Raw genomic sequence first — 144179 nt, forward strand, 5'->3', positions numbered from 1 at the left:
AACTCTGATAGAGAGGTTTAGAACAAAAATCCTGACAGACCCTTAACTACAGCAATGCTAGCAGGAATCAGTATAATATCATCTGCTGCTGAATACTACTCGTATGTGAACACTGTTCTACAAAAGGTTAATATGCTTATTTTATTTCCTTCTCTCTACAGCTATAATTTAAACAAGTTGCACACATAAGTGATGTTATATGCATAGGATTTTGCAGTAAGTTTGCAATGTCAGATTTGTTTATCAAAATCATATTTTAACTACTTGCCCAGGGGCTCTGTTCTAGGGAGCTACAAGCTGCAAGCTGAGTTTTAAAGAGGTAGTTTTCATTTTCTGTGAACTTTCAATAGCAATTTCAGGTTTCCGAGCAGCATGCTTAGTTTAAACTTCACACTATGCCACAAATTTACAATTAGGTATAATTACTTAGCAACAGAGAGTTTACTCTTGTTTTACATGATTGGCACGTGACCTTTTCAGATCTTATAGGGGTTGGCAAAGTCCCCCTGGCCTCTCATGGGGAATATTTCTAACTAATGTTTTGGAGGCTTTTTACAATGTTATTGTTCCTATTCTGCAATGTTAACATCGCCCATAAACCTAATAGTCACATAGCAGTTAATAAGAGGCAGAAAGTTTTATCGTCTTTCCCACAGTTGTTAAAATACTGCTACTGTAATTCACTCCTAGCCACAGAAAGCCTATAGGTAATTGTGGAAAATAAAATGCCATGTATTTGTGTATACTTGTACTCCAAGGGGAGCATTAATCTGAATATAATGGATTTAGAAATTACTTATACTGCTTGACAGGTAATGTGTCTACTTGGAGACAATCCTTGCCAGGATATACCTTCAGTATTGCAGGATTTTCGAATCCTTTGGGCGAAGCCCTGGCCCCATTGAAGTCAATAGCAAAATTCCCATTGACTTCAATGGGGCCAGGATTTCACCCTTTGCCTTTTAATGGCAAGAAACAACAATGTTGCAAGTATACTCTGTAGTCAGCCACAAGGAGAGGTCATTTTCCAGCTGCCTCTCTGTTATATTCAAAATATGTGCATTTCTAGGGGCCTGACTGTGCCAACCTCTGGTTCTGCCACCTTAGACCCTCTGAGGGTCTTTACTCCACATGTAGTCACACTGATGTCAATGGGATCTGTCCGGGTGTGAGAAATTTTGCAACGTCACTAAGGGTGGCAGAATTAGGCAGAATCATAATGAGCTAGATTGTGTTTCCTCCAGGTTGGAATGGGGAAATGAGGGGTGGGAAATTGGCAGGGCTGAGGTGGTGCAAGGAATGTTTTACTACCCCCCTCTGGACTAAGGAGGAAGAGAGGGTGCTTCAGAGAAGTTATTAAATCAATGGGATTATTCATGTGTTTGCAGGCTTGCTATGCCCAGTAAGTGCAGTTGTTTACAATAACCATGACACTTGTACTAACTTGGATCTCTATTACTAAGCAAGTGCTGCTCTCTGTTCCATAGTTAGGACTAAGTTCAATTTTGCACACAATGCAGGGATTCTGCCACTTTATATATGAAAAATAACTACCTTAATTCTCAAAAAGAAAAGGAGTACTAGTGGCACCTTAGAGACTAACCAATTTATTTGAGCATAAGCTTTTGTGAGCTACAGCTCACTTCATCGGATTCTGAGTTTCTTAGGTTTTTAGTACTTGGTTTTGGAATAATTGCAACATCTCTGTAATGTATTTTACCTTAATTACTGATATGTATTCTCAGTTATATCTCCATTTTAGCATCATGTTTGAGAAATTATCAAAGAAATTGCGTAGTCAAAAATGCATGAGTTGTTGACTTGGTGACTTATTTGACTTCTGTTTCACCTGAAAATTGAGTGCAGGTGAAAATTATGTATTAGTTACAGGATGATAGTAGCAATCTGTAGGCTTGATCCTGAATTTAGTGGGAGTTTTGAGAGCATGAAGAATGCAGGCTGAATCCTATACCTATTAAGAGGTACCTTGTGAGGGCAGTGTATGGGGACTTAACCATGGAATTTCCATGAACAATGGCAAGAGTTTCACAATTAATTAATCCCTTTGCACTGTACTGAAATGTTATCTATATATAGCACAATTACAGTGTCATCATGCTACAATAAATTTCTAAAAAAGAAATGGTATTTTTACACAATAATTTCTGCCTTTTACATGACCGCATTATTTGCTGTATTCTGGACCACATATATAGGTATACACAATTATCCATCTAAAAATAAAAACGGCCATTTCTGTATATGGTGATGAAGAATGGTTACATCATAATTAAAATATTTAATATGAGAAACACTGTACAATGGTTACAGTGGGCTAGATTGTAACTTGGACTACAGAGGGGTAAGAACCAACCCTACATGAGGTGCCCTGGCTCGCTCTGTCCTAAGTTCTGAGTAAATGGGTTCACTTTGGGGTACCTGTATACACCTTCTTGGAGCAGGTGGGCAGGAAGTTGCGGAGTTGGGAGAGGGACAGTGAAGTAAAATAGAAAAGGAGGACTTGTGGCACCTTAAGAGACTAACCAATTTATGAAAGCATAAGCTTTCATGAGCTACCGCTCACTTCAACCTGAAGTAAAATAGTAATTGAGAGGCTAACTGGGTTACTTAGAGTATTATGGGTTGGAGTCATGCTCCGTCCCTCCCTTATTTCTGTTTAGTTACTGGGTGCCCCCCCCCCCCATCCTGTTTGTTATGTAGTTGAATAAAGCAGTATGTTCACAGCCTGAAGTACAGTAAGTAGAGTGTGTTTCTTGGGCACTGAGCTCTCCTTTTACAAAAAAGTAGGGAATGCCTAGCTCCGCATAACACTCCCCTTTCTGGCCTGCAGAAGTTAGTGGGTCTAGTGAAGACCCACTAAATTGATGGCAGAGCACTCTCTGGTCGACCCTGGTATTCCACTAGGAATGAGAGGAGTAAGATAAGTCGACAGGAGAGTGTTTCCCTTTGACCCAGCACGGTGTAGACACCACAGTTAGTGCAGACTGATTAGTAACTAGTTGGCGGTATAGGCCAGCAGCAAATTACTATCCCTTGGAGCAATCTGGGAAAGACAGCTACAGTTCCTTGCCTGAGATGCCCTGGGGCAGAGCTGCTCTATGCCACCCTGAATAATATGCTGTACCCTAGTGACGCAATAATCTAACCCAGTACTAATACCCCTGCTGGGACGTGAAAGCCAAGCATGGTACTGGAAAAATAAACTTGTCTTCATGTATACTGGTGTAATAATAATCAACAACACTTTATGGTTCTAAGGCTTCATCCAAAACTCATTGACGTCATGGGAAGTTTTCCCCGTGACTTCTGTGGGCACCCTTTGCTAGAGGGGCCTTTGAACTTAACTGGGAGTGTGTTAGTTGGGAAGACCCTGAATGCTGCAATCCAGCCTTGGAGACTACAAATTCCGTGATGCCTTGGGGAAGAGAGAGAGACTTCTTCTCCCAGGGAGAGCACCAGTGAGCTCCATTTTGGAGAGGAGTTGAGATGGCTTTTGTGGAGCTCTGTCCAAACCAGGAGTTGCTACTAGGAAGCCCAAAGCTGCTGCTGAGAGCAAGGGAAGAAGGACAACAAAGAGATTCTAAGAGTTGTCTGAGCCTGAGAAGAGGTGGAGTAGTCTTCTCATCAAACCAGAACCTGGGGTTGTGGACATTCGGTTAAAACAACTCCAGTCTTCAGAGGGGGTGTGCAGCTTGTTGCCTTGGCTGGACTGATTCACTGGACCAACAAAGTGCTGTCTCTCCAGTGACAAGATCTTTAAGCGCACCCACGCAAGCAAGCGTATAGAATTCTGAAATCCCAAGGAGGGTATACTCCGGGGTGGGGTAATTGGTGTCAGTGTAAATGCAAGTGAGATAAGTTTCATTTACTACTGTAAACTGTATTTGTTAATTGATTTATTGAACTGCCCCCTGCTGATTTAAATGAGTGGTGACATTTAATCTCAGTCTGTTATATCATGTTTTCTTAAGTTGTTAAGTAAAGGTGTGTTAATGCCAATCTAAATGTATATTGGGAGTATGTTGTTTATAATTGGTATTTTGAGTTAAACCCATTGCACAGATTAGCTCAGGTTTATTCCTGGAGGCTCCCAAGGCTCACCATTGAGTGTGTACAGGGCCCAGCCAGGTGAAGGCACCACCAATTGTAATTTCCTTTACAAGTAAAAGGACTGCAGCAGAGGGGTGGATAGAGGATTCGCACCTATTCAACATCGCCACTGTAATACACAGGATACCCTTTGCTGTCAACAACATCAGGCATCTGGGCACACAGGTGATTGTTGCCTGCTCCTGAGTAACCCAGGGAGGAAAAGGGGGTTACACTTTAATGGGCTGGGCATCAAACTCTACTGACTCTTTCATCACAGAATCTCAAAATGCTTTACAAACATTAAGGGCCTGAATCTGCCTCCTTACTCTCGTATTCCTGGAGTAAGATGGTATTTAACATGACTAAGGGTGACAGAATGGGGTTCTAAATAACTTGGAATCATCCACGTATAGTATGCCACATATAGTATGTAACTCTTATTAACCCCATTTAACAGATAAGGAAACTGCACCAGTGCCCAAGATCACACAGCAATTCTGTGGCAAACTCAGGAATAGAACCCAAGACTCCAGTTCAGTTCTCTAAGAATCTTCGGTATGCAGCCTTCCATGCTTTGAACATGGATATTACACTATGAGGAAAGAGTTCAGAACCATTTGCAGTTGTCATATTCTTTCCAAATATCTTGTTTCACCTGGAACTTCATGCTAACATAATAGTAAAATGAGAAGTGTTTCCTGTTTGATTTCCAGTTGTATTACTTTTCTACTTTTTATTAATTTTTATTTGTGTTTACCTCACTTGAAAAATGAATCATTATAGAAGTACTGCAATAGCTAAATGACCTTTTTTTTAAACCCATGTTCCATTAAGGAAGATATTATTCTTAAAATTCAATACACTGAAAGTTTAAAAATGAAACGGAGCAAATTTTTAACAAGCACCTACATGACTTAGGAGCCTAATTCCCATTAACTTTCAATGAAGCTGAGGCTTCTAAGTTGAAAATTTTATCCAGGATTGTAAAAATCTCTCTCAGTAAAAGGGAATAGTGAAACTGTTCTTCAGGAGAGATCATGGGTGCCATATTCTTTGGAGTCCTGGTACTCATATGTTTGTCCGCACTCAAAGATATCATCAAGGTGGTTTTCTTGTTTGTTTCATGCAGTAATTTAGAAAAAGTTCATGTACAGTTAGAGGTGTTCCCATTTGAGGCTAAGGCACTTAGAGGCAGGATTTTCCAACTATCACAGCGAGCTAGTTCAGCAGCCCAGTGCCTCTGCACTAGCAGGTGTCAGGAAGACTGAGTGACAATTCTAATTACCAATGTCTATATGTTTCCCATAGGAGGAGACAAGCTGTCACAAATCCTTGCTAGTCACATGACAGAAAACCAGAAGAAACACCAATTGAAGGTGAGTAGACATGTACAATAAATTCAGCCCCCGTTGCATTAGCTTATTTTTAGGATTGTCCTGAGAAAAGACTCTCTACACATATCATAAATCCTTCAACCTAGTGGAGTATATACAGAATTGTGATGACTTTAAATTTGGATTGATGTCCCCAGGACGTGAATTCATAATACTTTAAATATGACTTTGTAGTGTACTCTTAAGAGTTGAGGGAACCTAGAATTCCTTATTGTGTTCACAAAGATAGACAAGGTGGTGAGGTAATAATATCTTTTATTGGACCAACTGCTGTTGGTGAAAGAGACAAGCTTTCAAGCTCCATGGGGCTCTTCTTCAGGTCTGGGAAAAGTAATCAGAGTGTAACAGCTAAATATGAAGTGGAACTGATTGTTAAGCATCAGGAGTTAACACAAGTTGCAAGACACTATTCAAAATTAAGTGGGCAATTAACATCTTTGCAGTCATGGGACAAAAGAGAGTTAATGAGTTACAGATTGTTGTAATGAGACATAAGATCAGTGTTTCTGTTGTGCCCATGATTTTTGGTTCTAGCAGAGTTATGAATTTAAGTTCCCCGGTACATCTTTTGAAGGTGCTGTGCAGGTTTCCTTTGAGGACGTTTTGTCAAAAGTGTTTGCCCACATGTAACAGGATATTTTTGTCTTTTATCATTTTTCTGTGCTAGTTTATTATGGAGCGTAGTGATTGTCTAGTTTCACCCACATAGTGTTGTAGGGGTATTTGATGCACTGGATGAGTACACCACATGTTGTTATATGCATGTGTAGGAACCATGGATCTTGAAAGGTGTGTTGTGCAGGGTTTTGATCATGTAGCAGGGGAGATCTGACTGCAGGTTTTGCACCTATTGTTCTGGCTGGGTCTGTTGCTGCTTTGTGTTGGTATGGCCTGCTCTATAGCGAGCTAGCTTCTGATGATGAACATGGTGAAGTTGAGGCTTGTTTGAAGACCAGAAGAGGAAGTTTGGGAAAGATTTCTTTCAGGATGTGGTACTGTTAAGTATGGATTATAATTCTTAGGACGATACCCTGTATGGGTTTGTCAAGGTTCCTTCCCCACTCTGAAATCTAGGGTACAGATGTGGGGACCTGCATGAAAACTCCCTAAGTTTATTTTTACCAGCTTAGGTTAAAACTTCCCCAAGGTACAAACTATTTTACCTTTTGCCCTTGGAGTTTATTGCTGCCACCACCAAGCGTCTAACAAATATAACAGGGAAAGAACCCACTTGGAAACGTCTTTCCCCCAAAAATCCTCCCAAACCCTACACCCCCGTTCCTGGGGAAGGCTTGATAAAAATCCTCACCAATTTGCATAGGTGAACACAGACCCAAACACTTGGATCTTAAGAACAATGAAAAAACAATCAGGTTCTTAAAAGAAGAATTTTAACTGAAGAAAAAAAGTAAAAGAATCACCTCTGTAAAATCAGAATGGTAAATACCTTACAGAGTAATCAGATTCAAAACATAGAGAATCCCTCTAGGCAAAACTGTAAGTTACAAAAAGACACAAAAACAGGAATATACATTGCATTCAGCACAGCTGATTTTATCAGCCATTTAAACAAAACAGAATCTAACACATATCTAGCTAGATTACTTACTAATTTCTAAGACTCCATTCCTTTTCTGTTCCCGGCAAAAAGCATCACACAGACAGAGAGAACATTTGTTTCTCCCCCCGCCCCCGCCTCCAATTTTGAAAGTATCTTGTCTCCTCATTGGTCATTTTGGTCAGGTGCCAGCGAGGTTATCCAGCTTCTTAACACTTTAGAGGTGAAAGGGTTTTTCCTCTGGCCAGGAGGGATTTTAAAGGTGTTTACCCTTCCTTTTATATTTATGACAGGGTTCCAATGTGGGTTGTAGGTGACAACTAGGGGTATGTAGTGAGTGCAGATATTTTTTTCTGTATTGAAACAGGCTCCTTCAGGGGAATTAGCTTGGCCCATTCCATGATGCAATCCACTTCTCTGTTGGAGTGTCCCTGTCTGGTGAAGGCAGTTTTAAGCAGGTTAAGGTGTGCATCTCAGACTTTCTTCTCAGAGCATATTCTGTGATATTTGAGTGCCTGGTTGTTGATAACAGATATCTTGGTGTGTCTGGGGTGGGTGCTGGATCTATGGAGCTAAGTGTGGTGACCTATGGGTTTCTTGTATATAGTTATCTGTATGGTTCCATTGTTGAAACCAATAGTGGTGTCCAGGAATTTGATGCTGGTGTGGGAGTATTTTATAGAAAATTTGACAGATGGGTGGTGGTTGTTTAAGTTGGGATTGAAATCTGTGAGGGAGTTTAGGTTGTCTGTACAGAGGATGAAAATATCATTGATGTATCTCAGGTATATCACTGGTTTCATGTTGCATTTTTCCAGAAATTCTTCCTCAAGGTGATCGTGAAGAACATGTGTAGAGAAGGACTACTAGGATGATCTGAGGACTGGAGAACCTAGAAATGGATGGGTTTGGTAATGTGTTTGGGGTGGATAGTTGAGTGTTGTCCATTGTCTTGTAGATATTTGAGGCAAGCAGCAATGCTGTCATGGTGGGGGATGTTGGTGTATAAGGAAGTGACATCTACGGTGGCAAGTATGGTGTTCTGAGGTGGGTTGTTGATGTTGTGGAGTTTCTGGAGGAAGTCGGTTGTCTCCTGGAAGAAACTTGCTCTTTGTGTGGTGAGTGCTGTGGTTAAATATGATGGGTCTGCGTGCGATCCTTTGATTTTGTATGTTGGGAAACATGTAGGAGGTCCCTGGTGTGGGTTCATGGGGGATGAGGTTGTAGAGTTTTTCCTGGAGTTATTTGGAGAAGGATTTGATGATATCCTAAAATTCCTGTGTGAATTGTGGTATGGGGTCTTCTTTGAGTTCTTTATAGGAGGTAGTGTTGGAGAGTTGTCAGGTGGCTTCATTAACATCGTCATCACGGTTGAGGACTATGATGGCACCCTCTTTGTCTGCTGTTTTGAACTTTGTTTCACAAAGACAGGGATTTATGCAATATAGGTGTTTTTTGACAAAGAAATGTAGAAGAAATATAAACTTTATCCTCAATTTACAATGAATGCATGATTTGTATATAAGATGTTTCCCAAGCATGGTTAAGACCACTGAATAGATATATGCATACAACTGATATGCCATTTCCCTATTTTTACCTTTGTACATTGAATATATTAAGAACTTCTTCTTGAACATAGTTTAGACAATACATATGTCACAAGCAATGATGAGTGAAAGAAAGAAAGAAAGAAAGAAAGAAAGAAAGAAAGAAAGAAAGAAAGAAAGAATGCACCAGAAGGCAAACTAACTAGACAGGTAGATCCTCATCAGCATCACATTCTGTTCCATAGCTGCAATAACAATAATTGAGCCAGACACATGGATTTTAAGTGCCTCCTAAGGAGGGAAGTTAGGGAGAGACAATGCTGAAAGAAAATTACATACTGAAACTTGGTGTCTCAGTTTTGCAGCTGCCAGCCTTGTTCTTCCAATAGCCTCAGCTGTTGTCTTTTCTTCTAGAGTTAGAAGGGTATGGGGGAAAATAAAGAGAAGCCAATATGCATTTCTATGTACAAGGAGATGCTGGTCCAAATTCTTAATTCATCTGTATACTTTTAAAGAAACCTTTAATTAGTTTTAGGTCCAAGTAGATAAAAGTTTTATTGTGTGGAATGAAGTTTACATTGGGGATATATGCATGTCCTAGCTGGGTGACTGAATACTGATTGAGCTCCTCAACAGCCATTACTGTGTTGTTTTTCATTTCTGTTTTAACCATTTTGCCTCTTGGCTTATCTAATTCTTCGTTAGTCATCTAATTGCTCAGAGAAAATCTTTCATTCAAAGAGAGGGGAAATCAACAGCTTCTGGTTCTGCTGCTGACTGAATATCCTTCATTGGTACATCTACCTCAACCTAGAAAACAGACCTTGTGGATTTCAAGTTTGTAGTGATGAGAAATCTAGTACTCAATGTTGACAACTTTTATCATGAGTCTTGCAATATTTGGTGTTTTTCTCAAAGCCCCAACACTTAGACACTTGTGATTCAGTGAGAATCTTGGCTCTCATTTTAAAAAGCTAGTTTCTAGAATTCCTGTTGCAGAGAAAATTTTGAAAACATGACCCAAGTGGACCTTAAAGACTCAAAATCCAGAAGCCAAATAAAAAAATACCCCACATTTATTGGGTTTTTATATAATGTCAATCTTTTTAAGACAATTTCATGATTTTTGAGGCCCTGACTCATGATTTTTGAACGCTTAGGCCAGGGGTGGCCAACCTGTGGCTCCAGAGCCACGTGGGCTCTTCAGAAGTTAATATGCGGCTCCTTGTATAGGCACCAACTCCAGGGCTGGAGCTATAGGCACCAACTTTCCAATGTGCCGGGGGGTGCTCACTGCTCAACACCTGGCTCTGCCACAGGCCCTGCCCCCACTCCACCCCTTCCCACCCCTTCCCCTGAGCCTGCCATGCCCTCGCTCCTCCCCCACAGAGCCTCCTGCATGCCAAAAAACAGCTGATTGGGAGGTGTGGGCAGGGACGGGGAGGTGCTGATTGGTGGGGGCTGCCAGTGGGGGAGGCACTGGGGGAAGGGAGCTGATGCAGGACTGCTGACGTATTACTGTGGCTCTTTGGCAGCGTACATTGGTAAATCCTGGCTCCTTCTCAGGCTCAGGTTGGCCACCCCTGGCTTAGGCTTAGCAATGCTGTGATCCGGTTAGGTGGTGAACACCTATGACTGTTTTTAGCTTCAAGAAGGTGCTCAGCACTTTAAAAGGATAGTCCGAATGATGGTGCACTGTCCCTGGTATCCTTTGTCAACTACTGATTGCAACGTAGAGAAAATCCTGGGAAGAGTACAAAGTTAGGAGGTTTCTATGATGAATTTAGAAAATTCAGCATGGCCTGGATGCAACATAATAGAAATCCGACTAGTAAAATTGATGATGTTGAGAAAAAGGATAGAAATAGAAAGGAACCTTAGACTCGTTGGAGCTATGGAGAAAATGTAGTCAGATAAAACAGAACATTTATTGAAAAAATGATTGATAAATCTTATAGCCCCTAACTTCTTGGGCAGTTTTTTAACTTGGTCTTCAGCCTGGAGATTGCAGCCAACCCGCATTCATCTGAATCATTCTGACAGAATACAGAACCTCAAAATGAGAAAAAGACTGGCAAGAGCACTGGAATTTCAAGGGGGAAATATTAGGGGATATACTGATTTTTAAGATTAAAAGTTACTATTTATTTTGCAATATAAATACACTGGATTTTGTGGTCCCTCTGTTTAAGAAAAGGCAAGGCTATACAATGGTTTAAAGCAGGGGTGGGCAAACATTTTGGGCCGAGGGCCACACCTGGGTGAGGAAATTGTATGCAGGGCCAGGGCAGGGGGTTGGGGTGGGGGAGGGAGTGTGGGGGGTGTGGTGGGGTGTGGTGTGCAGGAATGGGCTCAGGGCAAGGGATTGGGGCAGAGGTGGTATGAGGGGGCTCAGGGAAGGGGTTTGGGGTGCAGGAGGGGTGCAGAGTGCCCGAGGGGGCTCAGGACAGGGGTGCAGGAGGGGTGCGGACTGCAGGAAGGAGCTCAGGGCAGGGAGTTGGGGTGCAGGAAGGGTGTGGGGTGCAGCAGGGGGCTCAGGGGAGGGAGTTGGGGTGCAGGAGGGGTGCGAGGTGCAGGCAGGGGGCTTAGGGCAGGGAGTTGGGGGGCGGTGTGCAGGAGGGGTTTGGGCTTCGGGGTGGAGGTGCACACCCGGGCCAGGCCAGGCTCCCTGCATGCCTGCCTTGGCCCCACGCGGCGCCGCTCCGGGAAACGGATGGCACCATATCCCTGCGCGGCCCCTGGGGGAGGCACAGGGCCCCGCGCTCTGCCCTTGCCACACCTCCAGGTACCTCCCCTGAAGCTCCCAGTGGCCGCGATTCCCCATTCCTGGCCAATGGGAGCTGCGGGGGGCGGTGCCTGGAGGCAAGGGCAATGCACAGAGCCCTCTGCCACCCCCCCTCCACTACCTAAGAGAAATATATTTCAATGTGCCTTGAAGATATTGTGTTCCTAATGCAAGAAGAGTCAGTAAACGTCTCAACACAGATGGAATGCAACTTTGGAGGAAACAGAAATAAACTGATTCTTAAATTTCAGAACCTTTTGGATTCCATTTGGTTGGTGTAAGAAACTCACCTAGTACAGTACTTTACCTCTATTTTATTATAGATAGATCTAGTAGAACTGCATATTGTTAAGGTTGCCTGACACTTTCCATTTTAAGACTTCATTTTCACTTGCTTTTATAGCTTTGCCAAACTTTAACTGTTCAAGCTGAAAATTGTATATATATATATATGAAAATAATTGACCTGAGACTCTTTGGACAAAGTAATAGAGGCTTAGAGCACATGCCTTATATATGTGTCTTTATTATTTTCTTCTTCAGGTATCAGGCCATTATGAAACAAGGCTTTTAATTTTCTAAGGCCTGTTTTAAAGGCGAAAGAGAGACAAAGAAAGAATATGGGTTTGTGTATTACCACCATTAATAGTATTATACTATAATGTTTACAAGGCATTTTTATGTTAAGAAAGATGTTAAATAAAGATAAATAAATGAACACTTTTTTAGTTAGGAATTGCAGACAATTTGAACTCATAGAACATAAAGTCACTTTTAAGAAAATGCACCACTATCTGTATGAAAATGTTAGGTATATTGTAAAGACACCATTATTTTAACAGCCTAGGGTGACCAGATGTCCCTATATTACTGTGTCCATCGTGATATTAGGGGCATTGTCTTATACAGGTAACTATAACACACACACACCCCAAAAAAGTATCCTGATTTTTCAGGCTTGCTATCAGGTCACCTAACCTGCCTCAGTAAGATCTGGAGGAAGAAATCTGCTCATATTCCTTGAGACAGAAGATAGTCTTTTGAATTGCTAATGTTATGTCTATACTTAATAGTTGTCATATTTGTGAAGTTCCATATCCAATTGTCATTCAATTCGTTCTATTGAGAATACAATTTCCATGCTGATACAGAGAGATACTGTATAAAAAGCAATAGTTAAGACAATATTGACAATGTTTTTAGTATTAATTTTCATACCTTCTTGCCACTTTTGAAAATTTCTCTGAATTCTTGCTATGCATATGGATGAAGCATTCCAAAGAACTGAGAATAACAGCTCTTTTTATTTGTTTTAAGGGATGATAGCAGTTACTTATTCCACTTCTGGAGCAGGATGTATTCAGATTAGGTGGATGATCTGAGGAATGGAAAACCTGTCTTATGAAAGGAGACTCAGGGAGCTTGGCTTGTTTAGCCTAAACAAAAGAAGGTTGAGGGGAGATATGATTGCTCTCTATAAATATATAAAAGGGATAAATACCGGAGAGGGAGAGGAATTATTTAAGCTCCATACCAACGTGGACACAAGAACAAATGGATATTAACTGGCCATCGGGAAGTTTAGACTTGAAATTAGACAAAGGTTTCTAACCATCAGAGGAGTGAAATTCTGGAATAGTCTTCCAAGGGAAGCAGTGGGGGCAAAAGACCTATCTGGCTTCAAGATTAAATTCGATAAGTTTATGGAGGAGATAGTATGATGGGATAACATGGTTTTGGCAATTAATTGATCTTTATATATTCATGGTAAATAGGCCCAATGGCCTGTGATGGGATGTTAGATGGGGTGGGATCTGAGTTACTACAGAGAATTCTTTCCTGGGTATCTGGCTGGTGAATCTTGCCCATATGCTCAGGGTTCAGCTGATCGCCATTTTTGGGGTTGGGAAGGAATTTTCCTCCAGGGCAGATTGGAAGAGGCCCTGGGGTTTTTTTGCCTTCCTCTGTAGCATGGGTCACGGGTCACTTGCTAGAGGATTCTCTGCACCTTGAAGTCTTTAAACCATAATTTGAGGACTTCAATAGCTCAGACATAGGTGAGAGGTTTATCGCAGGAGTGGGTGGGTGAGGTTATGTGGCCTGCGTTGTGCAGGAGGTCAGACTAAATGATCATAATGGTCCCTTCTGACCTTGATATCTATGAATCTATGAAAATGTATGCCTATTAGGTTTGCAAACTTCAGCATAGCACAATGCCTGAAATTATTCAAAGGCTTTGCTTTAGTTTCACATGTTAATACCATGTAAAAAGTTTGTTCACTAGATAATAATGCAAAATATAGTGTTTCTGTTACAAATAGCTCTTACATAAATCCCTGGTCACTGTAACCCTGTAATTCAAAGTAAGTTTGTTTCGTCTCTGAAATTTGTGATTGTGAACTTCTGAAGGTTGGCAGTAACATATACTGATGCTGCCAGGAAAAATGTAGGTCCAGTACAGTCATGCTTAGAGCTTCCTTCACTGAGGTCTTGCAATAACCTTGCCTTGTATGGCATCAAGACAATTGAATTCTCCTTCGTATTATACACTCATATAATCTCATTACTGTCTCAAGCCTTTTTTCCCATAAATGATTAAAACTGTTGGTATGCAAATTTGGACTTGGGAGGCATATCTAAGCCATCCATACATATGAACTTCACTTATAAAATGGCTTGATGGCTGAAAGAGGGTGTGGCAGTTGTTTCATGATTTTTCTGATGGGTTGTCATGTTTTAAAGAGCAGTCCGTATTCTACAAATAACGCAGCTCACATCTTCTCTTATTTGTGTAATGTAGAAAATTACCAATGTAATGAAAATAGCTCCGTCTAAGTATCTCCTCTAGCCACACTTAATAAAACAATAAGAGACCTGGAATTTCTCTGTAAATGCTTTTAGTTAAACAAGGCATTTTGTGTACCTACAGTAAGTGTGATATTTACTTTTCATTATTCATGAGACAACTTTAATATGCCTAGTGCTTCTTCCGATCCAATGTTCAGTTCCAACATACTGGGGCTCATGCTGAGTTGTAGCTGAAGATGTCATCCGCAATAAACATGAGCTGCTGTGACAATAGGATGGCAGAAGGTGAAGAATTGCTTTTCTTGTGCAAGGGTGCATGTGTGTGTGAGAGAGAGAGAGATTTTGATTGTGTTTACAAGATTCATTCACAGCACAGCAGGCAGAATTCACACTGTAATATTCACCCTAACACAGATAATTTGATTTTCAACCTGGTTAGCATGCATTCAGACATAGCGATACATGAAAATATATGCTTTAACAGTGCATTTTAAACAAGGTTGCACACTTTAAGTCAGAATATATTAGAGGTGAGTATTGATGGTAGCAATTGTAGGAATCTTGGAAAGCCCCATTCAGCATACGGCATGTGTTACAAAATTACTAAAAGAAAAACAAATTCTCATTTGTAAGTCTCAGAGACTGCCAACATCTCTAGTATGAACTGAAAAGGATGGACTTCACTGAATTTGAACTCCTCAAGGGTTTGTAAATAGATGGCATCTTAGGGCTTGTCTTCCCTACAGGGAAATTGACGCTGCTGCAATCGATGCAGCAGGGGTCGATTTAGCGGGTCTAGTGAAGACCCGCTAAATCGACAGCAGAGCACACTCCGGTCTACCCCGGTACTCCACCTCTCCGAGAAGAGTAAGAGAAGTTGACCAGAGAGCGTCTCCCATCAACACAGTGCAGTGAAGACACCGGGATAAGTCGACCTAAGCTACACTGACTCCAGCTACATTATTCATGTAGCCAGAGTAGCGTAACTTAGGTCCGATTTACCCTGGTAGTGAAGACAAGCCCTCAGTCTCAACTACTAGTGAAAATCTATTTATGGAGCCTGATTTTGTGCTTACTTACACTGGGCAATATTACAACTTGCCCTTGCGTGCCTGCTCAAGAAAGTGAAGGGGCTTATGGCTCAACCTACATTGCTACTCTTCGTACTGGAAGGAAAGCTGTCTTCCTCCCCTATGCGGCTGGGCAGAAAATAGCATGGAGTGGGTGAAGCCTGGGTGTTGGCCCACACAGCTGAGCTGGCACAGGTGGAGAAGTAAGCTAGTGCTGGTCCAGAGCCAGTAAGGCATTTTTGCCCTTTGGAGCAAGGGAGGAGCCAGTAGAACCATTGGTGACACTATTGTATTAATAATAAAATATACACCTCTACCCCGATATAATGCGACCCGCTATAACACAAATTCAGATATAACACGGTAAAGCAGTGCTCAGGGGTGGGGGGGGCTGTACGCTGAGGTGGATCAAAGCAAGTTTGCTATAACACGGTTTCACCTACAACGCGGTAAGATTTTTTGGCTCCTGAGGACAGCGTTATATCAGGGTAGAGGTGTACTTTGCTCAAACAACTTGTTGTGATTTCAAGACAGAACATTATATGCAAGAAGCATGGGTACATTTGTGTGAGCTTTTGCTAAATGTCCAGGGGGCACATTTGCAGCTTGCATAGGAAGGCAGAGTTCTGTCTGCTTACCCCAGTGGTGTATTTGGCTGTAAACCACTTCAGTGTCACACTTCTGGCTCCTCTGATGTTTTCTTAAGTATCATTAGTACTGAGACTGTCTGGTCCCCCAAGTAATTATCCTTACTGCTTGGGTTTGGACCAGGAATTGTCTCTGCAGTGTGCTGCCTCATTAATACAATGTAAAGAAAAAAACCCAAAATAGTAACTGGGAAAAAATGGAAGTGAAAGGAGAAGAGTGAGAATAAAAATCATACTGGGGCAGGATCCTCACCTCGAGTAATTCAGGGTAGCATCACTGACTTCAGGGATGTTATGTCAATTTACACCATCTGAGGATCTGGCCTTTCTTATTATTAAAACATGTTGAGGATTCCCCTACTACCCCATGCTAAGAAAAGCAGCTGGTGAAAGTTATGTTTATGCACTACAGATGGATCAGCAATGGCAGTCATATAGCTCTATGTATCTGGTAAACAGGTGTTTGATTTTGTATTTGCCAACTAGCTAGCAGAAGCAAATTATTTTTGTAGAATATAGGAGACGGATGTCACTGAAGTTTTTGAAAAAAAAGAGACAATTATTATTGGCTCCATTTTTTTTTTTGAGAGAGAGAGAGAGAAGTATCTTGCACCAATCCTCCTTTATAACAGATCAGGGCATTGCAAAAGTATGCAGAGGGGAAAAGCAGAATAAAATTTTCTCAAAAAAGGATTATATTCAAATTAAATATTTGGATGTTTTTAGTGGAAGCAGCAAGCAGTGGATGTGTTTTCAGAGCAAGTGTGTGTTCCATATAAGAAAGAGGAAATTGCCTAAATTCTGGAGAAGCACCTTTCTAAGGACTTTTGGAGAGTCACCACAGAGCAGGATTGCTTGAAACCACAGCATCCCTCTCAGGTGTGAGAGCTGAAGCCAATCTATTCCTTAGGAGTAGTATTAGTGATTAATATAGTCCTCTTTCTGATTAACAAATATCTGCACACCAATCATGTTAACTGTGAATCTATTCATTATTTTTAGCTATCCAATGAATAGTTAGGACAAATTAATTTACAACCTATTTTTAAACTGTTCACGTTGACAGTACAGGTTTTATTTATGTTGTGTTATTGCTCAAATAAGGGACATGGTATTTTTTTCTGCTCTCTGATTCAATGACAAACAACTTTAAACAGGAGAATGATGAGTTATGAACTTTTGGATGAGTAATTTTATTCATACTAACATTCATTAAACTCTCAGGATTTATGAACATTTTCACAAATACCCATCAGTGGTCTAAATATTCGCTAATAACTAATATTAGGACCCTGTGAATCATGTTGATCCAAAATCAGCACTTTTATTTGCAAACTGGGTTATTATTTTAGTCTTTGACCAGCTCTAGGGAGAGCTCTTTATTATAGAATGCAAAGAGGTAGCAAAAGGCAATGTAACAGGCTGTCAGTGTTTGCCTGAAAGACTCCACCCTGTTACCAGCTATTGATTCTGTTGGGAAAAGTTTAAGTGGAATCTGCTGACGTCTTGAGACAGATTAATACAAGACATAAGGGAGGTGGGAGTGGCTCTCTAGAGAGAGTTGATCTAGCATGTGCTAGGAGCAGTCTAGAATGAGGAAACGAACCTTTGTTGTTGTTAATTTTTTTTTGAATGACACCAAGCCTCTGGAAGGGGTGAGTTTGGAATCTACATACTGTGTTGGAAAAGGCTCCTGTTCATGGGTGCTGTTCGCAAAGGATTTTTTTAACTTTCTGTTGCAGTTGAGATAAATGATGGAAGAGCAATAGTAGCAACAACCGCAGGTTTTATTGGAATTTGTGGGGACCAGCAAGCCCAGGCTGTAGCCCCACAGAAGGAGCATGGACAGTCCCAGGAGCAGATGTGTTAACTCATGGACACAGCCCAAGATGGGACCAGAAGATGACTCCAAGGGCCCCCGGTCAACTTTGATCAGGTAGTTGCTGCTGCTCAGAAGGAAGTGCGGATGCCTTTTTTAACACGAGGTCCAAGCTGCATGTTGGTCCATGAGCAAGGATGCTGTTGCTGACTATGAGGCTGTCAAAGCTGCCATCCTGGACTGGTTGGAAATCCCAGAAGAGAACTACTGCAAAAAACTCATGGAGAAATTTAACTATCCAGACATCTGTGGGGTAACAAATACTGCTGCACATGCATTATCACATAGATTCCTAAATTACATAGAAGAAAACATTATTATTCAGAAAGTAGAGACTCCTCAGAAGAAGCCATCCTAGATCTACATGAGCATGTTAATGAAATTGGCAGGTGCCATGAAAAGGTTCACAAGGGCTGTACCACAGTATTGACATTGAATGTACTGTATATCCCAGCAAAATATTTGTTTTTACTTCATCACGGTAAATGATATTCAGATGGGCCTCTCATCCCTAGGCCTGTTTGCACCCTGTTACCAGCTATTGATTCTGTTGGGAAAAGTTTAAGTGGACTCTGCTGACGTCTTGAGACCGTCTTGGGCACCATCCACAAATGCCAAACTCCTGAGTTTCTGCAGTCATCAAAATGATACATGCAAATATCACTGAGGACAGAGTTATATTAAAAGGGTCATGAAGAGATTAGAAAAATGGGCAGAAAACTACAAAATGAGAATTGGGTTGAAAAAATGCAAACAAATACCTTTGGGGGAAAAATCATTTGAAACAGATATTGAATAGGAAGGAGAGTCCTGGAAAGCAGAAATGTTGAAAAGATAACAATGATCAGCAAATTAGGCATGAGTTTGCAATGAGACATAGCAAAAAAGGGGGCCTATACAATTGTGGATTGCAAACAAAGAAATGTCACATCATGAAGTAAGGTGGTAACTGTCCCTTCTGCTGGAAATTGGCAATGGAAACATTTACCTGAATATCAGGAGACTCTTCTGGTGGTGAGACCTACTAGTTTGTGGAGAAAATCCCCCAAAGAAAATGGTGGAAGCCCAGTTTGTCAGCAAAACTCAAAATTTTTTACCAAAGAGAAAATGTTTCAATTTCAGATTTTTGTTGTAAAAACAAAAAATATCACGTACAATTTTGAAAAAAAAACTCAATCTTTTTCAAATTTTCTACTTAAAAATTACTGGCATTTTTTGACCTGAGTGATTGCTCTGCTGAATCCTTGATATTCCCCAAGAAATGTACACCAAAGTCTCATTGTTAGCACTTTCTGAACCCTGGCTTCATCTTTCAGTCCTAACAGAGGGAAAATGCCAGGTCACTCTTGTCACAGTTTACTTCTTTATATGTGGTGAACGTATCTTCTCTGAAAATTCAATAAAAGAAAACAAAGGGTTTTTTTCTCCCTTGTTGAGTTTTAATTTGATGCATTCATTTCTCCATTACCATTATGTTCTAACACTTATTGTCCCAAATACTAACCTTTAACTAGAGCAGCGTAGAAGACAGACATTCCATTTTATGAAGGATTTAGAGATTTCAAAATCTGGCTTTGTTCTAAAGAGGAGTAAAACCTGAAAATTTCTAAATTCTCTGTGAAGGAAAATTCTGGAAAAAAAATCACTTCAGGTTAATCAAAACAATTTATTTCAACAAAATTTTATTTCAATTTTGACTTTTTAATTTTGTGTTATTATAATAATGTAGAACATAATGCAAAATTTAAAAATTGGAAACTGAAAAGTCATTTGAAAATGAAAAATCAAAATGTTTTATTAGAACATTTTTTCTGTGTTTTTTCCTAAGTGAAAGTCTAGTGAAATTTACCTGATTTTGTGAAGGCTTTTGATTTAGATAAAACTGTATAGTCCAATAGAATATGGTTCTGTTAAAGTTTCTCTGACCAGCTCTACCTTTCACATCTTTTCCTTATCTTGTCACACAGATAACATGTTCATTTACTCCCTCATTATATGGCTCTACAATGAAAAGGAATATTTTCTATTAATTATTTTCATTAATTTTATGAAAAATATGACATCTAAATTGTAAATATTGACAGAATAGAACAAAACTCCTGCTTTGTAAGCACATCTGTCATCATCATCATGTTCCCATTAAGCCTCTGGCGTTTAGGGCAGCGACGAAGCTCTTCCACTCCTATCTGTTTCTGACAAGTGTTTCTATGGTTCCCCAGCTGTGCCACAGGTTTTTCAGCTCGGCTTCCACGGCTCTTCACCATGTTGTTTTCGGGCGGCCTCGTTTTCACTTTCCTTCAGGTGTCCATCTTATTGCTACTCTGGTGATGGAATCAATTTCCATCCAAAGCACAATGCCAATCCATCTCTAGTGCCTCCTGGTATTGACCGTGCTCATATCCTCTTGGCTGAACTGTGTCAATAGATCTTGGTTTGAGATTGTTCTGGGCCAGAAGATATGGAGGATTTTTCTGAGGCAGGTTCTGTGGAATGAAGACAGTTTGGAGATGTCATACGTTCTCATTCCGCAGCATTCTACACTATAAAGTCATGTAGTAGGTTGTGAATATCATGCAGCCATCTACGAAAGCTCTGTTCAGTTCAATATTGTTCCAAGACTACCATCAAATAAAGCCACCCAACTGCTCAAAGTCTTTCTCAGCATTTAATGTTAATAATGTACATGGTTTCATATTTCCCTGTTTCTAAGATTTGGGCCCTCTGCGGCACCTATAGACCCGCTTGAGGTCCCTGCCCCACTGAGTGAGCTCCAACCAGAGATACCTGAGGGGCCAAAGAACGTTTAGTTCTTCAATAAGCAAGAAGAAAGAGCTCCCCTTAACATCTGAGTTCACAACATGGATACAAAAATAGTTCGCCCTGGGAAGAATACCATTTCAGATCAGGAATGGACAATGAATATAGTGTGAACAAAGGGCACCTTCCCTTATGAGCAAAGAATCTGAGAGGGGGAGGAGGATTAATCTGACTCCTACATGAAGGCATTTTCAGAGAAGCAGAGAGGTAGGAAGTTTATCTTTCTCTAAAGAGACCATCCCTGCAATATTCTCGTATTTGGAGAGTCTGTATCGGGCAGGATATCCCAATGGTAAATATATAATAACTGCATACAGCTCATTTGTTCTTCTTTGAGTGCTGGTCCCTATGGTTATTTAGTATGGATGCATTCCATGTGCCCAAGACAGGAAACTATTCAGTAGCAGTAGAGAAGCGCAGTAAGGAAAGTAACTGAAATACTTCCCTGATAGATTGTATTTTCTAAATGGATAACTTACCCTAATTCTTGATTACTGAGGGACAATCTTCACTCATTGATGTATTTTCCTTTTCACAAGCAAATCTCTATACAATTTTTCATGAGTGATGCACCCAAATACTTGGATACTCATATCTAAACTGTATTCTTAAATTTATTCACCTAAATTTGGGTTATTGCTGATTATGTACTATATGTATCATATGACTTTTAAAAACAATCTTTGTATTTGTGGATAATCTAGCACTATACCCAGATGTACAGACACTCTTTTCTCAACCTGTGTATTATATAATTTTAACATTCTTTGAAGTGTGATGTCTGCCACACCTTCCCCCCTCGTACTAGGCAATCTCAGGACGTCAGACTTCGCAGGCATCTAATGGAGCTGTCCATGAGGACCCTTTCCGATCTGGGACTCTCCCATTCTCTGTCTCATTGAGCTGAGCTTCCGGGTAGTGCCCCGGCAGCACCAACACTTTTCAACACCTCCAGTAAACACAAGGACTCCTTTAAATTCCTTTTACGAGAAGGGAAAGGAAAAACACCCTTGTAAAAAGAGAGACAAATTGCCACACAAGTCCTCTAAGAAGAGGACTGCCACTTCTCTCCTCTCCACACCAAGTGAGGCTCTTCAACCTCTAACAAGTGCATCTGGAGCCCACAGGGCCAGCACTGACAGCACCAGGAGCACTACAGCACTCACAAACCATCCACAAAGGAGGTGGGATTGACCCCTGCATCGCAAAAGGATCGGAGGGAGCATGCACCCTCTACACAAGTGGTACCATACTGCACCAGGCCCACTGTGCTGAAGCCTGCACTGATAGACCAGCCTATACCAAGGACTCCAGCCAGCATTCCTCCCACTAGGTCTCGTTACACTCTTCTTGAGGACCTGGCAATGTACACCGATCCTGAGTTGCCAGTTCTCTCTGAACCAGTTCTATCTAGAGACATCATTGCAGCATCAGAATGCCATTCATTAGTCCCAGGTACTAGCTGCAACACGGATGTTCCAACATCGCTGAGATGCTATTCACTGGTGTATGCCAGCAGCCATGCTGCTACAAGACAGAGAGCACCATTGGCTCCTACTCCTTGGACAAACAGGAGGTAGTATCTGTGGTTTCCCCAGCAGCCCAAACATGAGATATCAGCCTAAATAGGGCTTCCAGAGCCTCCTCGAGGCCTCTAAATCCCTGTGACTTGTACTATGGAGCAAGGGACCAATGGTATCCCCCATTGGGACTGGCTCCATGCCCTTCTGAACCTATCCACTGGCCATACTGGGGTCCATGGGATCCATACTTTCAGGTCCCAGGTTACAAGGACTATGGTCACTACTTTCCAAAGAGATTGCCTCCAAGAGAGGAGCCTCAGCCCTCTCGGAGAACATTGCTGAGCAGGAACAGATGTACTGCTGGATCTGCCAGCAGTGTCGTCTTCATCTCCAGAGGAGGTGGTAGCATCAGCTTCTCTCTCTCCACTGGATGACTACAGACAACACCAGGACCACCTGAGCAGGATAACATACACCCTCCAGATGCCACTGGAAGAGATTCAGGAACCAACCTTAAACTTCTGGGCATTCTCCATTTTACACCTACTTCCAAGGTGACACTCCCCTATCAGTGAAGCCATGTTGGAGCTATTTGGCACACAGCAGCCACCTGTGCTCCAATTCTGACTTTGTGCCCTCCAAAGCAGAAGAATACTTGTTCTCCCACCCTAACGTAAACTCTTTTGTAATCCAGGCAGTCACAGAGCAAAACATGCTACCCCAGCCCAGGTCTGTTCCCTTTTACAAGAATGCCAAAACATTAGATATCTTCAGCAGAAAGAACGTCTCATCAGCCATCCTTCTATTCTTACTATGACCTACCAGACACGCATGTCAAAATATGACTTTATTCATTACAACAAGCTTTTGGAGTTTGCCAATAAACTACCACAGTAACACAGACACCAACCTGGATGAAGGTAAACTTCTTGCCAAATTGTTCCTCCAGGCATCACTTGATACTGCTGACAAGTCTTCCAGCTCCATGTCTAACTTGGTGGTCATGAGGTGGGCCTCTTGACTGTAGGCACTGGGATTCCCCAAGGAGATCCAGGTGACAGATGAATATCTCCCTTTCAAGGGTAACAATCTGTTTAGTGAAAAGACTGATGAGTTGCTTCATTCCTTCAAGAACTCTCATGTTGTCCTCTGCTCCTTGGGAATATGGACCCCAGCACCTTGTGGGAAATTTTCTAAACCACCATCTCATAGGTACCAGCCAACCCCTCAGCCATTCTGTCTTCAGAGGACCTATGAGCCTCTGAAGAAATGCCAAAGGTATAGGATGCCATACATACTGCACCATCACCATCCCATTTTGAGACCCAGCTGCCTACCAAGAAGGCATTTTGATGGGATGCTCAAGAGCTGGCAATTAGGCCATGTACAACCAGTCTCCCCACACTCCCTTAGGGGCCACTTGGCCTGTTTTCTTCCAAAAACATATAACTTTGGACAAAGGGGTTTACATTTCAATTGGCTACAGGATTATATTCCTGTCTATCCCTTCTCCAACCTCCACCTCCCCATCCTTCTTCAGGGACCCCACTAGTTACAGGATTTTCAAGCCAGAGGCAGACTCCTTATTCCAGTTAGAGGCAATAGAGCCCATACCTCCTAAACACAGTGGGAAGGGCATTTACTCCAAATACTTTCAAATCCCCAGAAAGAAGGGGTGCTGGAGACCCATCCTGGACCTAAAAGAGCTGAATGTCTTCATCTGCTATTCAAGATTCAGGATGACTTCCACCTTCCTTGAATGAATGGTTTGATATGATTTGAAGGATGCCTGTTTCCAGGCAGATATTCACCTAGTGCACAGGAGATTCCAGCACTTTATGATGGGCCAAGAGCACTTCCAATAGAGAGTCTTCAGCCTATTGAATGCCCCAACTGTCTCTACAAAGGTTTTGGCTGTGCTAGCAGCACACTTATGCCAAGGCAACCCAGTATTTCTGTACCTAGATGACTGGCTGCTCACAGGATGGCTCATATGAGGAGATAAAAGCAACAGTCACCTCCTTACTCAACATGTTTCATTCCTTGGAACCTCAGGTAAATCCAGGAAGTTCCTTGGAACTTCAAGTAAATTCAAGACACACTGGGGCATGACTCCAGAAGGGATGCCTTCCTAGTACAGTGGTCAGACCATTAAGGTGTGTCTTCCCCCCATCCCCCTGCTACCTCGCATCCTTCAGAAGATCAAGCAGGACAAGGCAGCAATAATCCTGATAGCACAATGATGGCCAACGCAGTTCTAGTTCAATACAATCCTGCAGACAGCCTCTCACCCATCCATACACCTACAGTTGTTTCAGGGCCTACTGTCACAGAATGGAGGCAGGACTAACCATCCCATCCTGGCATTCTTCCATCTGGTGGCCTGAGTTTTGCCTGTGCAGTGGACTTAGAGAAGTCTTGCTCAGAGAAGGTTCAATCCATCTTTATCAATAGCAGGAAACAGTACATGGAAGTGCTGTACCACCAAGTGGAAGAGGTTCTCCCTGTGGTGTCAGCAGCATCCGTGACCTCTTGAAAAGTCCAAGATCTCTCTTATCCTGGAACATCTTCTCTCTTTGAAGTCATCAGGCCTATCCATCCATTCACTGTGGATACATTTAACATCTATTAATGCCTTTCATCCTCCAGTGGAGAACTGCTTGGTTTTCAGCCATCTCACAACAGTAAAGTTCCTAAAAGGCATTGTCAGCACACTGCCACCTGTATTAAAACCTGCAGCTGCCTGGGACCTGAACTTCATGCTATCAGCACTGGTAAACCCGCCATTTGAGCCCTTGACCTCTTGCTCCCTATAGGTATTGTGACAAAGTTCCTCCTCTGCCTTGGTTGGTCTTGCGATATTTGAGGATTTGCTCGCCTTGGAGCTTCACGGCAGCCCTCAGTTTGGCTGTTTTCGTGAACCCACAGTCCAGGTCAACTCCTTCTGTGTCTGACCAGGAATTGGGAGGTTTGGGGGGAACCCAGGCCCACCCTCTACTCCAGGTTCCAGCCCAGGGCGCTGTGGATTGCAGCTGTCTAGAGTGCCTCCTGGAACAGATGTGCGACTGCTATAACTCCCTGGGCTACTTCCCCATGGCCTCCTCCCAACACCTTCTTTATCCTCACCACAGGATCTTCCTCCTGGAGTCTGATAATGCGTGTACTCCTCAGTCCTCCAACAGTATGCATTCTCACTCTCAGCTCCTAGTGCCTCTTCCTCCCAGCTCCTCACACACTCACCACAAACTGAAGTGAGCTCCTTTTTAAACCCAGGTGCCCTGATTAGCCTGACTTAATTGATTCTAGCAGCTTCTTGATTGGCTGCAGGTGTTCTAATCAGTCTGTCTGTCTTAATTGTCTCCAGAAGGTTCCTGATTGTTCTGGAACCTTCCCTGTTACCTTACCCAGGCAAAAGGGACCTACATAACCTGGGGCTAATATATCTGCCTTCTATTACTCTCCTGTAGCCATCTGGCCCGACAGTATTCACAAACGCTCTCTCCTCCGCCTCTGCTTTGGATCCTTATACTAGGGCTATTTGTGGTAGAGTAGGCACTGGAGAGGTGGTTGGTCTGTGCCCCCTGTTAAACCCAGTGGTTGGATGCACAAGGAGGAAAAGGACACAGGCACAGCCCAATGGACACTGCTATTGAGGAGTTTCTGGTCCTGGGTGGATGGAGCACATCCACTCCCAATGAATACCCACAGGGACCGCACAACACGAAGAACTCTAGTTATTATAAGGTACATAACCTTCCTTTATCTTTAATTTTAAAAGAGAAAGAGAAGAGAAACCTTCAGAATGCACCAGGGCAAGGTACACCACAGCCTCTCAGATGTGACCCAAAACCAAACTGTTTCAACAATGACCAACTGAATAGGCTGCATACCAAAGAAAGAGAACCTCCAGTGGGAAGGAGAATCTGCATTCCGTCTCGAGTGCATTCCTCTGACATGAAAGCCAAACACGGTAAGGATCACACTCCAGCTGAAGTGCATAGTGCATACAGAGTACAAACCGTGTAGCCACTATGGTTACAGCCTTGAGGCAAATTGTTTGGCTGCTGTGCCTGAAACTAAATGAGTCCTGACATTGATCTCTTGCTCTGTACTGTGGAGGGTAAAATGTAATCAGACAGCCCTGGCCTAATAACATCAACATATTTAAAACATGAGTGTCAATAGGAGCCAAAGCATCATTGTTCACCACATGTGGTATTTCCAGATACCTGCTCACATAGAACAAAGTAAGGAAATCCCCATGTGAATGAGCATATGGACACAGGAGGAAAACTGTTTTGTTGATATGCTCCCAAACACCACTTATGACCTTTGGAAGTGATCTTAGAAAATTCCTTCTATCATCTTATGCCAACAGTACAGGGTTAAGGTGAAATAAGAAACCAGCCCTAAAATAGAACCATCTAATAAGGTGAATATTCTGCTAACAAAGAAATGGGCCTCTGAAAGAAATGGCTGGACTGGCAGTGCAGAGTTGTTAGGAAAGGTTTTTCATTCAAAACTCCACAGAGACGCCAAGATACCATGGGCTCTCATGGAGGACTTTAAACAACATCACAGCCAGAAATGAACAACAAAGGGTCTGCAGGGACACTGACCTGCCTTTGGTCGTTGAGAGGCCAAAAAAGTTGGAGATATCCCTGTCCTATTCTGGGGGGTGGGAGGAGTTTGCAGAGCCTGGGGAAAAAGCTGGGGGTCTGACCCGGCCTTGGATGCCATGCAGGGGAAGAGGAAGTCCCGTCCTCCGCAGCCCAGCCGGGACTAGCAGCTTAGCCCGACGCAGGGTAGGAGCCACCAGACGGGTCTTCCCCAATCCCGCCCCCTACCCCACAGTGATTTACCTCTCTGTTGGCTCCCCTGGCCACCCAAAACATACTGCTGGGGAGGGTCGCATGACTGTTCTTGTGGCTTCCCTGGGCTTCCCCATCAGAAAGTCATTTTTCTGCAGGGAAGGAAAGAAATCTGTGGGGGACATGAATTTTGTGCATGTGCAGTGATGCAGAATTCCCCCAGCAGTAACCTGCTTGGAGGCTATGCTCCCAGAGTTAGATCTAGCCTGGATATACTCTTTGCTGTTTCAGCTGTAAATAAGCTCCTTGTAATCTACCATGCCAAAACTCCAAACAAGGAAAAGCAGGACCAGAAATAAAAAAACAGTGAAGGAACGTGCCTCAGCCTCAATCAGCATCCTTGGTAGTAAACTCCCTTTGTTACACTCATGCAACCACGCTGAAATTCCTCATGGCAGACTTGGGCCTCAAGTGTTCAAGCTTCACAGTGAGTATAAAGGACAGAAGGAGCTTTATCTCATGGCTCCCACTCTGGCTGAAGGACCCAAAACTCCCTGGATTGGGCCATTCAGCAAGACTACTGACTACCTCAAAGTATGCTGAGATAAAAAATGTTCCTGTTGCATAGCCCCTATATCACCAAAGACTGATTACAGTGAGTCACCAATGATTTTACTGCCACAAAATGCAGAAAGCCATTTTAATAACATGTACCCCTGTGATCAGCTTGACAGTCTTATTTGGCTGGTGAATTTTTAATTCACTAGTTTGTAATAATAACAAAGATCGTTAAGTCATTCCCCTCCACATCACCTAGCACAAGATGTTCAGATGGAAACAGAATTTGAAGGGTTTTTTTCAATGGAAAGTAAAAACTACAAATGGACAATACTGAAAGGTCATAGATTTAGCTTGGATATAATCTCCCAATCTTTGCACAATTTACTGTGTGCAATATTTTATGAGCTCTGTAAAAAAATGAAAAATAGGTCATATCCTCAGCTAGTGGAAATTGGCATCGCTCCATTGATTTCACTGATTTACACCAGCTGCGGATCTGGCTCACAATGCTTGAAAATAGCCAAATTAAATTACCTATGAAACAGCTGTTTACTAATCAGTTGGGTCCGGATTCTGTTTCCTTCACTCACATTGAAATAGCATCTCACTCTGCGAGTAGCCTCATTGACTTCAATCGGACTGCTTGTGGAGCAAGGTGCTGCTCATTGTGGTTAGAAGGACTTGAATCTGACTCCTAGCATTCACCAAAGTCAGAAAAGAAAATATACATATTGGAGTGATGGAAATTCACTTGAACAATTTGTGGGGGAAGGGAGGGCTTTGATTTTGTTTTTGTGGGAGGTGGCGAAGTTTGGTTGGTTGGAAGTCCTTTGGTTAGATTGGATCTAGCTTCTCTCTTGTTAATCCACCACAGGCTCCTGGCTGTTTGACCCAAACAATCATAAAGCAGACAGCACGAGAAGGGGGTGTTTGTAAATAACTCTGGAATCTGGGATCTGCTCTCTGTGTGGTTATGGTTTTGTGCAAACACAATTACAGCATAAAACGAAAGCAGACTGCACAATGAAAACAAGAAGAATGCCATCACCCAGGTTGGCTTGTACTGCAAACCTCCCTGGTCAATAATCTGAGATGAATGGAGGTATCCGCTGAATAACCTCACTTTGCAACTTTTATGTGAAGGCTTGATAAATGAAGTCAGGGAGAGGTACAAGAAAGTGATTAAAACCAGCCTGCACAAAAGGGAGTGATAACCTCCCTGAGCTTGAAACTTTTTCCTCTGCTTGAGTTTGTTGAATAATTAACCCTTTCGACCATCAGCCTCTGTGTATGTGCACATTAGCAAAAAAAAAAAAATAGCCCCTTATAAACACTTCGGTTACAAATTCAGTCTTTGGATACAATACATATAGGGCAATTTTTTCAAACTTGAAAATTAGGCGCTGTGACAAAGTTCCTCCTCTGCCTTGGTGGGTCCTGCGCTTATTGGCGGATTTGCTCCACTCAGAGGTTCACGGCAGCCCTCAGTTTGGCCACTTTCATGGCTCAAATCTGCCATTCACTCAGTTAGCCTCATCACTGGCCAGCATGGGGAAAAGGAAGAAGAACAATCCTCGCAGTCTCTGCTGATCCACCTAGTGGATCGGGGAACAGGCCACAGACCTTCCCCACAGTCCAGGTCAACTCCTCCAGTATCAAGTAGGGAGTTGGGAGAATGGAGGGATGGGGGGAACATGAGCCCACCCTCTACTCCGGGTTCCAGCCCAGGGCCCTGTGGATTGCAGCTCTCTACAGTGGCTCCTGTAACAGCTGCGTGACAGCTACAACTCCCTGGGCTACTTCCCCATGGCCTCCTCCCAACACCTTCTTTATTCTCACCACAGGACCTTCCTCCTGATGTCTGATAATGCTTGTACTTCTCAGTCTTCCAGTAGTATACCTTCTCACTCTCAGCTTCTTGCACTTCTTGCTCCCAGCTCCTCGCATGCACACCACAAACTGAAGTGAGCTCCTTTTTAAACCCAGGTGCCCTGATTAGCCTGACTTAATTGATTCTAGCAGCTTCTTGATTGGCTGCAGGTGTTCTAATCAGCCTTTCTTAATTGTTTCCAGAAAGTTCCTGATTGTTCTGGAACCTTCCCTGTTACCTTACCCAGGGAAAAGGGACTTACTTAACCTGGGGCTAATATATCTGCCTTCAATCACTCTCTTGTCACCATCTGGCCTGACCCTGTCACAGCACTTAAGTTCCTAATCAAGCATCTAAAATAAGGTTTCAGAGTAACAGCCATGTTAGTCTGTATTCGCAAAAAGAAAAGGATTACTTGTGGCACCTTAGAGACTAACCAATTTATTTGAGCATGAGCTTTCGTGAGATGCATCCGATGAAGTGAGCTGTAGCTCACGAAAGCTTATGCTCAAATAAATTGGTTAGTCTCTAAGATGCCACAAGTACTCCTTTTCTTTCATCTAAAATAAGTGACCTGAATTTCAGAAGTTCCCAATACCATAGTTTCCATTAACATCAGTGGGCTCAGCTCAACTGAACATGATACTATGTATTAGGTGCCCAACTTTAGGCACCCAAGTTTGAAAATACTCCCCATACTATACTGCATGTATGTTCAAAATTCTAACTAGGTGCCAATTTGCCGTAACTATAGGGCCTGAGTTTGAAAATTTCAAGTGTAATCTTGGCCCCACTGAAATTCCCACTGGAATTTGCACCCATAAATATTTGTGGTACAATTACTGGCAGGCTCAAATGAAGACTTGAATATACCTAACAGATTGCACCAGTATATTAGGCAGTTAGATGTCAACATATCCTTATTTTCACTTGCAGATAATTGTGCTTGCAATTATTTTCTGGGGCTAAAAGAGACCCTTTAAAAATCAGGCCCACAATCTTTTAGGCTAGTGTTTCAATAGTGGTCACAGATTTTGGATCACTCCATTTCTGGGTGCCAAACTTTAAGGTATCTACAGTTGTGAGACCATATCTGTCACTTTTGAAAATTTGGCTGCATGAAACTAGAACTGACGTGTAAAACATAAGGTTGCTGGAGCCTATTTAAATGGAAGATTGGATAAAGGAATAGAACTGTTATATAAGACTGAACTCCCACTGCATCAGAGAGGAAAATACAATAGAAACTGCATTGTGTTGTCTTCGCTTTCTCAGTCAAAGAGATGCAGCAGCACCACCGTATGTTATTGAACAAAGCTGGTTAAAGGCTTGCAGAGGCTCAAAATCCATGCTAAGAAATGTCATGGCAGCCTGAAAATTAATTATCCTCAGAAATGGCAATCCTCAATTTAGGCTTAATCTCTCTTGCATTACCCAGGTAGCTCTTGTGAAGTATCACTGTGCTTGCTGATATAGATGACGGTTTCTATATCCCTTTACCACACCCACTGGATGGAAAATAATCACATAAATCCCCGTTTCAAGGCATGCCCGAACTAGTCTCTTATTGAGGGGCAAATTTATGGTAGTATTTAGTATGTAATCTTGAAAGGGAACTGCTGGGTGGTTGAAGGTCTAAAATTACAGATGACCTGGGTGTAAGAAAAAGTGGGTTTCTTAAAAATCTATGTTTAGAAGAAAAAGAGCTTGATGTTCCTTGTGTAGTTTATGACCTTTTCTAAAAAACAAATGCCCTTCAAAAAAGGTTGAAAAGCAATTTTCATTCTACAGCTCTAAATATCTGTTTATCCCACTGCCATGATTCTGAGCATGCCCAGTCGGAATGATTTAACACTCTATTGATGACTACCAACAGAAGGACTTCATGTGAAAAGGTAGTCTGCCACAGCTAATGGGCTCTTGTTTCAAAGGGATGCTGTGTGTACATTACTAGTGTATGGAGAAGGTGAAGAAAGGCCTCAGCAGACATTAGGAATGGAGTGTTGTTGATGATGAAAAGGCACTTTGCTGTTGAGGGAATGGTGGGAGAGAAAAGGCTTATCTGTCTTTTTGATTAGAAATGCATGCTTCCTTTCATCATCTGAACTGAAAAATTGGCTTCTGCTCTTGGTTTATGAAACCATTTTTCTTTTCCCTTTCTTCCCAGGTTTGCAAACTCTTTAATAAATTAGTTACTCTGAGGTGTATGGGTGCCACAATAACCTTAGAGGCTTTTCCCAAATGCATATTTAATATTTTATAAGTATTTAAATAGATTTATTCAATTTGAGCAGCCTGATTTATGAACGCTGGCACTTTGGCATGGAAGAGGGGTTCAATACAAATTACATTGTGTCAGACGTTTTTAACAACTAGATCTCAATTTACCAGTGGTTTCTCGGAAGTCAGGAAATAACAGGCCCGCCCTGTGTTAATATTTAATCAGGCATTGGTGCCAGATAGGAAAGCTGCTGACAGGACCAGACACTAGAACTGGGGGAATCCTATATTAAATTAAAACATGCATCATTATGTGTTCAGTTGTTATGGTAAATTGGATTCAGTTGCTATGTCAGGTAATGGGTTCAAGTCCGACATAGAATAAAGACGCTTTGTCAGCCTCTCAAGGCTGTCCAGATGGAAGTTAAAGGTCTCATAGTATTGTTTGAAAGGCGTTGGGGATGGTTTAGTACTCAGGTCAAGCTTTCATCCCTCTTGATGTAAGAGGTTCTAATGTCAAACGCTGACTACGAAGTACTCTTTTGTTGAACATATAATGACTATGCCATATGACTACACAGGCACTGAACTATAGCACTCTGAAATGTTATAGATACAAAGGCCACTATAGAACATTAAATTATATTGAGTAACTTAAAAAAATTGGTTTTAATATCCCTCTACAGCTGTCACTTTTCTGTGTTAGTCAAAAGTCATTTGTGCATTGAAATGCCAGACAGGATTATTTTCATTTAACCAGGGAAGATGGACTCATAATCTCAAACCATTTTTATTAGTATATGAAATCCAAAAAACCTTTTCTCGTTGCAAATGTTTGGTTATAAATTTAAATGCACAAAAGCTGGGGAATGAAATGGTTAATATTTTCACCAGAATATAATTCACCCGTATTGTACCGGTAAAATATTTTTTGATTACTGGACTGTAAAGGGCAAGATTGTAACTAGCTCTGCACATCCACATGGGCTGCCTGTATCACCAAACTGTGTGCAGGGCTGTACAGATGGGCTGGGAATGAGAGAGGCTGATCCTTGATTCCACCACTCCACCCCCAACAAATTAGCCAGTTTAGCTGAATCAGAGCAGAGGGGAAAGTTAGTATAGGCCAACAACAATGATATACTTTTAGAGGAAGGGAATGACTTGTGAATCTCCAAGTCACATTGTTTTCCCTGGACAATTCCTGAAATGACACACCTTTATCTTCATGCCACCCCTTACTATAGGCCAAGAGCCGTGTCACAATCTAGCCATATTATTATTCTTTTATTTCTTATTTGGATTGCGGTAGCCAGCTAGGAGACCTAGTCATGGGCTGGGATACCATCATGTTAGGTGCTGTACAAACACACAACGCAAATTTATACCTATGTATACAGGGTCAAAGCCTCAAAAGGTTCAAACTGGTGTATGTTGTATGAAAGTCAGAGGAGTTAACTGACTTATACCAGCTGAGGATCTGGCCCACAGTGCTTACTATGTCAGTGAGTTTTTCTTCTGATGAGAACATTACTGTTTTCATTTACTGGCTTGCAAGTGTTTCCATTCAGAATCTTAGTGTTGTAGTTTGTTGCATTCAGTTCCTTGTGTGTGTTTGTTTTTTAAAGAAAGAAAAAAACAAGAGAAGAAAGGAACTACCAGCGCTTAATAATGTTAGTATTTAAATGGTCTGTGTTGGCTTTGAAGTTCACACATCAGTGAGGAGAATGGGCTGTTGAAGGCAAGGGGTGGTGTCAACCATTTGCTGCTACCAGATTTGACTGGCGACAGTGGGCTGTAAGGCTGGATTAATAGCACAGAATATCCGTTTGGTTGTATTGCAATAGCTGTGTGCTCCAGCTGGTACACGGATTTCATTGTTAAATTCAGTATTTGCAGAAATTCAGAAATGCAGAATGAATTGCAAACTCAGGCTTTTGATACTATCTCGCATGACCTTCTCATAAACAAACCAGGGAAATACAACCTAGATGGAGCTACTATAAGGTGGGTGCATAACTACTGTCTGGGAATGGTTTTCTAACCAGTTATCAGTGGTTCACAGTTTAGTTGGGAGGGTATATCGAGTGGGGTCCCACAGGGATCAAGTTCTGGGTATGGTTCTGTTCAGTATCTTCATCAACTATTTAAATAATGACATAGAGAGTACACTTATAAAGTTTGCAGACGATACAAAGCTGGGACAGGTTGAATGTGCTTTGGAGGATAGGATCAAAATTCAAAATGATCTGGATAAACTGAAGAAATAGGCTGAAGGAAACGGGATGAAATTCGATAAGGACAAATACAAAGTACTCCACTTAGAAAGGAACCATCAGTTGCACGCATACAAAATGGGAAATGACTAGCTAGGAAGGAGTACTGCAGAAAGGATCTGGGGGTCAGACGCTAAATATGAGTCAACAGTGTAACACTGTTGCAAAAAAAGAAAACACCATTCTCAGATGTATTAGCAGAAGTGTTGTAAGCAAGACACGAGAAGTAATTCTTCGGCTCTACTCTGCGCTGATTAGGCCTCAACTGGAGTATTGTGTCCTGTTCTGGGCACCACATTTTGGGAAAGATGTGGACAAATTGGAGAGAGTCCAGAGAAGAACAACAAAAATGATTAAAGGTCTAGAAAACATGATCTATGAGGGAAGATTGAAAAAGTTGGGTTTGTTTAGTCTGGAGAAGAGAAGACAGAGAGGCGACATGATAACAGTTTTCAAGTGCATAAAAGGTTGTTACAAGGAGGAGGGAGAAAAATTGTGCTCCTTATCCTCTGAGTGTAGGACAAGAAGCAATAGGCTTAAATTGCAGCAAGGGCTGTTTAGGTCGGACATTAGGAAAAACTTCCTAACTGTCGGGGTGGTTAAGCACTGGAATACATTGCCCAGGGAGGTTGTGGAATCTCCATCATTGGAGATTTTTAAAGCAGGTTAGACAAACCCCTGTTGGGGTGGTCTAGATCAATGGTGCCCAGACTTTTTACCTTGCGCTCCCCTTACCCTTGTCCATGCCCCCCCTTGCCCTCCGGAGCCAGGCCAGGAGCGAGGTCACGGCTCTGCGAGGGGGGAACATGGACAGGGGTAAGGGTGCCAAAGCCAGCAGCTGGGCCCCGGGGTGCAGGGTCAGTAGCTGGGGCCAGGGCCAGGAGTGGAGCTGGGTGGCACTCCCTCCCCGCCCCCACCCCCATGGGGGCTGGCCCAGGCCCCAGCCACACCCCTCCGCTGAACAGTCCTCCTTGCCCTCCTAGGGGGGCACTCCACAGTTTGGGGACCTCTGTTCTAGACAATACCTCTGGTCTAGATAATACTGAGCCCTATGAGTCTATGATTCTATGATTATTTTCATCTGCCCCAGAGAGTAAGGCACATTTCTTGGGAGAATATTGCTGAGTGTGTTTCAATGATACACGGGTAAATACAGATTGTTTTAGCACACCCAGAAAGCAGTAGCGCAATGGCCTGTCAGTGTGAGACTCTAGTTCTCCCTTTCCCCTGCTGATGGCATTAAATATTATTAATATTATAGATTCACTTACTTATCTAGATCGTAACATTTTGATCTGGCCCATAATAAGAAGCAGTGTATAGTGCTGCCCTTGGAACAGTCTGGGAGGGAGATCGTGACTTGGGGAATCATAATCTCCATACCATTCCAGGAAGGGGGTTTGTATGCTGTCTGACACACTGGCATAGCTATGCTGTTCGGTGCATTCAGAGGTGGCAGAGTCCAGGGTCCTCTCCCTCCGGGGCCTCTGTCATAGTTTCCTGCCCACCTTTATGAGGGGCATATACAGCAGCTCCACAAAGCCCGCAACCCTCATCCTGTGTGTGTAGGGAGCAAGAGGGTTCTTTTGCCCCTTTCCTCCCTTGAACTGGTGCGCTGGCTGAACCAAGAGCTGGTCTTATATAGCACCAGAAAGGTGCGTGACAGTTTACAAAGCCCACTGAGTCTGCTCAGAAATATTTTTTTAATTCACTGTCAATTTTTAATTCTTACCCCCTCCCACCCGTAGCACATTATCCACATGCCAGGTGATTTCTTTGCTAGACATTTTTTACTTTGCAGTGAGCAAAGAAGTTATAATTATTTTTCAATGGATTTTCCCCCCATTTATCCTAAACTCAAATACAGATTAATGGATTTTCCTTTAAATTAGAGCTGGGCAAAAAAAAGGAGGTGTGTGGCGGGAGGGGAGGGGATTTAATGTATTTTTTTACAAAATTTCCCTTTTTTTTTTCAAAATTAAAAAAAGGAGGAAACATTTAGATGTCATCATTATTTTTCCTGCTCTGTTTTTCATTTCAAATGCCAAAATTGCATCAAAATTTTGAATTAAAAAAATTCTACCAGCTGTACTAAAGATATTCACCTCTGGGAAGAGACCAAGCGTGAACAGTTTCAGCCCTAAAAAGAGGGAGTTATGAACATAAGAAAACAAAGGGCCAGATTCTGCCGACCTTACAGTGAGGAGTACCTTACTTGCATGAGTCACTTGCTGAAGCCAGTGGGCCCGCTTGCACAGTCAAGTACTACTCAGTATGAGAGTGGCAGAGTGTGGCTCCAAAGTGATTATAATGGAAGTCTGGATATGATCTTACCTATAGTTTTCATTACTGGGAAAAGTTGCAACCAATTATAATAGTCAATTAAATATCAAGCTTATAATAGTCAATTAAATATCAGGCTTTCTTGACAGAGGTTGTTTTATAACAAAAACTATTTGTTAAGCTTGATCGCACGCGTTATAATAAATGAACTTTGCTAAACTGAAGATTAACATGAGATAAAGATTAAATTTAGCTGTATGGTTTATAGTAATACCACCTGGCAGAGGGGGTATCTTGAACCTGTTTTAGTTGGAAATAGAAAACGTGGAGCGTTGTTAGACTATCTATTTGAGAGCATAAAAAATTTTTGGTGACTTGTACTGGTAGAGAGACCCACTTCTGCTAAAGCTGAAGTAACTGAATGGTTTTGTGAAGGTTTGAATTGTCAAAGCATCTCACAATGGTTTTAAATAAAGCAGAAGACTACTGAGCGGCTCTTTGGTGTACCAGTTTGATAATCAGGTCCAATGCTACTGCCACTGAAGTCAGTGGAGAAACTACTGTTAACATCAGTGGTTCATGATCAGGCACTCACAAGGAAACTGCAAGTAACCCCAGAACACAGTGGAAACATTGTCCTAATTCTCTGTTGCGCTGCACCTTGTTCAGTAAATTACACCAATGGAAAGCAGTATTGCCAATCCCAAGTGTTCAAACATCATGAGCTTGGCTTAAAAGGGTTGTTTGAAGGGTTGTTTATTTTTAATTTGTTGTCTGGTTGTTGTGTGTTTAGGAGGCACTAGGGTCACGTTTTCAAGCTTTTCTCTGAAATAATAAGACCTTGAAATAAGAGCATTCAAACGCCCACACTGGATCAGGCCAATGGTCCATCTAGTCCAGTACTCTGTCTCCGACAGTGGCTTCAGGGGGAGTGGCTATCACAGCTTCAGGGAGAGTATATAGAACAGGAAAGTTGGAGTAATCCACCCTTGTCTTCTAGAGAGACCAGGTGGGTGAGGTAATATTTTTTATTGGACCAACTTCTGTTGGTGAGAGAGACAAGCTTCTGGCAGTCAGAGGTTAAGGGTCACCCCAAGCATGGGACTGCATCTCTGACCACCTTGGCTAATAGCTATTGTTGGACCTATCCTCAAAGAACTTACCTAGTTCCATTTTGAACCCAGTTATACTTTTGCCCGCCACAACATCATATGGCAATGAGTTCCACAGGTGTGGAAAAAGTACTTCCTCTTTTCTGTATTAAACCTGCTGCCTATTAATTTCATCAGGTTTCCCCTGGTTTTTGTATTGTGAAAAAAAGTAAATAACATGTCTCTATTTACTCTTCTACACTATTCATGATTTTATAGACCTCTATTATTTCTCCCTTTAGTCATCTCTTTTCTAAGCTGAACACCTCTTATCTTTTTAGACTCTCCTCATATGGAATGTTTCTCAGTTCCACTATATCTTTTTTGAAATGGCTACCAGAACTGGACTCAATATTCAAGGTGTGGGCACACCATGGATTTATATAGTGACATTATGATATTTTCTTGTTTTCCTAGTAGTTCCTTAGATTCTGTTAGCCTTTTTGACCACTCCTGTGCATTGAGCTGAAATTTTCAGAGAGCTATCCACAGTGACTCCAAGGTATCTTTCTTGAGTGGTAACAGCTAATTTAGAACCCATCATCATATATGTGTAGTTGGGATTATTTTTTCCAACATGCATTATTTTGTACTTATCAGTGTTGAGTTTCATCTCCAATTTTGTTACCCAGTCACCGGGTTTTCTGATATCCCCCATAACTCTTCACAGTCAACTTTGGACTTAACTGTCTTGAATAATTTTGTATCATCTGAAGACTTTGCCACTTCACCGTTCACTCTTTTTCAGATAATTAGTGAATATGTTGAACAGCACAGGTCCCAGTACAGATTCTTCATGGATCCTGCTGTTTATCTCTCTCCAGTGTGAAAACTGACTATTGATTCCTATCCTTTGCTTCGTATCTTTTAGCCAGGTACTGATCCATGAGAGGACCTTCCCGCTTATTCCATGACTACTTAGTTTCCTTAAGAGCCTTCTGAAAATCCAGGTACGCTGTATCAACTGGATCACCCTTATCCACATACTGATTGACACCCTCAAAGAATTCTAATAGCTTGATGAGGCATGATTTCCCTTTACAAAAGCTGTGTTGACTCTTACCCAAAAAAACATGTTTTTCTATGTGTCTGATCATTTTGTTCTTTGCTATAGTTTCTACCAATTTGCCTAGTACTGAAGTCAGGCTTACTGGCCAGTAATGGCCAAGATCGCCTCTGGAGCCCTTTTTAAAAATTGGCATTACATTAGCTACCTTCTAGCATCTGTTGGAGAGACTTGTTTCAGCAATAGATTACATACCACAGTTAGTAGCTCTGCAATTTCATATTTGAGTTCCTTCAGTATTCTTGGGTAAATACCATCTGGCCCTGCCAATTCACTATTGCTTATCAATTTGTTCTAAAACCTCTTATATTGACACATCAGTGTAGGACACTGCTTCAGATTTGTTTCCCAGAAAGGATAGCTCTGATGTGAGTATCTCCCTTACATCCTCTGCAGTGAAGACCGATGCAAAGAATTAATTTAGCTTCTCTGAAATGGCCTTGTCTTCCTTGAGTTCTCCAATAACACCTTGGTTGGTTAGTGGCCCTACTGCCTATATTTCAGGCTTCCTCTAAATGTACTTTAAAAACATTAAAGCTGAAGTTCTCCCATATTTTCATGAATCTGGAGCTGGTGCTTTAAGAGAAATACCAAATATTATGAGACTCACCGTAAAATTGTGACATATCAGCACTGGCAGAGTGAGTGCAAAATGGGTCTAGAATGCCACCATTCTGATTCAGCAGCATTTTTACATTCACTTTGCATGTATAAATGGCAAAAGAGGGTGATTGGCACAAAGAATGAGGCACTGCATATCTAACATGCTGTGAAGGCAAGTGGTGCAGATATGATGTTGGGATCCTAGGCAATGAAAGGGGAGTGGGCATGTTGCTGTTGATATGGCAAAGGCCTGGTCAGTAGATCTTTACAAGTTGCAGACCGATAAGGCCAAAGCTTCATGGAGGAGAAAACAATAAGCCGCATCTGCTGATCCGTACCATATCCCAGCAATAGAGCCCATGGACATCAGCTAATGAATGCTGGGACTGAAGATTCTGTATCCTAGTCCCTTCCCTACCGTGCAAGTGTTCATGAATGCACAGTCCATTTACTTTCACACTTCTTGGATCTTGCGTCTCGAAATTTCCAAAGTCTAAACTGTGCCAGATCTTAAGTAATGTAAATCAACGTAGCTCCATCTAAGGTTTAAAGCAGCTGGGGATCTGGCACATGATATAATATTGCATTGTTTTCAGTGACAAAATAACTTGATTGATTCAAAAGTCCTGTAGCACGTTACAATAAACTAACAGTGTACCTAAGCTATCGATAGGCCCAACTAAGAACTCCAGATTCAAACACCTCTGAATTTTTCAGGAGATGTTTGAAATGTGAACACCCTTATGAACCTGAGTTTTACAAATGAACCTTGTCTTCAGAGCAGACTGAAGCAAAATACCCCAAAGTGAACACTCAAACTTTTTGTTGTTTGAAATCCAGATCCAGATCATAATTCTGAGGCTTGAACACATCTCTAATCTAGACATTTGCATGTATACACACAGTGGATGTACAAAAGCTGTTAATGCCTTGCATTTTTGTATCATACAGCAAACATGTTCAACTGAAAACAAAAATATCATGAAATTAAGATGTGAACTGGGGAAATACAACAGGAACTTTTAGACAAAATGTAATTATGTACGTTAGATAAAAATCCATCTCATAACAGGAACACTTCAACCAGAAGACAGCTATATCTAGAATAAACGTAGATGTATTTTCCTTTTGGAATTTTGTGTCATATGGTAGTATAAATGCCCTTCTAACTAATTTCTAGAGTATCCAGTAATGGATTCTGAATGTTGAAAAAATGTGCTTGTGAATACATTTTCCATCTATTACTAGATTTTTGTATATCTTCTACGATCAGATTGCTAGCTGCAAAAAGCAAAATCCATATCTAGTGAAAATGAAAGAACAATTTAATATGGTACAAAAAAATAGGATAGAAGTTTAAAAACAAAACCAGAAATGCAATTCCTAAGTGAGCATAACTCGCCTTTGAAGTTAATGGGAGTTTGATCCATATCAGGACAGAGGATAAGACCCTACAGAGGAAAGCAAATCTGTCAAAACTAAATGTGTCGTTTATGGTATGCTTTTTGTTTAAAATAACACTTTACCTTCTCTTTATAGTAAAGCAGACTAAATATTTCTGTACATCTGTATTTAAAATTTTCAGACAGAGAGTAAGGAATACATTTTACCTGGAAATACTAGAGCCTGAGCTCCGAATTGTTAACAATGATGTAAACTAATACAATGGCATAACATGCATTAATAACCTGCACTTTTACTGGCATATAAATCTAAGGCTTCTGCTTACATAGCCCAGTTCTGTGTGAAGTATTGGCTAGTCCTGAAAATCATTGTTGGAAGACTGCTAGGAAACAAATGAACTTGCAATGCATAGTATCTTAAAGGAAACTATAAATGGGATAGGTCAAGGACTAGGCATGTAAGTGACAGGAAAAATCTTCCTTTTAGTTTATACAACTTCAGCTTCCATGTCTGTGCAGATTCCAAATAAGGAATAGTAACTTTTCAAGGCACTAGGTCTGTACATATTTCCTGACCTTATAATTCTCACAGTTCTAGACATTCCAAGGTAGCGGGTCATTCAGACAGAGTTGTAATTTCGTGTACATATTTATTTCCAAAGTATCTTTTGCATAGTTTCCCAGTGAAATCATGTGCTGAAGCTGGGGAATGCTAAATAGGTTATTTTTCAAGCTTGCATATAAAGGGGCTGTCAAACTGGACTGTTTGGGGCTTATCAAGTAAAAGTACCAGAGTCACACTGGAATGGTTGTAACTAATCTTTCCCAATGCTGCTATTAGCTGAACTTGCAACATTCAAACTGGGATGATGTAAGAAGTTTAAAGAGCTCACTCTTTACATGTTTTATTATTTGTGATGATTTCAATGATATTAAAAGTAGTGGAGGGGTAAATAGGTTTGGATAACAGTGACCTGAACTTTCACCCAAAATTCAAATCAAATGCAAATTTTTTGGGGGGAAGGAGGGTGATTGGAAACCATTTGTTAACACTTTTTAACAAATGGTTTCCAGCCACCAAAAAACCACCTGTGTTTTTCTCCTTTTATCTTTACCTTCCACAAATACTGTAGTGAGCTGCTGGCAAAGATGTTTGCTGAAACAGGACCTTTCTGTGAAAAGCCTCAACCGTTTGTGAAAGCAGATCTAGAATTCACTATCATGATTCTCCAGAATAAATATGTAATTTTAACAGTTACATTTATTCAATCAAGAAACAAATGACACTAAGGGACCACTCAGGCCATCTTGCATTTCAAACTGCAAATACTGAATGCTCAAAGCATATCACACAGCAAGAAGCTGGTAAGCCACCCATAGGCTGAAATCCTCGTTAGGTAAATCATTTGTCCAACTATTTTGAAAAATGAACAAATTGCTAAAAATCATGATCTGTTTGCAGATAATCCACAACCAAAAAAAGGACTAAAATTGAGAACATTGTTCACTGTTAATAGTTTGCCAAGCTCAAAGCAACAGTAAAGAAGGATGCTGGCTTCTATCCAGAGAGCACCATATATAAATCCAAATGTACTGTACTTTGACTATGGTCGCTAAAAATATGCCTTTTGTAAATTCCATTCTATGACACAGATTTAGAATGTCTCCATGGAGTTTTGGATGTTTTCTGAAGATTTTAAGCTTTCATTAAAAAGTAAATTTAACCCTGCTGCTTGCAAAGATTACCTTTAAAATCTAAATTGATATTCCAAAAATTTTCATAGAATAAAAGGGAAAATTCTATCGCATTTCAAAATATTTCTACAAATTTCTAGTGGCACTTTATAAAACACTGGTCAGACTGCATTTGGAATACAGGGCCAATTTCTGGCCTCAGGAACATGTACATTTCCCCTTGCCCTCATGATGAACGTCAGGAAAGAATTTGGCTCCTAGTGTCCTGTTCTGGTTGACCTATTGGAAGAAGTTTAAGACAGCTAAGCTAATAGATGGAATCGTAAGCAGGAGGAGAGAGCAATGAAATTTGGATTATTTAGTCTCTCATGTGAAAAGGTAATTAAGAGGTTATATGAATGAAAGTCAGTGATTGCCCTGAGAAATTTTCCTTTTGCTTTTTTAGATCATCAGTTAAAGTGTTAGGGGTATGAATAGATATTCTTTATTCTTAGAAAGGGGAGTACTGCTGGTACAGTATAAGTACCTTGCCTTATGGAAAACCTTAAGAAAATTTCCATTACCTAAGGGATATCATTCAGACTAGTTTGATGATCTGCTTGTGATCATTCCACCAGCCAGAACTAGAGGATGTAAATTAAAGATTAAATAAACTAGAGGATGTATAAATAGAATTTAAGGAGATATTGTTGGACAGAAGTTGGTGAACAGGTGCAACAGGATTCCAGCTGAGGTGATAAAGTCAAATGGTACTTATATATTTAGACAGTAATTGGATGAATTTGTGGGATTTAAAAATATAGAGAAGAGGCAGGATGGATTTTTCCCTTGGAGGCTAAAGGTGGTAATGAGATTGGGGGCTATGTGTGTGAAATTGTTTGTTTACATGGAATTGTTTTGCCTTCTTCTGCCACCTAAAAGCGTTAAAGTTTTCAAACTGTAAAAAAATATTCTTTTAAATATTGTAAAGTAATGTAAGGTAGAGACAAGAGTTATCAACAAACCATTCCAGATATGAAAGTCTGATTGCCTGCATCTGCTCCTATGCTACTGTGTAACAACAGCATTGTACAGCAATCCACTGAGTTGTTGTAATCTCATTGTCTTAAATTAGACTCATTTTGATTGTCTATGGTATTGCAGTTTTCTTCTACTCTTCTTAAAAGTGTAAACTCTACAATTATTTCATAATATTACAATTTATCTTGTCAATCTAATATTCTTCCCTTATGCATCTTAATACCGCTATTAACTGTTATGGGTCATTTGTTATCTGTATACCAGAAAACTGCTTTCAGTGTTATTACTTATTGGTCATAATCAATTAGAGAAGTTTTTAGACTATGGCAGTCTTATATAAATACACTGGCAAAGTTCACCTCCTATGATTTCTGACAATTAAATTGTTCTGTCACTTTGGGACTCTCATTAATCTCAACTTGTCATCCTTGTTTATGCAGGTTGTAATGGGCTATGTGTGTAAGTGAAATGAGATGCTAAAAGCCCTTGGCTGTTTAACTCTTTGATGAAAGTAAAATTGAAATACTTTTTTTGAAGCGGTCAGTTGGATTTTTATGCATAAAGAAATAGCACTTTGGAAATTATCACACCCTCTAAAGACCAGCTATTAAAGAGTACAAAGAGAAGTTTTACAAATGGATAAAGAAAATAGGGAGAGTGGAATTTAATATTACCGCAAAATTTTGTGTGAATGCAGCTGAAAAGAAGAATGTAGCAACTTTCTCCTCTTCCCCTTCAAGGAAGAGAAGTGGTAGGAAGACATCGCATTCCAACAAACTTGGGAATATAATATACACAGATTTTAGCTAATGTTAAGAAATTAGTGTAACTCTGGGGAACAATTTGATACAATGCCTTACAAAACCGTACATGAAAAATGTATTTAAACTTCCTTGGACTTGGGTCCTCATCCATGGGCTGAGCGCAGTCCTTAGGATCCTAAACAAAGGCAGTGACTAGAGGTATGTGTGTTCAGAGTTCAGTTCCTCCGGACTTTATAAACTGAACCCTTCAAGGTGGCTCCTGGGGGCTAGCAGTGAACCCACCCTTAGGGGTCCTCTTGGAGGTTTGAATGATAAATTAAACCTCCCAGGGGACTATATATACTATTTTCTTTCTGCCCAAGTGTCTCCCAGCCCTCCAGGGTCTCCTCTGCTTACCTCTTATGTCTTTAATTGCATCTGGTGGTTTGCCCTCTTCTCACCCTGTTCTGGGGCTGAGTAGCCCTATTGCCAATCTTTAGGAGGTGCCACATGGCGACTCCACCACCATCACCATTTGAAGCCATTTGCTGCAAGCCACTGCCTCTCCATCCCTGGGTGCTCTCTCATGTGGGAGCTCTCTCGGGTTCCAGCCTGCAACCTCTACAGTTCAGTACATATGGACAGCTACTGGAGGAGATTGTGAAACAAAATAGGCTACTGTATCAGTAATGCATATATAATAGTCAGCTCAGCAGAATCCTTTCTTTGAGCATGGATGCTGCGGTCTCTGTTTTTGCTGTGCCTGAAGCTGGTGGGAACATGAGTAACAGTGAATCACTGGAGCTTAACTCAGTGGAAGTAGAAGTTGTACTGGTTGGGCAAGGGAGCCAACAGGAAGATTAGGTGGCACATGGGCAGCTATAACGCAGATAGGACTCAAAATTAGCACTCCTCAGGTTACGTTCCAGGGTTCCTGGCGAAGTCCATTCCCTGTCTGTCACCACTTACTTTGGGCACTGTTCTAGCTTGCCGCTGGCTCTTTGTACAATGGGGGTTGTGACATTTCTCTGCAGGTAGGACTTTCTGCTGTGACCCAAGAATGTCTTGATGCCAACAGGCAGATGGCATAGGTGTAGATAGGGGTATAGGGATCCCCTGCATTCACCCCAAAGGGGTATGTAAGGTCTCTTGTGTCACACTGATCATCATAATCATTGTGAGATGTATGTATGGAAAACATGTGAAGGGTTTATGTATATATACTAAAAATTAAGTTCTCTGGGTCTGTGAGTTAAGACTGGTCACCAGAAGGTGGTACACATACTTGTGTGAGGCAGGGAAGAAGAGACGCTTAGCTCACTCTGGCTAGTCATGTATAGATTGAGTATTATGTGGTTCACAGTGAATGCCTATTTACAGTTTGAGGAAATTTCTATGCAATAGATTGTGGGGGCTGCAGGAAAAAACAAATAACAGCAGGGATTATCCTGTTTAGGAGTAAGAGAATGTACTTCTGAAACTATATCTGGGGTGCAGATGAACCTCCCAGATATTCCCATCTGTGAGGACAACCTGCCAACAGCCTTGGTCTGATGAGAATGGATCTCAGCCAAACTGATCGAAAACACTGGGAAAAGGACTTGGAATAAGCTGTCTTGTAGGAGATAGGGGAATGCCTTGTTAGTTGAATTTAGATTCTAGAAAACATGTTATGATTTTGTTTTATGTGTAGCCATTTGTTTCCAATCGTCTTACTTTCTATCACTCGAATCTCTGTTCTTTGATAATAAATTTATTCTTTTTCCCCACTATATATCTATAGCTATATCTAGCTAGCTACCTATACATCTATCTAAGTTTTGTGTGTTAAGTAGAGTAGTGATCCTGAGTTGAACCTTGCAAGCTGGAGTGTACGATTGCTTTGGGAGTAGCAATTTGAGAGTTTTGTGAGTGTTCAGTGGAACAGGGGCTGAGTACTCCAGAGAGATGCTTGGAGGACCCTTGGGTTGGTGTGTGCCTACCGCTACTTGTACAGAGAGAGCAAAGCCTACGGAGGCCTGGAAGATAGCGCTTTTGTTGTCAGAGGCTGATGGAATCAGGTTGCTAATCCACAGCCGGTGCAGACAAGACCTTCTCACACTAAGGGCAGCAAGGTGCCTCACAACTCTGGGTGCCCCTGGCAGCATCACAAGGACCCTGAACTGTAAGCTGGCATTTTCTAAGACATGTCTGGTCCATGATCCACAGATGAAATACTCAGCAACCGTGCTAATGAGCACAGTGTAGATCGATAAATATAGAGATATTCTATCCAGGCATTGCCTCTCCTTTCTATTAGGTTCAGCGGCTCGGAAGTGTATTTTTTCATCTGCAATTGGATATGACGTAATAGCCTTTCCTCTTGCATCTGAATCTTGCCTGCAGAATCCATGCAAATGCTTTTCTGGGCTGGATTACATCAATATGATACCCTGGAAGGGTATTTGAATGTATTAGAGAGTGTAGAAGGCAGCTGGTCACTGCCTGAGTGAGTTTTCTGCTGTGAGCCCTAACCCCAGTGTTCCTTGTTTGGCCTTTTCACTTCTGGATGCAAATCCAGGTGTTGGGTGCAAATTATCTTTATTTTTTTCCTAGGTGTTTTAGTGCCTATGAACTGCCCAGAAGCCACAGCAATGGATACCCGTGTAAAAATTATTTAATTGATAAATTATTTAATCTCCTAATCCATATCTCAGCCTCTATCATCCTTAATTTCATGTTTACACACCTCTGTTAACAATAATCCATTTCTGGTGTGCTCATGTTGGCCTAAACTATAGGGAGCTACATTCTCTGCCAGTTTGGAGCCTGTACATTGTCTTCCCACTCAGCTTCAGATAGGAGAATCACAGTAATCCTGCCTGTAGGTGACAAATGCATAGGTCACTGTGGATAGGTCCTTGTCTAGGAGAAAGAGATGAAGTTACCTAGCAATCTGGAGGAAACTGTGATTGCTCATTTACAGAGGTGCAGCTTCTCCAGCGAAGTCACTTCTCATGCTCAGCAGCATGAGAACAGAATCAGACCCTTTGTGTGTACCGAGTAGTCACTGTCTCACATCCTAACAAACTGCACCACACAATTGGTGCATTTTTCTCCCTGCCTACCTATCCACCCTAATATGGCCCCCTTGCTGTAGCATCTGAGTGCCTGATTATTGAACCAGAGGATATATAAAATCACCTTTATGGATTCAGCCTTCCTCTGCTTCACAATCCTAACACCCTATAGGCTTCAAGTCACAGGGTGAATTTATAAAAGCAGCAAAGAGTCCTGTGGCACCTTAGAGACTAACAGACGTATTGGAGCATAAGCTTTCGTGGGTGAATACCCACTTCGTCGGATGCATGTAGTGGAAATTCCCAGAGGCAGGTATAAATATGCAAGCAAGAATCAGGCTAGGGATAATGAGGTTAGTTCAATCAGGGAGGATGAGGCCCTCTTCTAGCAGTTGAGGTGTGAACACCAAGGGAGGAGAAACTGCTTTTGTAGTTGGCTAGCCAGTCACAGTCTTTGTTTAATCCTGAGCTGATGGTGTCAGATCTAGTACTTCTCTGTTGAGTTGCATTGAGAGCCTACATTAAGGGCCAGCATCATTTACTTCTCCCCAAAACTGAAATAGACGAAACTAGGAAAAGCTCACTGAGTTAACAGGAAAGCTAAAAGAGCTAGAGGAACACCACCTTTATTTGAGGGATCCAAGTCCAACTGTGCTGCCAATATGAAATTAAGGAAATCCATAAAGCTAAATACATTGCATCAAGACTATTTGGAGCAAATGGTGTATCACTTATAAAGATACACTACAATATTTTGTAGTAATACATCAAAGTAACATTATTAGAGCTGATTGAAATTTGTCAACAGAATTTTTTTCTGTGAAAAATGGAGTTTTGTTGAAAATTAATTTTTGACAGAAAAATGTCATTTTTTCATCCATTTTTGAATGGGAAATTCTGAAACGAAAAATTCCTTTCAAACTGATATTTTTCATTTTGGTTTGCAAAAACTGAAAAAAATGAAATTTTGACATTTTGAAATTTCAGATATTTTCCCCGATTTTTCTATGTTTGTTTGTTTTTTGTTTGTTTTGTTTTAATCACTGAGGGCAATGTAATGAATTGGGTTATGGTGGGAATGTATTTTTATTTATTTTTTCTTCTTTCCACTCCAACTTTTCAAAACTTTTCCAATTTTAGAAAAGTTACAGAGCAGCAAAAAGAAAACGAAATTTTGGAATGTTGCAACAAGCTGAAACCATTCTACTACGTTGTTGTAATTGGAAGAACAATTAATTCAAAATACCTTTTTAAAAACTATATAAGGAACAGTCTTTGGAGGGAAAAATGCCAGTAATATTAGAAGCATTGTAACCACAACACTATTTTATTGCAAAATGATGGATCTAAGTCATTCTGTTCAAACATATGTTCTGATTGCAACCACCCTGAGGATAGGCAATATACAGATGTCTTTGACTCCATGGAGCCATTGCAGATAAAACTATATAAAGGAAGGAGAAAATAATAATTAGAATAAACTTACTTATATAGCTCTTTTTAGCTAGAGCTCTGAAAGCACTAAAGGTTTGTCTATACTGCAATTAGACACCGCGGTTGGCCCTTGCCAGCTGACTTGGGCTCATGGGCTCAGGCTTAGGAACTGTTTAACTGTAACCCCAAAACTTGACCAAACTAAACCACAGCCATTTTGGGTGTGTTTAGCTACCATTAATTAAAAGCAGAACATCACATAGCTAGGAATAATTATTAGGGCTTTTTATAGGCAAGGCCAAATTGCTGTAGCTTGCAGTTTTTGCTAATTACAATAAAGAAACCATAAAAAGGTAAATAAATAGCAACCTTGGTTTTAAATGCCCCAACATATAAGTTTTATTGTTGTTATAACTAAAAATACTAACAATGCTTTGCTAATAAAAAATAATAAGCAATTTATTAAAGAAAAAAAATTAGATGTTCCCATTGATTAAGTCCTAATACCGCCTAAAAAAACAAATAGTTAAGTTACCACTGCTTTGTGTTCCAAAATCCCTGAGTAATATATCTGGTGAGCCAGTAGCGAGGAGTGGTGGAGAGGAGGGGACGATTGGTACAAACAGTTTGCTGTGCAATAGTGGGGAGACGGCGGAACAGTGTTACAACCTGTACATTTCCATGTTATAGTCCGCGAGTTGATTTATGGCTACATAAATGGACACTCCGGGGTCAGGCTGATAGCCTGGTCAAGTGAGAAGATATGTCAGAAGGAAAGAAAATATCTGAAAAGATAAAAATGGTTTTGGGTAACAGCTTGGGAGATTTTGTAGAGGAATATTGTAATGGGCCCTGGAAGCGTGGAGCTTTACCGGCCTTAGGGCATTCCTGCAGTTCTCTAAGCAGAGGGTAGTAATGGTAGTAAGTAGAGATAGATCGGTTAAAGGCAAGAGAGAAGAACTTAGAGAAGGCTAGGGTCAAAAAAGAAAAGGAAATAGCCTTAAAGCAGAATCAGGCACCCTTTGGGCCACCACCCTTATTCAGGCAGCACAAAGTGTGGCACTGTAGAAACAAGTGTGTGATTTATTCCTGACACTGCCTAAAAATACCCAATTAAATTACCACCACTTTAAATTGAAAAAACCCTAAATAACAATGTAGATTCTCCAGTTTGTGCTGGAACCCGAGCTCTAGGACTCTCCCACCTCTCAAAAGTCTACATCACAATCAAACAGCCCCTTGAGTCTACATCAGCCAACACTGACCAGCTGTGCGTTTCAGTGTAGCCATTTCAGTGTAGTCAATTTCAGTGTAGCCATATCCCAAGTATCATTATCCTCATTTCACAGATCGGGGAATTGCAGTACAGATAGATGAAGTGGGGTGCCCAAGGTCACAGCAGGTCACTGGCAGAGCCGTGAATAGCCTGCAGGTCTCCTGAATCCCAGCCCAGTACCTTTCCCACTAGACCACTCTGCCTTACAATTAAAGGGAATCCAATCTGTGAAAAATAGTAAGAGCCCTAAATAGTTATCTGTCTCAGTATTAAAAATAATGTGAAAAGATACTGTTATCTGTCCCTGGAGGAACACATGAGCATGTAGAATGACATCCTACTGGTGAGTTTAAGAACAGCACTAATTATCATAATTTTTAAACCAGGAAGGGATCTAGAACACTGCACTAATTATCACCGATATCTTTAATAAAGGCGGACTGTAAGTTACTTGCAAAGGTGCTGGCTAAAAGTTTGGAACATATATTCCCAGACCTAATTCATTTCACTTGGGTTGGGATTAATTAAAAATTAGACTGTCATGCAATAGTGTGAACCAACTATTAAATATGATAAACCTGTATCGAAGTGGAGGAGAACCCATGACAGTCAATCACTAGATGCTGTAAATGGTTTAGACCATGTAGACAAGAAATGTCTGTTTTTCACTTTCCAGAAATGTGGGCTGTGAGCTACATTCTGCAGATGGATTGAACCTTCTTTACGGTAAGGAAGAGGCTTGTATATAAGAACATAAGAATGGCCGTACTGGGTCAGACCAAAGGTCCACCTAGCCCAGTATTCTGGCTTCCAACAGTGGCCAGTGCCAAGTGCTTCAGAGGGAATGAACAGAACAGGTAAACATCAAGTAATCCATCCGCTGCCACCCATTCCAAGCTTCTGGCAAAAGAACTAATGTTCAAATGGATTAATTTCCAGGTTTTCTAAATTAGAAAAGAGATAATCCTAGAGATACCTCTCCTCCTTGAGCCAACTATCAACGAACAACTGCTGCAATTAGTTACAATCCACAATTTTTTAGAGATGAATAAGTAGAAAGGAATTCCAAGAACATTTTTACACAGATTAAAGTGTAATGAGTAATTTGTATGGTGATGGGATAGTCAAGTCATTTACACTTCTCTGTTGGGTAGCTCTCAATGCCTGAAGTACATCCGGCTGAGCCACATAATACACCAAAACCACAATGAAAGGTGAATGATATTCTGGACGAGCTACCACCGCTAAACCATATGAAACAAAGAGGTTGGCACTATGCACAGCTGCATTTAGTTCCCTGAGCAACACAAAGGGGCTGGAATCTGGCCACAGCTTCCAATCTGAGAATTGCCTGTCGAGTGGTAGTCTCCAATAGCACAGACTTGGCAAACCCAGCTCCTACGTCATCAGCCCACGCCTCTACTCCAGCTTCGGATGTGTGTTGGAGGCAGGAGGGGACATACTGGAAAGGATGGGTGAGGCACAGCTTTGCTCCACCAATTCAATTCACAAATGGAGTTTGGTCCCTTGGTCAGTAGCTAGATCTGCCCCATGGCTATTCTAACTTACATCAGGGCTAAGGCCAGGGCTAGGATAGCTTGATAATCAGAGAGCCCTCCCCACCCCACGTACACCGGGTGGAACTCTGAAACTGACTTATGGATGGAGAATCAAAGAACAGCATGCGGTAGGGAGATGAGAATATTGTAGGTTCTGATGCTGAAATGTGAGACCTATCACTGCTGGCATAGATGGAATTCCACCCTAGAATTTGAAGTTAAAAACTATTTGAAGAAAAAATGCTTTTCTAGATATACTAGCCCCCAGTGAGAGGTGAAAAGGAAGTTCAAATATCAGTGCTTGCTGCTGGAAATGTTGGGATGGCAAATGGTTCATTACTACTCAGATATTCAGGAATGGACACTCAGATACTTTGGGGATGAGGTAATAGGCTCAGCATAGCTTCTGAAATACACTTAAAAAAAAAACCCACCACACACACAGACCCCTAGATTTTATTCCAGATCTTGGTGTCAGCCAATTCACATGAAAAAATAAATATAAAACAAGCAAACAAAAACCCTTTGCTCCAGATAATGTTAGTTGTAAAGTAAGTGAGTCAGCGTACATAAGCTTTTCCAACTGAACATAACACACTGGTGAAGCAACCTTCTTGAACTAACTACCTTTGAAAGGAAATTACTGTAAATAAATTATAAAGCAAGTCTCTTTATATCATCTTTCTTAGGGGTTCTGCTTATCTTTATATCATTTGTGTTTCCCAAACTATCATCCATGAACAGGCAATTTATTTAGACTGTAACTTCTTTGGGGCAGGGTCTGTTTTTTAATATATGTTTGTACATTGCCCAGGACGCAGGATCATGATCTGCATGCCAATGTAATATAAATAATAAAAGTTTGCTGAATGCTTTTATGTGATCTGCTGGATTTTACCCAAAAGTGGACTGACAACCAGTGTAGAACGCAGAACACATGTATAATATGTTCCATCCAGTCTTCCCCATCTTGAACGCAAGCAGCCACCTTCTGTACTAGCTGAAATTAGTGTCAGATACAGTATATTGCAGTAGAATAGTCTAGTGGCAAAGGTGTGGAAGAGCCTGGTGAAGACCAAATCCATGAGGAAAGGGTGTAATCTTGAGGCTGGCCACAGATGGGGAAAAAGTGTTTCTGACCACTATTCTAATTTAGGAATCTAGATGCAGTGATCAAGGCCTAGAAAGATCCAGAGATCATGAACCACTTTGACAATAAGAAGCCAAAGACCCTTGCTTAAAAGAGCAGTTCTAGGCTATTCCAGACCCTCAGAAAGCCTTCCCCTGTCAATCTGCATTAGTTTTGTCTTCTCAGGGCTTATTTTACACCAGATGGTTTTAATCCAGATCTCAATCTCTTCCAGGTTTTGGGAGAGCATAGAGCTGCTATGCCTGGGTCAGAAGAAAGGGAGAGACAGCTGAAAACCATCAACATATTTATGACAATATAATCCATATTGCCTCAAAATGTCTCTCACATGACTGAGTCCTGTAGGATTTTCCATGTGAGGAGAAGGACAATACCCAGCACCAATCTCTGGGAATGAGTGGAACCATGTACAATGATTGTCTCCACCCCGCCACAGTTGTGTCAACAGCACCTCAAGTTCATATGTTTCAAAAACAACTGAAAGAACAATTAGTATCAGCAAGGATTACAGCGTCTCTGCTCATAGGCCCGAGAACAGCAGTCTTTGTGACAAAACACCCATTCCTGTCCCATGCCTGGGTCTGAAGCATGACTGATGGAGAACCCAGAAATCTGAGGATTTCAGATGCTGCTAGAGGTGACCTCTACCATCTTCCCAGACAGTATACACTTTTCAAGGAAGGAGGAGGTTAGGGGCTGTGGATTGGTGGAAATATAGCTGGTTGGGAAATGAGTTGTCTTTCCAAAAAAAATTGATAAAATGGAAATTATTTATTTTTGGTCAAAACTTTTGTTCCTTGTGGGGGAGGGAAGGGTCGATGAAAAAAAATATTTTCAGTATCTGAAAATCTTTAGGGTTTGGAGATGGCTTTTTCAAATGAAAACTCAAAAAAAAAATCAATGAAAAGAAACATTTTCCATGAAAACTTTCATTTTGGCCACAAAAAATGTTTTTTTTTTCATTGAAAAAGAGGTTTTGAAAATAAACTTTCAAAGAGCTTTGACAGTTTGTCCTCCTTTAGGGGACCTTATGTCCTACTGATCTGGGTTTATACAAAAATTTTCTACCACAATAAAAATGTCAAAGCTCAGAAGCCTGCAAATGATTTATTTCTTTACTGCAAATATCTGTCTGAGGGCCAGCTCCTCAGCTGATGCAAGTGAAATCAATGGAGCACTGCTGATTTACACCAACTGAAGATCTGACCCTAAAATCTCTTAATATGCCCTATGTGAAATGGGATGTTTAACATTTTTAATTAATCCCTTGTTAAAACTGATCTATACATAAACTTTTGTATTGATAGTGCATCCCATTAAAACAAAAAAGGCATATTTAGGGTGTTCTACAACAGATTATACACACAGATGAAAGTACTAGCTGACTACCTTTCTAGTCAAATAAGACTCATAAATTGACACCTTTTGGTTAATCTGTATGTTGAGCATGTTACATATCACTGTTATAATGCAGACATCTTAACTTCAAATGAGACGAAAATAAACATAAAATTAGCACTGTAGGGAACCCCCTGCCACTCAATTTGTGTTGGGTTTAACACCTTATTTTATGTATCCTTCTACATAAACAGTTTTATATTAGTCCTTGATATGGATATGGCTTTCAAAGAATTAAATATTGAGCTGTTTAAAAGCACTAATTAGCAGCTTTAATGCTGAGGGGAACACATTTATTAGTAAAATCTTGTAAATCTAGAATACCCCTTGAGCTAGTCGTTTGCACGTGAAATAACTTAATACAAATATTATATTTTTAATCACAAAACCTTCCAGAAAAATAATCAATCTAGGAAGAACTATAAACTGTACTTTTCTGAACAAAGGAAGAAAAGTGACTAACTGTCCATATGAAAGCAAAGCTATAAAATTTCCAAGATGTGTAACTTCATTTATAAAACAAAGCACATATCATAGTAAGGGGTTTAGAAATCTACAACTTTCTACACATACAACAGTAAACATATGTTAATTGCGTTTAGTTTAAACACAGCCAACAACAGATTTATTAAATTAACACTTAACTCTTTTCAATCGTGTATAACAATGTCTAGGCTTTAAAAAAGTATCTTCATTGGAGGTATATACATAACATTCATATCTATACACTTTGTTATGTTTTATGTTACAAATGCATTTTAATTCACAAAGCGTAGAAGGGTATGTATAATACACACTGAGATATTTTCCACCTAAAATATTTTAGGGGGAGGAGATCATTTACATCTAGCTTGATCAAACTAATTGTGTTGTCGACAGTTGTAACTGCTATGTTTTTTCAGTGTGTTACATATGTTTTATGTTACAAATTTCTGGGGCATGTGAATACTTTTATTCTTGAGTGTTTAAAAATTACACTAATTCAAAAAAACTTACACTAATTCCTACATTATTAAGGAGGCAAAATATTTCTAATGTGTTCAGTGCATTATAAGTGGGAGACGACAGACTAGCTGAAATATGTAGCAGCATGGAGAAAATCTTGGTTCCTACAAAGTAATATTTAAACATAAAACGCTAAGCATCTCAGGATTTACAGATAATTAAAAGCAAATAGGACAACACTATCATATTCTGTTTCGATTCTGGCACTCTAGACCCTTCCATGTGATATTGTAGTCCCAGAACCACACAACACTTCCCTGTTTAAAACCTTTCTCAGTATATTTCAAGGAAAGATGGTTTGAACAATGCTTTGTACTATAAATTCCAGGGAAAAGGTTTCTGGAAGTATGTTTACATTGCCATATTTAAATGAAATGCAGTAGCTTTTATTTATTTATTTATTTAATTTATTTATTTTACTCGGAAGGAATTTTTCATGCCCTGCTTTCGAGCAGTTATTTTTTCCAACATCCTAATTTTCCTAATCTTTCCTAGAAGAAAAAAAAGAAAAGTATGGTGACAAGCCATACATATTTTAGCTAATGTCATGATAATAATCATATTTTGCTATTACTCATGGTAATTTATAAAATTGTCTTCAGATATGGAAGATTGTTGTTATTTTCTATTGGCTTTGTTTGTTTCAGGGTTTTGTTTGTTTGTTTGTTTCTTTTCTTTGGTATTTAAGTAGAAATTACTACACAAAAAGCTATTTCAATTCCTTCCAGCTTTAAGACGCTATTAGAAACAGATTTATTCAAAGCCCTCCTATATTTGCTGTGAATCTATTTTTTAAGTATTTCTCTAACATAAAAAAGCTGGCCAGAGCTTAGACTTTTTTTTTTTTAATGTCAAGCCTTTGCTTTTTACAGTGTTTTATGATACAATCTAATTAGTATCTTACAGTGCCCTTGCATGTAGTTAGAGTGTAGAGTTTCATTAAATACACTGAACATTTTACTTTTGGGGACCTCTGTGACACACTCTATGCCGTTTTAAGCAGGCAAAAAATGTGTTTTCAGTCAATCAAGCCTCTCAAAGATAGGTTATCCACCTCTGGCTAATGCAGGGCTATAAAACCTCCACTATTTCTGACTACACGATATACTCTGTTATTATACCCATAACTGCCCACAGCTATAGAATTCAGAAAAAAGACAGGTTTCAGAGTAACAGCCGTGTTAGTCTGTATTCGCAAAAAGAAAAGGAGTACTTGTGGCACCTTAGAGACTAACCAATTTATTTGAGCATAAGTAAAAGTAAAACTATTTCCCCATGTTTATTCCCTCCCCCCACCCCCCCACTGTTCCTCAGATATTCTTGTCAACTGCTGGAAATGGCCCACCTTGATTATCACTACAAAAGGTTCCCCCCTCCCCCGCTCTCCTGCTGGTAATAGCTCACCTTAAGTGATCACTCTGGTTACAATGTGTATGGTAACACCCATTGCTTCATGTTCTCTATGTATATAAATCTCCCCACTGTATTTTCCACTGAATGCATCCGATGAAGTGAGCTGTAGCTCACGAAAGCTTATGTTCAAATAAATTGGTTAGTCTCTAAAAGGTGCCACAAGTCCTCCTTTTCTTTTTGAGAAAAAAGACAATTATTTCTGGTACTTCATAAAGCCTACTATAACAAATTATTTGAAGATTAACTAATAGCAGTTGCAGCATTGGATGGTTAGCCAAATTAAGCTTGACTGATTAGGCTGATGCTTCCTCTACTGTACTTTTTACCCTGTCTTCTTGAAGCAGTTCCTGGCCAGCAGAGGATACAACAGAATTAGTAACCAGGCCTAGCTTTCAATCTGCACCAGGGCAAGACAGAAGTGAAAAAGGTCAGTGATGTCTCAAGCTTGTCTAACAACTGCTTCATAAATCCCATAAAACCTCTAGTGCCTAAAATTCTATTGCACAAATCCATATTTCCCAGGACCCAGTATGCTGTATAATCCCAGCATAGCCCACAAATTAAATCTCATATACATAATTGTGGGACCAATGATAATCTTGATCCAAAATGTCATGATGGATTAGAAAGAATGCATTGTGCTTGCTGCTTTTACTTAGGGGAGACAATCCATCAATCTAAACAGAGAAGTCCTGTCAGCGCATGCTGCACAGTGATCTGCGATATCCTGTTGATTTTGTTTTTGTCCTGTGGAGGGCACCAGTATTCAGTGCCATGTCACTGAAGGGGGCATTTGGTTGAAACTTGGGAAGAAAAGGGGTTTGTTTTTTTGTTCGTATTTAAGAAAGGAGTTGTCATTTACCTTTGTCCTCAGGTCCTGTCTGCAAAGTTATTACATTTTCTTTCACCTTTGGAGACTTGGGAGAAGACGTGACTGGACGCTTTGAAAAGTCTAAGGGTGCTCTAGTCCTCAACAAAATGCAAGATAAATTTTCATATGTTAGACATCTCAAGACACAAACAGGCCAAGCTTTCTCTAGTACCATCAGAAAAGCCATTGATGTGAGTGAGGTCTTTCATGGGCTAAGAAGGCTTCACTTCTGGTTGCAGTGGAAGAAAACTCAGGAAAAATCTAGGCTTAAATAGAGTTTATATTTAGCCATAAGATGATCATCCTGAATTCTCTACAAAGACCTTTCATTTCCATCTGGAATGGGTATACGATAACCTAGGCAGGCCAGCCTCTCAGTCACCAATCAAAACACTGACTCTTGACATTTGCCTAATTATCTTTTCTCATCATCAGTCATCTCTTGAAGTCTTTGCTTCATTCAGATGCCAGGTATTTCCTAAATTAATCATGTCATTGAAAGCGGCATCTTTTCATGTAAATGGACTTTATTATGTGGATCGAAAAGCCCCTCTTTTGAGCTGCAAAAGCCCATTTGTAGAGAAAGTGTCTGAAATCTGACATGCTGCCTTCTCAAGAAAGATTCTTAGTGGTGACCTCCCAGCAAGAGCTAAGCATCCGTCACTAGGAGTGCGTGTGTGTGCTGCTTACACCCTTGGGCTGGATGCATGCTAATTTGCCCCATTGTTTCAGGGTGAGTGGCTTTCCAGTACTTACGAACAAAGCCTTTTTGCATAAGCTTCTGTGTACAATTATTTTATGTTCACATCATGCTATCATCCAATCTTTATTCCTGATATAGCAGGGGATGGAGGACCCCTTTGTTTTCTTGTTATACTGGGGATTACAGGCAGGATTTAACGTGTTAGCAAGGACACTCCTCTTTCATTAAATCTCACTTGACAAATGTTCAGGATCATAGGATTGATCAGTGCATTGCATTGTTCAACTTACCTCTAAGTTACAAAGAGGCACTATCTTCAGACTATGTTGATCCAACAAAAAAACAATTTGCAGTACTTGATTGTGTGTGGTCAGTGTTATATGGATAAATAAGGAATTAAAAATGAGAGTATCATCCTCCAGAATGTTGTCTGAAATTTTAGCACTATTAGAAGAATGTTCTAATTTTGCTCATACAGTTAGTTCTAATGTGTTATATAACTAGCAGAATGGTGTGTCTGAGGATTTATCAGCTCCAATAATACCATCTTGTACTTGGGTAGTTCACATTAGTGTGTCTGGTAACACATTTACAAAGTTCTTACAACGTCTCAAACTCATTTTCTATTCTTTGGAGCTTTAAAAACCCCATGCTAATGAGTGGCTTCGTTTCCTTTGGTGGCATTATGGGAGAACAATATTAATTGCATGCAGAAATCTATCCTTAAATTCATAATAAAAGTTGTGGTATTAACTGACCAAAGGCACAGAAATGAAACTTAATGTTAACATTCCATTATTGCTTTAGAATAATTGTACATAGTAGGATCATTCTTTTCAGTCCAAAAACTGTATGACCGAGTTGATCAAGAAGGAAGCAAAAAAAAAAAAAAAAATTTACAGCTGTCCTGTGCATTTGTATCATACAAAAATCATACTTTCACGGATGCCAGATTTAGCTAGTGAAGAAGATATATCTGTCTTTATCAATAGCACTAATACTGTGTGAATATGTGTGTGTGTCTCTTTGAATGGGGAAGAGAGGGTACTTAGTGTTGGTAGTCTTAACTTTTCATTTCCTCACTTTCTAGTCTTTTTGTTACAAATAATGGTGATACAGCATCCTTAACTGATGCACCCTGCAGTTTGCAGTATTGCTGTAGCTGTTTTGGTCCCAGGTTATTAGAGAGACAAGGCGGGTGAGGTGGTACCTTTTACTGGGCCAACTTCTGTTGGTGAGAGACACAAACTTTTGAGCTTACACCCCAGTCTTCTTCAGGTCTTTCTCACCAACAGAAGTTGATCCAATAAACAATAATACCTCACCCACCTTGTCTCTCTAATGCACTGCCGTGTATTTATTATTGGTTTTATTTATTTATTCTTTATATAGCAGGATCACTGAAGAGCCACAGTCATGGATCAGGGCCCAATTGTGCTTGGGGCCAAACAGGCACAGAACAAAGAGACAGTCCCTGACCCAAAGAGCTTTTGTGTATGAATTCAGGAAGGGGGAAAAAACAACCCTCACCAGTATGGATCATAAAAAATCAGCAGTGCAAGGTATTTCTGGGTCCATCTTAAGAATGGCCTTTTATAGCCAAAGATGCTGACAATGATGAGATGCTGCCTAACAAAAAATAATTAAATATTCACTATGAATATATTTGAATTGCATTTTGTGTATCATGCACTGATATTTTTGTATTTTTTTCAAAGTTATTCAGTAGCTCTGGGAAACCTCTTTTCTCAGGAGCATCTAATTATTATCATTAGCAATGTAATTGGTATGTATTTCTTTGCTGGGGCAAAAGCATTAGGGCTTTCCATATCAGTGAGGTGCTGTGTGTTACACTTCCGGGTAGAGTTGGTTGATATTAAAAAAAAAATTCAAATAGGTTAGTTGTTTCCATTTCACAAGGTTCATGATGGATCGGTTTTAATTTTTTTGAAATTCTTTGCAGAACATTATTTTTTTTTAACATTTTTGAGGTTTTGACATTTTATATATTCAAAAACTTAAAATGTTTCCCCCCGTTCTTTCCCCCCCACACCTCTGTTTTTGAACTGACTGCAATAAAATGAACGATGTCATAAGATTTTGTAAGGGTTTTTTTTTTTCATTTTGATAATCTGATAACTGTTCAAAACCAACTTTTGTAAAGTTACCAAATAGCAGAGTTATGGAATTTCATGTATTTCTTTTTCCATACTGTAACTTTTTCAAAGAGGAGGATTTGGAAGAGTTAGAAAGAAAGAAAGAAAGAAAGAAAGAAAGAAAGAAAGAAAGAAAGAAAGAAAGAAAGAAAAAGAATTCTAGACATCATTCATTAAGTTGCGTTCAGTGGCAAAAAGGAGAAAGTGAGAAAAATGATCATTCAGAATTTCAAAAGTTTCAGTTTTGACTAAAATCTAGAAAAATTAAAAAAAAAAAAACCAAAAGCTTTTTACAAAAGTTTTCAGTTTGGGGGAAAATAGTCATTTGTTGGCTGAAATAGGTTTTGAATGAAAATTTTTATGTGATTCCAGCTATGCCCCGGTCCTCCCTCTGTTAGTAGAGCAAACAAAGGGTTAAAGGTCCAGGAAGGGAGCTCTGAAAGAAAAATCCCTCTGTTAATTGATCTGCCTGTCTGGTGAGGAGGGCCAGCTGAAGCTTGTCAGAAAGGGCATGAGCTGAATCAAGCTTGGGGCCCTAAGTAAAGTACAGACACCTGGAGAGGGGAAGGGCTTGGTCCCTATATATGCAGCTATTCAGCTGCTCTTTTAAAGTGGGTAGACAAGGGAGATGTTTAAATGGTGCTGAGACCAGGTTTAAGGGATAATATGATTGTTTCCATTGAAAAGCAGTAAGGTTAAAGCCTATAAACAGCGTGTAATGCTATTATTTTGCTAGCCAGTATGTATTTGTGGATCATGCTGGCATGTTTTGGAGGTACATTTCTGCTGATTCAGAAGACAGGGTCATTGGGGATCCTATCCGCAGGCATCTCACTTCACAAGAAGAAACAGCATTCTTATCAAAGCTTGTAGCAGCCCAGTCTGACTTCAGATGAAACTGCTCTAGGCAAAGTCTTCCAATGATATCAGCCTGTGCCTTTTATTCTAATTATGAAATGATAGAAGAGATTTCAAAGTCACCAACCATTTCCCCTTTTCCTTCCTGCCCTTGTCTTGCTGCTGCCCCCACACCTACCCGCGCAGGCAATCTGGCTATGATTCTGCATGCCACTTTGTGTGACCCTGAGTTTACAGCATTAGCTTATGTGTGTACTTTTGAACCTTTCTAAGAATGAATAATATCCATGCAATAAAATGAATTCCATTGTTTTTAGCAGAAAACCCTGTGATTTCTAACTGCAGGGCATAACACAAATTGGTGGTTTGCAGGATGAATGACTGGAACTATGTGAGTAGATGACAGCCCAAAGTAAATAAAAAAAAATGGGGACCTACAGCTTCACTCGCTCAGTTGCCATTTGTACTTTTGGAAAGTGGGTGTCAACTGACAACCTGCACTCACTTTGATCAGGGGTAAATGGCTACGCAATGCACAAGGCAGCAGAGAGTCAGGTATTTAGACTTTAGAGTAAGTGGAGGAGGGAATAGTAGAGTATTCAAAGGCTCTAAACCTGTCTATGTTCTAGAGCAGTGGTTCTCAAAGCCAGTCCGCCACTTGTTCAGGGAAAGCCCCTGGCGGGCTGGACCCGTTTGTTACCTGCCATGTCCTCAGATTCAGCCAATCGTGGCTCCCACTGGCCGCGGTTCACCGCTCCAGGCCAATGGGGGCTGCGGAAAGGGCGGCTAGTATGCCCCTTGGCTCACGCCGCTTCCCGCAGCCCCCATTGGCCTGGAGTGGTGAACCGCGGCCACTGGGAGCCACAATCGGCCGAACATGGGGACGCGGCGGGTAACAAACCGGTCCAGCCCGCCAGGGGCTTTCCCTGCACAAGCAGCGGACCGGCTTTGAGAACCACTGTTCTAGAGTATTTTCCTTAGTGACGGCTGGGTTAAATTTTATACAGGTTTTGGTTTTTCACCCCCAAACTACATTTTAATTAAAGATGGGCCTAAGCCTGACATTTGCATCCAGGTTCAAACTTCCTCCAAGTCTGAGAGGGTCAAAGCTTGAGCTTTGGTTTGCGGTTTTCCTCTCTTTTAAAATGCGCTGTATACAGCGTCTTGCACACTAGGGTCCCAGGCCTGAGGCTCCTTGGCACTAACACAATACAAATTAATAATAATATAGGCGCAGAAGGTCTGGATCCTCAAATTGAAATGGATAGGAGTTAGGTACTTAAATACTTTTCTGGATGTAGGCCACAAGAGTTTATGTAGCTTTCAGTACTCAGTCTAGAATTCACATATGCCATCAAGGGGAGTGACAAGCTCGCCTGTTCAATGCCAAGGTGTCTGAACACATCAGTACAAAGATCAGAACATTTATGATTGTACACTCCATTCATTTGCAAGCTATTCAAAGCTGCTTCTTTGAATTGTGCTTTAGATAGCTGGACAAATACCAGCAATTATGAAAAACTGAACTAGACCCCAATCAGCAACCGTTACGAATGTGCTTAACTTCAATGAGAGTTAAGTACATGCTTAAAGTGAAGCAGGTGCTTAAGTGTTTTGCTGAATCTGCACCAGAGTTTACTGAAAAATAACTGAAAATTAAAGTTTCCGTTTATGACAGATTTTATGGCCAGCTGCCAACCGGATGCCAACTCTACTCCTTTTCCAGCCTGGCTTGAGACTGGCTACAGCACAATCCTGACAACTGTGTAAGAGTCCACCAGATCAAAAGTGAAGGAAAAAGACAGAGAGGCCAACCCAAGAAGTAGTAGTGGGATGTCATAAAGACAAAGATGGTGATATATGGTGTGACAGAATATGGCATTGAACAGAACACTTTTGGAGGAGAGGAGTTGTAGCGTGGATCCCATTTGATGGGATTAACACAAAGAAGAATTGAAAAATAACCCTCAAATGTTAGTTCTTTATTTATGATATGTTATTTGTTAGGCAGCAGCCAGTTAGAGTTACAGAACAGTATGTTATGTGTGCTAAATGTGCTAATGCTGAAGCCTACGTAATTCTACACATATTAAATTGAAAATCACAGGTACAAATAAATCCATGGGCGAGAGGCACAGACAATTTGATTCACCACCATCATAGTAGCAAACACTAAGGTTTCACTTTTAAAAATAAAGCAAAACTACCCTGAAGCCATTGTTCAGCTTCATTTAAAAAAAAAAAAGCACTGAAAAAATTATTTCAGTTATTTTGAAATTTCATATTTTCTCCTTTCTGGTGGACACTGTACTTGGAAAGTGTTCTTGAAAAGGTCAAATAGTACATTTAGCGATGAGGGCGCCATGGAATGCAGTTTTACAGCTTTTCGCTTTCCATTGTGCCTCCCAGACAAAGTGTTTAAGTATCGGTAGGCTTGATTCATTTAGCAGAGAGCCTTTGGTAACCAAAAGTTAGCCACAGGGGGAAATTGCAGGAGTGCCTGCATCTCCATTCCAGTGTAGCAATGCTGGCTAGGCAAGGGTGTGGCCAGGTCATTGAGGGATGTACTGATTCAACATGCTGCACCAATGTACTGGCCACATTTTAAAGCTATCCTGCCCTGATGCAACACTTTGGTAAAGGTACAAGCACCACCTGTCCTCTGGGGGCAAATGCACACACTGGTTCAGGCACAGGCCTATGCCAACTGCAATGTCCTGCCTAGCTGGGGTGAATCAAGTGGATCGTCTCCATTTTACAAATAGGGAAACTGAGGCGGAGAAATGAAGTATCTTGCCCAGGGTGCCACAGTCAGGTCAGTGACACAAGCAGGAGTCATTTCATTTGAACCGTTTGGGATGAGAAAGTGAGGAAAAAATTGTGAAGGACAGCAAAAGAGATTGCTTGAGCAGAATATTTTAGCTTAATAAAAAACTCTAAATCTACAGTCTCCTGTTCTAGGGAGATGAAATTTATAAGAGAAGGAGAGACATAACGGAAGAAGTTGTTTATTTGTTTGTTTGCCTTTATAAAGCCCATTTGGGAGGAACATCAGTATATATACCATGCATCAGTTATCTGGCTTATCCCAGTTACTTCGAAGCTGTGGACGTCCTTTGTTAGAAATGAATGTGTGTAATAAAGTTTTACATTTTTCATATATTTTGAAGTATGCAGGCTATAATTCTTTTGACTGCATAATTACTTTTTGTGCACAAGAAAAATGAGGTGCTTATTCCTAAGTAAATAACCACAAAGCAAACCAAGAATAACAGTTGCATCCTTTTTATCTTCTGGGTCTTACACAATAAATATGCTTTTAGAAACTAAAAAAAAAAAAAAAAGTTATATATCCTCAATATATTTTGGCTTAAAAAAACCCAACCCCCTCTAGGATCGTATTGAGAGAGATGCTGAAGTGAGGTAGACATACATTAGGCATTCTGTTTATTATATTTTGATAACTTTGATAGAGAGATGCAAAAAAGAGTGGCCAAAGGGTTTTTACCTGCGTAATCATTTTGGAGGGGTTTTCCCTTCTGGACCATTTTGCTCATCAAAAAGATCTGAAAACTCATCTCTACAGTACAGTCAAGATAATTTAGCAATCATGTTTTTTCCATCCCAGCACTCTTTAAATGAGCACCAAAGCCATGATGGAGGAGAACATTACTGGCGTAGGGCTTATCTACACGAGAAAGTTGCACCAGTTTAACTAAAGAGGTGGTTTTAAACTGATTTAGTTAAACCAGTGCAAAAGGCCGCTGGGAAGCTCTTATTGCACTTTAAACCATGTTTATTTTGATTTCAGTACTGCCTACTTCAAGCATTCAAAAATCGTGAGGCAGGTGCCAAAAATCATGAGATTTTTTTTAAATAATACATTTGAGTTCTTTTTTATTTGTCTTAATTTTCTGAGCCTCCAGGGTGCACTCACTTCTAGTTTTCAAGTTTTTCTCTACACCTATGAGAGTTAAAAACGTACTTTTTAAACAAATGACTGTGGACTGTGCTGAGATTGACACATAGCCTCTTGATTCCAGCAGCTGGGGCTTTAAGAAAAGTACCAAATATTACCATGAGTGTTGGTAATATTGTGGTTTAGCTTAAGATGATTAGAAACCGCAAGTAAGACACCCTCAGACCAAAATAAGGATATCCACACAGGGGGTCACAATGGTTTAACTAAATCTGTTTAAAGATCGATTTAAATGAATACAAAGCAACTTTCTCATGTTGATAAGGCCTTAGGCCCTGATTCTTCAAAGGGTCGTGCATGTGCTTAATTTTACACACCATGAGTAAAGGAATGCCAGGGAGGCCACGTAAAGTTAAGCACACGTGTAAGTCTTGGTAGGAATGTGGCCTTAAATGCAAAGCCCTAACCCTGCAATATATGCCATGCAGGCAGATCCCTCACTGACATCTTCTTATGTTCCAGATTGTGATCTCTCGCTTTTCGAATGAAATATGCCTCTTGTCTTTGTGAAGAGCCATGTGACTGCTAAAGAACTAGGCCATTTAAAAAAAAAATATGTAAATAAAATTTACCTCTCCAGCTGACCCCTCGAAGGGGCATTTTTGGCCTGCAGCAAATATTTATGTCCAAGATGTAAACCTCTGAAACTGAGGGGTTATAGTGGAAATGCTGACAGAGTATTAAGAGACCCTTAACCCTTGGTTTAGCTGGCCCTGCTATAATTACGGGTCTGTCTGTTATTTTCAATAGCACTCATCATGACCTTGACTCTATTTTTTAAATTATAGTAGAACTTGTGAAGGGAATTATTACTAAGATGGGGGTTCTCTCTCTCTCTCTCTCTAAATTCAATTTTTATTAAACATACAAACTGCTGAAGAGGCAGGATTGGTCTAATAGCTTTGCCTTCTGTCCCCCGCCCCACCCTCAGCTTTGTGGACTGCAGTTCAAGTTCTACCTAAAGCCCTAAGTAAAATGAATACGGTGATTTGATTCTGCCACGTCCCCAGTGAGCAGTGAAATTGACTGTACAATAAGCATCAAAGGTTAATGAACAAGGAAAAATTTGACATTTTATTTGGTCAGGCTTCTGGTGGTTCAAATACAAATTTAAAAGATTGGTTCCAAAAGGAGATTTTTTTTGTTTTCCTTTTTAAAATACCCCTGTAAAATGACATGGATGGTTAATTGGACCCAAGAAATGTATGTTTAAAATATTTATCACAAACAATTGTGCAAGCATACACAGCTTACAGGTTGAATATAGTGACTGTACATTCTGAGGCCACTCAGTTATTCCTCGCTCAGGCTTTTGTGAATGCTCACCTACTTTGGGAAGGAAGCTAGCTAGCTCACTTGTGCAATGACACTGGGCCCTGTCCAAGAAATAATGAGCTTCTTCAGCTGCTGATCCATGGAAGCCTGCAAGCTGCCTGTGTTCTGTAAAGTGAAAATGCCTCATCCTTATTGGCCATAAAATGCCTCATTGGGCTTTCCCAGCTGCCCCCTGCAGAGACTGCTTCTGCCCCAATTGCCCTGGCTTAATGACACTGAAGTCACCCACTGAGCATATTGTACACAAGGAATTCCCCAGACATTGGGTTCTTTTACAGCTTAGTGTATACATCTTAAAGGGGCAATGCTCTGATGTACTCTTCCCTGGCTGACAAGCCTCTTTCTGCAGCCAGCCAGTGACAGCTGTGTTTGCCCCTACCTCTCCTAGTATTGATGGAGGGGAGACCAGTGGATGTCACAAATATTTCAATAGGTCTCCCAGCCTGACCTCCTGAATGGACTTGTCAACCAGGGTTAGAGCACTGAAGTGAGCCATGCATGCCTGAAGATTTTCAGACTGGCAATCTTGAAGAAGGAAACCCTCTCCCATGCTATATTTTGCAGCTAAGGGTTGTCGGGACTCTCCCAGACCCAGCAGTCCATGTTAATGTATTTGTTCTATAAAATAAATTAAAACTAGATTCTACAGGGACAGGCCACCAATCCCACCAGTCCGCCAACTCCTGCTGGGGCCATCCAGAAAATCTAATCCAGCATAGAATCCTCGCTTTGCAGCTTTGATTGGGGACTTTGAAGAAAATAGGTCAGGAAAGAAGGAATGTATCTGGGGTGAAATTTGCCCCTGTGCTGCACAAGTCCTCTGCACCACTTAAATCCTACTTAAGTCCTCAAAATAGCGTGTAAGTGCTGCCTAGACCTTTTGCTGGCTCTCTGCACTGGGATGCATTGGAAATCTCAGCTTTGCTGATCCTCACCCTTGCCCTATCCGATCCACAAACTGCAGCCTTGGAGCCGAGTCCTGATCCATGTTTTTTTTCAGTGGGAGTGACAGACTGGGCTTTAGTGGCTGAATGACCTTTCTGCTCTATAGTCTAGAGCTTGGGCAGCATGTCTGGACCAGGCCCTTAGGAAATACTTTCATTTAATGCACTTTATATACATACAGAGGGCTCATGAAACACTGTTTTAGCAGATATAGTAGATGCTATTCATTTTGATATTTACCTTGAGTGAATGCAAACAACATGGCCATGAGGCGCAGCACAGAGTTTTAAATTATGGCTTGTCAGTATTGTTTATAGATGGGTAATTAGAGTTACTGCACTGAAGCTGTGGGATGGGAACTCACTGGCCTGATATTTATTTACACGACTCAGTGAACGAAACTGTGTTTGAAGCATAACTTATAAGTGTTTTTAGAAAATACAATTTCAAAGTATCTGCAGCTCCTCTACATTGTATCAGACTGTTTATCCTGAATACCAGCTTCATTTATTAAGATGTAAGGAAAAGATATTGGCACAGGCCCAAGGTATGTAATTAATATGGTGTGGGCGAAGGAGGGAGAGGACTTTTAAATGACTTGCCTTTTCATTTACAAATCTCTTCTACAATGCTCATCCCTTGCAGTTATGACCAAGGGCACTTCATTTCACCTTAATGTACCGTCTCATACCCCCTGATGAACTTTTCCCATTCTATGGCAACTTCGCGGTAGATTTTTACCTGCTTAAATATCTGTAGAGCTAACCTAGAACTCTTAACAGAGATTTTTTAAAAATGAATGTGCTGATAGAATATTAGTAATGGAACCGGTTGACATTTTTCAAAGGGAAAGGTTTCTTGTCAAAAATGGAATTCTTTGGCAAAAAATTTTTTCAACATTGTCAACAATGTAAAAATTATCAGAAATATTATTGAAAGCATTGTCCATTTTTTTTCATTTACTAAAAAGTGGGGTGTTGGCATAAAAAACTTTCAATAACATTTTCAATAATGAGTCTCCTTAAAAAAGGAGAAGGAAGGTCCCCTTTGAACACTTCACATGAAAATAATGTCTATGTTCCTAATTTTTTTTATGAAAATAGGTTTTCATTTTTCAACCAGTGCCAATTAATAACAATAATTAGCACTTCTATGATAACTTTCGTTCATAGAACTCCAAGCACTTTAGAATAGGGCAGGTTTATCATTAGCCTCACTTTATGGAAGGGAAAAGTGCAGTGCAGAAAAGTTAAGTCACTGGTCCAAGGTCAGACAGCAAGACCAAGACAGGTCTTCTGATTCCTTACCCTGTGGCAGAAGCCAATAATAATCTTACAAACAGAATGCAAGATGACAATCCCCAGTGTAATAATATAGGATGCTCTATGGCACCATTTTTAGATTTCATTATGAATTATACATGAGGATGTTTCTTTCCACAAAAAAAGATACAGGTGAGATAAAGGAGATGTGTGTGTAATGTCTGGGACATTGCAGATTCCCTAATTCCAATACTTGGTCTCTGTCTTTTAAGGATGGGAATTTCAAAGAAGCCTAATAGTTTGGTAGCTAACTCTCTTAGGCTCCTTGAAAATCCTAGCATACATCTTGTGACTGTCCCACTTTGTTGAATATCTACGACCTAAAATGACTAGCCTGAGTCTAAGCATCATTTATTTATTTTAGTTTGCATTATAATACATTAATATAGCATAATTAAGAACGGTATTATTAATTCATTAATGAATTGAAATACTATTCTTGCATGGGTGCCAGGCTTCATATACATACCGTAAACATGTGGGCATATTAGATCCTATGAGTTAATTCACAACTATTGTTAGTCTATTTTTAGCTTTATTCTATTGTTTTCTAGTATTGTTGTTAATATATTTGAAAAACGTATCACATAAAAAATAAGTACAGGGATTTTGTTATTGTATGTTGTATATATGATACTTAGAGAAAATATTGTCAACCTATTTCTTTTGCATATACACTTGTATATATGCAATAAAAAATTGTACACTGCAGACAACATACTGCCTTTATCTTAAATTGCCACACAAAGCAGAAGAGCAGAGTAGTGAACAATAGCATGGTATGAGCCAGCTGGTAGAGGGTGATCAACATTCACCCTATCCAGCCATCTTGAGGTGGAGGAACACTGGCAGGCAAGATATCTAGTTCATTTTCTTGTAGTAAAAAATCCTGCCCTGATATTTTTTTTCTCTAGAAACTCTTCCTCCCTCCCCTCCCCTTCTCCCGTAGTGCACCAATATGGAAGAAGGCAGGATAGTGACTTGACTAATGGATATTTGTACACAAGAATTTCTCCATGCCATGACACCAGTTTTACATTGGTGCAAATTCATTGAATTTGGAAATGAAATAAATGGCGCTGGTGTAAAGGACTACAAAATTAGACCTTTTACATTTTTATTTTCCTTTTTAAATTGTTATTTATAAAGAAAATTAAAATGTTTTTAAAGGGTTCTTTAATAAAACACTCAAATGGAGATATTTCAATTCTGGAGGATATTCCCTGCTCCATTATAAAAATTTTAATGCAGATCTATGTTCCCTAAATGCCAGTTATGGATTCTTCATGTCGGCTCTGGGTAGAATAGGTATGACAGCAGGACACACTGGTGGTGGGCTAAGAATAAGGCAGGAAAGGGACAACTAGCTTCATGCTTACATGACCTGGAATCTCTGCATTCTGACCCCAGTCCAGTGAAGCACTTAAAGGCATGTTTTTAAAGCACAGGGGTAGTCGCATCAAAACCAGTTGACATACTCACATGTTTAAATATTTTGCTGGACTGGCATTAGCATGCACAGTATAATAGTAGCCTCTACTCCAGCCCTGAGACTGAAGTACCAGCCATTCACTTTATGCCTGCTTAGTTCTTGCCACAAAACCTAAGAGTCAATGGGACCTAAATCACTTAGGTGCTTTTGAACTCCCCCCACGCAGCCACCAAGTGCCAAAATAAATGAACAAATAACGTTTTTAACGTTTGCTCATTTTGTTTGATAATTTGCCATGCTGAGGAATTCCAGTGGGTCTCCCACTCATTCGGGCAAAAGAGCAAGTTTCCACTGTATTTCTAATATAAATAAAACGCTGATTGATAAAGGATTAGGAGACATTTTTAGGTTTGAATTTTATCATTATTTAAGCCTAGAGTTTTGAACCTTCAAAAGAAAATAGTCATTTCATGGCAAATTATGAAACATGAATTATTTATTTCTCCAGTAAATCTGTAATTAGACATATTTTGAAAATCTGTAATTAATCCCTTACCCTCTAAGCCCATAAGAAATGCTAATATGCCTCTGAGGTAAGACAGGTTTTTATAAAGGGCATTATGTAAGCTGTTCTGATCTGTTGTGTAATTTTGTTTGCTGTTGGTACTGAGGAAAAGAAATTCATGTGAGAATTAGTGGGGGAAAAACAACACACTTTGCTACTCCTCAGCAGAAGGTGATTATTAAATGCAATATCTAGATCTTTTTAACTTGTTTTTGTGGGCTTCAAAAGGCTCTCGTGCATGCAGCAAGCAAGAGAATCAAAGCTGATTTTTGAGTTTGCCTGGATGAAGTAGAGGATAAACCAGTCTCAATCATTTGGAGCCTGATCCTAAAGCCCACTAAAGTCAGTGGAAAGCCTGCCAATGGGCTTTGTTCCAGGCTCTTGGAGGAAGAAGCCCTCATTTTGGAATAACTTCTAGTCAGCTTTGAAAGCGTCTCATTTCTGTGGCGAAGGATTTTGAAATATATCACAGTGAGAGGTATGAACAATCTCCTCATTCAAATGATCACAGCTTGACAGCCCTGGAATGTATTTGGATAAAATGGGTGGAATTCAACTTTCTTTGACATCCTGAGCCCAAAAATGCATGAGTAATTGGTCTTTCTGCAGGGAGTGTGTGGGAAGACATTTACCCCACAATTTGTGGGCGGGCCACAACAGTGACTGCTGGAATTACCATGGAATGAAGGTGTTTGACACTTTACACTCTATGCTGCACAGAGTAGATCTACCTAATTACCTATCTAGTAGCCCTGCCTTGATACCTTTATAATTGACTACCTATTCCAGCCTGGCATGGAAACACCCAGTTGTGGCCTCTTGGGCACCACCATCCCTCCAGGAATGCCCCATTGGATATCTCCCAAAAAACGTGAAATAAATCTTTGTACAAGATTTGAACCAAGCCATGCACTTTGAACTGCTTGAAGTTTATTCTTGCACACTGCTGCCTGCTGAAATACTACAAGTAATGCTGACCTGAGTGAAACTGCATCACACAAGAGAGCTGGTTCCCATGAGATTCACAGCCTGGTTTCTAGTGCAGAGTGACCAACTGATAACAAATAATTTATCAACGGAATTTGCAGAAAGCCCCAGAGCAGAATGCTAGTTTCCAAAAGTATTTGGTGTTCAAAATGATTAGATGTATTTTAAATGCATTTCACTAGCAGCCTGCTGCTCCAGCTGTCTTACTTAGCTGTGACATAGGCTACCTGTCTTCATTTAACTTTCCTGATGGGCCAAACACACCTTATAAGTAGAGCTGGTAAAAAAAATTGAAGGAAAATTCAAATGATGTTGAGGGGGTTTATGACTGTAATTTCAAATGTGGGCATTTCGGAACTGGGCGCAAAGGCCCTTTCCCACTGATCTTTTTCCTCTGTGAGAAACAGAGAAGAGACCTGCTGTGGGAGGGCCTCAGTCACCAGCAATGGTTGATAAGGCAATATTGAGTTTTGTCATGGAGAAGCCATCCTTAGACCATTACTTCTCCTTTTCCCCACAGGTGGACTGTACATTCCATTTCACAGCTGCGGTTCCCTGCTTCACCAGCATGGGCTGGCTTTCACTTGTCCCTGGGGAAGAAGCCCTGGCTGACCCACTCTTGGACTGAGCTAAGGTGTTTAGTGGGGGATTTTCCGTTCGTCACAAAATTGGCAGGAGAAACAAGTGTTCCCTTTAGGCTTCTCCTCTGCTTGTTTGCCCACCAAACTCATCCAGGGCATGTGCTCATACAGCACCTCAGGGAGAAAAGGAAGGCAAGAATCAAGTAGTTCAGTCCCAAAAGTTAGTTTCAGGAAGTGGACACCAATCAGGTCAATTTATAGCCTATTTAACCCTGAAATGTAACTTTTAGATTTTGTTTCAGTTTGGAAAACTGTTTGATCCAAAGATCCTAAAGCCCTGCGGCAAGGTGAAACTGCCTGTAGAACGAGAAGCATAACAAACCCAGACTGTTCAGCAGAAGGAGCATGTACCCGAGACCATGAGTTCTGAGTTCTAACCCCAAAGCTGTAAGCAGGCAGAAGTCCCATTGTAGGCAATGTGGTCCTTGTTACGCTGACTGATTATAAGACTTTCTAAAACTTACAGCATTATCAACTCTCATGATTTTACTGTGAGTCTTCAGATATTTGGTGTTTTTCTTGTAGACCCATTCCTGGAGTCATGTGATTAGGTGAGACACTCAGCTTTCATTTAAAACAAAACAACAAAGGAAGAAGTTGTTCCTAGTTACAGAGAAAAGAAAACATGAACAGTAAAGACACACACAAAAACAAAGCAAAAAAATACTCCTCACCTTTATCATCTTTTAAAACTCACGATTTTTAAACCCAACTCATGGTTTTGGGGATGTTGACTCATGAATATTGGACACTTGACAATGATGAAACTAGTTTGTTTTTTTAAAACTACACATATCTCAAAAATAATTAAATGTACATTTTGAAATGAAGTAAAAAGGGAAAATGAAAAATCCTTCCCAGAGTGAGACTTTAGATGAGGTCACATTTTGGTTTGGAGTTAATTTTTAAAAGTGAATTTGCAATAGAAACTAAAAACTAAAAACAGTAGTGGGAAATATGCTGTTTTAATCCAAAACTATTTGAAGTGATAAGTGATGGAGAAGCAAACTGGTTAATTCAATGAATTTTCAGTGCAGAGAAGTGTTTTCCATCAGCACAATGTTGGAGAAAGGGGAGTTCTGATGCATGGAACAACGGGAATGATGTCTCTTATTAGCTGTCTTTGTTCTCCTGGTACCTTGCTGTTAATGCAGGGGAAAAGCTAACAATAATGCTAGTGAGTTATCATTGAATTCATTGTAAGGCTGGACAAACTTGCTTGGGGAAAATAAGAATGAATAATCTCAAAGCTTAATCCATGTTCTCATATGTGCAATCAACCTGAAATGTAGCATAGATTGTTTTCGAAAAATTAAATTGATCAAATTTCCGCACTAAATTATCCCAGAATAACTCCATCCCACATTTACAGTGATGAGCTGAGAGCAGAATTTGGCCCAATATGTTTTTAAAGCTCCAGTACGTTTGCTGATAAAGCTGCAGGATACAACAACTAAAGAGAACTATCTGTTGGGTCACAGATGCCCTGGAAAGCTAAGGGGGTGTTTCATTCAACATGTTTGGGTAGATCAGTGAGCAGAAGGTTGCTGACAGGCTGTCAGAGGCATCATAGGAAGGAAGGAGAATGAAATACTAGGCTTGGAAATAAGACTCAGTGGTGGACAGGAGGTTGGTCAGGTATGTCAGAGATGGAGGAGGAAGAGAAGTCTAAAGATTGGTTTCAGATAAAGATGACAGGCCTCTAAAGTGAGCCAAACTTCCATGCTTGCTTGCACATGACTACTTACCGAGGATGAACATGTGATCTGTCCACATGCAGTGGGCTATCAAGGTTGTTTCCCAATAACCCTATTTGTATGTGATGTATCTAACAAATATGCTTCTGCTTGGCCCTGTCCCAGAGGTTGGTGTACGGGTGGCATTATCATGGTCTTCTGAACTGCAGTTAGAACCATCCACTGTTTTCTGTAAAAGTCTAAAACCTAACAAATAACACACACACACACCATCCAAACTTGTAAATTGCATTTGCAATTGCATTCTCTGTTTAAAAAATAAATAAACTGAAGAATCACACTGTGAGTCCCAACATTTCTGTTGGGGTTTTTAATGGATACAGGTAGCCTGAATTTGATTAGTGTAGTCTACATGGTTCAGAAGTAGTTAACAAGCTGGAATAATATGGAAATGTGGTATAAGAACATACCACTGAACAATGGCTGAGAATGGATGAATGGTTACTCTCCCCACAAGCCCTATCACACTAAACTGGCCTTTAGGGAGTTATTGCGAGTGATGCAATGCATCCACACTTTCTCTCCTCCTCCAGGCTAAGAGTGTCACAGTAACAAACCTTCCCCAAGGCTGAGTCTCACCTCCAGAATCCTTCCAGCGCCTGTCAGCCCAATATGTGTGAGGTTGATACCAGCCTGGAAACTAGATCTGGCATATTTACTTGCTGTTGTACCAGTAGGCTGATGAGCAAATGTTTTGTGAGCATTACCTTGGTGAAAAACTCACCTTTAGCGCACCACTTCAGTCTCATGGAACTAGATATATCTCTGCCTTACATGTTACCTAAAGGTCATGGCAAATCAGTTACTGAATCTTAGCTTTTTCTGCTTCAAATATATGGAATTGTGTTATCAGCTGATATTACACAGCTTGTATCATTGCCAATTACTGGATTCAGAGTAGCAGCCGTGTTAGTCTGTATTCGCAAAAAGAAAAGGAGGACTTGTGGCACCTTAGAGACTCCGATGAAGTGAGCTGTAGCTCACGAAAGCTTATGCTCAAATAAATTTGTTAGTCTCTAAGGTGCCACAAGTCCTCCTTTTCTTTTTGTGAATTACTGGATTATTGCTCTAGTGTTATCTTGCTTTAAAATATTGCTGGATGCAAAATCTTGCTTTGTCAACAGATTTTTTTTAAATTGTTGTTCAGTACACTATTTGTAATATTGTGACTAATATACCCGGGTGAAGGCAGGGTGGGATTATTTTGTCCCAGTTAGTACGGTTGCTATACACTGTAGATACTGATTAACATAGATCAATACAGAATAACCCTATAAATGTTTAACCCTACCAATCAGTCCCCCTTAGGTGGTTTAAGCTAAAAACCAGTCAACAAATAAGAGTACAAATTTCACACCAAGTGTAGTTCTCTGTAGTTGCTTTATTATCCTTTCCCTGAGTCTGTACTGATTCTTGTGCATTTGATATAATTACTACGTTACATTTTTGTTATGTTTGTTTTCATATTTGCATTGCCCATTTCTTACATTTCTCCTTCACCGTATAGTACCCCAGCAGCATCCACATTTAAAATTACAGAAGATAAAGTTATATTATTCCTGAGGCAAAACTGTGCATTTTAACAACTGTGCTAATGTGGAAAACAACTTGTGCAGAATAAATATGCCCTACAATTAGTGGTATGCCGACATTTTTCATGGTTACCTTACATATAAATAAACTCAAGCCACTGACATTTTTCCTCAGGGCTTTTATCTCTGTAGCCCAAAATCTGCAGACAGATTTGTTGTAAGTAACACTATCATCATAAGAAGTTTGAAAACCCATTATTTGTTAAATTCATCTGCTTTTGCATCTGTATAGCTCCAGGCTGGGCCTATGGTTCTGATATTGTCTGTATGATTAACAATTGCCAAGTCACTGCTATGGCTCCCAAAAGCCTATCATTTGACTGAGGCTAACAGGAGGTGACTGGGCAAACAGTTTCACCTGAGGGTGGCCTGGGTCAAAGGTCACTTGTAATAGCTTCTACATGCATCTCCAGACCTGTAAATGAGACCAGAGCCTGATTCACTCCACTACACTTTCTTTGTCTTAGACGGATGCTCTAATCAAACAAATTACCTAGCCCGTGATCACAGTCACTGATCCAGAGATGTTTTTGCAGACGCTTGTCTGGAATGTTCCAAGCCTTCTCAACCATACAATGTTTTTAAAAGAAAGAGCTAATGTGTTCAACCAAAGGTAATAAAAGATGTGCGTTTACTTGGTTAAACCAGCCTCAAAGAAATCTCTTGGGACAGTGCATGACACATTTGACACTCACAGTACAGCTTGTTTAACTGAAGGGCATGTATATAAAATAACTGAGGAATGCTGTCTTATGGTAAGGGTGCATGTACACATGGATTACAACTCTGCTAGAGTTAAAGGGAAACTACAAAACTCAATACCCCAAATATTGTCTTCGCGAGAGAGTGGCTGCATCTTGAATGAAGTACTTTAACTAGTGTTAAATGCTAGCTGGATTTTTAAAAAACACACTGGAAAAATGAGATGGGGAGGGGTGAGGGAAGGTGAGTCCTACCATAAACAAACTGCTTTGCAGAAGCACATGCAGGTGTGGTTATTTTATTTGTAAAATTCACCCTTAAACTGAGGAATTAAAAGTGTTCAGCCTGCTAGAAACATATTACACTAGTTTGGTATTTATTTATTGCACAGTTCTTTAGTCTTATTTATTGACTGTCTTTCTGTATTGCCCTGCAGGCTGTGTTATCATTGTACTTCCATAAAACTTGCACAATAAATTTTTAACCATCACAAAAAATCCACCCATGGGATTATTTTCTTCATATTTTTCCCCTTAATTTTCCTACGTTTGGCTTTCCTAGACGTGATGTTGGTTGTTTACTTGTTTCTAATTTATGACTATAAACTAAATCCTAGATACTTTCCAGTTTCAGATGCTTCTGGCAACCGTAAAACCAAATAAAAAAAAACAGTTATGAGTTAGAAAATGAGCTAATTTAACCAATATGTTGCTAATATGGTCTAATTGCTAGTGGTATTTTGGGAAAACAATTACATTGGAAGTTGAAGTTTTTTGGATGTTTGTTTATTGTCTCAACTTTCACATAGTTCTCTGACAGCTTCTTGCAAACTGATATTATTTTAAAAATGCAGCCCAAAAGTGAAAAGAAGTGCAAATAATACCCCAGTGTAAATATACTACATTTAATGACTGTTCTAAGACCTTTGCAATACTTAGGCTATGCCTACACTAGTACTTCTGTTGGTAAAACTTTTGTCAGTCAGGGGTGTGAAAAAACCATACCCCTGACCGACATAAGTTTCACTGACAAAAGCGCCGGTGTGGACACTTCTGTGTCAGTGGGAGATGCTCTCCCGCCAACATAACTACTGCTGCTCATTGCGGGTGGTTTAATTAGGTCTATGGGAGAGCTCTCTGCACTTGGCATAGAGCGGCTACACAGGCGACCTTACAGCAGTGCAGCTGCAGTGGTTCTGCTGTGCCACCGTGAAGTCTGTAGTGTAGACAGAGCCAAAGGCAAGGTGTGGCAGAGCGGAAGGAATAAAATATTCATTACAGCTGGGCAAAATTTTTCCACCAAAACATTTTTTTCACTGAAAATTTTGGATTTGGTGACACTGAAACATTTAACCAATTTGAGTCAATTTCGCCAAATGGTTTCAGCATTTTAAAAATGAAACACTATTATTTCAAATAATGTTTTGTTTTGACATTTCCTTTAATTTTATTTTTAAAAAAGTTAAAAAGCACTCAAAAATCGAAATGAAATGTTTTGTTTCACATCAAACACTAAGTTTTGTTTGACCTGAAACATTTTTCCCCACCTTTCAATTCACTGAAAGTGTTGAAAACTTTTGTTTCAATTTTATTTATTTATTTGTTTGTCTGTTTTGTTTTTAATGGTCAACGAACCAGAAAATCTGTAATTTTCTCAGATCTACTACTCACACACATTGCTGGGTTCTAAACTAAGTATAACCACTATAGGAAAAGGCCTGGGGTGAAATTCTGGTCCCAATGAAATTGATGGCAAAACTCTTATTGACGTCACTGGGTCCAGGATTGTGGATAGCTCAGTGGAGATCTTTGTTTGATGTGCAGCAATAGTCAAAAAAAAGCAAAGATGATTGTGAAATTGCACCCCATAATGCTTTACAGAAATATGCTTATGAATGTAAATATGACATAACTGGAATATGTTTTATGCTACATATGCCATGTAATATATCTTTGCACAGGTTATGTTCTACTGAATGTATTCATCCTATTCATATACATGTATCATTTTTATGTCTGAAGTTAAGAACATTGGCTCTATGCTTGTATTTAAAGTGTTTGCTGCAGAAAGCACCTAAGGCAGATTTGGTGAACATAGGGTTATTCAAGTAATTGGGAGTACATGGCCAACAATGGACCGTGATAGACCCCAGTCCACATCTGAGCTTTCCTGGGAATGTTCGGGCTGACATGGCGTCGGCCTGTAAAGAACTGAGTCATGCATGGACAGGTGACTTGCTCATGTGACTCCAAAACTCCATCTTGTAGCTGTACACTGGAGAAGAGAGGGGTTTCCAACCATGAAAGAGGCTATATAAGCCCCTGGGAAACCCCTCCATTTTGTCTTCAGCTGACTCTCCACCCCAAAGGATGCCTGAAAGAAACTGGAACAAAGGACAGTAACTACAGGGGTGTGAGTGATTGATGGACCCAGACTAAAATGAGGCTAGTCTATCAAAGAAGCTTATTGGAACATCTCTGAGGGTGAGATTTATCTGCATTTAGTTTCCTACTGTATTAGGCTTAGACTTGTGGGGTTTATTTTATTTTGTTTGGTAATTTACTTTGTTCTGTCTGTTATTACTTGGAACCACTTAAATCCTACTTTTTATATTTAATAAAATCACTTTTTACTTACTAATTAACCCAGAGTAAATATTAATACCGGGGGGAGGATGGGGGGCAAACAGCTATGCATATCTCTCTATCAGTGTTATAGAGGGTGAACAATTTATGAGTTTACCCTGTATAAGCTTTATACAGGGTAAAATGGATTTTTTGGGTGTTTGGACCCCATTGGGAGCTGGGCATCTGAGTGCTGGAGACAGAAGCACTTCTGAAGCTGTTTTCAGTTAAGCCTGCAGCTTGTGGGGGACGTGGTTCAGACTTGGATCTGTGTTTGCAGCAGGCAAGCGTGTCTGGCTCAAACAAGGCAAGGTACTGAAGTCCCAAGCTGGCAGGGAAAACAGGCTCAGAGGTAGTCTAGGCACATCAGGTGGCAGTCCTAAAGGGGTTTCTGTGATCCAACCCATCACAACGATATATGAAGGATGGGATAAAAATACTAAAATATTGTAATGCAGTTATATAAGTCAATGGTACATCCTTACCAGGAATACTTTGTTCAGATCTAATCACTCTGTTGCACAAAAGGTATACCATAAATAGAAATAGGTGAGGAAAATTATCCTGGACCTTTGTAGATGCATATACCTCCTGCTAGCCCTTCAGTCTTTACAAAGCTATGGGAGAGTGAGCTGGATTCTATTCCTTCTTGTACCTCATCTCATCAACAAAACAGTATGAGGAATGATTAAAAAGACTGAGGGCTGGTCTCCACTACTGGGGAGATCGACGCTGCTGCAATCAATGCAGCAGGGATTGGTTTAGCAGGTCTAGTGAACAGCCGCTAAATTGATGGCAGAGCGCTCCACAGTCAATCCCGGTACTCCAGCTCTCCAAGAAGAGTAAGGGAAGTTGACTGGAGAGCAACTCCCGTCAACACAGCACAGTGAAGTTGACCGGAGAGCATCTCCTGTCAATACAGCATAGTGAAAACACATGTACATGTGTCTCCTATGTGAGCCAGCTTTACTGGCTGGTGGGAAGGGCTGGATGTGGCCAGGATCTCACTTACCACACTTCACCGCTTTGTCACAGGCCTGCACCAGTTCTAGCCTTAAGCTATCCTTACACTTAGTTAGTGCGAGAACTATGGCTGCAACTGAGCCCTGCATGCTGATACTAGTAGCAGTAGTGCCATAATAAAAAATCATGAGTTTGGCTTAAAAATGATAAGACCTTTAGCAATAATAAATGTTGTGTGTTTTGTATTTGCCTTCTGGTGTTTGAGCCTTCAGGGGTCACACTTTCAAACTTTTCTCTGCAACCAGGAGGGCTAGAAACATATTTTTATTACTAAATGAAAGCTGAGATTCTCACATAATCACAGGACTGCCAAGAGTGGGGACTTCACAAAAGACACAAAATATCAGACTAATGATAAAATCATGAGAACTGAAACACCGAGAATGCTCCTTGAACCCTCTCTCCTCCTTTGCAAACCTATGCAGGGCTGTTCACATCAAGCTCTTAAAACCATTTTGTAAAAGCTCTTTGCATGTGGTTAGAAGGTATATCTATGTCTTTTGGAACTGAGCTGCTATTGAACACTGGATATCAGGTTTTATAATGAAAATGCCAAGTCAGCCTTCACTGCTCTGCTGTAATTCTACCAGGACCACTATAATGCACACACATAATATATGATGTATATTTATTATGGCACTGTGCATATTATTTATTATATATGCTACATATTATGGAGATGAAAAATGATACCTTATCTAAGATGAACAAACCTGGGAAAAATATGGTATAAAAAGCATGTGATTCATATTTGACACCTGCTCTCTAAAGACTGGTACAGAATGTAAATTTTCAAACTAAGTTTGAAACACTTTTCTATTTGTTGCAGAGGTTTCTGCCCTAAGCATTGTAGTGCCACCTTTCTTTCTGGCAGATTCATCGCTCTTCACTATTTCCATAATTCCGTGGGCGCACAGGGAAATCATGACTGCACAGTCTGAAAATATTTCAAGAAGTTTGAAAAACCACTGACATTTCTCAGCTTCCAGAAAGAAGACAGGAAACACTTTTCGATCCAAATGTTAATGAAGACCAGCCCATCTGTACCCCTGGGGTTTTAGTGGATTCATATTTTTTATTTTATTTTTTATACAATTTGCTTGGAAAAAAATTAATTCATCCCACTTCAGTTCTGATTTCATCCTTCTGTTTATATCCATTTTGCATTTGGATGTTGTTGTGGAATGATCACAGCAGCCTCTCCCTCTCCAACAATTATATTGAAGTACAGGTCCACTTTGAAAAGTGACTATACAAAAATGGCACATTTTATTCAACAGATTGGCTCTCTGTTTATAATCAAAGCAATATCTGCTCACGATAGTAATAAAAATCATGTTTGTTGTTTTTCACTCCTGCTAGCTCTGCAGAGTTTACAAAGCTATGGGAGAGTGAGCTGGATTCTATTCCTTTTCTACATTGTCTCACCAATACAATTATTTTACAAGTTCCAGTCAATTCACAGCCATTTAAGACAATGCGGTGGTATCAGTGTCACTGGGGGCCTAATCTGAAGATGTGGGGCACGGGTCACTTGCTGGAGGATTCTCTGCACCTTGAAGTCTTTAAACCATGATTTGAGGACTTCAATAGCTCAGACATAGGTTAGGGGTTTATTACAGGAGTGGATGGGTGAGATTCTGTGGCCTGTGTTGTGCAGGAGGTCAGTCTATACAATCACAATGGTCCCTTCTGACCTTAAAGTGTATGAATCTATGTGCAGTTGCACAGGTGTAACCAAAGGTGTAAATTAGGAGAGGCCTAATCTGGCCTGGAGAATTTGTGATGATGTGTGAGAAAGAAAGCTTCATTTGACTCCTGGAGCTGAGGTGGAGTTTTGCAGGGCTGGCTCTTAGGAAAAGAAATCAACCTTTCTTTACTTGAAGCAGAGCACAGTTGACATGGACTCATTGATACACTGTTAATATGGCTCCTCACAATGCCATTTGCACAGAGTAATGGCATTCAGAGCAGAATCACTCTTCAAGTTGTGCTGTTCATCTAGGTTTCTTACCCCGCGGACACCCAACCAAAACTTGCCTAGCCTAAAGTCAAGATTTTCAAAAGAAGGACTGTGCTGTCTTGCATAAGCTCAATGTAGCTGAGCTGTTATACACCAGCTGAGGATCTGGTCCTATATAGCTGTATGTTTTCTTTTAACAGCAATCAACCTCTGTGCTTCTGTATAAGTTCTGAGTGCAATTTATTGGATCACTATTGAATGCCTTCTCAGTTGAACATTCACACTACTCAAAAGGGAGCAATATTGGAAAGGAAGACCAGGATTCACTTTCCAGATGGCTGGAACTGGTTAGACCCACAGAATCATAGAAATGTAAAGCTGGAAGGGACCTTGAGAAGTCATCAAATCCAGCCTTCTGTGCTGAGGCACGACCAGATAAACTTAGACCATCCCTGACAACTATTTGTCTAATCCAGTGGTGGCAACCTGCGGCCCGCAGGCCACATGCAGCCCATCGGAGTAATCTGATTGCAGACCGCGAGATATTTTGCTGACGTTGACAGTCCGCAGGCATGGCCCCCCCCAGCTCGCAGTGGCTGCGGTTCACCGTTCCCAGCCAATGGGAGTTGCGGGAAGTGGTGGCCAGCACGTGCCTGGGCCAGGCCAGGCTGTGCCATTGGCTGGGAACGGCGAACTGCGGCCAGGGGGAGCTGCAGGGGGCTGTGCCTGCAGACAGTCAACGTCAGCAAAATGTCTCGCGGCCCGCAATCATATTACCCTGATGGGTCACATGCAGCCCTCAGGCTGCAGTTGCCCACCACTGGTTTGAACTGTTCCTAAAAAACCTCCAATAATGGGGATTCCACAGCCTCCCTTAGAAGCTTAGTCCAAACCGTAACTACCCTTAGAGTTAGAAATTTTTTACTAAAATCCTAACTAAATCTCCTTTCCTGTAGATTAAGCACATTACTACTTATCCTACCTTCAGTGAACATGGAGAACAATTGATCACAGTCCTCTTTATAACAGCCCTAAACACATTGAAGACTGTTATCATGTACCCCTCAGTCTTCTTTTCTCAAAACTAAACATGCAACGTTTTTATAACCTTTCTTTCTAGGTCAGGTTTTCTAAACCTTTTATCATTCTTGTTGTTCTCCTCTGGATTCTCTCCAATTTGTCCACATCCTTCTTAAAATGTGACATTATCCATGTCACTAATGAACATATTGAATAGCACCAGACTCAGGACAGAACCTGTGAGGCTCATATTGGATACGTCCTCCCAGTTTGACAGTTATTTACTGATAACCACTCTTTGACTATGGGCTTTCAACCTGTTGTGCACCCTCCTCTTAGTCATTTAACCTAAACCACATTTATATCCCTGGATCGTCTGAAACCACTGGGAAGCTCTGATGTTTTTCTACGTACCTTAAATAAAAATTAAAACATTAAACAGGGATAAAAGTATTCAAATCAGTTTGATTGGATTGGATTTTTGGCTTTGTGATCGTGCTCTGCACTGGCTTGTTGAACATCTAAATTTGGTTCTGAGACTGCTCGTCTATTCTTGTCAAATGTAGCAGCAACTTGGACAACTACAGACACAAAATACTTAGCCCCTAAAGAAAGTGGGGGCGGGGTGACCTCCTTGCTATGCAGAAACTCTTTGTCCAATTAAGGAACAGAACCTACAGACTCGAAAAGGAATCTCAAGCTACTTTAGCAAGTAGGATACTGGCCCTGAGAATATATGTGAAGAGGGAGTGAGGGGGAATATGGAGTAAAATAAGGACTAATGGGAAGTTATCAGTGTAAATAACAAAACTAAAGTGTCAACATATTCCTATAACTGCCTAAATCAGGTTATCAGCACTATCCAGAGATCAAACCACAACTTCATTTGTGTTGCTTTTACTTTGGGAATACAGCCAAGTTTGTCTTTGTATCTGAGTGCATCTTTTTTTGTCAGTGTATCTGAGGACCGATAAGATCCTGTTTATAGACCATTGAAGCCCATTCAAAAGCAATATTTGAAGAGAACGGAGACTTACCCAGCTTGATATGCAAAAGACAATAAATTCTATGTTCATATGGATCTAGTCCTGCTTCCACCAAAGTCAATTGAAAAACTCCAAAAGACTTTGGAGAGAGCTAAATTGGGTCCATGGTTTAATAGAAAATGACTCACCTTTTCCCACTTTGGAAAGCTGCTCTTAAATATAAAGAAATGTCATTTGACAGTAAATATTAGAAAGGATTATAGTCTTTCTTTACAACATAAACTGTTGCAAATCTGGGTTCTTTCTTACACGACATTGATAGCACTTGCATGCCCTTAATTTGATCATGAGAACGATTATTTGTATTGATAATACTTCTGCGGGAAACATTTGTAGAGCCCTCCATGTGGCAAAGACCCTCCCGCCTTTAATTTAACTTGTATTGAGCTACAAAAAGAGCTCTCAAGCTTTGAGTGGAGCCACCAGAACCCAAAAAGAACTTTACACATCAAAGCTCCTCGGTGAGGGATTGAGTGACAAGACACATGACCAGTGACCACATGATAAATCGATTACATCATCAGAACAAGTAGCCATTGGCTGATTAGAAAATAAGAGCTAACTAATGAGCTGGCCTCAGCCTGGTCTCTAAAATTCTGCCCACACATTTTGAATGGTAGATTTGCCAAAAATTGGTCAGATTTCTCCTCCCCATTCCCCCCCCCCCCCCACAAAACACTGAAAACTGAAATATGCAAAATGGCACCACACTGCTTTACAAAAGTGGTAGTTAGATTGTCTCATGCCCCCATTCTCCTCTTTGAGCCCACTCTCTGGCTAGACTACATCTCTCATGATGCATTACTCACTTGATGAGGGGAGGAGGTTTGTCATAGGAGTCTATAGTCATGGTGCATCATGCACCCACGGGGAGTGGCAGGCTGGTAAGCCCTTTTGTAAATGTGGCCACTTCATTTAGGTGCCAAAACTGTGCCTCAATATGCTGTCTGCAAAGCGGGTCGTCAGGAAATACCTAACTACTCAATTTGCACACACAAAACTGTCAAGTACAATGTTAGAGGTTAGTTTGGAGAAGAAATTAATTTGTACCAAACAGTGCTCCAGAGATTCTGGGGAAATAGTTTTGTTTACTGAGAAACACTTTTCAATGCTTCTTTTGGGATCAAGTATGAAAACTCATACTACACTTATTAGTATTCTTTAAGTATTTCAGAGATTCTATATACGGTAGTCAACTTGATGCAGGGACTGTTATGACAAGTCCTGCTTTCCAATGAATAATAAAACATGTTTTAGAGTCAAGCAAAACAACCCCAACCAAACTCCATCCCTTAAATCTGCCTCATCTAGCACCCTCCTTTTGGAAAGAGATGCAGATTTGTAACCTTGAATAGGCATTATGTGCCCTTCCAGCGGCCTCTGCACCTTCTGTGGTTTATGTTCCTTTCACCCCAGGAGTGCTGTGTGAGGAGTTAGTTTACACACAGGTGAAGAGTGCTTTATTGAAGAGCAAAAGAAAAACAGACTTGTGAGTAATGTCTGTAAGAAAACCCACATAAATGGAGTGTCGAATTTTAATGAATGCAGCTCATAACATTTAAAGGTGAGAATGTTTTTATTTATACTTGTTCGGGAATGAGTAAGTTAGTTGCTCACAACTACTGCCTGTGAGTTGTTGCAGCACTTCCTGCTGTATCTCATGGGACCTAATGAATCCCTTACATTAAACCATCATTTCATTACTTTCTCCTCCGAGTAACCCTGCAGAAGAGGTTCATATATATATTGTATGTTACGGTATATTTATACACATATTTATTGTAAGTAGGTACAGATAAGTCCTTTAGTAAAAGAAATATGAAAATTACATATGGTTGTATATATGTGTGTGTGTACATATATACACATGTACATGTGTGTATAAAGCTATAGATAGACTGAGGTGACTTTTGAGGTAAACAATATAGTACAATTCTCAGAAAAAAATCAGCATTTTCAATAAGGATGTTCATATGGAGCTAAATTTTCAAAAGTCCCTAAGTCCCTTAGGCGCTTAAGTCCCATTGCAAGTCAATGGGACTTGGGCTCCTAAATCAATTAGGAGATTTTGAACACGGAACATTTCATTGAAAACTAATAGGACCTGGGATCCAAAATGCCTAAATCAGTTATGAAAATGGGACTAAAATGGGCTTATGAAAATTTGAAAGAGAACCATTTTATAGTTCTGTCTACTAAACAATTCTAATATGCTATGTAAGCACTTTCTACCAATATTAGGAAACATCAGTTCCCTCACAAAAGAATCTAACCTCCATTCCCCTTTCTCACTGAAGCTGCCTCCCAGGCTTAATAAGCCTTGGTGACTGTCTTCCAGGTAGAGGGGAACCCTGTGTAAAAAGGAGGACATTTTATCATTCTGTGAAGGTGGCTAGATCCAAACTTGTCTTCATTTCTGATGGCAACTAACTGCACTGCTGAGTGCAGTCTAGTTAGAATGTCTCTGGCTCCTTGCTCCTCTGAGTGTCATTCAAGGGGAAAAAAATAAAATAAAAAAAAATACTACAGTGTAAAAAACAATGCTCCTGAAGACTGAATGGGCACATCTACTTGTGTCTGTTTCATTTACTGTTTCATGCAGCACCATTCATTGCAGTCAGGGACTGATTGTCTTTTCAGGAGCTCTTCACAAAGGTGATCCCAAAACACCAAGCAAACTTGACCTGTGAATCCTGAAAATATGCCCAGCAGTTAAGGTCCAGGAAAGCAATCAGGTTTGCATAATTCTTTCAGGGCCTGATCCTGTAAGATGCGGGATATCCTCAATGCCCAGTCTCATAGGGTCAGACCCAGTAAGGCTGAAAATTACATAGATGTTGAAGAGGTGATTGGGGTTTGGGCGTGAGCCAGTTGGTTTTGCCAGGACCATAAATTATCTGTTGTTATTATCTATTATTTCTCCAATACCCAAAAGTGTGCTGGACGACTCACAGAACAAACAGAAAGACATAGTCCTTTCCCTGAAGAGCATACAATCTGAACTGTGCCCAGGACACCCACATAATCTATAGGCCAGATTCTCAGATATGCAAAGCAAACAAATCTCTTCATCTAATAATTGCCCCAGCCCAGGGGAGCTCTCAATGGTGCAGAATTGGTGTGTTTGTCCCCTGAGCCATTCTCCCCTCTCAAGCCAAGTATAGGGAAGGGAACATGGTTGGAATGTGTCCTAAACTAATTGACACCAAGGCCTAGTGCAGAATAGATCTACAACCAGCTCCCTGCTGGTACCCCCTCTCTTGGGCAAAGCTGCTAGAGCACTGTGCTACGAAGGCAAAAAATTAAATTAAAAATTGTGTTCTCATATAGGGTAAGAATTCTAGCCGTTGATACGACTGCTGTCACCTTCTCCTACCCACTCCTCCCACAAGCCCTCATGTACTACCATGTAACTGCTCTGTTTGCCAAACCCACATTTTGAAAAAAAAACAAAAACAAATGCATTCCCACAAAAGTGATATCATATGCAAATTACTCTGTTGGGGAGCACAGTACTTGGGATATTTATTCATGTTTTTCAGATGTTATTACTGGATGAAAGAGAAAAGCACTTGTCATAAATACCAAATATTAAAAAAAATAAAAACATCTGCAGCTGACTTAATTATACAAATAAATTATAGGTTCCTTCAACACTCCCAGCTCAAATAATTAAATGGAGCACTTTAGTTCTAGGACTTAGTTGGCAAAAAGCAAAATGTATATTTTTGGACTGAACTGTGTGTTTATAATTTTTTTCTTTGTGATTACAAATTCATTAATGAGCATGCAACCAAAATCGAGAAGCAGAGCATCAACAGTGGACACTGTTTTCATATCAGTCTGCGTTTTTAGCCACAAATGCAATTCACGTGTGTGAGAATATGTTTCGTTTTTGTTTATGGACATGCCTCGGCAGTATTAAGTAAGTAAAATGTAACTCTATGTGCCACAAAATATTATAAGAGAACCCTGAGGTTCTTTTATTAAATGGGAAATCTGGGATGGTAAATATGGAGTGGGTGGGCTACATCTTCCCCTTTGTGCTGCTCCCATAGTGCAGAAGAGCCTTACAGCTACCTCAAACAGGCAAGTTAAAGATCCCAGCATGGAAGAATCCTTAACAGGCACAAAAGGTGGTATTGTTAGGGAGCGTGTCAAGAATGAAGCATGCCAGGGGCAGAAGGAGGTGGAAATGAGTGCATAGCTCCCTGTGAAATCATTCAAGATATTTTGGCCCCCCAGTGACCACCTTCCTTATCCCACCATGCCTTTCCTCAGCAGAGAGAAGAAGAAGCTCAGCACAAATGAAGACCTAACCCAATAACTTCAACAGATATTAGCAAGATTAATATAGATAAATATTATTGTTGAGAGCAAATGATTCCTGTTTGCAAATTGACATGACTATTGTAACTAATCTGCAGCCATGTTGGACTTTACAGTTATTATTATCCTGTGTGCCATGACTATTTGATCTGCTACAATGATGGAGTGGATGAGACTCATATTTCCTCAAATCCTTCAAAAGCACAGACCTCTACCTCTCCAGCTGCCAGAGAAGTTCAGTAAGCCTTTAGCAATATAGGTCTTATGACACACACCTGAGTGGTTCTGATTCCATCTGGCAGTGGGCAATGGTGCATTTACATACTTGCCAGGCCAATACAGTATTAAATACCTATGTTAATATTTCAACTACACTTTTCCCAGATTTTAAGATATTGAAAGAAGGGGGAAAGGCCATGCCAACATATTTAAAGAGAAATCCTGTTAAATAATTGTTTTTCTTAAATTATGAAACTTCTCTGTACAGTAGCAACATGTGTCGTGGGCAAACAGTGACTTTCATACTAACTGATGTACAGTATCAGAAATTTCATTCATTCAAAGGCAGAATATGGAGCTGATCCATTAGTCCAATAACTCTTGTATACTGCGGACCTTCCAAGTCTACTTTTCCCCTCTAGATGACAGGGAAAATCCAAGAAAGCCGCTGCATTTTTGTATGCTGAACTCAGTGTAAGTAGATTGAAGACAAAATCAGAGTTATTTGTGTGTTAAGACATTAACTGCATTAACATGTTTCAAACTCATCTTCCATTTCCCAGACTTAGCTTAGAATTTAGATGCTCTACATCCAGAGACCCACTGACTCTCTTCAAAGACAGAGTTCTAAACAAATATTTTTCTCCCTCTCTTTCCTTTTTAACTCAGTTTCCTCTTCAAGTCTGAAATTTGCTCTGACAATTTCTTGGGATTACCTGCGAATATTTCAGGTTTTCTTTTCAGATCAGGGATTGATTACTTTTGCAAGGAATAAAAAAAGCACTCAAGGGACTCTGGGTAAAATTTTCAAAAATGGCTACATGCTTTACGCACATAAATTCTCTTGAAAGTCAATGGGCCTTAGATTGCTACATCACTTATGCACGTTTGAAAATGTTGCCCTCTGTTTTTTGCCTTCCTGCCTTTCCAATGTATAACTGCTAGGGTTCTTGTTACTATTCCATCTATGAGCGTCAGTACAGAAATGTTTTAAATGGCTTGACTTTCTGCATTTCCCTCGGAAATGTCGGGGGTTAATTAAGTGGTAACGTAGGTTTGGGTAGTTCTAACAGGCACATCTCCCCCTTCTCCCCCCACACATACCTCCATCTTCTTTTGACTTGTCTGTGTGGAAAGAGAGAAGGAACAATTCTGGAAATATGGAATGGATTTTTTGTAATGTTCTTAATTTACTTATTGCTATAGTACATAGCAGCTATCAAACAGTGTAAATCCCCATAATGCGGTGTATTACAGTATAACATTAGAATGAAAAGTCACATGCTTCTGATGGGTTGTGCTGAAATTTATGCAAATATATGACAATTTATGCAAATCTGCAGCTTACTTTTTTTTGGTCATAGGATGTTGGCAGATATTCCCGTAGCCTATTGTGAGTGTATATTGAACCATTCGCAGCCAGTTGGATCTCTTCCACGAGATGGTACTCAGCCCAGTTGCTTGCAATCAGAGTGTAATTGAAACAAGACATGGATACTCCTGGGGAATGGGACACATAGCCAAAAAACAGGCCATGGTAGTCAAAGATGTTTAATATACCAATAGGAAGTTGTTTCATTAATATCTTATAAAATCTGTAATTTAATTCACAATATTTTAGCAGATTAAGTAAATGCAAATAGCAGATGCATTCTGTAGCTCGACACAAATGTTCAGTAAAATTGAAGTTATTCATGTGCAGCCACACAGGGAATATTTGCAGGATATTTTACTAATTGCTCCAAAATCTGACTTGTAGCAAATAAACAAACAGGGAGAAAAAATAAACCAGCAAAAATTTAGCCCCAGGCCTCGCTGGCTCTCTTTTAAGTTCCCAATGTCTTTCTTCAACCACTCAACTTTTTTCTCTAGAAACCTGATGTTATTTCCCAGTCTCCCAATCACTCTTCTCAGGCCCATTATCCTTCTGCAGACACTCACAGTTTTCCCCTGGTAACCAGCTTTCTTCCAAAAGCACTTGATTTTCTTCCTTCCTCCGAGTCCAAATGCCCTCCCTTAGACTTCAAATCTGTCTGCTTCAGTTTCCTAACTAAAGGCATTTATTGATAGGATGCATTTGTCCTACCTGAGAACAGCTTAAATATGTCAAATTTCCTTAAGCATTTTGGAAAATCCTTTGCTGTTTTAGCTAACTCAGAGATTGCTCCAGATAGGATTAACAACATGAAAAACCAAAAGCAAAAGGTTTTTGCCTATTCTGTGGACAGAAATTCAGATATGAGTTCCTTTAACTTTCTCTTAAGAGTTTAAAGTTACAGCAGCTAAAAGCAAGTTGTAGTTGCTGAGTGTGATGATGTTATTTTTTATCATCTCTATTTATTTGCCTTTTTATAGGAGAAAATGTATTTCAAGATATCAAAATATGTTGTTTACCTTCTTACAAAAGAATGTAAACATATATTGTTGGGTATGTAAAATACTGCTTGTTTATATCAGTTTTTGCATGTAATCTATGTATATGTATTTGTAAACATTATATAGAGGAAAAACTTCAAAGAACATTGACATTGAAAGTCAAGAACTCAAAAGTCAGAAAATGCCAGAATTAAGGTTACTAGTGCTTACATATTTATCATAGTTTTGCCCAACATCAGAACAAATCCAGCTTTCCTGTACCCCCATCCAGCGCCTTAAACAAAGAGAACATCCTATTTCTTCTTACAACCCTTGGCCTCATTTGCTGTTAATCATGTGCCCTGGATAAATCAGAGATCCTGTAGAACAAATAGTATATGACCATATAATTAAAGACTGTGTATCACCATGCATATGCACAACAGAACAAATTAATGTTGCCCATGCAACCTTAATACTGAATATTACTAGATGTTCAGTGCTTGACTTCGTAATCTCAACATTCTCAAACATAGCTTTTTGGATTTAATTCCCTCGGGTTGTTTTTTTTTAAAACAAACTGAAAAAGTAAAAATTCCAACCTTTGGAACCATACTGACCCCCCTTTCTGGATCACAAGCAGTGATGGGGTCACAGTACGGACCTCTACCACTTGAACTAAAGGAGTAACTGGTAGCAGTAGAAGGCTGCCATCCTCTGTACACCAGCCATTAGAGGCAGATATGACACACACTCTGCAGGGGGCTTACCCAACTGATTGGAAATTTTTAAAATCAATGGGGTTTGTGCTCCTGAAATTGCTTAGGTGCTTTTGCAAGTCTCTCTTGGATTTGATGGACAGCAGAGGAATGCTGGGAACCAAATCCTGGGTTATTTTCCTGGCTTTTGAGCAGTGGGTGTTCTAGTTATTACAAACAGCATATCTAAACACATAGATCTGACACATTTGTTCTGAGAGGCCATGTGGCTAAATGGCTGAGATGAGTCTATCAAATTAGGGACCTGAGTTCTAGTCCCAGTTCTGCCAAAAATAATCTTGTGCAACTTCTCAGATATCTTATTTGTAAAGCAGAGAGAATAATTGTGACTACGTCCTAACGGTGGGATATAAAACCTTACTCAGTAATAAGGGCTGCGATTTGTGCAGGATTTTTGAAACGAGTCAGTGAAAGAGCTGAAACTCGAATGTATGGCTATCATCCCAACGCACATTCCCCCAAACAAAAATGGGATGGAGTAGCTGTTGCTCCATCCCCCTCCCCTCTGGAGTTCTGGCTCGGTGCCCGCTATGCAGGACAGTCAGTCAGGGCTAGACGCATGTTCAGTGCAGCTGGCATGCAGAGAGTTCTATGCGGCCGGAGCATGAGTTGTGCAGATGAAAAGTTCATTGATTTTAGCAGTTAGCCTTTAACAACATCTGCTGAGCTTGTGCAAAAGACGGTTTTCAGGGGCTTATAATATGGTCAAATTTGGTTTGATTTTCCTGGGAACAGCAATAGGCACCTCTCCGACCCCAGTACTATGCCCCTGCCATATTTCTACTTCTTGCTCCAAACACCGGAGAAGCTAGAGCTTCTCAAAGAAACAATTGACATGACATTGGCATGACTACCAGTTTTTCCCTAACGTCATTGTTGGAAATGGCTAAATCGCTTTTACGAAAACTTTCCCAAAAATTCAGCATGAAGCACAAGTCAAGCATGTCAAATTTCACTCCAAACAATCAATTTTGCAAAGTTATAGACAACTGAAGATACTTTCTTACAATGGAAAATGTCAGTCAACCTGAACTGTCAGAGAAGTAGGAATTTGAAAAGCAACTAGCAAAAAAATATTTTTAAGTACATCAGAAGCAGGAAGCCTGCCAAACAATCAGTGAGTTATGAATAATAACCCCTGAATAATGAAGGTGCTAAATGAGCACTCAAAGAAGACAAAACCATTGTGGAGAAGCTAAATGAATTCTTTACATTGGTCTTCACTGCAGAGGATGTGAGGGTGATGCCCACACCTGAGCCATTCTTTTTAGTTGACAAATCTGAGGAAGTGTCCCAGATTGAGGTGTCAATAGAGGAGGTTTTGAAACAAATTGATAAATTAAACAGTAATAAGTCACCAAGACAATATTACTCAGACAAGAGTTCTGAAGGAACTCAGATATGAAACTGCAGAACTATTAACTGTGGTATGTAACCTATCATTTAAATCAGTCTCTGTACCAGATGATTGGATGATAACTGAAGTGATACCAATTTTTAAAGGAGCAATCCTGGCAATTACGGGCTGGTAAACCTAACTTCAGTACCAGGCAAATTGGTTGACACTATAGTAAAGAACACAATTATCAGACACAAAGATGAACACAATTTGTTGGGGAAGAGTCAACATGGCTATTGTAAAGGGAAATCATACCTCACAAATCTATTTGAATTCTTTGAGGGGGGGGTCAACAAACAGAAAGCCTTTGACAAGGTCCCTCACCAAAAGCCCTTAAGCAAAGTAAACAGTCATGGGATCAGAGGAAAGGTCCTCTCCTGGATCAATGATTGGTTAAAAGACAGGAAACAAAGAGTAGGAATAAATGGTCAGTTTTTAGAAGAGAGAGAGGCAAATAGAGGTATCCCCCATGGCTTTGTATTGGGCACAGTACAGTACAACATATTCATAAATGATCTGGGAAAAGGGTTAAACTGTTTGGTGGCAAAGTTTGCACATGATACAAAATAACTCAAGATTGTTAAGTCCAAAGCAGACTGCAAAGAGATACAAAGGGATCTCACAAAACTGGGTGACTGGGCAACAAAATGACAGTTGAAATTCAATGTTGATAAATGCAAAGTAATGCATATTGGAAAACAATCCCAACTTTACATACAAAATGACAGTGTCTAAATTAGCTGTTCCCCCTCAAGAAAGAGATCTAGGAGTCATTGTGGGTGGTTCTCTGGAAAAATCCGCTCAATGTGCAGCAACAGTCAAAAAAGCGAACAGAATGTTAGGCACCATTAGGAAAGGGATAGAAAATAAAACAGAAAATATAATAATGCCACTTTATAAATCCATGGTATGCCCAAACCTTGAATACTGTATGCAGTTCTAGTCACCCCGTCTCAAAAAAGATATATTAGAATTGGAAAAAGTACAGAGAAGGGCAACAAAAATTATTAAAGGTATGGAACAGCTTCTATATGAGGAGAGATTAAAAGGATTGGGACTCTTCAGTCTGGATAAACAATGACTAAGGGAGGTTATGATAGAGGTCTTGAAAATCATGAATGGTGTGGAGAAAGTGAATAAGGAAGTGTTATTTACACCTTCACATAACACAAAAATCAGGGGCCACCTAATGAAATGAATAGGCAACAGATTTAAAAAAACATAAGGAAGCACTTCTTCACATGACATACAGTCAACCTGTGGAACTCATTGCCAGAGGATGTTGTGAAGACCAAAAACATAATTGGGTTAAAAAAATAATTAGATAACTTCATGGAGGATAGGTCCATTGATGGCTATTAGCCAAGATGGTCAGGGATTGAACCCCATGCTCTGGGTGTCCCTAAACCTCTGACTATCAGATGCTGGGACTGGATGACAGCAAATGAGTCACAGGATGATTACTCTGTTCTGTGCATTCCCGTTGGAGCATCTGACATTGGTCACTGTCAGATGACAGGATACTGGGCTAGATGGGCCATTGGTCTGATCCAATATGGCCATTCTTATGTACTTACATAGGAGAACTGTGAGTGGACAGAGTCACAAGAGAAAAGGGAAAATAACATTTCCAGGAATGTGGAATCACATTTCAAAAGCAGCATAGTGGGAAAGGAGGAAGAGGATGGAGTGCAGGGCCTGCACAGCTCATTAGAAACCTTGAGGAGAACATCTTTGTTGGACTGGAAAGGGCAGGAACCAGACTGCAGGATCAAGGTTGGAGTTGGAGGAGAGGGAATGGAGACAATGGTTGTAAGTAGCATTTTCCATGAGTTTTGAGGTAAAAGGGAGCTGCAAAGGTGTAGCTGGAGTTGTGGGTGGATTTTTTTATTTTTATTTTTAGGATGAGGGAAGACTAGGGCATGCTTTCCATTTTGAGGGGAATAGACCAGAAGTGAGTGAAAGGTTAGATAAGGAGACAGAGGGAAAGAAGTGGTAACGGGAGCATGTGAGGCCAGTAGCTAGGACAGGGTGGGGCTAGAGGCACAGAGCAGATAAGGAACTGTGGCATTGGTGATGGGGGAGAAGGAGGAGGGAGCGTTACAAGGAGTGAAAGAAAAATAGGAGGAAGAGGGGCAAAGATCATGGTGGATATTGAAAGTTTTTTCTTTGGAAAAAGGTAGGTGATTCCTATGCACCTGCGTGGGGCCTGGCCTTTGGCTCATTGCCCATGAGTTCTCCCAGTGCTGCTCTTGTAGCTGGCTACTCATTTGTCACTTGGTCAGAATTCTCCTCTTCTTGGAAGTATGTGAAGGGGGAGTGTCTTTGACCAATGATACAGACAGAAGTTAAGGGCTCCATGAAGTACAGGGCCTGGGCAGCCACCCATTCAGCATGCCTGAGTTCCTCTGATTACAGATGGCAATATTTCTCTAGTGACAATTCTCTTCTGGCCCAGTGTTTTGGTTTTTGCTCTCAAGTACATCTACACTGCAATAAATGACTTGAGACAGCTTGCCCTGGTCAGCTGACTCAGGCTTGCGGGACTGAGACTATGGGGCTAAAAATTGCAGTGTAGACATTCGGGCTTGGACTAGAGCCCAGTTGAGGGTTTCAGACCCAAAATGTGTGTTGTAGAAATTATAGGAATGTTGTTGATGTTTATCATGAACAAATAGTTTATTTCTAGGCTCAGAAACATTCCAGTATAAATACTCAACTGGCAGCTAGCTGGATGTTTGCCACTTCAAATTAAAAGGCCCAGGACCAGTGGTGTCAGATTAACATTTTGAAGTTGGATAACGTACAAATGGTGTTCTTGGAATGGAATTGAAATAGATGAAAGTGATCTACTGCAGTGCAAACAGCACATTGGCATCCAGCAGGCCATTGCAAACAGAACACTGCTATGGGAATATGCTTTCTGCAGAAAGACTTTATCTCGGAGATAAGGATTAACAATAGGAAGATGAGGCTTGTTTAACAAGAAACATATGGTGTCATCCTGCTCTTATTGTCTTTAGTGTGAGCAGGATTGGGTCTACAGTTATTAAATCTTGGAAACACATGGTAATTATTTGAGGCTGAAAAGCTACTGGCTATGTTAGATTTGTCTCTAGTACATTAACTTCTTTATAATGGCTGGTGTAAATAAGGTATTTTTGGTGAACATGGAGAGGTTTATTTCTGAGAATGGTGACAGAAAGAAAGCTGAATTAAATGTACCTGTTGGGAAACTCATCCTTCAAAAAAAAACAAAACCAGGCAGCAGAGAGAATCATGCGAAATTAAGTTATCAAACTGTATGAGATCAATGAAGCAACATTTGCAAGCTCATTAGTGTTGAAATAGTGAGTTCAGTTCACAAAAAGGGTTTGTGTGTTTGTGGGGAGTAAACAATAGAATGAGAATAGAGTTTGCCACCAGACTGAGATTGCAGAGTGAATAGGCAACTGAAAATGTCATGGATAACGGACATGTGCTAACTTACATCAACTCAGTGAAGTAAGATGGAATGTCACATCATGGTTTAATAATGCTAGCAACACTGAACATTTATTTAAAAAAAAAAGCAGAAGAATTTTCAGCCTGAGTGGAAAATCCTGTTTTGGTAATTTTTCAAGAATGCAAAACATTTTGAATGTTTGTCTCAAATACTTTGCTTTTGGGGGGTAGGAAGGAAAAAAGGGCAGAGAATTTAGAGTGAAAACTGCTTTCTTGCCAAAGTTGGAATGTCACAGTAGAAATTACACCATTTTGTTACAAAACTATTGAAATTTTTGGTTGGTTAGAACTTGTGTTGGATTTTTTTAAGGTGGCCATTATTTTTCCCAGAGAAATCTGGCAAAATGGCCACATTTTGCCCTTCTCTAAATCCAAAAATTGCCTAGAAAATCAGGTTATGCACATGAAAAAATATGCCAATGGATACCTTGCCTCGGCTCGCTTTTTTAGTTATTAGCATTGAAAGTTTAATTTTCCTTGAATATATGCACACAATTCCCAGACATTTCAATGGGAGTTGCACATGTGTATCTGAAGGCACAGTTTGGCCCTAGATAAGGCAAAATAGACATGGACATTTAATAAATTGGACATTACATAGTCATCTTATTTATCTTATTTGCTAATGGAGCTGCTTTTGCTCCCAAAAGTTCTTCTCCCTCCGTTAGCCTTAAAATATAACAAATATTAGAATCAGAAAACAATAAATAATCTGAAAACCACATTGAAACTTGAGTTCAAATGCTTATTCAAACAGCTTTTTGAGTCATTCTGCTTTTATTTACTTTTTAATTCTTCCTTATCATGATTTGCACATCCATTTTTCTTGATGAGTTTAGAGTCATGTTTTTAATGACACGTACTGCACCAGGTCCCGGCCCCAGCTGCAGCCCTTTTGCACCAATCTAACAGCACAAAACAATTGCAGAACTAGCTTACCTGACCACTTGATTTCCCTAGCATCAAGGAATGGAGGGAATCCTGAGTGGCTTAGGGCTAGTGTAGAGGATTCTCTGAGACCTGCGTGCCCTGGCATGGAGGGTGTGGCCATGGAAAAGTGGCTGCATATGGGGAGCTGTTACTTTCAGCATTATCCCTAACAATTTTCCTGTAAAACAGGGCTCCTTTTAAGAAGGATCAAAGTTGAGGACGCTTCCCTGCATGTCCTGGTCTCTGGAAAGGTGCTGCTAACAGGTTGTGTGACAGACTAGAAATATTTGTGAAATATGGCCCTGACGGAAAGCCCATTTGAAGTCAATGGAAGTTTGTCTTAGTGACTTCAGTAGACTTTGGATCAGGCCCTATGTATGGAAATTTCAATATTCTCTCTCATCAATATGACTGCCAAACTTTATGGCCCCAGTCATGCCTCTACTGATATGAATGGCAATTCTCCCTTTGATTTTAATGGGAGCAGAATTGCACCCTACATGTGCGCAAATCAGATTTACCATCGTGATCTGTAATGGAACACACTCCCTAACCACTGACACCATGGACTTCCCACCACCCGTCTCCTACACACACTCAGGGGAATAACTTTCCTCTTAACAGAGAAATATGGATTTTGAAGAATGCTGTTGTATTTTTATTGTTGTTGTCATGGCCATTGTTATATGGCCATGCATATAACAATAGCAAGTTGCTGTTGTTCTCTGTATGGCCATATGTGTGCTGTCCAGTAGATATGTGCTTTCTTACCGCTAGCAGCTGCATAGCGAGAGGTCTGGAATGTTGATGGCCCATATAGAAAGGAAACACTTATGTCTCAAAGCCCTTGCAAATGGTGTGTCTGCTTTAAATACCACTGTTGCTAAAACAACTACTGTACATCATTTGCCAAAAGCATAGACATGCCCTTAGTCACTCCAAAAGTTTACAAGGTGATTTAATTGTTAACAATTATAATGCAGAGGCTTAAAAATGAGCTAAACAAAAGATTAAAGGGGCTGGACAAAAATATGTCTTCTGGTTAGTACTTTCTTTATCTCAAAAACTCGCCCACTTGCACATACATTACCTCACATAATAAAAACTTTGACTTTAGCACTAATCCATATTTATTCTATCCTGTTGTACTAGGTTGAAAGCCATGCAATTTACTAATAGCTTGTTACATTTTAGCTGCTTGTCCCCCAGGCCTCATACCATTCTGCTCAGACAGGGTGGTACCTACTCTGAATGATGTGGAGTCAGACCAAACATGATGGCTAGAATGCCTTGCGCATGTCTGTTTCTATGACATTCTTTCAGAAGCTTCCTTGCTCAATGCCATATTTACAAAGCAACCTAATCAAAAGTGAACCATCCATCCATGCTTCCTCCTTTTAATTTGTATGTGTGAGAGAGAGACTATAAAACTTAAGAATACTAGCCAATATTTCTTCAGATTTGGACAACTACAGTTAGGCAACTACATATACGGGGGGAGGGATAGCTCAATGGTTTGAGCATTGGCCTGCTAAACCCAAGATTGTGAGCTCAATCCTTGAGGGGGCCATTTAGGGATCTGGAGCAAAAATTGGGGATTGGTCCTGCTTTGAGCAGGGGGTTGGACCAGATGACTTCCTGAGATCCCTTCCAACCCTGATATTCTAGGATATTTGTTTAGGCACCTAAATAAGTTAACTGATATTTTTTTTTAAAAAAAGGAGTCCTTGTGTCACCTTAGAGACTAACAAGTCCTCCTTTTCTTTTTGCAGATACAGAGTAACACAGCTGCTACTCTGAAACCTGATCTTTTTTCAGTGGTGCTGGGTACCCACAATTCCCACTGAAATCAATAGGAGCAGTGATTACTTAATGCTTCTGAAAGTCCCTAATTATGAGTTTTGGCCTTATTTTAGAGCTTGAAAATTTTGGTCATTGTTTCTACCTCATGGCAACAATTTCTTGTATTATTTTCCTTTTTCCCATGCACACGAAACTATTCTCTGCACAGAAATAACGTATATAATGTGACATGATTTTGGTGCAATAAAAGGCAATAGGGAAAACATACAAAGCACTGTGAAGAACTGCAAGAGTTTTCACATAAACTGTCGTGAGATCAGACTTTGCTGAGGACCACAGTCATTGTGGCCAGCAAATTAAACCATAAGCATTTGAACACTCCGATGTCCCAAAGAAAAGTAAAATCTTTTTAGCATTAGTCACATACTTTTTAATAACAGGTAGAGTTACAGAAAAATGATTAAACAACATGATTTATTTTCACTCCAACTTCAGCAGCATGTTGTTTCCAATTAGTAAAACCAACATGGCCATATTAATTTGACTTTTAATAACAAAGGTCCAAATTTTACCCTTGGATGCATGGATATGGCTCCCATTTGCTTAATGGGAGTTGTGGCCAAACTTCAAAGTTGGGTTGCCCAAAGGTGAGTGCCTAAATCCAAATGTAAGCACCTAAATAAGTGTCCTGATTTTCAGAGGTCCTGAGCATCCATAATTCTCGCTGGCTTCTAGTCATGTGTAGTTAGAAGTTTTGCCAGTTTCTCAAATGGGGTTTTTTTTCAGAACTTCTGGTGTTTCAATATGAATCAGCATTCTGTGTAGCCCAAATCGTCTTGTATGTCCTCCTCAGCTCATGGCAGCCAGACATTCAAGCTCAAACTCTTGTTCCTAGTCATGGAAAATGATGCCCTGGGCAAATTTGTATTTTGGCTATCCTGCCCCTCCCCCCCGGTGTCTCCCTGGGCTCCCCACCCATTTCCCCATCGCCCTGGCCCTGCTGCCTCCACAGGCTTCCCTTCCCCCCATTGCCCCTAGCCCCTGCTGCCTCCCCATCCATCTCCCCATCCCCCTGGCTCCCCCTGCCCTCCACCTCCCCATTACTCCTGGGCTCTGCTGCCTGCCTCCCCCAATTGCCCCAAGTTTCCTTCCATGACCTTGTACCCCAGGCCCACCCAGCTCCTTGCCTCTTGACCACATTGCCAACACCTCCCGCCACAGCACCCTGGGCGGTTGCCCATGTCACTCACCCATAGGCCCAGCCCTGCTCCCAGTAGCCTGCAGTTTCACTCCTCCACCACACACAGTAGACTCCTCCTCTGTCCCCTTACGCCTGAACATACACAATCCCATTTGGTCCTACCTTGCAGTGATTGCCTCTCTCTAGCATCACCTTTGGGGGAAACAGAAAGTGCACCTCCCCCAATCCAGGAGCCACTGCCATTTCTCACCCACTCTTTATGGACAGATTAAGCTGCTGTGAGCAAGGCAAGGGGGGAGGTCTTTTGCAGATATGCATAATCATGAAGAAGGGTGCTCCAAGTAGGACTCATGGCAAACACGCAACCTGCCATCAGTGGCACAGGGAGGTGAAATGTGCCTGTCATTGCACCAAAGGGCTGATTCGATCTTGGTATCTTCCCATTAAACTGCCTCTTGTTCAGATGACACACGTGGACATTTTTCCACTGATCCCTACGTTTACCTAATCTCTGCTCCTGCCATACTTGGAAGGGAAGAATGAAATATTTTTGAGTTAGGAGGGACGTCTTCTTTTAAATGGCATCTCTATGAAAACTACTCACAGGTTGTGAATGTTAGAATTAGCCATGGTGGAAATGGATTAGTAGGCAGAGGGAATCAAAGCTACAAAATAAATGAAGGTTATTCTATGGCTCCAGTGATTGCAGCACTAAAGAAATTTATGCCCTGGCTATCAAAATCTGATAGTTGATGCATAAAACATGTGATAGAATATATTGGTATATATATAAAAATACAATGTGTACGAGATAAGTATGTGAAAATACAATGTGTGTGATATATGTATGTGTATGTATAGATAGATATATTCCAAAGTAAACACAAAAATAAACATTTTTCCCCTTTTTCCTTTTTGATAGTATTGGTAGGTTTATTTGGCATCCGTTTTCTTTCACTTTGTCACATCAATAGCTAGAGTGCTTGTAAGGAAACATATCTTCCCTGAACATAAAGCTGAAGTAGAAGTATAATTTTTAAGATACGTGTATTCAAAGGCTTTATCGGAGATGGATTTCCTTTTCATTACACTGCATCGACAGCCAATTCTGCACTGGCCTTTTTAGTTCATGCTTTTGTTTGTTTTTTTCAAAAAGCATCAATTTTATTTTCATTGTTAACAGAAAAGCCACCTTAACACAAAGTCAATAACAAAAGCAGTCGACAATAGTTGGCTAATATTCTCTGAGGTTTCTGTAAAGGCACCTTGGATTCCTATTTCATTTCATTATCATTTTGCACCATAGCATAGGATCCTAAAGGCAAGGTCACACAGAGCTTAAAGAACATAATAGTCAATTCCATGTTTATTTTATCACAGTTATTTTTAAATTCATTAAAGTATATTCTCCATACATCAGAGTGGGGAAGAACAATTGGAGGAAGGTGGGAAGCTAAGATCCAGGCTCTCTTCCATTCTGTCTGATTTTCCATGGGAGATGAGGGAACCCACACCTATGATTCGACAGTCTTCTGAATGCTTTTTCTCTTGACTGGAAACCTCATTCACAGGAAGAATCACAACCCACCACAGCTAGACTATAGCGTTCCTTTTCTCTGCTCTCTCCTTCCTTACAGCATCAGCTACAATTGTATGCTTTCCTTCAGGACAGGCAGCAACTCTTGTACCTCTCACAGTAAGGGGGAGAGACACGCATTTCAGTCACTCACTTAGTCACTACAACTAGACTGGAGTCATAGGTCAGTGGAGAACACTTACATTTCTGATGTGCAATTTCTTCTTCTTCTCTCAAAGGGGCAGAGTGCCCTTTTTCATCTAGCTAGTATGTAAGTTCTCACTCCCTTCAGGTATTCTTTTTCCCCTTGGGAAGCAAGGCAGCCACTTCATTTTTGTGCAGTTTTATTCAACAAAGAAATAAAAAAATAGCATCAAAAGAAAAGTATTGTTATTTTTTATGGGTCATCTCTGACTAGTGAGTCAATAAAATGACCTTCTTACCAGCACATTTTGAGACTTAGCATGTATCATAAAAATCAAGTTATGTTATACTTAGCTGCCCTGTACCAGCAGGTGTTATCCCATAAACAGCTCTGCACTGGTCTTATAACCACACCACAATGAATGATTAGGTGGGATCCTCCACTGGTATAAATTAGCACAGCTCTGTTCACCTCAATAGAATGATGTTGATTTACACCAGCTGAAGAGCTGGCCTATTGACTCGGGGCAACATTTACCATGCTGATGGTGCTGATGAAAAAAATCACCAAAAAAGAGGGGTACAGGGGTGCAAGTAAGGCACTTATCATATTCTATGGGTAAAGAATGAATGTGTAAATTAGAGCCCTGGCCTATGAAAATAAGCCATTTCTCCATCTTTAAATCATATGCTATTTTGTGTTTGCTTAAATATTTTACAGTCACTACTGTATGTCACCAGCACCCAGGTAACTCATTCCTTCTACTTTTGAAACAATCCATAAAAAAGCCCACTAAAAAAAAAAATTATAGGCAGATTTTGTTGAAGAAAGTGCTGAGCTCTCATCTTCTATGTGTGTGAGAAAAGCCACCTCTGAAATTCAGGCCTTTTAAAAGTGTCTCAGGTTGAGCACTCAAAAACTGAAGCAACTAAAATCACAGGTTGCTTTAAAAAATTGTAGGTCCTCTTTCACATGCTCTCTTTTGTGCAGGTGTACATATATGTGCTCTCATGTAGACAGAGGCAAGAATAACTTCTGATCAGAGGGGACTCTTCGAAGAGAAATAAATTATATACATAGAAAAAAATCACACTCTATCTTCAGATGCAGAAAATGTGTTTGTAAAATAAACAGCGGGGAAATGTGCGCCAGTCGAACCCATCCAGTTGCTGTGCAATATTAACAAAACCTACTGTCTGCACGTACTTTAGGTGCTGTGACAACATGTGAGAAAATATATATGGGAACTCTACAATACAAAAACTATTGAATATTTGTTGGTGTCATTGTAGGTGATCTCAATTAACTTGTCATTATGAATAACTGGGATTATTTTGCTGAACTGAGCCACAAAATAAAATGAATAAGTGCATACCTAATACAAAATATAGGGCCCCGACTCAGCAGACTTAAGCACATGCTTAACTTTATGCTCTGTGAGTAGTCTCAGTGATTTCAAGGGATTATTCAAAGTGCATAAAGTTAAGCATGCATGTAACTTTGCAGGACCATGGCCTAGCTTTGTAGTTTTATGGTTTCCATTTCTTCCCAGCATTTCTTATTAATGAGGTGACATGAATAGCCTAATTTAAACGCTAAATTCTAAACATTAAACGGAACAGAGTAAAGCCACCACATGCCTCTGCCTTGCAGGTGAAATTCATCCCTGTGCAGAAGGCTAAAACAAGGCCTGTGCAAACAGAATTCTCACTTAGGCCCTATTTTAAAGGCTTGAATGCAACTTGCACAGAAAATTTGAAACTAAAGGGACAGAAATCCACCTGTGGCAAATCAGTTTATACCCACTGATGGCAATGGACCTATGCTGATTTATACCAGCTGACAATCTGAGCCAAAGAGAATAATTTTGAATTGGGTCATGAAGTGAATGGGAAGCCAGTGGAGTTGTTTGGAAAAAGGAGGCAATGTTGTGTTGCATTACACCCGTGAGAAAAGTTGCAGTGGTATTTTGTACATGCTAGAGTCCAGAGCTGGAATTAGGAGAGTGAATAGAAAAATGAAATGCAATAGTCAACATGAGAGGTCGGGAACACATAGATGCAGATTTGAGCAGAGCTGGAGTTGAAGCAGTGACACACATTGCTAGTATCATAATGGTAGTGAGGTGGATTTGCAGTCATAAGAAACATAAGACGAGAAGGAAAATTCAAGATAAACAATGATGCCGGAGTTGTGCATAGTGGAAAGGTAAAGATTGAGTCAAAGCATGGAAAAGTAAAACTATGGCAGCCAAAAGAAGATTTTTTTTCACCTGGTTATTGGTTTGATTTTATGGACAAAAGTGTTTCTCTCAGATCTAGATTATGTTCACCAGCATCTTAGGACATTAGTTTGAGTTGGACAAGCATCCCAAAATTGAAAGACAAATGCCTCCTCCCTTGCCAAAACAAATACTTGGCTACTAAAATATAGGACTAGCATAATGTATCACATTCCTTTTTCCCATAGACTAGGAGAGTCTGGGTCTAGATCTTTCCTAAGCCTCATTCCTTTTACCTAAAGAAATCAATGTCTTCCCCTAGTGCATACTTACCTTTGCAGGAACCAATTAAACATTTGCTTATAGTTCACAAAATACTCATTTTTACTTGGGAGATCACATGTGCATTTTAACCCCAATATCCTTTCAGAAAGGGAGATGTCATCTGAAAAGTTATGTAAAAACAGCACCTTTTTACTCCACTGACCTGCTCCGTCTTTGTCTTCAGCTTACTTCAGTGGCCAAAAATATTTTTGTACATATTATATTACTGTTAGACCTGCAGAACCATCATGGGTCAGAAACAAGGACCTGGATTTTATTCCTTCTTGTGTAACTTCAACAGAATTGTCTACTACACGTCAAATAGTTACAGCTCTGAATCCCATTGAAGACTGTGGACAGGACTTTGGAAAACATTATTGGCCAAACTCTGCTCATGCTGTGGTCGCTATTACCTCAATGGGAGTGGAGTTAGGCCAATGCTGAAAGCCTCTGAAAATCCCATCCTATGGAGACATAATTTGTAGGCATTGGATTTGCACAGGAGTAACTGGGCGTATACCTAGGCCTGTTGGCTCGTTATTATGGGTGCTGATACATGGAAAAAGGAAAGAACTCGTCTAGAGTCTCAGGTACAGGTAGAGTATGCATGACTAGCAGATACAAAAAATCATTTAATTGTAAACTAAAGAATATAAGGATCACTTGATGATTACCTATTCTGTTCATTCCCTATGGGGCACTTGGCATTGGCCACTGTCGGAAGACAGAATACTGGGCTAGGTGGACCTTTGGTCTGACCCACTTTGGCCGTTCTTATGTAATATGTGTTCTGGAAATCCTTAAGAAGCAAAAAGGCCATTTATACAGTCACTTGCACAGTAGAACTTCATTTTAAGCAAAAATAATTCTTCCTACAGCTGTTTTGTTGATACACATCATTTTCAGCACCTGTATTTTATCTTGCAGTTAGGGAGTAGCTTGGTTTATCATCTTTTTCAGAGGTATTCTGGGAAATCTTTTGCAGCTTAATTTGTGTAGTTTCTTCCTTTGCTTTCCACTGCATACCCCTTTGGACTATATTGCATATATATCACAGAATCATAGAAATATCAGACTGGAAGAGAGTCATCAAGTCCACGCCCCTGGGCTGAGGAAGGACCAAGTAAACCTAGACCATCCCTGTGTGTCCAACTTTTCTAAAAAACTTCCAATGATGGAGATTCCACAGCCTCCCTTAGAACACTATTCCAGAGCTTATCTACCCATATAGTTAGAAAGTTTTTTCTTACATCTAACCTAAATCGTCCTTGCTACGGATTAAGTCCATTTAGTTGTATATGAAAGAGATCAAAACAAATAATAATACAACGGGCCTCTTTGTTCATGTTTATGTTTTCTTAAATCATTCTATTGAGAATTTCCAACAGCCTTTTAACTACATTCTAACTTAGTATATTAAGAGCTCTGAATGAATTTATTGATGGCAGCTGGAAAAAAAAATGGAAAGATGAATGAAATCCTTTGAGACACATGGTATGTCATGAACTTCCTGATGTTATTTGCAAATCTTTCTGCCTGTACCACTAAATCTCTTTAATTTGAAGATAGATTGCATTAATTAAAGAATGGCATTAGGTATTTTAAAGTTGCTGAAAGTTATATCCACAATTGCTCATGTTCTCACCGTATGTTCAAATGAAATATTTATTATTTTAATATGCAGACATACATGCTAGTCGCAATAGAGGCCATGATGTTTCAGTAGTCCTTTATTAGTCAGACCTCCTTGCAGTATGTGTGTTCAGTGTGTTTGTGTCTTAGGCTCTTCATGCACACATACACCACAGGATGCCAAAATATCGTCCAGCCCACTTGTTTCCAACCACTTAGTCAGGCACTTGAATGGTTTTCAAATCTTGTTAAAAACTAGAAATGGTGCTGTCACCTCTTATTCTTATTCTATATTCTGTATGTTGGTCAGCATGGAAAAGGGAGGGTGAAAGAAGAGGAAAGGTAGATAAGAAGGATGTCTTCCTTTGAGAGGTAGGATGATCTTGTGATTAAGGTTCTACCCTGGGCATCCAAAGACCTGGTTTCAACTGTAGGCTCTGCCATAGAATTCCTGTGTAGACCTGGGAGTTTTTCCACGAAAAGTTATTTCATCACAATATACTGATTTTGTGGGAAATGATCCATTTCAACACATTTTTTTACATGAAAAAATGGGAGTTTCTAGACTAAAAATACCCGATTTCTGGTTTGAAAGAGTTTTTTGTTTTGAAATGTAAATTAATTAGGTTAAAAAACATTTGATGGTCAAAACTGAAATGAGACATTTTGAAATTATTGAAATGAAACATGCTGATTGACCTAAACTGAAATATTTTTTTGGATTTTTAGTTCATGAAAATTTTCAAGCTTTTGACTTTTTGTCCCAATTCACGATGGGAATTTTTTTCAATATCTCACCCATTTCCCATACAGTTCTATTCCTGTGTGATCTTGAACAAGTCACATAGACCCAGATCCTCAAAGGTCATTAGGCACCTAACTCCCAATGGGAGCTAATAATTGTTATTGCCAATGGGAGTTAGTTGCCTAAATACATGTTAGGATCTGCGCTTTAATCTCTTTGTGCCTGGGTTCCCCAAGATGTGAAGTGGGAATGATATTACTGTTTTCTAACAACTTTTGTCTGTTTTGTCTATTTAGATTGTGCCCTCTTTGGGCAAATTGTCTCTTACTATGAGTTCCTAGCACAAAGGGGTCCCAGTCTTGGTGATAGCTTGTAGGAGCTACTGTAATACAAATAGTGAATAATAATGCTAAGAAAAGATAACTATGAGTGGGGTGGGCCTCTGCTACATATGAGCATAGATAATAACAGGAAGCTAACGGAACATCTCTATGAACTAGTATTTATTGTTCACGATGCCTCTGGCTTTCCTGTTTAGGAAGTTTGATTATTTGAAATTCAGTAAAACAAAAACTGTCAAAGAAGAATGACACAGGTTTGTATGTGTCATGCCAATACATGTGGCAAACCTGTTAATGGTGCGCCCAATAATGGATGTCACACTGCAATACATACGCTGAGAATCCTAAGGCATTTGCAGTATGGTTGAGTAGTACTTATCAAATAATTAATGTGGCAAATTTCAAATATTTTAATAAATCTAATTCCAAGGTATTTGCCCAGATGACAGAACTAGACAAATAATTTGCTAATATAATTTTCAAATAATTGTTTTGAATTAGATGTGGGTTTTTTTAGAAGGGTAGCATGGTGAATAGAGTTTATGGGTCAACTAATAATGTATTTAGGAACAAAGGACCAGATTCTGAGATCCTTACTCATAGTCTGTAGCATCTTACTCCACAAGGGGTCTCATTGACACCTTAAGAGGAGTAAGGTACTATTCAGGATGAGTAAGGGTGTCAGAATATGGCCTATTGGCACTGCCCTGTTGAATCAAATAACTGACCCTTCTAGTCCAGTATCATGTCTCAGACAGTGGCCAGTGTGCGGTGCTTCAGAGGAAGATACAAGAAACCCTTCAATTGCAGTTATGGGATAATCTGCCTCAGAGAAAGTTTCTTCTTAATCCTTAATAGGTGGAGGTTGTCTTATTCCTGAAGCAGGAAGGTTTATATCCCTTCCAAAACTCATTTTTGCTGTTGTTTTGCTTATAAGATTTTGTTTTAAGTCCTTATTATTGTAAGTCTGGATCTTGTTCTCTCTGTATATAGCCAGCTCTCTTTCAAAGTCTAAATTATTTAATTTGCTTTTTAATAAGGCTTGCAAGGTACGTAAGCATAGTAGAATAGTATGCATTCAGCTGAGGATGTTGTTAGCTGAAATACCTTCCAGATGTTTTGTTAAATCATATTTGCCAAGTGCAGTAGTGCCTCCATTTTGTCCATAGACCTAAAGAACCAAGTTACTGCCAGGGTGATTTACCCTTGGAAATTCACTGAAATGTACTAGGCAATTACTAAGAACAAATCTGTACTAAGAATGAAAATAGATAATGCGACATAGGGCACATCTTCAGTTCACACATAAGAAGTTCATGGACGGCAAGGAAAGTCTAACTTTTCCAACCCCCAAAGAAACATAATCCAGAGTTTATATCGGATGGTTTATGGGAGTTTATTGGAATATCCAACAGGGTTCATGTAGTGTGTCACAAGGTAAAGCCTGTTCATTGGTGATTTACAAGCAGCATGTGCCGGTGTTACTGTAATTTATAGAACACAGATGGTCAGGGAGCGCTCCTGCTGACTTATAGCCGAGTAAGAAACTGAGCCCTGTGTATCATCTCCTGCGGGTACCTCCAGCTTACTTCCCAAAATCATGCACTGATATAGATTAGTCTTCTAATCTAGAAGATTCCAGAGAGCCATACCTTTTCAATATGTGATCTACTTCAGAAGAGGAAAACCTACAATTGATTTAAGATGAAAAACCAGGCTTAACCAAACTACACCAAAGGAAAATTGCTTTTACGATAATAACTTCCTTTCTCAGGGTTTGTATTTTAACTGATGCTTTTTATCACCTGTTAAATTGATCAGGGAAGCATGACAATCCCCCTTCCCATTTTATGTACACTTCCAAAAAAAAAAAACCCAAATAGCTTGGCCTAAATGCTTTTTTTTTTTAATCTATGCTAAATCATTTTGAAAAAGAACATATCCTTGTGCTATTGTTTTCCTTGTGCCCGCTTTATGATTGTTCTTTAACTCTGCTCTGAGTGCTCTATGCTGCCACTGTTGCCTTCTTTCTGACACACAGCTACAGTACGACAGTCCCTGGCTTCTTTCTACAATATTAGATAATTGCCTCTTTTATTACGAGACACTCCAAGGAGGTGGGCTCTGGAGGAAGGTGTCAGGAGAGAGGACTTTGTTTAATGTACTTCTGATCTGAGATTTAAGAAGACTGAATAAGAAATGTGTTTGTTCACAAATTAAGACTCCACAATTCTTAGTTTCTGAAATAGCTTTCAATACATTTGTTTAAAGCCTTTAACGTTTTTCACTCTGACGCTACCATATTGAATGGAAAGAAAAACCCCTTGAAGGTCAAATGAGAAATGGCCTGAACCATTGGGCAGCAGCAAATGCATTCAATGGTAACATTTTCTGCATCATCACACAACACCTGGCCTTGCCAAGTGTGACACTGGGTCAGGTGCAACTCAGAATAGCTCCATTGACTTTAATGGAGCTGTGCCAGTTTATACCAGTAGAAGATCTGGCCCATTGTCTTTTCTGCTGTCTGTCATCATGCTTCTGGCTGATGGGAGTCATCCCGCTGAGACATGTTCTCTCATACCAGTTTTGTCTGGCAGAGTGTGGTTCCACTATACCCACCCAAATAAACTGGTGGTTGCAGGTCCTGTTCAGCACAAGGATATCCATCTGCACTTGGCAAGAAGTGTCCAGCATGGTTCCCGCACTTGGTGTTGTCCTGTTGGTGTGAGCCAAGTCAACCAACACCCATTTAACAAAGCACGGTGGACCCCCATTTTTAACAGTGATTGACTGCATTTTGTTCAAACGGGTCTTGGACTCAGCTGACCCTGTGCCAGCAGGACAACCGAGGAGTTGCCAGGAGGAGAGGGGCAGAAACTGAGCTTGACAACTATTGCCAAACACAGCTGCAAACTCTAGTGCAAGACACACACTTAAGAGTTAACACTCAACTAGAAGACTTGACTTTTCCACTTAGAAAGGACGCTGAGAGTATGTAGTGGAAGGGAAAAACCCCTTAAGTTGTTTTCTTATCAAGCCAAAAAAAAAAAAAACCCCAACACAGAGAAAAGAACCAGAAGGAGAGCTGTAATGGAAATAAAATTGACAGCCTCTCAAAACTCAGGTGGCACTTTCCCTTTCCAGTTAATTACAGTTTTAATTACACGGCTTCTTGTGACTCCTTGATACCTAATAAACTAGACTCTGTGGGGCGGCAAAGTTGAGTTTTGCTTGAACTGCAGGTGTAAGGCTCGGCATGAAACATAAATCAACTTCTTAAACATGTTCCCAGGGTGTGTTCAAGCTTTTTCTTCCTGTTTGCTTGTAAAAATCACATCTTTTCACCATTGTTGGTAAAGAAATGATTGAAGCTCCTACTCAGTGAATAATAGCTTTGTGTCTTTGGCTCACTAGCCCCTGTAAAATCCCTTCTACCATGGTTAGTAAAAATAGAATACAGTTGGTCTTAGGTCTGATAAATCCAAATAAATAATAAATATATTACACACACATACACGTGATAATTTTCATGATAGCTTTATTATTATAAATACACACACACAGAAAACAGTGCATGAAAATAAGGAGGTAGCCTCAACCATAGATATCTTCTTTTTGTAGACTTCTATTTGAAAACATAGAACCAATACATGTTCCTTGTAAGCGCTGGGTTTGGAATTTGTGATCAGAGCAGTTCAAGTGCAGAGCAATATATTATGAGTTAGCAGGGTGTCTGACTTGTTGCAGTACAAGACAGAGAGGAACATGTTCCAGAAGTTGCCATTGGTCTAAACCCTGAAACATCTGATGGAGTTGTGAGCAGCTTGCAGTCCTAGCGCAGCAGCAGGGATGTCTGCAGTTGATCAGCTCTGCCATAACTAGTAAATGTCACTATGGTAAATGTGGATTGCAATAGACGGTTTTGCAGAGCATAGTGATAATTCTGCCAACTCTCCCTTCTTCCCTCCTCCCAACCACAAAATGAAACAATAAAAAAAGGAGAGGAAAGAAAGCCTAACATATGGTGTTTGCATGTCAGCAGAAAATATGAGAGATCAGGTGGAAAAATAAGCTGCATGAAGGGTTTTGGGGTAGAATTTCTGGTAATTTCAAAATTATAAACATAGTTAATGAACTATTAGGTATCCATCCTGCCTCGGGATCCTCTAGGCCCCTATCCTGCACTGGGATCTGCTATTATACTCCCCTGCACCCGTGCTGAATTGGGATCCTGTGTGAGCACAAAGGTCTGCACTAGCAAAAGCTAATGCAGGTTTTGGGCACTAAAGGTTAATTGTCATTTTGAGGCCTGGTTTACGCCTAAAAATTAGATCAACCTATTTATATCGCTCAGGGCTGTGAAAAACGTCAACCTAACCCCCACTGTAGACACAGCTCGGTCAACGGAACAATTCTTCTGTCAATCTAGCTACCACCTCTCGGAGAGGTGGATAACCTATATCAATGGACAAACCCCTTGCGTCAATGTAGGAAGCGTCTACACTACAGCACTATAGTGGCACAGCTGCAGCCCCATAGCTGTGCTGCTGTAGCAGTTGTTGTGTAGACACACACTTAGAAAAGTTAGATTTTATATGGTCTACAGAATGAATAACTTCACCATTCCTTCCACATCTTCCTAGCAGCTTAGACTGGTTCTTTTAAAAGGGGAGTTCTTTTAATGTCATGGTTTAAACACTAACTTCTTATTGTGATGTGTCTGTTTAATATTTTGTATTGTCAGTGCAGACAATAAAATTGTATTATATGGCGGACACTGAAAAAATAAATACTACAGATATGTGGGCCAGATCTGACTTTAGTAGCACAAATGTAAATTTGTAGCTCTATTCAGCAGAACTGAGATCAGAATCTATCTCATTTGTATTTAAACAAGGATTTTCTAGCTTTCAACCTTCATCCTGTTCCTGATTACTAGCAGTTAATGGCTATCAGGGGGGCCATACCATCCTTAACCATATCCTCACCTGGGGAAAATCAGTGGCTTCCATTGATGCCAATAGAGCTATGAAAATTTACACCATCTGACGAGCTGTTTCTATGAGTTTGTTTTTTTAAAAAACAGAATTGTGCACTTAACGTTCGTTCTGCAGCACACCTCGGCAGCAGAAAAGCCAATTACCATCACTGGCACTGGACCCAATCTTGCAACCCTTGCACATCCCTGATTTTCCCCATATTCCACATGGCTCCAGCTGTACAGCGGACAGGACTTCAGCAACAGAAAGCCTTATTCAGCATTTTGCTCAAGTAAATGTTCCATGGACTTTGGGTGAGGAAAGATGCTGCATAGAGGCCAGACAAAGCACTTTCCTTTCAATTTTTGGTGGTCCAAATCTATTGGGGCCTGATTCTGGGGTCCTTACCAAGGCAAAACTCCAAAGGATTTCAATATTGAGTTCAACATGAATTTTACCTGAGCGAGGACTGCACTGTCAGTCTGCCTTGTGTCTGAGTGGCACCATTCTTCCTTTCAGCCCAACTTTTTTTGCCATTTGTTATTGTTATTATTAATAATAATGATTAACATTATTAAATCGCAGAGGAAAACACTGTTTTTGGCACTGAACATCTTGGTCATTTTAAAACCATTGTTGCAAAAGGCAAAATTACCCCCATCTTCCTTTCACCTGTATTGTTTAGTAATGTAAAAGAGTACATGTTTGCACAATATATTTCATTTTCAATATAGACTGTAAACTATAATTTAGGGAAGCAGGCCCATTGTATACTCATTGGGCTGAGTTCCCACTGTGCCTACACAGATACTGGACCTGGGGAGAGAAGGGCTGATAGAGAGCTGATCACGGTGAGAATCAGACCATTGCCTGTTGCCACTGAGTAACATTTACATAAGGTACTTACTAAAGAGTAAAAGAGAGAGAAATATTAACTGGACACTTGCAGTTCTTCAAGGCTAACTCATGTACCAACATACACTGACATACACATTCATTAACATTTCATTTATGGTGTGTTGTATGATTAAATGCAGTAAAAGAGAACAGAAGCAAGAAGACCTGAGTTCTTACCTTTGATGCTTCTCAGCCGCTCATCTTCTATCACATTGCTCTGACTCTGGCTCCCGCAACGATGCCAACCTCATCTGCCAGTTTGTCAGCTTCTCACGCAAATGTCTCCACTAGGGCTGGTCAAAAATTTTCCACCCAAAAAAGGTTTTCAGGTAAATGAAAATCTTGATAGAAAGTGTCTGCTTTCCACAGAAAATGTAGACTTTTCTTCAAAAAAACAAATTTTGAGTCAGAAATGTATTAGTTTTTAGGTTTTCAACCAAAAGTAGAAAAATTTCACAGAAAATTCAGATGAAAACTATTTTCCCCTTTTTCATCAAAAAATTCCATGGTGGGGGGACATTTTCCAACCAGTTCTAGTTTCCATGCCTTCTTCCACACTAGCCAATATATATGAAAAGCCCTGCCTTATCCATAGCACCATTACACTCTCCTCCTTCATATCCCTCTTCAAAACCCATATCTGGTATAACACTATAAGAAATGAGCTCCAACACTGAAGGCAGATGAAAAGAAGTACATAAGAATGTCCATACTGGGTCAGACTAATGGTCCATCTAGCCCAGTATCCTGTGCCACATGCCCAGGGGCAGTGTACAGAATAGGGCTGTTGGAGCAATTCACTTCTGTCTTCTGGCAGTCAGAGATTTAGGGTCACCCCAAGCATGGAACTGCATCCCTGACCATATTGGCTAAAAGCCATATATAGTCCTATCCTCCATGAACTTATCTACCTCTTTTTTTAACCCAGTTATATTTTTGGCCATCACAACATGCCATGGCAATGAATTTCACAATGAGTGCATTGTATGAAAAAGTACTTCATCTTCTTTGTATTAACCCTGCCGTTTATTAATTTCATCGGGTAATCCCTGGCTTTTGTATTGTGTAAAAGGATAAATAACACTTCTCTATTCATTTTCTCCACAATATTCATGAGTTTATCATATCTCTATAATATTTCCCCGTAGTCTCTTTTCTAAACTGATATCCATAATTGTTTTAATCTCTGCTCAGATGGAAGCCTTTCCATACCTTGATCGTCTTTGTTGCCCTTCTCTGAACCTTTTCCAGTTCTACTATATCCTTTTTGAGATGGGACTACCAGAAATGGACAGAACTGGATAGTTAACACTTAAAGTATCTATATGGAGGAGGGAAAAAGAAGTCCTACTGTTAACTACGGCAAAGGAAGTGTTGTTGTGTGCAGAGTGTATTACTTCTAAAGGTTGTTGGCATACTATGTTTTCATAATGGCATAGTAGATAGTGCATGAAGGGATATTAGCTGCAAAAATTATTCCTTTGGGAAGGGAGCTTGGAACCCAGAGCACATCTGTACAAACCTTTCCAAAGAAACAAAAGGGCAAGAAGGTAAGCTTGTCCTTACTCACCTGAGCCATGCAAAGGAGGATGTGGTGAAAGGATAGGGTACTGGCAATGTGATGGATTTCAAAGGCATCCTGCTTATGCAAGCCAGCCAGGGGAAATGGATGGTAGGGTACACCTTAGTGTTGCTCCTAAGAGGAGATCTGAAGTGAATTGAACAAAGTAGCAGCTTAGAAAATGAAGAGCACTAATCACCTTCACAGCCCCTGGCATAGGAGCTATGTCAAGGCATACTCTGTTCCAGAAATCTGCAATGGACCTTTGGGGACTGCTGTAGGCTCCCATAAGTTAGAGCAGCAGTGAGGTAGCTCTAACTTACTCCGGGGAAAGAATTGGCTCCAGCAGACCAAGACATCATAGATCCATAGTCTGACGTACTGTCTCACACCGGCAAAAGATCTTCCCCCAAACAATTCCTACCACAGAACTTTTAGAAGATGCACTATCATGAAGCACTGGCAGGAGTTAAAGCCTCCTTTACCTTCTCTCCCCTCAGGTTCTGCACCATATACAGTTCATCTGGTCCCGAGAATCACAGTCACAATGTAAACAAGAATCTTTGGTTTGTAATAAAAGCTGATGCAGGCACACAGTGCATCGAAGAAAATGGCTGGAAAGAAATTCCAATATATAGATACATTTTACTTACCAGTTAACTTTGTGGAAAACTTGCAGTCTGAAGTGCCCAAGATACCTTTACGTCGCAGTGTTGTCAGCTCTCATGGTTGAATCATAAAGTTAATAATATTTTTTTTACATGTAGACTCTGCTACCGGAATCCTATAATTAAGTTAGTATTTCAGCTTTCAGTTTTAAAAAAAGGAGGAGTTTTGCCCTCCTGCTTGCAGAGAAAAGATTGAAAACCCTAAAAGCTGAAAAAGGAGCTAGCAAAAAAAAAAGGACCCCTGGTTTCTTATTTTTAAAAATCTTACTATTTTTAAGCCAGGTTCATGATTTTGAACACTTGGGTTGGCAATACGGCAACTCTGATGAAAATATTACTCTACATTATATTTAAATACCCAACTCAGTACAAATCATCAGCATAGTGAGAACAATATAGGATACAACAGAATTTTTTCATTTTCAGCTCATTGCAAATTTTTGGGGCCAACTATCTGTAAATGTGTCCCTTTCTGGAACATCAAGTAAAGCTATTGTGCTAACTTTACTTTTTAGATTGTGCTACACAAACTTAGTTTTCACTCACTTGTCAGAGCAAGATAATTTTAACAAATGCAAACTCATTGGGGGCAGGAACTGTCATTTACAATATGTTTGCACTGTGATAGTCTGATGTAGTTGATCTATAGGTGCTGTTGCACTAAATATGTATAATAAGGTTACACTGGTGAAATTAAGAACTCTAGAAGTTAAAAAATCATATTAAACCAATTAAGTAAATAAAAAGAAGGTTAGAACATCTAACTCTCTAAGGTATAAAGTATAAAGTGGTGGATGTGTTGTTCCTTGACTTTAGCAAAGCTTTTGACACTGTTTCCCACAGTATTCTTGTCAGCAAGTTAAAGAAGTATGGACTGGATGAATGGACCATAAGGTGGATAGAAAGTTGGCTAGATTGTCGGGCTCAACGGGTAGTGATCAATGGCTCCATGTCTCGCAGCCGGTATCAAGTGGAGTGCCCCAAGGGTCGGTCCTGGGGCCGGTTTTGTTCAATATCTTCATAAATGATCTGGAGAATGGTGTGGATTGCACCGTCAGCAAGTTTGCAGATGAGAGGTAAGATGGGAGGAGAGGTAGATACGCTGGATGGTAGGGATAGGATACAGAGGGCCCTAGACAAATTAGAGGATTGAGCCAAAAGAAATCTGATGAGGTTCAACAAAGACAAGTGCAGAGTCCTGCACTTAGGACAGAAGAATCCCATGCACCGCTACAGACTAGGGACCGAATGGCTCGGCAGCAGTTCTGCAGAAAAGGACCTAGGGGTTACAGTGGACGAGAAGCTGGATATGAGTCAACAGTGTGCCCTTGTTGCCAAGAAGGCCAATGGCATTTTGGGATGTATATGTAGGGGCATTGCCAGCAGATAGAGGGACGTGATCATTCCCCCCTATTCGACATTGGTGAGACGTCACCTGGAGTACTCTGTCCAGTTTTGGGCCCCACACTACTAGAAGGATGTGGAAAAATTGGAAAGAGTCCAGCGGAGGGCAACAAAAATGATTAGGGGACTGGAACACATGATTTATGAGGAGAGGCTGAGGGAACTGGGATTGTTTAGTCTGCAGAAGAGAAGAATGAGGGGGGATTTCAGAGCTGCTTTTAACTACCTGAAAGGGGGTTCCAAAGACGATGGATCTAGACTGTTCTCAGTGTTAGCAGATGACAGAACAAGGAGTAATGGTCTCAAGTTGCAGTGGAGGAAGTTTAGGTTGGATATTAGGAAAAACTTTTTCACTAGGAGGGTGGTGAAACACTGGAATGCGTTACCTAGGGAGGTGGTGGAATCTCCTTCCTTAGATATTTTTAAGGTCAGGCTTGACAAAGCCCTGGCTGGGATGATTTAGTTGGGGATTGGCCCTGCTTTGAGCAGGGGATTGAACTAGATGGCCTCCTGAGGTCCCTTCCAACCCTGATATTCTATAATTCTATGATTCTATGATAAAGAAAACCAGATCTTATTATAGTACTGTTTCTATGTACACTGGGGTAACAGTACTGCTTAAAAATAAGGAAAGTATTTAAAGACAAGCCAAAAGAGAGAGAGAGAGAGAGAGAGAGAGAGAGAGAGTATTTGGTTGGCATTGATAGCAAACTTTTCAAAAAGCCCTGGAACAGTTAAAAAGAATTATAAAGAATTTTGCCGGAATTGAAGAGAAAGCACTTTCCACAGTGGCATACGTATCTACAAATTGATTACATCGGAATGAGTAGAACAGCCTTGATCATGCAAGACTTTAAAATTAGAAGGAAGCGGTTTCCCTATTTGGGCTCTTTTTTTCTTACTCACACATCTTATTGCTTTCATTTGCCTGCCTACTTGATGGTAAAGAAACATTTGTTTTGGCACAGAGTATTTGAAACACACTCAGGGTAGAACAACTATAGTGTCAAATGAAAGGGACAGGGTGAGCAGACCTGGAAATATTTAGGTTTGCTTTGGGATTTTATCAGGGCTTTTTATCCTAAACTAACTTTTTTTTTTATTTTAAAGGCACAGTAGCTCTTTTCAGAATTAACTGTAACATCCTTTATAATACACCCATTTCTATTAGCTTGCTTTCACCACCAACCATCTGCTCCACGTGCACCATAACTATAAAGTAGATGATTGTTGTCCTTTTTTGACCTGAGCAGCTAGTCAAAATTGATGGCCCTGAGATGTTCCAGTTGGGAGTAGAAATTGACGGAGCCTGGTATTTTTTTTTTATGCAATCTTGTTTATTTACAAGGAGCATACAAAGTCTGTGCCTCTGAATGCAGAAAGATCCAGGAACAGAAGGAGCAGTTTCCTAGCTTACAGCCCCCAAGCCTCTTTAGCCAACACCAGACCCAGGCTAGCTTTTCCCAGGGTCAAGCTGTGCTTACAGGCTCATGTTTGACTTTCCTGCTTTTTGCCCCTCTCTCTGGTCTTGTCTGTTCTCAGTTTTTGTCCTCACTTTACCCCTCCCCCACCATTCTCACCCCCCACACACATCTACCCAAGACAATACTCAGACCAAGCCTATGGGTGGGCTTTACCTTTGTCATAGGTGAGCTCACCATTCAATTAAGCATAAGCCCCCACCTATCATCCCATAACAAGGTTTCAGCAGCTCATAACACTATTAAAACCCCAACTCATTATACATTTAAAGCAGGATTTTCAAAAGCTCTCAGCACTGGTCTAACTGCTCTTTCACAGCCAGTGGGAATTTTACCATTGGTTTCAACCAGAGCAGAGTTTGCAGCTCTAAAAGATCAGGCACTGGCATGGGGCTCAGGGCACCTGGGTTCAATTCTCAGAGCAGCTACAAATATTGTGTGTTATCTTGGACATGGTGCATAATCTATCCTGTTCCCCATCTGTAAAATGGGAGAATAATATCTCACAGGAATGTTCTATTAATGATCAAGGTCATGGGGACACTACAAGTAACCAGATAAATAGAAAAGGAGGACTTGTGGCACCTTAGAGACTAACCAATTTATTTGAGCATGAGCTTTCGTGATCTACAGCTCACTACATCGGATGCATACCGTGGAAACTGCAGAAGACATTATATACACACAGAGACCATGAAACAATACTGTGGGGCGGGAGGAGGTATTGTTTCATGGTCTCTGTGTGTATATAATGTCTTCTGCAGTTTCCACGGTATGCATCCGATGAAGTGAGCTGTAGCTCACGAAAGCTCATGCTCAAATAAATTGGTTAGTCTCTAAGGTGCCACAAGTCCTCCTTTTCTTTTTGCGGATACAGACTAACACGGCTGTTACTCTGAAACCAGATAAATAGAATGCGGAGTGATGTGTGAAAATCCCAATATATATTATATGGATTTTTTTTAATGTGCCCTACCAGCTTCATCCAGTTCAGCCTCACTGAGAGGACATCTTTTTCAGCCTGTCTCCAATATTTTGCTCATAGTCCCCTACGGTTATTTCAGAAGGTCCTTTAAAGGGGGATTTACAAATTGGGGCCACACTGTGCAAGCCATTACACCAATTTTATGGCAGTGTAACTTGATTAACTTCAGTGGTTTTATACCAGCATATGACTGGTGGAGAAATTCTGACGGCATTGGACTTGCTGACCATAGGTCACAAAGTGTAAATACATTGTGTCAAAGGAAGTCTTGGAAAAGGTAGGTCTAGATAATGCTGAAGGTTGCACAGAACCAATATTACAGCAGATTCTGATCCCATTTAATCAACTGCATTTCCACAGCACTCAGATAATGGCTTTAGAAAACAGCTTACTGCTGCTGTAGCAGAAGGTAGATATAAATATATTATGGAACAATAAATAAGTAATATAATTAAGAATAATCTTTCCCATATCCCAAGTTCAGCACTAAAATCACACGAAGCAAGCCTGCATGCATTTCTGAGACAGTATCTGAAGGAAGGGGATGGGAAATACAGATTAAAACAGTAGACATTAAGACATGCAAAACTGCTATCACCTTGGGATATATATACAAATTTCAAAATGGTGGTTTTCATTCATGTTTTGGTAGAATGTCCTTAAAACCTGGTGGCAAATGGAACTAAAAGGTATTTGAAAAGCAAACTAGAAGAAACAAATAGTGTTATTATTGATACTAGTGCACCAACAATAACAACAAAAAAGTCTGACTTGCTCCAACTGAAGCCTTTGGTGTTTCCCAGTGACTTTAGTCAAAATAAGATCGGGCCCCAAATCTTTATCTCAGGATTATAGTTATCAGTGTTTTGGTCATTAACTCATTTTTTTGTTTAGCTCACAGAATATCAACGACCAGATTGTGATTTCTGTGAATTTATTTGCAAAAAGAAAAGGTGTACTTGTGGCACCTTAGAGACTAACCAATTTATTTGAGCATGAGCTTTCGTGAGCTACAGCTCACTTCATCGGATGCATACCATGGAAACTGCAGAAGACATTATATACACAGAGACCATGAAACAATACCTCCTCCCACCCCACTGTCCTGCTGGTAATAGCTTATCTAAAGTGATCATCAAGTTGGGCCATTTCCAGCACAAATCCAGGTTATCTCACCCTCCACCCCCACACACACAAACTCACTCTCCTGCTGGTAATAGCCCATCCAAAGTGACCACTCTCTTTAAAATGTGTATGATAATCAAGGTGGGCCATTTCCAGCACAAATCCAGGTTTTCTCACCCCCCCACCACCCTCCAAAAACCACACACACAAACTCACTCTCCTGCCGGTAATAGCTCATCCAAAGCGACCACTCTCCCTACAATGTGCATGATAATCAAGGTGGGCCATTTCCAGCACAAATACAGGTTTTCTCACCCCCCCCACCCCCATACACACACAAACTCACTCTCCAGTTTACCAGCAGGAGAGTGAGGGGGGTGGGGAGGGTGAGAAAACCTAGATTTGTGCTGGAAATGGCCCACCTTGATTATCATACACATTTTAAAGAGAGTGGTCACTTTGGATGGGCTATTACCAGCAGGAGAGTGAGTTTGTGGGGGGGGGGGGCGGAGGGCGAGAAAACCTGGATTTGTGCTGGCCCAACTTGATGATCACTTTAGATAAGCTATTACCAGCAGGACAGTGGGGTGGGAGGAGGTATTGTTTCATGGTCTCTGTGTATATAATGTCTTCTGCAGTTTCCACAGTATGCAACCGATGAAGTGAGCTGTAGCTCACGAAAGCTCATGCTCAAATAAATTGGTTAGTCTCTAAGGTGCCACAAGTACTCCTTTTCTTTTTGCGAATACAGACTAACACGGCTGTTACTCTGAAAACTGTGAATTTATTTGTTACTCTATGGATTGACCATCAACAATTTCCTGCAAGTTTTCAATATTTGCTACTCGAGCTGTGTTGTTTAGTTTTTGCTGGTCAGATGGTATTTTTCTGTTCTCTGATTGAATGAGTGTGGAAGCACTTCTACACCAAAGACGTGTGTGTGCATCTTTAAAGTATGGTTTATGAGAATACTCCCACATGCAACTTAGAAATTCATTTTCTGTGAAAATCAGGGTCAATAAACTCACTCTCCAATGCTTGCAAGAAGCAACACGAAAAGTGTATGAATATGGTTGAAGTTAATTCATTTAAAAACCCAAGCAAATATTCACAGAACATTTTTTGCAGTATGCCCTCAGCTCTAGTTAACATTTTTAATAGTGCTATTCCTACTTTGTTGTTACCCAAAGTAGATGCTTTAAAATATTATAGTTAATTGTTTTTAAGGTACAAATCACTTGTTCTCAGTCTTTCAGCTGTCAGTCTTTCAGCTCCATATGTAAAATCCAGCAGCCTAGAATAACATGTGGATTTACGTGGGGTTTATGAACTGGTCTGGATAAAATAAGAACTGCCCTAACATTTTTATTTTGGAGGGTTGAAAAAAAATGGACTTGATTTTGCAAAGATCTCTACATGGAGAACTTTCAGTGGAATAAATAGGAACCCTGGTGGGCAGAAAGCTTTTCCGGATTGGGCCCCCCCTTTTTTTTTTTGCTATGTTACAAAAAGAGGCTCCGCATAGCATGGGCTGAGGTTTCAATTAATGAAAGGGGAGAACAAAAGACCAGTCAACTCCCTTTGTCCCCTGGCTGGCCAATGAATAGCTAGAGACTCTGGAAGGGGAGGAGTCACCCCTGTATCCCTCCAGTGTGTTCTCCTTCCTCTTTCCACTGGTGTTTTCCCATTCACCACCAGCCCAATTGAGTCTTCAACCCATCGAGGCAGGTGCATGGCATTTAGGGAACAGTCAAGCACAGACAGAGGCAACACATCATTGAACTCATGCACTTTCTGAAGGAGTAATACTTTAGTGTGTTTGACAATTTCAGCTTTCACCTACCCAAGCTTGTCCTAGTTTTGATTGGGGCTGGAAGCTAAAATACCACAAGAAACGCTATTCTCACAGTATTTCAAACCTGGGTTAAACCAAGAAATGACAGAAATCTCACAAGAAAACCAGCTTGCAAGCATTTCTGCAAGCTTAGTTTCTAAAGTTCAAAAGAGTGATGATAAATCTCAGGAAGGTTTGGATAAGCACTGGAACATGTGAATGCTTAACTAAATTAAACCTCCAAAACTTTGTGTGTCATCTTGTTTGTGACATTTTTCTGGGGAAGTTTGTAGCCCATACCTATGAATGGATCACTATCATCCAGACAAATGCTTTTTTTTATTTGTGACAAATTGCACACAGGTGCATGCGTGTGTATTGTGTGTATATACATGAGAGAGTTAAGGATATTTTGCATTTAAATTATCTACTTATAAATCAATAAGTGATTCCAACATGGGTTAAAATAGTTCTCTTTTATACTCGTGGTATTCAACAGATTATGTTTTTGACCCTTTTCAGATCTCCTCCCAATGCACCTGCTCTGCCTCGCTTGAATATGTGACTTCATTTCAACTGCCTTCAGCTAAGTGCCTCAGAGGTACATCTTCACTACAAAAAAAAAAGGTGTATTCTTAACTTGCCTTAGCTAAATTGCATTAACTAACTCAGGTTAAAATAGCAGTGAAGACACAGCAACTCAGCTTTTAACTTGGGTTAGCAGCTCGAGTTAAAGTTTTGAGGGAAGCTCAGTTTTGAACTCAAGTGGCTAACCGGAGTTAACAGCTGAGTTGCTGTGTCTTCACTAAAAGAAAAGGAGGACTTGTGGCACCTTAGAGACTAACAAATTTATTTGAGCATAAGCTCATGAAAGTACTCCTTTTCTTTTTGCGAATACAGACTAACACGGCTGCTACTCTGAAATGTGTCTTCACTGCTATCTTAACCTGAGTTAGCTAATGCGGGTTAGATTCATAGAATCATAGAATATCAGGGTTGGAAGGGACCTCAGGAGGCCATCTAGTCCAACCCCCTGCTCAAAGCAGGACCAATCCCCAACTAAATCATCCCAGCCAGGGCTTTGTCAAGCCAGACCTTAAAAACCTCACAGGAAGGAGATTCCACCACCTCCCCAGGTAACACCTTCCAGTGCTTCACCACCCTCCTAGTGAAAATGTTTTTCCTAATATCCAACCTAAACCTCCTCCACTGCAACTTGAGACCATTACTCCTTGTTCTGCCATCTGCTAACACTGAGAACAGTCTAGATCCATCGTCTTTGGAACCCCCTTTCAGGTAGTTGAAAGCAGCTCTGAAATCCTCCCTCATTCTTCTCTTCTGCAGACTAAACAATCCCAGTTCCCTCAGCCTCTCCTCATAAGTCATGTGTTCCAGTCCCCTAATCATTTTTGTTGCCCTCCGCTGGACTCTTTCCAATTTTTCCACATCCTTCTAGTAGTGTGGGGCCCAAAACTGGACAGAGTACTCCAGGTGACGTCTCACCAATGTCGAATGGGGGGAACGATCACGTCCCTCGATCTGCTGGCAATACCTCTAGTTATCCAGCTCAAAATGCCATTAACCTTCTTGGCAACAAGGGCAACTGTTAACTCATATCCAGCTTCTTGTCCACTGTAACCCCTAGGTCCTTTTCTGCAGGACTGCTGCCGAGCCATTCGGTCCCTAGTCTGTGGCAATGCATGGGATTCTTCCATCCTAAGTGCAGGATTCTGCACTTGTCTTTGTTGAACCTCATCAGATTTCTTTTGGCTCAATCCTCTAATTTGTCTAGGGCCCTCTGTATCCTATCCCTACCCTCCAGCATATCTACCACTCCTCCCAGTTTAGTGTCATCTGCAAACTTGCTGAGGGTGCAATCCACACCATCCTCCAGATCATTATTGAAGATATTGAACAAAACCGGCCCCAGGACCAACCCTTGGGGCACTCCACTTGATACCGGCTGCCAACTAGACATGGAGCCATTGATCACTACTCGTTGAGCCCCACGATCTAGCCAGCTTTCTATCCACCTTATAGTCCATTCATCCAGCCCATACTTCTTTAACTTGCTGGCAAGAATACGTATCAAAAGCTTTGCTAAAGTCAAGGAACAACACGTCCACTGCTTTCCCCTCATCCACAGAGCCAGTTATCTCATCAGAGAAGGCAATTAGATTAGTCAGGCATGACTTGCCCTTGGTGAATCCATGCTGACTGTTCCTGATCACTTTCCTCTCCTCTAAGTGCTTCAGAATTGATTCCTTGAGGACCTGCTCCATGATTTTTCCAGAGACTGAGGTGAGGCTGACTGGCCTGTAGTTCCCCGGATCCTTCTTCTTCCCTTTTTTAAAGATGGGCAGTACATTAGCCTTTTTCCAGTCATCCAGTACCTCCCCTGATCACCATGAGTTTTCAAAGATAATGGCCAATGGCTCTGCAATCACATCCACCAAACTCCTTTAGTACCCTCGGATGCAGCGCATCTGGGACCATGGACTTGTGCTCGTCCAGCTTTTCTAAATAGTCCCGAACCACTTCTTTCTCCACAGAGGGCTGGTCACCTCCCCCCCATGCTGTGCTGCCCAGTGCAGTAGTCTGGAAGCTGACCTTGTTCGTGAAGACAGAGGCAAAAAAAGGATTGAGTACATTAGCTTTTTCCACATCCTCTGTCACTAGGTTGCCTCCCTCATTCAGTAAGGGGCCCACACTTTCCTTGACTTTCTTCTTGTTGCTAACATACCTGAAGAAACCTTTCTTGTTACTCTTAACATCTCTTGCTAGCTGCAACTCCAAGTGTGATTTGGCCTTCCTGATTTCACTCCTGCATGCCTGAGCAATATTTTTATACTCCTCCCTGGTCATTTGTCCAATCTTCCACTTCCTGTAATCTTCTTTTTTGTGTTTAAGATCAGCAAGGATTTCACTCTTAAGCCAAGGTGGTCGCCTGCCATATTTACTATTCTTTCTACACATCAGGATGGTTTGTTCCTGTAACCTTAATAAGGATTCTTTAAAATAAAGCCAGCTGCCCTGGACTCCTTTCTCCCTCTTGTTATTCTCCTAGGGGATCCTGCCCATCAGTTCCCTGAGGGAGTCAAAGTCTGCTTTTCTGAAGTCCAGGGTCCGTATTCTACTGCTCTCCTTTCTTCCTTGTGTCAGGATCCTGAACTCGACCATCTCGTGGTCACTGCCTTCCAGGTTTTTTTTTTTTCCCAGACAGAAGATGTTTCCCTTGGGCAAGAGGAGCATTCTCAAACACCATACTGTCTCTTCTATCTGATCCTTTGTTCCTTCTGCTGATCAAAACCTTGGTATGGTCTTTTATTCTGTAAGTTCCTTCTCCTCCCACCTTAGTTCTTAAACTGTTATTTATTTTTAAGCTTCTAGTTGCCTCACACAAAGGAGTAAAATGCTAGTCCCTTCCTTGAAGACCTTGCTAACTAAGTATCTCACACAGTCCACATCTCGTTTGTGCACAGACTATTGCCAGCTTACCAGTGTTGCCAGCGAATGCCTCCGCCTTGACTCCCCTCTGCCAAAATCCTCACCTGTGCCTTCATCTCCTCTTACTTTGGCGACAGCAACTCCCGTCTCTATAGCTTCCCAGCTGCTATCATATGCAGAATCCTGACACTTGGCATCATACATACACAACTCGAATGACTCCCCATTCATTTCAAAACTGCCCTCTTTATTTTAAAAAACCTTTGAGGGTTTATTACAGCCTGCCTTATGGACAGTGTCTGTTCTCAGCCATGCTCTGTAGCTCTGGCCCACCACATATGACAATCTTTAGTTTGAGAGCCTTCTCCTCTGCCGCTGCAGTAGTTTAGGACACCTTCCCTTTATCTTATCTCTTCAGCAACTTTCCAGCTCATTGCAAATTTCAGCTGTAACTGTATTGTTTCTCCTTTGTGTCTTCATCTCTCTCTCTCACACACACACATACACACACACACACACATCCATACTTAATTTTTTTAAATTTAATTCTCTATATAACTTACAGAAGTGTTTTAGAAAACAGTCTTTGTGAAAGATATTATACTAAGGACCCAATCCAGCACCTGCATCCATACAGGTGGATCCATGGAGAATCCCCGGGGGTGGGGGACCCAAAGAGATAAAGTTGCAGGACTGGGGCATAAAATTGTATTTTACATTGTGTCAGAAACCACAGACTATATCATGCCAATAATATTTTTCAGCAAAACCTGAAAAGATTTTATTCAATCTGCTCAAAAATCAATGCCACAACATGGTCCCATGTATGAGAGAACACATCCTAATGGGAAATGCTTACCTGAAGGTTCCAGCTACCACACAGTTTACTGGACCCATTGACATCAATGAAGTCCATAGGTCCTGTTTGCCAACTCCAGCAGGAAAAGCACCAGCATAGCCTGCGGGAAAAGATTTTGCAGCCAGAAAGCTCTGCACAGATTTCTTCTGCACCAGCTCTGAGAACTCTTGGCCCTTCTTTTGGCTCCTGTCAAGCTGCGGAGCTGGTGTGAGTACCCTATTTTAGTCGTGGGGGGGGGACAGGGGTGCATTACACTTAATTCAGCCCCAAATTGCATTAAGCCCAGCTCCTGCCATGAATCTCTGGCCCCACAGAGGGTTCAGTAGAGCCTGGAATTGGGCGGCGGATGAGAAGCGTGGGGAGAGAGATACCACGAGAGGCGGATTCCCAGCTCCAAGAGAAAAGAACTGAACCCTGTGCAGAGCCTTCTCTTCATGGCTGATTTGGGGTGGATAATGCCATAGTCAGGGACTTTTGAAAAGGTGGAATACCGACCTAGTAATTTTTCAGGGTACATCAGAGAGGTTTAAAAAAAGATTAGTTGATTACATCCTAAACTGTTTATCAACCTAGTAAATATTGTCTATTGGCAACAGATAATGACCAAAGCATCTTAATAGATATTTAGAATATTTTCAAATGCTTCTATACAACTCCTGAGGTGAATGAGCATTTAAATGACAGGTTTCAGAGTAGCAGCCGTGTTAGTCTGTATTCGCAAAAAGAAAAGGAGGACTTGTGGCACCTTAGAGACTAACCAATTTATTTGAGCATAAGCTTTCGTGAGCTACAGCATCCGATGAAATGAGCTGTAGCTCACGAAAGCTTATGCTCAAATAAATCGGTTAGTCTCTAAGGTGCCACAAGTCCTCCTTTTCTTTCAGCATTTAAATGTTTTGATTTGTTTTTAATTACTGCACATTCAGTGGATTTTTCACCGTGACACATGCTATATGAATAATTTGATTCGGACATTTGTTTTAAATAAAAAGGAAAAATCTACATCATAAATTAAAGTGATGCACAATTTCCTTTTTTTTTAATAACCCTTTTTTGAGCTATAGAAACACTGGAAATTCTTGGCCTGAGATTTGTTTTAGGGAAGGTTTCAGTCCTGGAAATGTTATAATGTCCTGAAAATGCAGGTTTATAACAGAAATGCTGACAAAACCTTCACTGCCACTACAATTTACTAATTCAGTTTTGGTGAGGAAAATTCACAGAGAATTCAATGTCATGAGCACAGAAAAAAAAATCTTGCTTTCTAGTTCACATATTAGTGAAAACCTTTAATCCTGCTGTTCACCAGCACCACAGATGTTTGATTTACATTTGTTTTATGTCACTGGGGAAAGCTGGGAGAGAGAGGGAAATGGACTTGAAAATAATTGCTCTCCTTGGCATGGTTTTCTGGAGAGGCCTGTCAGCTAACTTGAAGTTTTCACTTCTCTTCCAACTCGAGAAGGGAAGGCCGCTGAGTGTAATGGCTTCTATAGTTCTTACATCTGTAGTATGTTACGCCTCACCTGAACAAAAGTGAAAAAGGAAAGCCGTCTAATAGCAGGGCCCATTTACACCAGATAACAGAGAGGCAGAGAACTGCCTGTGAGTGGAGTGGGGAAAGGTCAGCTATAGCAGAGTGAAGAAGTTCTACACGTTGAGTAGTTCTATATGTTTCTGTAGCTCTTTATGGTAGAGGCCAGGTGTCAGTCAGTTCAGCTTTCCGTGCACAAGCAAAGCTGGGCAAATCAGCATGTGAAAGGGGCCGGAAGATGTCAGAAAGTGCCTTCATTGAACTAGATGACTTCTTTGTGCTTGTTTGTGGTTCTTGCTGGATCTTCATGTCTGGCTTGATCTCAGCATTAGAGATTATCTACTCATCTGGTGGGGAGGGGAACAAAAAATCTTACACAGAGCACAAAGTGTCTCAGCCCTGCTCAGTTCCAAAGCCCACCCTACTCCCACCCCCAAAAGATTTGGATGGTCTTAGGATAACTTGAGGCCACACAGGCTGAAAGGTATGTAGCAATTCATTTATCACTTTGCATATATTAGGGCTGTTCCCATTTGCTGCAGCAATAATTCTTGAAAATTGGTGAGGTGAGTAACAACAATGTTATTTATCCTAAGACCTTGGTACTGAGAAGCAATAACTGGGGGGCAGTTTCCTTGAAAGCATCTGAGGTGCTGGGAATAAAAATGACAAAGGAAAACCCCAACAAAGCTCTTGAAGAGGCAAATGCATGTTATAAAGTAATAGAAATCTCTTGTTTAATTTCATTGCCTCAAAGGTAATAAAATGCATTTTGTAATGTTTTGTATATAAACAATGGCGAGAAAAGAGAGTGAACATTCCAGATTCAGCTTTTAAAGGCAAATAATAGGAGGTAACAAGAGATTTCCCCTTCCCCCACAGCCCTCCCCTCCGAAGGAGGTTACTCTCAAGGTTTGTTGGTATTTAATTTTTGGTTTCTAGGAAAATGCCTGCTTCACCACAGAGTCTGTTTGTTCTCTCTCTCTTTTCCACATTGCTTATCTGAATATATAAGGCTGCCCTTTGCTCAGATTTATGGGTTGGGGCAATGCTGTGTGTATTTACAGTCTCCTGACCTGAAGACCTAGAGCTGAACAAGAGAAGGAGGAAACCAGGGCCCGTTCCATAAACAGAGACAGATATGAGGGGGAGGTAGGAGGCATTGCTAGCACTTAACATTTTTAACTATTTGGTAAAGCAAAGGAATTAGTGATTAGATTTGAGAAAAAGAAAATTGAAAAACATGGATAACGATTTTGGGAGGAGTAAATTGTGTATATCTGTGTTAGGTTCTGGGTGTTTTCAATACTTGATATCAGGAAAAAAATGGCAAGTTATGCAGATGATTGTACAATGCTTTCTGGGACAAAAGGAAATAAGGAGATGAACAAAACTTATAAATCTCAAAAGCATTTCAATCAGAACTGTGCATTCTTTGGGTTAAACAGAAGTATAATTACAGTTTGAGTAGGCAAATATCTTAGTCTATATTTATTCAGGTACTAATTGCCTCAGATTAAGTACAAAAATTACTTGATTATATTTCTTTGTTTGTATATATCAGTTGTCTTGTAGGGAGAAATTCAGTTCAGATAGCCTTATATTACAAATGAATCCTGGGAATGACTTGACATCTTGGATGTCAAGCAGCAAAAGTGGCAACAACCTAGAAAACAAATAAATAAATTAAATTAAATGCAACATATGTTAGGTCACAATATAAAATAAGTATATCAACATGATGAACAGCTTTGATGAAAATGGTAAACAAAACCACCTTCTCTTCCTCCAGCTTGTTTTACATTGCAATAAACCACGAACTCTATAACCTATCAGAACATGCTGCGATTTTATGCATCATTTCCAACTACTATTTGAACGTTTGGTTTTAAAGCAGTCATGCAATATAAGTAATGGGAGTAGGTGGGGAGGGTTGTTTTTAATAAAAAGCACACTTTATTGTATTTAGTTACCTGTGGGTCCAAAACTTCATAGATGACATGATTTCATTGTAGGTTTTATGTTGATTTTTTAACTCTGAACAAACATTTGCCATGTGTAATGAATCACAGAAGTTAGTTCAGGCTTAGCTGTTTGAGATGGTCTCATCTGATTAGTATGTATTACTAATAATTCATCAGTAAGTATGCAAATTGAAAGTATAATAAAAATACAATTGTATTGTGATAGCAATAATACAAAATTGATCAGATTAAGAGAGTTTTATATTTTTAATTACACATGAACTGCAAGACTCAATGCAAAAAATAATAGATTAGTCTATGAGAATGACATAAGAAATTTTGCATTAATAGAAAATGAATGAAAACTGCTTATCTAGGAGACATAGGTGATGACTAGTATGTAGACAGGTAGATAAAATAATATTAAAGTGATTTCTTACTGTGCCATTTTGGGCTATCTTTTACTTTTGCTATTTTAGGATAAAATCATTTTTTCTGTAGAAAGTCATGCTGCAAGTGGATTCAGGCGTGTAAAAAGTGTCTATGAGAATTTTGGGGGACTACTACAAGGCTGCTAAAAAGCTTTTCTTTATTGGTTCTGCTAATGATATCCATTTGCCAATCAAATCATTTTCTTTTCTGACAAGGTGCAGTTCTGAGCAACAGTATGTTCGGATGTAACCATTTGAAGCAGAGGCCTCACTCAGTTTGCCAGGAAAAAAAAAAAAGGCACCACAAAGAACATTGAGATGAATGGCTCTATTTTATGAGCCATAAAAGTTTTATTCATCTTGACACTGAAACAGGTTTAGGCAGTGAGTTGACACGCCTTAAATAAATAAGTGGAATTAATTCCCTAGCTCTTGAAACAATAGAAGCATGCATGTAGCACTGAGAGCTAGCCCATTGTTTCCTGTTGCTGCTTGATATTGATATTATTTGTGTTTTTCTGTGTGGCTTCCTCAGGGGCCTGGTTGATCCACTTCAAATTCTTCCCCTGTTTTATTAGAGGTTGAAAAAGGTTCAAGACCTGGTTGTACCACTGCTCCCACCGACAGCTAAGGAACCAGTTTGGCGTCTGGTTTGTCTGTTGTTTTACTGCTGACCTTCAAATCAACTTTAACCCCTGACCCCTGGAGGCATCTATCATGACAAGAGGCTGTTTAACACAAATGGTGCCCATTTATAGGGGAAGAGAGTCAGAAGATTTCCTTTTTATGAAGAATTTGGTTTTTCACCCCTCTTTTCTCAGTCACCACAGGTGAAATCCCTCCTAGCAGCTGGCTTATGAAATAATGTGAGGGGGGTGGCCCTAATGAGCTGAAAGCACCCTCAGCTGGAGATAAATATATGCAAATGAGATGCACAAACAAAGGAGCCTGGACAGAGAAATATCTGCAATTCCAGCAAAATGCTGCCTGCAGCTAGAAGATGAACAGCTTTGATAAAATGGTAACAAAAAGCACCTTTTTATCCTCCAGCTTGTTTTACATTGCAATAGACCATTGTTATTGTAACCCATCGGAGCATGCAGAGGTTTTCTGCACTGTTTCAAAAAACTGTTTAAATATTTGTTTTAAGGCATTCATGAAATCTAATCAATGTGGGGTGGGTATTAATTATTATAATAATATTATTTATTATTATTATTATTTATTTGTCTTAGCTCTTAATGTAGTTATTTTACCTGTTGGTCTTTTTTCTTGTGATAATGACAATGTTTTGTGGTAATATTTCATATGAGGTGAGTTTTTCTTCTGTAAAATACAGGTTCTTTTAGATTCTATTGGGAGACAATGCACACTGACAAGTAGTGAGAATCAGCTTTTTGGGGGGGGGGGGCGGGGGGAGACGCAGATTCTTGAACATTCACGGAGCAGCACCCAAACAGTCAGCTTTAATGAAGGCAATCAAGTCTGTAAAGCTAATTCAAAGACAGACATGTAACATGCTGATTTTAATAAGCTTTTAAAAGGCAATCTCTAACTTTTAAAAGTCTCCCTTTTTAATTTAATTGGTTTTGGTTCATATATTGCCAGAACAAACACAGCCACTAAAATATATTTTCAATATGTGTAAGTAGCCTAATTAGACAATGTTTTAAATTAGTATTTTGAGGGGGAAGCTACTTCAGATGAGTTTAAGAAATTGTCCAAGTTTTAGGTCATATCCAAATAACATATTTATCTTCAACTGTATTAAGTCAATAAACTTTAAAACATATTTTTAACTATAGACATCTTTAAAAATAAACCTATCCCTTCATGCACGTACATTTACTTAATAAGTAGATGGGGGGAAAATACAAGACAAAATACTGTACCAATACTATTTTATTACTGGCCTTCAAATATAAGTAAATAGATCATTATGAATTTATAAGAAAAGTATAAACATTATAAAGTTTAAATGGGTTAGTTCAGTCTTTTAGTCAACACTTTAACTCCAGTTTTTGTAACTGACAAAAAATAGAGACCCAGAAATATTACTCTTTTATTGTGTTCACTTATACGGCTTTGCCATTTACCGATGTTATACCAGACAAAGTGTCAGATTTCCCAATGTCAAGCAGATTTCCTAATTTTTAGTAGATCTCGCCTGTTGCATTTTAGGGCCAGATTAGGGAGTATTAAACTTAATTTTTGTAGCTATACATGAGAAAAAAATATTTATATATAATTTTATGAACCTAAAATATCATACAAAGTTCTCCTTTAGGAATCAGAGTTGCACCAAGTTCAGAATTTCAAGAGTTAACAGAAACTTGGTTATATTATGAAGGTTTTTTCCTCAAACCCAGGTTTGAAGCAGCATAATTATGTTCAACTGCTGTTGTCTGGAAAGGGCAAACAGCATCTTAGGCACAGAACAATGAAATTACAGCTGAGATTTAGGTTAGCAAAAGCCGTCTTCTGCAGGCTTTTATGATTCATTATTTCCCATTAAATACAGTATTAGAAGTGTACACCAGATAGCTCATGGTTGCTGCTCTCAGAGCACATTATCTATATTACACAGGTCTGGGGAGCAGAATTAGAAAACTTTGGGGGAATGAGCAATATGTGTTTGCTGATAGAAGTACCATATGGCTCATCTTCCTCAATTGCTTTCATTGCGACTCTGATGCTGGAGAAATTAAAGTTTTATTTGATGTGGCACTGCTTAATGAACTGTCTTCTGTTAGGAAAATTGAATATGTTTCCTGTTATTTGAGCACAGAGCCCTCATGGTTTTGGCTGACGAGGAATGCATTATGTATTGTTTATTTAGCGTTTTAAAAACAAAAACAAGATATTGGAGGTAAAATTGGTTACTGCAGGATTACATCATATAATCACATTTTTCTTCTCTCTTTTTTTTAATTTACAGTCCTGCTTATTATTTGAATGACAAGATCATTGTAGATCTCTGATACACAGCAAATGGTATATGTTTTGTCAATAAGCACCATGATTTTTAAAGCTTATGAAATAATATTTAGGAAGAAAATACACTCTCATGAATATAAGCATGGTTACGCAACTTCCAGCGGGCCTCTCTGCAAGCTCTGGATGTCTCAACAGTAGGTTTTTGTGTCATTATTTTAATTTTAAAGGAACCTCCCTGGCTTTTTGTTAACTAGATGACATAGTCAAAAAAAGGGGGGGGGAATATAGATTTTGGTAACAGAAAGCCCCCAATTTTGAATGTCTATGACACATCTGTTGACTATATAACAATGCTGTCAAGAATATGCTTAGTTACAACAAAGTTGAAACCGAAGGGGAAGGGGTAGCTATATAAGCTGGACTACAAAGAACACAGCCCAAATTCTCTGCTGGCATAACTCCATTCAGGTCAACTGAGTTACAGCAACAGAGAACTTGGTCCCATGAATTCAGCATGAAAATGTAAACGATGATAGCTAAAACAATGGAAGGAAATTATATTTACAACTTAGTGTATCTATTTTAACAAAGCGATTGAGACACTGGTTCTGTATTAACAACAGTAAATCAAATAATTCTAGGAAATATACAGATACATTTATTTTAATATTGGTCTGGTTTTGTGGGAAGGGAGATATTCTGTACTTCTGAAAATGAAAAGCTGAAACATTCCCAGAGCATTTTATCCTCACAAATTCACCTTTTAATCACTGAAAATATTTTCCATCCCCTTACACACTGCTCTACCAACAGCTTAAGGATATTGATCTTCAAGGAGAAAAAATGAAGGCAAGGAAAAAAAAATTAAAAACTGTTCAGATGAAGCACCTCTTTCCGCTGACACATACGCCATTCTGACAAAAAGGCAATTCGTCTTGTGTACTCTGTGATGTTTTGAGGATTCTGGCATATGTGCCTGTTAAACAAACTCCTCTTGGAATCTAAATACTGTCTGTTAAAAGAGATGCTTCCAATGTGTTTGTAGACCCTGGGCCAAGTCCTGCCGTCCTCACTCAGGCAAAATTCCCATTGACGTCAGGAGGACTTCTGCTTGTGTGAAGACTGTAGGATTTTGCCTTATCAGATTAACAAAACAAAAAAAACCCACTGGCATGAGAAGGGGAGGATATTGTTATTGAAAATGGGGAGTAAAGCAGTGAGGCAATGTCTGCACAAACACTGACTGTAAATATTTTCCATTCTGTATTGCTCCTCAAACAGTTCCCTGTAGTATTTTCATATGATCTCAAAAATAAATAAATTATAGTTGAGGGTGGGTGGGGGTGGCGGGGAATTACATTGCAACCCATGCACAAACCACTAAAACATCATTTTTAGCCAGATATATTTCCTAGAGAAGAAAATGGTACATTTTTATGAAACGCTGTTCCATGACAGGAACCTCCTTTGAGGAACACCATTATGCATTGTTATCAGCATGGCGTAATTTGACTGTTGACAAAGTATCTGTGGCAGTGAGAATGAAAGCAGTTAGAAGTGTGGCGGATTGTAATCAAGAAGATGCTTAGCTGTGCAACACTGCATCTTGAGCAGATTTGAATCAACATTGCCTTGAGGGGACACGCACATACAAAAAAAGTCCATTAATTTTTAGTGGGAAAATTAGAGTGGCACTTGATGAAGTGAAATTTGACATGCGTTAATTGCTCCGCAGTTCTCCTAATTAGAGATTTTCAAATTCTTTTACTGCTGTCAGACTGATGCCACATTGTCTTGCTGGACAAATAGTAAAATTGCAAATTGGTCTTATCAAGAAGTGGTATTTAGGGATACTGGACTATTTTTGGTTTTGGTGGTATTGTGGCCTACTAGAAAAATACGTTTTATTATACTCCTTCTTAAGAAATAAGAATAAATTTTAGTTGGGCTGGTAAAACCGGTATCCAAAAGGAAAAGGGGTATAAGCTAACATGATGGGGTTTTAAAATTGATCAATCTTTTCTAAATATATTACTTGTGTAGCTTCTGAGAGATTATTATTTTTATAACAAAATAATTAAATCCAATGATTTTTAATGGACTTTGCATACAGCTTTGTGATGAAACTTGAGATCAGGGAATGGAATTCACATTCCTGTTTACCTTTTCACCAGGCCTAATATATAAAATAGCAAGATGGCATTGCTCCCCTTCATATCAAAAAGTGATTATAATATTGTACAAAAGTGAGCATTGCGCTGAATCTGAAATGATGATTTTGGCTTCTTTTTTTCTAGTTCCCTCTTCTTCTTCTCTGACCCCCCACTATACCTCCTCCCTTGCTTTAGCCCTTGACCCTCTCTTAATTCATTAACATATTGAATTTTTTCAATTTTCCATTTTCTCGCAATAACAATATTAATGCCAGGGCCAAAGCTTGATTGGAGCTAAATTACTTGTTACCTGCTGGCATTTATTTATATGGCATTGAATTATAAAGCTTTGCTATTGTCATGCCTTGGGCGAATTGTTTATGACACCAGTAATAGGAGTAATTGTTATTGTTGAAATTACCTGTCAGCTACCCATAGCAGTGGCCCTTGTCCCACTGACAAATAGTGACAGGGGAGAGGGATTCTCCACGCGTCCTCCTGATGACTTCTCCTCTGATAATAAGGAGTGCAGGGCCTCTGATAATTTGCCTGTCACTGTTGAGTGCAGCTCAGAGAGAGTTGACCAAATTGTTGTCATTCACTTTGACAAAGACAGCAAAATGCTCTGGTGCAGGAGGAGGATTATCAAAATAAATGAAATCGCTTACACATCCTTTGTTTGGCATGGGGTTTTTTGGTCAGAAATTGCCTTGCTTTATATGAGACTTGTAAAATTGGCATACATTTCTTATTCCTATTGCTACTTGTGTTTTCTGGCGGTGGGGGTTCTCACAAAAGGCTGTTGAAATTTGCTTTCTGGTTAAGGAATAGACGCAGAGACAATGGTTTGAGACTAAATTCACCTTCACAATTATAAGGAAAAATTACTGATTTTTTTAAGTAAATTGATTTTTTTCTTTAAATTGTTCTCCCCTCTTATTAACTTTTTAAAAAATCTTTTTATAAATATATTTTTACCTAGAAATACTATTTCCACTAGAGAAGGAGCTTCAGTGTCTACTAAGATAAGTTAAATTTGTTTTCAGCCATGGAGGATCCGTTATCACAAGGTTCCAGAGGAACTGAAGAGTCAACACTACTTACCAGTTTGCATATTTAAAAAAAAAATGCTGGCATTTTAAAATTCTGTCCCTGAATCCTGTGACTTTATTGACTTGGGTGTGTGGGAAGTGAGGTGGGAAGGAAGTCCATACCTGACAGGCTTTCTGCCAATCAGATCATGCCATTATGGAGAGATAAACAAGCATTTTCACCTTCACATCAAAGTTGTGAGCGCATATTAATGGCAGTGTCCAGTTATAAACACTGAATTTAGTTTCATAGAACACTTTATGTGCTACCACATATAAAAAATCATTAACACTATATCTTTAACTTATTTTATAATAGCAATAATTACTTCCTTATTGGGCTCTACAATCAGGTAATGACCAGCTAGAGCATTAAACACCTTCAGCTTTACCCTGGGCTCTTCACTCCTTTAGCTAGTCGTTATCTGATCAGCACAGCCTCCAAACAAGTCACTATTGCATAATTTTATTGACTTTAACAATGTGGCTTTGTCCACATAAATATCTGCAGATGATAGCATGCTGTGCATCGCTGAGTCATACGTCTATTTACATTGATGCATGTACTAATAATAATTTAGTTCAAATCTCATTGCTGAGGTTTATTGTAGGTGTTGAATAAATCCACTGCATTTTACTAAAACATGACCATAACACAAATAAAATGTTTAACTCTTAGCCAGACTGTGCAAACAAATAATTTAGCAAAGTTATCAGATTCTTTGATCTTTCCATGAAGCAAGTGCAACCAATGTTTTAAAAGCAGACAACCAAATTTAGTAGGGCTTGAATAATTGATTCACCAATGTGACAGTAGATAAAAACTTATGTTTCTAATCATTCCAAACTGTTTCCCCCTAAATGAAGTCTCTTTGTTTGCAGTTAAATGTTCTGAAGATGCCTGCTTAACCAGTTGAAAATCGTGATACTATTAAGAGGTTATTCTTAGTTATAAAAAGACTCCAACACGCCTAGGAATGTGATCTCCTTTGCAGATAATTTTAAAGAATGTGGCATGCTCCTGCTTTGTCTGGGGAGAGTCATATTAGTGATCCCAAGAGGAAAAAAATAACACAGATTTTAAAATGAAGATATTTAAAATGTGTAACATTTCAGTGTTACTGTAACCTAGCATTTTGTGTTCATCCTATAAAGCTTAAATTAAGCCTCCTAGGAATGGCTATGTATCTCTTGCTGCAGGTTTTGTCTAAAAACAAAATACACTTTAAATGGAAATGTTACAGTATTAGAGTACACGTTAACACTCAATCATAATTGTCCTCTCTATTTTCTCCCTTCATTTCAAAACATAGGCCCAGGGAAAGGATCATGGATCTTTAAATTCCAGCTCATCTGAAACGTAAACTTTTAGCAAATAGCTGTTGCTTAAATAGCTGAATTTCTAAAGTAACTGGCAGCAAATTCTTTTTTTTTCTCTTGCCCATGTAACATTTTGAAAGACCCATCAGTGTCAAGTGAAACTGCATGAATCGCTGTTGCTATTCTAAATAAGGCAGACCAATGTTAAGAAAAATGTCAAAAAAAATCTCAATGGATTAAAATGACACTTCTGTACCATGTCAGGGCTGATGGCAAACCTTAATGTTTTGCATAATTTCAAAGGCTACTCTTCATAAAACATTCAATACATAAACACATTGTGCGGTTTTGTTTTCAACATTTAAGATCACAATGGATGGCAATCAGCAATATTAATTGTTCTTAAATCCTGTTATTCTTTAAAATGCGTTTTGTGGTTACAGCTGATAAATAAAATCAAACGAAGCCAGGCTGCAGTTTCACGCCAATATGCAATCGAGAAACAAAAAGCCATTTTCCAGTCTCTCGCTCTCTCTCTTTTCTTTTTAGGCACTTACACGTGTTTTCTGAATAAACTGGATTAACTGTATTTAAAACAGGCGATAGAGAGCAGATTTTTATTGCATTAAAACATTATTCAGGGTTTCCACAATCTTATAAATACATTTATGGCTGGATCTAAATTTTCATATTTTTGGCATTTCATAGTTTAAGTAAAATAACCGCATAGCAATAAAAATATGGAATGAGTAATTAATGGAGAAAATATTAAGACAAACAATATTTTACAATATTTCCTGGCCAAATGTTGAAACCCTGCTGTGATTTTTTTTTTTTTTTAGATTTGCCACAGTATTATAAACCTATGATACAATTACGAATTTAACTGAGATATAGTTTATTACATTAGAATGGAAAAAATACAATGCATGCAGGAAACACAAGCTATATTCAAAAATCATGGCAATATTGTGATCGGAAGACCAAGGTTGATATCAGCTAAATTTCAATGTATTTTTTCAAAAACAGGTACCCAAAAAAAAAGAAAGAATTTAGACAAATTTGCCTCTTAACCTTTAAAGATTTCCTGCTATTCCTGTATGTCCTTTATTACATTAATTTTTTATTTAAATTACACCATTAACTGGATATGAATTTATCAAGAATACATATATTGATTTATAAAACAGTATCATTAATTATTATAATAGCTAGATGTAGCTGATATTACAAAGCCATTTAAAGGTTTTTAATATAACTTGGACATACATAGATAGATAGACATTATGGACAAGACTACAATTTAAACTGGCGACCAGCAGTTAATGAAATCCTTGATTTATATTCTAGTTTACAGATTGATTATATTGTTGCTTTGTAACATTATTTATATTATGTCATTTTTCAAAGGATGTCTTTTTTAAAAAAGCTAAATAAAATATTCAGTCAATTCTCCAAGCAGATTTTGTTTTCTATATTTTAAATGCTGGTGATAATAACTGGAGTACATGAGTTTTTGAGACTTGTCATTGCCACAGTAGAGTTGGTTATCTTGTTGGTAGCTCTGTTTGCATAGGCACAATTTCACATACTCATATGCTTGAAATAAACAATGCTCTTTTTCCAATAGCATTATGTTTATTTCATAAAGCATACAATTAACAAAATGCCTTTCTGCCGTAAATATTTTTAGGCTTTTTTTTTTTAAGGTGGCGGAGAAATGGGACTTACCCTATGCTGCAAAGCAGGCAGTCACGGAGAACATTTGTGTTTAAAATGCAATCTGAAGAGAAAAAGAAGAAGAAAAATAAGGAATTATATAAACAAACAACAGTATAACAATTTCAGGTTACTTCTACAATGTTAATTGATTAATACATTGAAAGTATAAATCTTTTCACATTGTTCTTGAGGGGCTATGTCTCTTGACTCTTTATTTATATAATTTATTCTTGTCTGGCAACATATGTTACCGATTTATTGTAGTATTTTACTGTTAGCCAGACAAATCTAAGGGCTAGCTGAGAAGGGTAGTTTCATCTGATGAGTTTAACAACAATTGCAGGGCATCCTTTAGGGTGAGCCAATAGGCTCTTTTGAAGCTATAATACTATTAACCATTTTGATGCTGAAATATTTTTATTGCTGAAGTTTGGTCTTTCTACACGTGTGTCTCTTTTTGATTCAAATGTATACAAAACTACATACAAATCATTGTTTGGCCAACATTCACCTAACAAACGGTTTTCTTGTACGTATCTCATACCATTTTGTAAGATATTGACATATATTAAAAGTTATTTTTTTCAATACAAAGTACTCGGGAAACATATTTTAGTGAACAATCATCAATACTGCATTACAAATGCAAATAAATATTAATTCATGTTTAAGCACTCAAATTTCTCTAGTATATTTAGTTACTGACAGTCCGAAAGAGAGTTCTTAGACATTTTTCCTACCAAGAATGCACCCTATAAAATATAAATTTTTCAGTGGATACATCAGCAATTAAGAAACTCTTGAGTAAAATAATGATCCATCAGGTTTGTGTTTTGCTTCTACATGTAATGTTTAAATGACTTGTTCTGAAATAAAACGTTGACTTTCCCAGCTTTGTTCTCTATTCATTTTGAATTGAAAGTTACACTAACAGCCTTGTTTCCATAAGGAGAAATGTCTTCTTTCCTGTTCTGATTTTCAAAATGTCAGACTTCAACCATCACAGATAAATTCATTTATTTATAAAAATTGAAATTATCACCCATACGTTAATAAATAACATTTCAGAGTCTTGGGGGGAAAAAGCACTGTCTTCCGACAAAAAGAAATAAGATTGAAAAGTAACTGCTCCAAACTGGTTAACACAACTAGACTACCCTTTTTGATATTCAGATAACAGGAGTTTGACTCAAGCCCAAAATAAGCCTGAAAGTTTCTTCAGTGCTGAAACTCCATCTTGAGTGTCTAGCAGCCAACAGGTTCCCAGTGCCTACCAGTTGTGTGAACATTCTTACTAATAGCATGTTACATCTGTAAATCTCAATCCCTGGTACCCAGAGATTATACCTACCTATGTATTCTAGCACCCATGGGATATATAAGATAACCACCGAGATGGGGGCACTGTGTCCCTTGTAATACCAAGGAATGAAGGGATGAGGTAAGGACAGACTTGTAACCTTCACTCGGAGTTTCCTTGTTCTTGGGGTTAAGTCAGATTCTTGGTGTTATATAAATCTACTGTAGCTCTTTGTGTTTTAATTTCCTTTGTATCTTTATAGCTCTAGTCTCATTTTCATGAAAGCACATGATTAAAGTATCTATGAACTAATGGGTAAACAAATGTAAATATGTAGGAATCATAAATAAATCCAACTAAATGCTTTAAAAGGGGATTTTTGACTCAATAGAGCACAGCAACTTTTCTCATGTCATTTGTGGATTCTTGACAAATTATCATACAACATAGTATATTGGCATAGTAAGTGCTGTTTTAGTGGGTTGAGGTCATAAAAAATAGCTGATTTTCAAATGATAATGTTATCAAATTATATTTATTTTTAATCATGAAAATGGCCAAACATTTCCATTATGGATAAAAGTCTTGTAGGAAATTACACACACTGAACATATTATTTGAGTTGTAATAGTAGTGCAAAATCAGCTTTGAAATGTGCACCTTTTTAATGAAATTTCTGTAAATAGTCAATTTTTCCACCAAAAACTTTGTTCATACCCCAGCAGACCTCATGCAATGACTTTTAACTAAAGGGAATCTTTGCAATATAGTTCTAAGTTTCTAAAAACCAGTTCTTACCATGGAAACACTGAGATTCATTTAACTGAAGTGATACCATTAATACTGCTGTAATCAAGGGATTGAGGTCTTGATTTTATTTTTATTTTCATTTAGGCAAGTGTCAGTAATGTTCTGGATAAATGTCAAAGGCAGTGGTTCAGTTGACTATTAGAACCTTGTGTTACAATTATTACTTCTATTCAATTCTATATTTAAATATGCTTCTAGCAATCTCATGATTAAACTCCTGGGGTTTTTTGTTTAGGGATTCTCTCTCTCTCTCTCTCTCTCTCTCTCTCTCTCTCTCTCTCTCACTCACTTGCTTTCTGTTTTGTCCATCACCTTGGTTTCTTTCCCCTGTTTTGACCTGCACTTTTTCTGGATCAGACACTGGCAGGTTGAGAGGTAATAAGAACCAGATGGACATAGTGCAGAAATTGCCCAAATGGGTATGGGAATGTGGGGAGCTGTCAGGCATGCAGAGAAGCTGGAATTTTTCAGCAATAAAATGGGATTTATCACCACTCTACCACAGTCATTGCCGACAACCGTTTACCTTGACAGAAACCCCATTCCAATAGGCTACTCCGATGCAGATTTTTTTTTCCCAAAGAGTGATGATTGGTATTTGTTCTAAGGCTCAAATGGCCTGCACTAAAGGTGAAGCATTAGGCCAAAGTCCTGTATTCCCTACTGAGGCAATGAACCTGCTAAAATAAGTTCCTTCCACAATAGCTGTGTAATTGAAACCAGAAAGTGAGAGAATTTGATAAATTACTTGACCCTGAAGGAATGTTAAGGTCATAAATTTTCATTGCATTTCCCTCTTTTTTAATTTTTTTAATATATTGATTAATTTCGCATTTGTATCAGAATTTCAACAAGTTTACAGATCATCATCAGCCATTGCCTACTGGGAAAGGATGGGAACTCAACAATTAAAAAGGCCTAGAGGATGCCCACCTTACGTCTTCCCAAGATGGATCAAGGGTACAAAGTATTAATGAATGGAATTTCTCATGTATTGCATCTCAGGAATACACCACATAAACTGCTAACAACCTGGAATGGGAACTTTAGAAAGTACAATCCATTAAAAAGATTGTAGCAAAGAAATCACCCTGTACTTCATGAATGATAAAGTGTAAAAAGGCTTGCAAATCACCTACAATGATCAAACATTCATTCCCACTCTTACCTTTTTTGTTCATGATACCACAGAAGTGACGACAATTACATTTTATCTGGAAACGATTGTCACTGGTATTATTAAATAAAATATATGTTTTATTTTTTCTTTTCTTTTTTAATTTTTTTTTTAACCTCAGTAGGTTACTGTGGAACCTATCAGCAACCTTCTTTGTACCAGCTACCCCCACTAAAAAGAAAAGCTAATATAATAAACTAAGATAGAAATTTTGATACTGGACTGTACAAAAGAACTATCTCTGCAGTGTAGTAGTTTAATTTTTATAACTGCATTAATTGTATTATAGTAACTGGTCTTTATAATCTTGCTGCTTTCTCCTGCTTTGACCATAACATTTGAGTGGCAGTAATCCCACCATAGCACTTGGATAAAGCATTATACTTTACATAGCCATACATACTTAACCCAACATTCAGCAAGTTAAATAATCATTAGCACAGTAACCCATTGCTATCAAAAATGTATTGGTCCTCTAAATTTTAAATTAATGGTCTGTCTTCCTAGCAGTGTATGTCTGGTTTTTGAACCACTTCTGCATGAAGTCAGGGACATTTTACCAGTACACATTAGACAGCTTTTCTTATTGGCATTTCAAGATTAAAAAGTCACAGAGGGGAATGGTTGTTGCTGAATTGTTTCATCTCTAGATCTCTGAATTTAAAACAATCTGGTCTGAGTGCTAATTATCAGCCAACATTACAGTGTACATGCTGTAGGTATGTAACGGAGCTGGTGTGCCTTGAAAAGTTTTTTCTTCCAAAACCAAATAAATGGGATGTTATGGGGAGAAAGTTATAAGACGCATTTTGTAAAATGTCAGCTAAAAGAGAGTGAATAATTTATATTTGTATACTCTACTTGCATTTAATTTTTCAAAAAAAAGGAAGTTTACCATCTATCTATCTGTTTCCCCTTTGAGAGTTCCAATTTTTTTATATTGTAACTGTTTATTTTGGGGCCAAAAATCTCCCCCCACCACCACCACCTTTAAATGAAGAAGTAGGCTTTTGGTAATAAAAATTCTTAAAACAATTATTTCTACAGAGAATGAAGAAATCTCAGCTCTGTTTGCAAGTGGAGAGGAAAAGAGATAAAAACTTGGAATATAACCTAAAAATGCAAAGTAAAATGACATATTGAAATGCGAATTTTCATATGTTACTGTATAAATATTTTAATAAAAGTTCTAAAATAATGTGCTCCCTGTCTGCTTTTATAAAAAAGAAAGATTATGATGTGCAGGTGATGCAGCTTAGATGTATATTTCTGGCTTGGGTTTTTCACCATTAAAATGTTTCTTCATGCTTCCACTCAGGAATTTTGTTGCAGA

At 39.8% G+C, this 144179-nt stretch overlaps 1 long non-coding RNA gene across 3 annotated transcripts; it reads right to left on the reverse strand.

The window, feature by feature from the left end:
- Positions 1–19675: 19675 nt before the first annotated feature.
- Positions 19676–115788, reverse strand: LOC140909655 (uncharacterized). Of its 3 annotated transcripts, XR_012158313.1 has the most exons (4): positions 115258–115788; positions 114614–114751; positions 113221–113427; positions 19676–20287 (listed from the first exon to the last, which is right to left on the reverse strand). It is a non-coding gene; the product is annotated as an uncharacterized lncRNA (long non-coding RNA). The 3 variants fall into 3 exon arrangements; XR_012158314.1 differs by lacking the exon at positions 19676–20287 and having other exon boundaries at positions 110224–113422; XR_012158312.1 differs by lacking the exon at positions 19676–20287 and having other exon boundaries at positions 110224–113427.
- Between the last annotated feature and the right edge of the window lie 28391 nt (positions 115789–144179).

This window comes from Lepidochelys kempii, chromosome 3 (assembly GCF_965140265.1).
Source record: "Lepidochelys kempii isolate rLepKem1 chromosome 3, rLepKem1.hap2, whole genome shotgun sequence".
Taxonomy (NCBI): Eukaryota; Metazoa; Chordata; order Testudines; family Cheloniidae; genus Lepidochelys; species Lepidochelys kempii.